This window comes from Oryzias latipes (genome assembly GCF_053564925.1).
Source record: "Oryzias latipes strain Hd-rR chromosome 1 unlocalized genomic scaffold, Olatipes_Hd-rR_3.1 chr1_Y".
NCBI classification, from domain to species: Eukaryota; Metazoa; Chordata; class Actinopteri; order Beloniformes; family Adrianichthyidae; genus Oryzias; species Oryzias latipes.
Window position 1 is genome coordinate 319133 of NW_027616335.1, and position 144179 is coordinate 463311.

General features: G+C 40.1%; 5 protein-coding genes across 43 annotated transcripts; 3 read left to right on the forward strand and 2 right to left on the reverse strand.

Moving 5' to 3' along the window:
- Window positions 1–515: 515 nt before the first annotated feature.
- On the forward strand, window positions 516–2553 carry LOC101165457 (neuropeptide Y receptor type 2-like). Its single transcript, XM_020701278.3, has 2 exons — window positions 516–717; window positions 1310–2553. The coding sequence occupies exon 2, from the start codon at window positions 1337–1339 to the stop codon at window positions 2420–2422; it is 1086 nt and encodes a 361-aa protein (XP_020556937.3). The 5' UTR covers window positions 516–717; window positions 1310–1336; the 3' UTR covers window positions 2423–2553.
- A 7470-nt stretch (window positions 2554–10023) lies between these two features.
- LOC101158506 (PDZ and LIM domain protein 3) lies at window positions 10024–32698 on the reverse strand. The gene is made up of 7 exons (XM_023958077.2): window positions 32481–32698; window positions 18397–18548; window positions 17239–17323; window positions 16961–17148; window positions 14747–14874; window positions 14126–14237; window positions 10024–10386 (listed from the first exon to the last, which is right to left on the reverse strand). The coding sequence occupies exons 1-7, from the start codon at window positions 32670–32672 to the stop codon at window positions 10197–10199; spliced, it is 1047 nt and encodes a 348-aa protein (XP_023813845.2). The 5' UTR covers window positions 32673–32698; the 3' UTR covers window positions 10024–10196.
- Window positions 32699–36400: 3702 nt separating this feature from the next.
- Window positions 36401–91497, reverse strand: LOC144981248 (sorbin and SH3 domain-containing protein 2-like). 35 transcript variants are annotated; one of them, XM_078943722.1, is made up of 29 exons: window positions 91282–91497; window positions 76978–77140; window positions 67911–67966; window positions 66523–66612; window positions 65648–65674; window positions 65398–65522; window positions 64564–65172; window positions 61202–61328; window positions 60171–60346; window positions 59209–59275; window positions 58665–58715; window positions 58359–58572; window positions 57383–57497; window positions 55911–55982; window positions 54527–54583; window positions 53226–53275; window positions 51412–51587; window positions 49275–51104; window positions 47463–47542; window positions 47216–47313; window positions 46737–46851; window positions 46469–46597; window positions 45662–45856; window positions 44469–45491; window positions 43368–43841; window positions 43029–43109; window positions 42747–42784; window positions 42484–42590; window positions 36401–38132 (listed from the first exon to the last, which is right to left on the reverse strand). In XM_078943722.1, exons 3-29 carry the CDS (start codon window positions 67918–67920, stop codon window positions 38071–38073), a joined length of 6198 nt encoding a protein of 2065 aa, XP_078799848.1. In that variant the 5' UTR covers window positions 67921–67966; window positions 76978–77140; window positions 91282–91497; the 3' UTR covers window positions 36401–38070. The 35 variants fall into 35 exon arrangements, with proteins under 35 accessions (XP_078799848.1, XP_078799855.1, XP_078799850.1 ...); XM_078943729.1 differs by lacking the exons at window positions 64564–65172; window positions 91282–91497 and adding exons at window positions 63117–63533; window positions 81731–82250; XM_078943724.1 differs by lacking the exon at window positions 91282–91497 and adding an exon at window positions 81731–82250 and having other exon boundaries at window positions 47216–47262.
- On the forward strand, window positions 60248–101346 carry LOC101157755 (toll-like receptor 3). Of its 5 annotated transcripts, XM_078943758.1 has the most exons (6): window positions 60261–60383; window positions 91711–91812; window positions 95478–95944; window positions 97085–97279; window positions 97409–99255; window positions 100618–101346. In XM_078943758.1, exons 3-6 carry the CDS (start codon window positions 95489–95491, stop codon window positions 100847–100849), a joined length of 2730 nt encoding a protein of 909 aa, XP_078799884.1. In that variant the 5' UTR covers window positions 60261–60383; window positions 91711–91812; window positions 95478–95488; the 3' UTR covers window positions 100850–101346. The 5 variants fall into 5 exon arrangements, with proteins under 5 accessions (XP_078799883.1, XP_078799884.1, XP_078799885.1 ...); XM_078943757.1 differs by lacking the exon at window positions 91711–91812 and having other exon boundaries at window positions 60248–60383; XM_078943759.1 differs by lacking the exon at window positions 60261–60383 and having other exon boundaries at window positions 91704–91812.
- A 2706-nt stretch (window positions 101347–104052) lies between these two features.
- On the forward strand, window positions 104053–114008 carry LOC144990445 (cytochrome P450 4V2-like). Its single transcript, XM_078943760.1, has 11 exons — window positions 104053–104303; window positions 104380–104492; window positions 105542–105627; window positions 105977–106167; window positions 111130–111199; window positions 111303–111429; window positions 111521–111694; window positions 112046–112148; window positions 112489–112623; window positions 112884–113063; window positions 113142–114008. Exons 1-11 carry the CDS (start codon window positions 104111–104113, stop codon window positions 113318–113320), a joined length of 1551 nt encoding a protein of 516 aa, XP_078799886.1. The 5' UTR covers window positions 104053–104110; the 3' UTR covers window positions 113321–114008.
- Window positions 114009–144179: the final 30171 nt, after the last annotated feature.

A 144179-nucleotide genomic window follows, 5' to 3' on the forward strand; every position in this document is an offset into this window, starting at 1 on the left:
AACATGCTACAGTTTATGTCAGTTTCCTACTAATAAATTAATATGTTGTTTATTATTTGTGTTTGGGAAAGGCCTGCAATAGACTGAACTGTCCAGGGTACAGTATAGGTTCCTTACATCCCCGTGTACGGTGGCCGAGACTTTACTGGCCGGTGAGGCGGCTGCGTATAGGCGCTCAGAGGACGCACGTCTCCTCCACTGACGACATCTTCAAATATGAATTTGCATCACAATGAATGGGTCCCTGTTCTGTCACCGACTTCAGGATGTGTGTCAGCAACTAGAGAGGCTGACGGAAGACTTCAAGAAAACAGTGATCGATCTCCTTCAATATCCATTTATCCTTTTTCTGAACTCACTTCATTCCCTTTCGGGGTCACGGGCAGGGACCCATTCATTGTGATGCAAATTCATATTTGAAGATGTCGTCAGTGGAGGAGACGTGCGTCCTCTGAGCGCCTATACGCAGCCGCCTCACCGGCCAGTAAAGACACCTTCAATGCCAAACGAACTGCAGTGCGCACTGGCTCCAGCTGCGCGCTCCGCCGCTCAGCGCACGCGGTCCATTTTTATTTCTAAACATAGAGGCTCTTTGATGGTGGTTAGGAAAGTCTGAACCGTATTGTTTGCCGGGATTTTACGTCAAGGAGAAAATGGAAACTTTTGCGCGAACAGAAACAGTGAAGAGAACCTGAATGCTTCGCGCAGCGGACTGAGGTGAGCGTAAAACTGGCATAACACGACTTTTTGGAAAAACATTTCTTAAAAAAAATAAAATAAAAAGGAAATAAGTCATTAGAGCAATATTGGAATTTGGAAAAATCGTTTAGTTGGAATGATGATCATATAGAGTCTAATAGAGAAGACGGTGAGGCTTAAAGCCCCTGCAGGCTTTGACAGGAGGGTTGTCAAACCATCCTCTCCAGTCGAGGCGCTGACACGTGTTTGTCTTTTGGTTTTTATTTAAACTCTTTACATATCGTTTGTGCATTTATAGCTTATTCAATGGCAGCATCTTTAAGCAACAGGACTCTCCAATGCATACACAGTGAAAAACTGAGTGTGCACAATGCTTTTTTATATACATAAATAAACGACAACATTTTTAATGGAAATTTGCTTTACAAACGTTTAGGGTGACCAATAACTCTCAACATGTGAATAAATCTACGTAAAAAGACATTTTTGTTTAAGTAAGTTAACAAAATCAAATTTTATTTGAGGGATTTTTTGAAGTTTTTCCCAAATTTTCTTTAAAAAAAAAATTATATTCATTACAGAATGACTAATAATCCTGATTCCTTTGCAGGTTTAGTTTTGAGGAGAGACTTCAGTCATGGATCCAGAAGATCAACTAAACATGAGTCAACTGGAAGAGTCTTACCTTGATACTCTGAACTGCTGCTCCACTGCACTCTCATTGAATGACGAGAGTCTTCTGAAGCTGGATGACAGTACAAAACTGGTTGGAGTTCAGGTTATTCTCATCCTGGCTTACAGCACCATCATCCTGTTTGGAGTCACCGGAAACTCCTTGGTGGTTTACGTCGTCTACAAGTTTAGGAATCTTCGAACTGTGACAAACTTCTTTATCATAAACCTGGCTGTGGCTGACCTGCTGGTTAACACTCTGTGTTTGCCCTTCACCCTTATCTACACACTCTATGATGAGTGGATGTTTGGGCAGGTTTTGTGCTACCTGCTGCCCTTTGCTCAAGGCATGACCGTGCAGGTCTCCACCATCACTTTAAACATCATTGCCCTGGACCGGCACAGGAGCATCGTGCACCACATGGAGACTAAGATGTCCAAAGACATGTGTGCCATGGTTATTGTCTTCTCCTGGGTGATCAGCGCTTTGCTGGCAAGTCCTCTCGCCATTTTCAGGGAGTACGGGTCATTTGACTTTTCACCAGAGGAGTCCATTCAGGTGTGCACAGAGAAGTGGCCAGGAAGCAGCATGAACGGACGGCTCTACAGCATGTCAATGCTGGTGGTGCAAGTCGCCATACCTTTGGCCATCAACTGTGTTGCATACATTCGCATCTGGAAGAAGCTGAAGCATCACATGAAGTGTGGTCGCAATGACCACCAGCGCAGGAGGAAGACCACTAAGATGATGCTGACCATGGTGGTGGTTTTTGCCGTCTGCTGGTTGCCTTTCCACGCCTTTCAGCTGGCAATTGACATTGATAACACCGTTCTGCACATGAAGGACTTTAAGCTGGTCTTCACTGTTTTCCACATCTTGGCGATGTGCTCAACGTGCGTCAATCCCATCCTGTATGGATGGATGAACAACAACTACAGGACGGCTTTTTTGACAGTGTGCAAATGTTGTGGCTCCCTCACTGTGAACTCCAAAAGCAGAGAGGCACAAAAAGACAGGGTTTGTACTGATGATAAATCGACAAACGTCTAAGAGTCTGAGAGTGTCTATTCACAATTGATTGTGGCTTATTTTTGGATTTTGACCTTCAAAAATGGCAGAAAAGGACAATAACTTCAATTAATTTAATATCTGACAAGTGTTTTCACCTTTTAAGCAGTTAAATGAACAACACAGAGCAACCGGGAACAAAGTATTTCACAGCACAACTGACAATAGAAGAGCTAGCTTTATGAAAATACGTAGTTATTTTGCCATTCAAGTTATCTTTTAATTCTATTGTGGTATAGCCTCTTCATTAGATTCATTTTTTTTGCAGAAGATTTTTTCTTTTTGTGAAAAAAGAAATTAATACAAAGTTTAAGTGTAATTCTTCAAAAACAGATCAAAAGTGCTTTTTTTTTTTTTTCTCATGTGGTGCAGAGGAGCTCTGGGTATAACATAGAGTCAAATCATAACCAAGTTCCCTTTTTAGCAAGTGAAACTTTGGTTCAAAGATGACTTTTATAGATGACCGTTTAATATTCTTTTCACCTTCTGAGACGATCAAATGAATGACTTGACTGCAACTGTGACACTTTATTTAAATGGTGTGCAGCTCTGTGTCCAGATGCCCCTGTCATGATTAAGTATTAAATGACTTGTGATAGATTGCTTCAATGAAAGAATAAAAGTAATTCCAATTTGGTTCTCAGACGTCCAGATTTTAGATTTTAATAAATGCACCTTAAAATAGAAAAAAAATATATGTTGACACATTGGAGCTTCTGTTGACCGTACAAACACCAACACATTGATCTGCCTTTGGCCCCAAATTTTAATTAAAATTTTAAATATTTCAGATGTCCTTAAATAATTAAGTAATCATTTGATGCCTCAATATTAGTATTTTTCAAATACAATGGCATTAAGCATATCCCACTGCCTGTTATACTTACTTAAAGATTGCTAAAAATGAATTTGAATTTTGTATTTACTTTAAATAAATAAAGTACATTAATTCGTAGTTTCCGAAAAAAGACATTTTCCTGTGTTAATAGACAGAAACCACACAACAGGATGTCATATCAGCTTTATTCAATTTGTCTAGATTGTTTCCTGACATATTAGAAAGTCAGCTTAAAGCTTCTATCATTCATAAATTGACACGTGGTTTGTGACCTCAAGCCGCGTAATGAACCACAAGCTGCCAGAACTTCAAGAATTCTTACGGAAATCCAAGAACTCCAAATTTAATCATTAAACCAAGGTCCTTAAAGTAGGAAGGAATATTAAGATTAAAAACAAAATAAAATCTTGTTTTATATTCAATAAATGAATGACCTATTTTATATGTGTATTTTGAATGTGTGTTGTTTTTTAGTGGAATTATACAGTATAGTAAACATAGTGCATTTGGGTGTAATCTACAACTGAAAATGAATCATTGATTTGGAGTGAAATTTTATTAATGAAATAAGTGACTTTTAAACCATCAGTTTTGTACGTTTCAGCAGAACAGATTTCTAAATGTTTACCTGCTGTGTTTGATTTTTAACTAGTCTGCATCAAAATAAAAATCTACATTATTGAGAGGTAGGACCTTAGGATCAAGACAAAAACATCATTTTTATGTTTTAGTAGTTTCAGACAATTTATGTGAAACCAGGTACTATAAATGTCTCATAAACACTAATACATTTTTAAAAAAAATATTTTTTATTAGTTTTTTCTCACTGGTTACCAAGGTTTTCTATCTGATGCAGCAGCCAGAACCCTTGTAAATAAACACCATCAGGAATCACTCAAATCAGCAATGAGTTTTTTTTTTTTTTAAAGAAGAATACTAATGGCATTTTGAAGACAGAAAACATGGTCACAATCATTGATCTTTACCATAGCAACCCTTGTTCTGGTCATGGAATGGAAAAGGGATGCATTACTAGGGACTGATCATTTGGTTCTGAAACTGGGTTATTTTTATCACATGGAAATCTTTTCAATCATGGACTATTTTTGCATCATTAAATCATAAAATAGCCATGTATTACATTAGCAATTATATACTTTATTTAAGTAAGTATATATTTTAATGAATTAACAAACATATCCCCCAATTATAAAACTCTTGAAAAATCTAACATCAGCAAATTGCTTCTTACCAGCAATTTTCAGGAAAAAAAAGATGAAATATAGAAACGTGTATTATTAAAATATGAATTTTATTTTGGATTTTCTTTTATCCCCAGTCTCATAAATATATCTATTTATATATCTATATCTATATCTATATATAGATATAGATATAGATATATCGATATATATATCGATATATATATATATATATATATATATATATATATATATATATATATATATATATATATATATATATATATATATATATATATATATATAGATAGATAGATATATAGATATATCTATATATCTATATATATATATACACGAATACATACATACATATATATTTATTTTTGCTTTTTTTTTCTGTAACCAGAGTAGAAAGACTTAATGCAGTTAAAAAATAAATAAAATAGACATCCTCTTAAGATAAGTCTTGTACAGCAGCATATTCATGAGCTTCCCAAGACCTTCTATCACGCTTTTGTAAGCCGTGACCTGCAGTTCTATGAATACTTGAAAACACCAGACTGAGAGAACATCATTCAATTCAAGCCAGTTTAATTCAATTCAATTCAATTTCATTTATATAGCACAGTATTTACAACAGTAGTCATCTCAACGAGCTTTATCTAATTGTTGACTGTCAGTTTCTGACCAGATGCCACAAAAGTTTATAAAAGATACCCTGCTATTTGAGTCAAGCGCAGAGCTAAAGAAATCTATAGGAAAATTTGTTTTTTAAAACCTTTTTCGCATTTTTGTCATGATCAATAATATCTGTGAGCACAGACCTTATCTCAATAAAGAATCACAACTTATTAATGGAATTTTTCAAAAAAGAAGGTAACACATTTCTGAAGCTGTTAGCTGGATAGCATAATGACAATTTTTTTTGATGTTCCTGTTTTCTGCTGCTTTAAGTAGCAAAGAAAAGTAAAGAAAAGTAAACCTTTTTGATTTTTTGAATAATTCTTTAGTCATTTAAAAAAAAAAACACTTTCTGCATTTTGTTAAATGTACAATTCTTTGGGTATAAAAGTTACATCAAATTCCCTTTTTTTTAACTTGAAAATGCTGTAAGGAATATGCCAAGTTATTGTGTCCATTAAAGACAAAATGATGTTTTAAAGTTGAGATGATTTCGAATTTAATCATGAGGTGTCTTTGCTATCTGTTTAAGATTTGCTGGTTAGAAAAGCATTTTCACAACCTCACGGTTGCTGTCCTTGATAAAAAGTCCACCGGAGCCCACAGACATGGCATGGAGATCTGTAACTACTTCTACTCTGAAATTGCCATGTGATTGCAGACAGAGTACTGTTGGAAGATGCAGCTGCACCAACTTAGGTGATTTCTTGCTTCCCTCCCGGGAAGAGAAAACAGATGAGATGTTTTCAGACTTCATGGGGGCCTCCACATTATACATCCCTGTTGTCAGCCCCATGGAGGGCCTTTTACCAGTCTGAACCTGCCCAACTTGACCCCACCTATTTCCATTAACACTCATTTTTGCTTTCCTTTCTTCCTTTGTCTCACACCTGCAGGATCCAGCAGCTGGCTCCCCTGCTTTCTGCAGGGGCAGGAATGCTGCAAGTATTGGAGGTGGAGACACTTCTGCAACGAGTGTCCTCTGACAGAAACAGTCAGAGTGGCAGGATCTAGAAAAACCACCCTGAGCTGGGCAGCAAAGGACAGACGGATGGTAAGACTGCATCAGGCTTGATGCATCTGTAAACCATTGGAAAAATTTGCTTTGATTGTGGTCAAAGCGTCAAAGCTTCAAAATCATGCGGCTTAAAGTTAAAAAAAAATATACAGAAAGTGCTGTTTCTGCTGCTTATGTTCTCATTTGAAGGACAGATAGACGTAGTTGCAGCAGCTGTAACCCTTGTGCTATCCTAGGGACTGTAACATTGGGAGTTGGGTCATCTAGACCCACTAGACAGTGCTCTGAACCTTTTTTCTTCAATGATTTGTGATCTTCATTGGTATCCATGGATTACATGAAATCTTTCCACCTTTATCCACCTTTGTCATGGTAGGGAGAACATGTCAATGTAATGGTGGGGTCATCTAAGATAGCACAAGGGTTAACTCAGAAAAATGATTAAAAGAAATCAAAGTTTTACAAGAAGAACCTTGAATTTTGTGCAGAAAATCTCATGTATATAGATGTTGTACATCCTAATTAGTAAATTCAAATGGTCTTTGGCACGAATGGTGTTCATCTTACTCTGAAAGCAAGTCAACTCTCCAGTATTCCAGCTCTTCTGCAGGTACTTGAATGTTGGCATAGCTGTGCACAAAAAAAGGTTTGTGTGCAAAACCACAAGCAGTTATTCCACACGCCAAAAACAAATGCTCCATCTGTCTTTTATTATTAGTATTTGATATGACCAAAGAAAATCCTCTTGGAGCTGTGTTTTATTTCTGTATTAAAGCATTTCTGTAATCTTGTTCTGCTTTTGGATGTTTTTGTCTCACCAGCAGTTGGCTCTCAGCAAGCTTTATATCGAAATCTCTTTGATGACGTGAATAAAATGTCACATTTTTTTATGGATTTAAGCTCAATTGAGCAGAGTAAACCTTGTATTTAATGTAGTACAGTCAGAATTTGTAACTGTTGCACAAATGTGTCACCATCTGTAATGTTTGCATTTGCTGTTTGGCATAGTCTTCAAATTTTCTTTTAAAGCATTTATACAATTTGGATTTTTCACAAATTGCAATGGCAACTACTGCTTATTTGCATATTTATTTGCATGTTTTGACAACTGTTTTGGGTAAACCCTTTGCAGATTTGTATAATTTAGAAATTATTTTAGTGCTATCATTTTAAATTTATAATGCCATGTATTGTTTGGCAAATGCACAATAAAAAAATCACTTTAATCCAAAAACATCTCAAGAAAGAAATGAAATGATTATGTATAAAAGTAAAAAATAATTTTAGAGTAGGATAAATAGGAGTCTGTAGTTTTGATGCACTCAATACCTTCTTTTTATTTAGCGCGATTCAAGCTGCAGATGCTGTGGAGGTAAAATTGTTTCCATTATGAATTCAGCAGGAAACTGTTGCAGGTTTTGTTATCACACACACCAGAAAAAAACATTCCCCGCTCATTTGGTCTGTCTTTGTTCCACTTTCTAATTGCTGCTAGCTGCTTTCACAATGATTACACTGGTGTTCGAGTTTTGTGCTGCTCTTCCTGTTGACCATGTTCTCACTGATTTACTTTGTGTGTGCGTGAGGAGCACAAGGACTGGGACATTAGCTGAAGTTTTCCATTTTTAGTAAGCCATTGATGGTGGATTCAGCATTAGGTCAATAATTGTCCCTTCAGCTGGCTGACATTATTGAGCATCTGCTCCTGTCACAAAATTCCCCCCTCCCAGGATGGGGACGCACTGTCTGCTGATGAAATAAAGCCAACAATAGCTTAGAAGCAAATTAAGTTTACCCTTCTCTGCTAATGCATCTTGTATTCAAGACTTCAAAGAAAAAAAAGCTCTTTGGTTTTTCTATTCCCTGGATTTCTCTATGTTAATGTTTGATTAATGGTGTTTTGTAAGAAGACTATTGATTTTGTCTGAACTAAATATATTAAATTGTGAAATAATGAAGTGGAGTCAGTTGCCAAACACAATAGTGTATTGATCAGTGCTGGTTGGTACAAAGAGGACACAATCCTATTGATATAGCTGGGACATTTTTTGTGCATGTACAAAAGAAGGCAGGCCTTGGTTCGCACTTAGCAGGGCAACATTTAAAAGATAATCACAAATGTAAAAATGTATAGTGAGAAATTAAATAGCTTAAAATGTTTATGACTAGATGTGGGTTTTTTAGAGAATTTTTGCCGTAGATGAAATTTGCCGATTTCAAGCTAAACTGACAACTGTGGCACAAAAGTGGCTATTTTCATTTTTTCTACAAATTACTGTTCAAAAGTACCGAAGGTGAAAATGGCCTTTTTCTGTCGTTATCACGAGAAAATTATTTTTTTCTTACAATAAAAGACCAAGTCCAGAGTGACACGCAGTCCTTCCAGCTCACTCCTCTCATGCATCGTTCTGTAACCGTGTAAATGGCCTGATCTCCTCATCTGGTCACTCATGAAATTGAGAACAACTGCAATGAACTGCAGTCGCCTGCGCAGCTGCAGCCGCGCCAACCCTCTTTTCAAATGACGATGACTGATTTGAGGATGTGTGTTTTTTTTTTAACTTTCTTTTGTAGTACACCATGGTAAAACTAGGACGGACCGCAGCACTGATGAATCGTCCGAGGCACAATAACCGTGATGGACGGCAATCTTCTGAGCATCTCCGAGCTTGATCTGATGAACCTGTTCAGACTTTTGTGATGACCAAAGACATAAAGATGCTGGGGCTCCTTCCCTGTCCGAGATGACTCACACCTTGGAAAGCTAACTCCTTCCTTCCACACCAGCTACTTGATAATTGGTTCTGACTTTTGTGATGACCAAAGAACTGAAGTGTGGCACTCTGTCTCAGGTGACTCAAAGCTTTGAAGGAAAGAGTTGCTTGCTGCAGGGGGATGTGCTCAGTCAACAAAGTTTGTCCTAAGATGATTAAAAATAATTTAGTTGTATTAAACATTTTGGTAAAACACCGCAGCAGCAAGATCTTAATTTTTTGTTTACACAAATCCCCAGATGAGCATAATTTCAGAGCTTGTGCCTGAAGCTTCCAATCTGCAGTTTTTCAAAAAACAATACAATGGCGGTCTAGTGGTGACCTCTGGTTTAATTCCTAAAACCAGATAGCTTAAATTTAGGCGGGAGAGTTGCCACCACTGTTTGCCCTTCTCTTAACAGACCCTATTTGGCACAACTAAGATAAAAGAAAAAAGATAATTCAAAGGAAGGAGCGGGTTAATTTTTTGATGGGAGTCAGATTACCAGGAGTGGGATGGGACAGGATTATTTTTTAAACTTTGGCCTGGGAGCGGGATGGGACAGGATTACTCTCTGTGGGAGTGGGGCGAGACAGCAGTGAAAACTCACTCGTGTCGAGTGAGTTTTCACTCTTATGCGGTGCTCTTGTTAAGACATTTTATAAAAGGTGTAAATTCAAAAAGAAAATATCAATATTAAATAATTTTCTGGAATCTTCTGCCTCTTTAGTGAACGAATTCGTTGCTTTTTAGGCCTTACTGGCCTTGAAACTGTATCTTAATCTTACTGGCTCTGAACCTTTTAACTGATTTGTCAAGTACTCAAGGAAAGCAGTAAATAAATACCTGCTGGATCCAGCAAAATGTTTTTAATGGAAAAAAAACAAACGTTTTTCAGTACAATTATATATATTTTTCCTAGTTTGGAAAAGGAAAGACATGTTGGTTTGTACTTTGGTTGTTTGACAACTACGCCTCTACTTTTTAAATAGATAAATCAAAGAAAAATAAAGCATTCATTAAAGGGTCTGATGCTTAAAAAGATTTTTTTCCAGAAGAGTGTTGCTAATATGAAGGAATTCACAAAAAGTTGACCAGATTTCTTTATTGGAAACATTAAAAATGTGGCAAATGTTTAAATGAGACATAGCTGTGAAGTGTGATTTCCAATTCATCACATTAGCATGATTCGTTCTGCTAAGATTATCTTGCACAAACATTGCAGATCACTGAACATGTTTGGCAAAGTGCTTGGAGAAGCTTCTAAGGTGAGTGGAATGTTGTGATGAGGTCGTGTCCCTCTGGGGGTCTCATTCTGGCTCGGGCGTGGCTCTCACAGTACAGACGCCCTTCCACAATGAAATAGCCTTTCTGCTTTAGGTTGACATCACAGTCGGAGCACGCGAAACACCCGGGGTGATGGTATTTGTCCCGAGCTTTAATCACTGTCCCCCTGCAGTTTCAAACACAGAAAAAAGGTGACATCAATGTTCAGAAGAGGTTTTTTCAAAACAATTGTTTTCTCAGGTGTGATGCTACGTTCACGCCAGGCTCGGAAATGTGCGTTCAGATGGCCACTTTAAATGAAAAGTGTATGTAAACGCATGTAAAAGCAAGTTTCGGGTTTTCCTGTACAAAACTCCTCTGTTTATGTGTCGACACTCAGGTTTTTAAGTCCGTTTTCGGACTCTACGTGCAGCATGTATGTCAATTAAATGCGCGTTGAAAGTTAAACCACCTGAACTTTGACCAATCAGGGACTCAGATTTGGTAGTGATGTTTGGATGGCTTCCCTTTAGATTCACAGAAGTCCCAACCAGATAAATTAATAATTGGTTTGTGCCCAGCTGGAATTCTATGACACCAAGTCTTTCAGATATCAGAGAAGAGCTGTGAAAGTGAAGCAAGATTCACCAGAATTGCACCGCTTTGACATTTTGCACCAACTCTCCGATTAAATTCTCACATTCTATGTTACAAGTTCTCACATCAAATCTACAAGTGCGTCCTTTTTGGAACATATTGAACTTCATAACTCTCTTCTAACTGTGAGTACATGTGCTAGTATCAGGTAGCAACAGTCCAGCACGTTCAAGAATGCCTGTTTGTAGCGTTCTTGAACTTGCGTCACATGCCTGATGTGAACGTAGCTTAAATGCTCTTTAAAATGTATAATGAATCACAAGGGAGAACATTGGTGATCATTTGAAAACTGCTTAAACATTAAGAGGGAACAACATTTTTAACTCTATGAGAATTTTTTGAGGGTCAGATCATAAACTGTATAATTATTGCTGTCACATGTTCTTTTGAGAGATTTCTTTGCAATATCTGGTAAAAAATAAAATCATTAAAATTCATTTTACTGTTTTATTTGTCTGGCACACATTATTTTCTATCTTTATAAATGTAGAATCCATTCAATTACGTGTTTCCTCCAAAAGTGGTATCAATTTCTGTGATGGTTAGTATTTATCTTCAACTCCCCCTCACCTCAAAAGTAATCTGATTGGTCAGTTTATATTTCTCTAGAGAAGTCCATGGGATTTGGCTTTTTGGAGCCAGTGGGTACTTCCTGTTTGAACATGAGAGGGGAGGAGTCCCTCAGTCCAGTTCTCATATATCGTAAGTGGCTGTAAATTAGAAAATGTGGTAACACTTTATATTAAGATTCCTTAACAAGCTTTGTTAACACATTAACAAGCATTATAAATGAATTTATAGGGTGTTAGTAAGACATTTATTAGTACAATAAGTCTAATAAGGTTTATTAAATTAGTTAACACATTTACAAGCATTATTATTAGGATTTTTTTTAACATGCTAATGATGCATTTATTGATATTATAGGTGCCTAACAAATGTGTCAGTGTTAATAAGCTTAATAAGATTTATTAACAACCTTTGTTAACAAATTAAGAAGTATTATTATTGTTTGGGGTTCTAGTAAGATATTTATTAGCATTATAGATGCCTGACACAAGCCTAAGTGTTCATAAGCTTAATAAGTTTTATTAACTAACGTAACAAATTAATAGGCTTTATTAATGTGTCAGATGCTAGGAAGATATTTATTAGCATTATAGATGTCTTGCAAATACCTGAAAGTGTTAATAAGATTTATTAACATCTAAAGTCAGACCATTGTCTTCTAAATCCATATTACTAAACTGCTTATAAGCTTTACAAATGTATTAATTAACTCTGTTAATAGTTTATTAATTGTTTTGCAGCACCTCATCTAAAGTGTGGATGTTTTTTAGCACAAACAACCACAAAGCATAAAGATTGTAAAAAGAACTTTATGACATTAAAACAGACTAAACATACACAAATCGTTCTGTAAAAGATATATAATAATTTAATTCAGATAAATATTTTTTTAAAAAAAAACAGACTGCTGTTGGATGACTAGCATCATAGCTAATAAGGATAAAGTATTAGCATCTATCCTGAGTGAAACATTCATTGCAAATCCCATCACCAGCAGACAATTCTCTGCATTCAATGCCAACTGCATTCAACCACTGTTGCCTTGCTTCAAAGTCCACAAGAAAGTTGCACAAGCCAGTAATTTTTGAAGACCGAAGACAATAAACCTACAGGAGCCATGCTAAAGCTAACACGCTAACGACCGACCGGTACAGAATCAAAGATGGGCGGGGCTTTTTTCGTCACCTGTGTGAAAGCAAAGTCTAAGAGGCCATTCAATTGGCTGAAAGTAAGCACGCCTGGTTTGCTGATGAGTTTGATTGACAGATTCATTAGCCAATGGTGACATTAGTTAACCTGCCCATCTTTGATTCCTTTCATAATCAAAGATGGGCAGGTTAGCGTGTTAGCTTAAGCATGGCTCCTGTAGATTTATTAAATGGTCTTCGTTCTTCAAAAATGACTGGCTTGTGCAACTTTCTTGTGGACTTTGAAGCAAGGCAACAGTGGTTGAATGCAGTTGGCACTGAATGCAGAGAACTGTCTGCTGGTGATGGGATTTGCAATGAATGTTTCACTCAGGATAGATGCTAATACTTTATCCTTATTAGCTATGATGCTATTCATCCAACACCAGTATATGTTTTAAAAAAAAAAATATTTGTCTGAATTAAATTATTATATATCTTTTACAGAACGATTTGTGTATGTTTAGTCTGTTTTAATGTCATAAAGTTCTTTTTACAATCTTTATGCTTTGTGGTTGTTTGTGCTAAAAAACGTCCACACTTTAGATGAGGTGCTGCAAAACAATTAATAAACTATTAACAGAGTTAATTAATACATTTGTAAAGCTTATAAGCAGTTTAGTAATATGGATTTAGAAGACAATGGTCTGACTTTAGATGTTAATAAATCTTATTAACACTTTCAGGTATTTGCAAGACATCTATAATGCTAATAAATATCTTCCTAGCATCTGACACATTAATAAAGCCTATTAATTTGTTACGTTAGTTAATAAAACTTATTAAGCTTATGAACACTTAGGCTTGTGTCAGGCATCTATAATGCTAATAAATATCTTACAAGAGCCCCAAACAATAATAATACTTCTTAATTTGTTAACAAAGGTTGTTAATAAATCTTATTAAGCTTATTAACACTGACACATTTGTTAGGCACCTATAATATCAATAAATGCATCATTAGCATCTTGAAAACATCCTAATAATAATGCTTGTAAATGTGTTAACTAAGTAATTTAATTAACCTTATTAGACTTATTGTACTAATAAATGTCTTACTAACACCCTATAAATTCATTTATAATGCTTGTAAATGTGTTAACAAAGCTTGTTAAGGAATCTTAATATAAAGTGTTACCGAAAATGTTGTATTCTTTTGCTCAGGAGGTTGCCATTTGATTCCCCGCTGCCATCTTTCCCAGTTTGAGTCTATTTAAATGGTCTTAAATAGCTCATTTACCTTTAAGTCTCTTTGAATAAAACATGTGTTTACTAACTAGATAAAAAAGTCATATTTCCTCTTATCTAGCTCTTATTAAATCAGAGAACCTGGACTAGTCTAATGTTCATTCATGACCACACAGAGACAAACACACACCACTGCAACAAACCGAGTCACTGTATTTATAGAGTGAAAGAAAAGGGTTGTGTTGTTGATTTAATTTTCCGATTCTTTTTTGGAGATCCACAGATTAATGAGATCCACAGATGTCCTGCTCTGTTTTCACTCACACAATCCCATTCCCACACTTATCGCAGACGGGCAGTTTCTGCAAGTTTCCTGTAGGTGGAGCTGGTTTGGAGGTGGGGGCTTTGACTGTCCGGGTCACAATGGGACGAGTGCCTGTCCACAGGAGAAAGGAAGGCTTCAATCAAGCGAATAAATGGAAGCAGAGCATTTGAAGGACACAAGTCGAGAACACTTCAGGAACTAACAAAAAGCCTCTTGCATTCAGAATGACACTTTTTAGTCATGGTAAGAATAGAGTGCATTTTCTCTCTTCAATCAGTGAGGCAGATAGAGAAGGGTTTTTTTTATTGACATATTATACAACTTAGACATCACGGCACTGACATAACAAAGAACAGACATTAACATTGCAATTGCTGTGACGCACAATGTCGCATACGGGCAATTATTGGTTGCATTGATTTCTATATCAAGGGAAAAACATGTTTGACAATTGAAATTAAATTGCAGAGTCATTAAAAGAGTTTAGTTTAAAAATGAATGTTACATCTTTTTTGATTATTTATCTTGTTAAAATATTTGCTAATTTACTTTCTTTTTTACAGCCTTCACTCATCCATCTTACAAATGTTTGCATTGATTTGGAGGCAGAAAGGGCTCACCGTCGCTGTCGATAAACTCCTGGAGGGCTCTAAAGGAGCCAGACTGCCGAGGCTCCTGGGGCATATCCTGGTCTTTCTGCAGCATCCGGTACACGTCAGATTCCTCGATGCTGCTCAGAGCTCTGGGACTGAAGCGGTTTTCAGAAACACAAGATTTTAAAGGTCAGAGCATAAAATATAGATAAAATATACAGAACGTGATTTAAAGCAGGGGAAAAAATGTTGGACGGTCATAAAATGTCTTTTTAGATATTGTTTTTCTGAAAACACTGCACTGCTATCCGTCCTACTTTAATGTGGCACAGCTGCAGCTAAGCTCCACTTGGATTCTCTTCTATATGCTCTCCTGTCATTCACATAGCTACACTCTATTAGTCAAGCAGCCTGATGAAGTCTGGCTGACATGTTCAGCACATCTTTGGATCTGGATTGAGGGGTCGTTGAAGAGGCAACTCATGACGAGAGCACAAAGACTGAGGTTGAAAAAAATATCCGCAAACAAACTGCAACAAATGGAGAATCGTACGTTTCCTACCATTACATTTTTGGATGACTAATTTATAAAAACACACTCTGATGAAAATTGGGTTTTTGGTGCTTTTAAAATTTTCTTGTGGCATTTTTCTGACGATGGAGGACATACGTACATACAAATACAGTATATACAGTATATATAGATATATATATATCTATATATACAGTATATATATAAAAAAAACGCCCCTCTCACCCTTCTGTGGGTGGTTACTCACACAAGCTTGAGTCCTCTACCAGAGGCCTGGGAATTTGAGGGTCCTGTGCAGTATCTTAGCTGTTTCTAGCACCATGCTTTTCTGGACTGAGAGGTCTGAGGTCTTTCCAGGTATCTGTTGTAGCCACTCCTCCAGCTTGGGGGTTACTGCCCCGAGTGCTCCAATTACCACAGGCACCACTGTCACCTTCACTTTCCAGGCTTTCTCCAGTTCTTCTCTGAGTCCCTGGTATTTCTCCAGTTTCTCATGTTCCTTCTTCCTGATGTTTCCATCGCTTGGCACTGCCACATCCACCACAACGGCTTTACTCTGTTATTTATCCACCACTACAATGTCTGGTTGGTTCGCCATTACCATCCTATCAGTCTGGATCTGGAAGTCCCACAGGATCTTTGCCCTTTCATGCTCTACCACCTTTGGGGGGTGTTTTTTCCCATTTTGACCTTGGGGTTACCAGTTCATATTTTGCACACGTTCCTGTATATTTTTCCAGCCACTTGATTGTGCCGCTCCATGTATGCTTTACCTGCCAACATCTTACACCCTGCAAATATGTGCTGGATTGTTTCAGGCGCCTCTTTGGACAGCCTACACCTTGGGTCTTGTCTGGTGTGGTAGATCTGATCCTCTATTGCTCTGGTGCTCAGGGCTCAGGGCTCAGGGCTGGTACATCCCATGCAGGGGTTTGTCCTCCCATGAGGATCTGTCCTCCAGCACTTTATCCTCTGCTCTCCATTGTCTGAGACATTCACTAAGCACATTGTCAGTTGGGTCCTTGAGCTTGATGTATTCATGTAGCTATTTATTGCCCGGGTCTTATTTTTGCCATTGAGCCGGCTTCTCGGGACTTGCCTTACTCGTTGGAGGTATTTAGCTATTGCAGCTTTCTTTGTTGCCTGCTACAGGTTGCCATTTGCCTGCGAAATTCCAAGGAACTAGTAACTGTCCTCAATGTCTGCTATTGTTTCTTCCAACATTGTCTCTCATGTTGTGAGGTAGGCAATAGCGTTAAGGGTCTTGCCCAAGGACCCACACTGGGTGATGTTAATCACCCAGTCACCCTGTCACCATTGTTATGGTAATTGGCCAATTTCCATTGTGAATACACACACACACACACATATATATATATATATATATATATATATATATATATATATATATATATATATATATATATATATATATATATATATATATATATATATATATATATATATATATATATATATATATATTGTGAAGGGCTGTAAGCTGGTGGGAGAAAGTGCAAAAGGTGCAAAGAAATTATGGGAAATGGGGGCAGGCTTACTCCATGCCAACAGTCCCACCCACAACTCAGAGGTGAATTTCTAATGAACTCCCGCTGCTCTGCAGAAATGTCTCAGAAAAGCTATAAAATATGTACCTTTTTGAAATTTTGGCTCATAGAGAAATGTTTATTACTGCCCTGAGTCAGTACCTCTCAGGCTTGGGCTGAACAAGGCCTCGGATTTGGCCCTCCATGGCATCTTGGATGTTTCCTGAAGAGTACAGGCCTATGGGAGTGTTGTAGGACGTGCTGACCACCTGCCGTTTGTCATCAATGTTTGCTGCAGCAATAAACGGCTGAGCTCTGCGGTTGTGAGTGGCGCCGATCGGTTTATACTCCTGTAAAAGTGGGAAATAGGACGAAACGTTCCTAATAACTGCACACACAATAGTGTTTTTTTCTTATTTATTTATCATCATTCTACAAACCTGCTGTTTGGTCTCAAGGTCGACTTTAAACGGGTGAGCTCTGCCGTCCTCCATAACATGAGGCGACCAGAGTCGTGATTGATTCCTGAGAACAGACACATTCTGACTGGAGGGTTGAATCAGCATGGCTTATCTTCATGAGCCACAAGTTTGTGAGTCTATAATCCTAACCCACAAAACATCAAAAATGAGGTTTGGAAATGTGTCATTGAACTGCCATATTCCTGTCTTCCTCTACTTCTGTGGCTTAATGTGTCATTTATTAGTTTCATTTTGTTATATTAATTTGGACCCACAAAGTTTTAATACTGTAATACTGTATAAAAACATGTTATTTTGAGAAGTATTTTTACTAAATCAATAAATACCACTTCCCTCTCTATATAATATAAGATTTATTCCAACAGATTTAGTTTAGATTTTTGTAGCAATAGGGAAAAACCCTCTTGAAAGCAAAACCTCAACATTTACTGTCAAATAGATAGACTACACATAGACTTAGTAAAATGACAAAACAACGAGGTGCAATAAAAGAGTCTGAAAAACTACCACAAATAACTTCTCCATGTTTTCATAAATCCATTGGAGCTCATTGGTCAAGATCAAACAGAGGAGCTTTAGATCATTTTATAAACTGTTCCACGTTGAGAGCCCCAGTTGTTGGATTGAATAAATATGTAAGAGGACAGATGCAGGATGGCAGAATTTGAAGAACTGCTCTATATTAGAAAATACAGTGAGGAGTGACAATTATTTATCTAGGTACACCTGTAGCCTCAGTTTCCTGTTCTTTGCTGACAGGAGGGGCACCCAGTGTGGTCTTCTACTGCTGTAGCCTATCTGCCTCAAGGATGGATGTGTTGTGTGTTCAGAGACGCTCTTCTGCAGACCTTGGTTGTAACCAATGGTTATTTGAGTTACTGCTGCCTTTCTATCAACTGGAATCAGTCTCACCATTCTCCTCGGACCTTACTGAATATTTTCTCTTTTTGGACCATTCTCTGTAAACAGTTGAACATGTGTGCCTAGTAAAGTTCCACTGAGTGTTTTTATTTAAGACTTCTGTAGATAAAAAATCCTTAAAACAGGAACTTTTTGTAGTAAAAAATCAAATGCGCTGTAAAACAGTGTGGTCCTGTTCTTGCTGGATCTTGTTACCTTTCCACAGTGAGACACAGCTGTTTGCTGGACTCCTTTATCTTGTTTTGAGCCTCACAGTGCAGCATGTCTGTAGCTGGGACTCCCTCGATGGCCAGGATAACATCCCCAGGACACAAGTTGGCTGAGGACGCCTTACTGCCTGGAGTGATCTGCATAAGAAGGAACCAAACAAGAGTTATATTAAAATAAACTGGATAACTTTACAAAAGTTCTGCAAAACAAAAGTTGTGGCACAAGATTTTCGTGAAATCTGCTCAAAAAGATGGTAAACTTAAAATAAACCACATCAAATATGTTTGTGTTATATATAGAAGGAGAGAGTTCATCTGCTTTTTTCTTTTTATTATTCTAAAACTAACATACATTAGTTTTGTTGTTTTTAAAGCCACAGCATCACCTAATCATTGAGAAAAATGGGGTAAAACTGAGGAAGACGGTCCATTTGAAATGACAGATTTTTTGCCAGTTTTAATAGTTTACATGCAGTTTTGTAACATTTGGGTTTAGTCTCAAATATCTTTTATCAACTATTCATTTAAGCATTTTTATCCATTTCGTGCTAACTTTGCTTGCTTAATGATGATAAACGCACTTAATATTTTAATGTTATTTCTCTTAATGTGATCAAACCAAACACTTTGGTTTATTTTGCTACTTTAATCGGAATTTCTTTAAATGTCTTTTTTGCTTTTCTTTTTAGATGTTTTGTTACGTTTCCCCCTCAAAAACTAGCAAAGTCTATTTCAGGACTCTGTCAGTTTTAACCGAAGATCAAAATTTCTCAGAAAATATAAAAACTTGGTTTTTTGCATTCTTTTTAAATTAAGACATCAAATTATTGCAATCAAAAAGATAATTATGAATCTAAAGGTTTTTCATTGGACCCAAGCTGTTTATTTTCTTCATTTTTCCTTTATGAATCAGCCAAAAATGTATTTTTATTAGATGAGGGAAGAGTTTGGATTTTTTGTCACCAAAAAAAGTACAAAAATAGAGTCAATCTGCTTTTCCTAAAAGCTATTTTCAAATAAAAAACTTTTAAGATCTTCAAAAAGAGTCATGAAGGTACTGTTTCAGGAGGCTTGTGTTACAGCACTGCTTTAGCACTAATGAAATCCCAGCTCTTTAGTTAGTCACGTGTCTTTGCAGTGAGGACAGAATCGTGTTTTCTCACAGCTGAAGACTCTGGAATGGGGTTGAATGTGCACACACACAATGAAGCAGGATTTTTACAGGAATACCACATTCCCCTTTGGTTTTGAAAAGCAAGGCCATCAAAATTCGTTTTTGAAACTCTTTCCTCAAGTTCAGTTCATTTGAAACACACAAAAGATTCATTGTAAGCCGATAATGTACTGTTATGGTATTAAAAAGTTAGCATTGCAGTGTGGATTTTTTCTTTTTTTGGTTGAATTTTTAAAAGTTTAGATTAAAAGTGATGCTCCACTTTCTGTATTCAGGTCTGTAAGCCCCTCTTTTTTTGGCAGCACATTCCTAAATAACAAGTACAGGAAAGAACAGCTGTCTCTTTTATTGAAGGGGAGGGTATTCTTGTAAACTAAAACTGTGATGGCTACTTTGGCTGTGTTTTCATTTAGAAAGAAAAGTCATAAATCCATATCTTACAGTTGATCTAGATTTAGACCACAACTCCTCTTATTCTCTTAAAATGAAATAATGTAAAGGGAAGTTTAACAACATTATTGAACATAGATGTTCATCTGTGCTGCTTGAGGAGGTGCAGTTGTGTTGATGGAGCTTCGATTTTTGACTCCCTGACTATCAGTCAAAGCCAGACACCAGTTTAAGTTGTATTCTACCAAGAAGTGTCATTCTCTCATGCACTAAACTTCCATTTTGTCCTTAACTTTCCCCGTGTTACAACTATTCCGGGTCGTCAGTTTGTATTCATTTGAACATACTTTCTTTAACCCACATTGTGCAGCTTAAAGTTCCACTCCAATCATCACTTTTTATATGTCCTCCATCATGAGAAAAATGCAACAAGAACATAATAAAAAAAAAACAAAAACACAATTTTAATCAGAGTGGATCTTATTGTTATTGGGACAATTAACATGTGGAACAAAAGTATTGTTTTAAACTTTGTCAAAAAAATAAATTCTAAAAGAAAGTAACAGGAAATTTCAAACTACTTGACAATTTACTCAACTAAACAGCTAAATAACCAATTTCTATAAAAAAGAAAACTAAATGCTTTGAAAAATTCTTTTTAAATTTTGTGAATGTTCTAATGCTATCCTACCTATTTGTTCTGAGCTTTCAATGTAATATCTACTTTATACTTTCAATAAACATGACCTTCATGAAGCTAAGGCAGAGGGCTAGCTTTTTCTTTCCTTTTCTATTGATCGGATAATATATTTCCGTGCAGTGTTTCTAAAAGATCCTGAGGTGGTGAGGGCTAAAACGTAATTGGGTTTACAAGGTAAAGACAGAGAGCCAGTTTGTAACATTCACAGTTTAGAAAACCTTATAGAATTCCAAGAATGTAAAATTGATGCTCAGCTTGCTGCTTTGCTGAAAGTGTTGAACCACAATAAATTATAATTAACATTAAATCCCCCAAATAAATATGCTTATTTTCATTACTCTGAATTTCGTCCACAGTTTCTGCAGAAATATAGAGTTAATTTAAATCTGCAATGAAACAAAGAACATGTGACTGACTTTATACAGTGAAAAAATCTAACATGTCCATGACAAATGCACACATGTAAAAGGTAAACTGAGACTCTCACTCTATGAATAAGAATAATGGTATATAAAGTAAACATGGGCTCCATGCATGTACCTGCTGCACTGTTGTGGACCAGACACAACAGTGTCTTCACATTCAGAACTTAAATACATTCAACTCCACAGATCTATTTAATCGTTTCTGTCTGTGGTTCAAATTTTTCAAAAAGTGTCTCCCCCTTCTGTAAAACTGCACCGACCAGAGAAAGGTCAGAGTTCAATGTGACCTGCAAAATAAAAGCACGACAGGCAATGCGGCAACGCTTAACTGCAAATGAAAAAAGCTCCATCATTCTGACAACACAGGAGCACAAGAAACACAGAAAACACAATGCTGAAGTCGGCCTTTGATTCACCTTTATAAATTGCGAGTCAAGGAGAAAGTTTAGGGGAAACCTGCTTTTCTAATTGAACCCAGGCCTTCATCTTTCAACCAGGTAAACCAAGAAGTACCACATTTTGCTGTTCCTCAACCAACTACAAGAGGCAGACATTTCCCATTGACTGCTATGTATAAAAGACAGATTCTGCAATGAATACTAATAAATAAAGAGTAAAAATATTCAGTTCTAAGAGACAAAGATACTGAATGCTGAATAGTTAAAATAACAACTGCAGTCTTCTGGATTTTCTACGGAGGATGAAAATTCAATAAAACTTCAGCTATTCACTTCGCTTTACTCCTAAGTGGTTTGGAAGAGGGGAATCAGAAGCCAACTTTCCACTTCAGTTTTTCTCGTCAGGAGAAAGCCCAAATCATCAGCCCCCTCAAAAATTAACCATTTATTTTAATCAAACAAGAAAATGCAGTGAATGATCATAAAGAGAAATCGACATTAAATGAGTACTGAGTGTGTCCATTTTCTGCCTTGAAACAGCATCAACTCTTCCACAGTTTTTGAAGGAACTCTGCTGGTAGGTCATTCCAAACATCTTGGACAACTAACCTTGATCTCTGAATCTAGGTATTCTCGTGTCTTTCTGTCTTTTCCTGTACTCCCAAAAACACTTGACGATGTGGAGATCAGGGTTCTGTGAGGGGCCATGCCATCCCTTCCGAAACTTCTTGTTCTTCTTTACGCTAAGGATGGTTCTTAAAGACTTTTGCTTTAGTCACATGCACATGTACGCGGTTTGACCTGCACGGGTGCTGCAGGGTTTTTGGGGTTGTCCTGGCCCGTGGAGGGTTGGAGGGCTGCATCTTGATACACTGAACCACCTGAACCACCAGGAGCAGCAGCAGAGCTACGTCCGGATGCTCTTTGTGGATTACAGTTCCGCTTTCAACACGATAATCCCGGACAGACTCTGCGATAAACTGCTCACTCTTGGCCTCCCACCCCCCCACATGCAATTGGATTAACGACTTCCTCACAAACCGGTCACAGACTGTGAGACTCGGCCCCCACCTCTCCTCCACCCGCACAATGAGCATCGGCGCCCCACAGGGCTGTGTGCTAAGCCCCCTGCTGTACTGCCTCTACACGCATGACTGCAGCCCAGCCCACAGCAACAACAGCATCATCAAATTTGCTGACGACACCACGGTGTCTCTGCATACAGAGAGGAGGTCCTGAAGCGGACAACCTGGTCCTCAGAGAACAACCTCACCCTGAACACCAGCAAAACCAGAGAGATCATTGTCGACTTCAGGAAGCATGGCGCAGGCCCAACCCCCCTCCATATTAATGGGGAGCATGTGGAGAGGGTCCACACCTTCAGGTTCCTCAGCATTATCATCTCTGCCGACCTCTACTGGACAACCAACACCACAGCCACCATCAAGAAGGCTCAGCAGCGTCTGCACTTCCTGAGGGTCCTCAGAAAGAACAACATCAGCACCAACCTGCTACTGACCTTCTACCAGTCATCCATCCAGAGCCTGCTCATATACTGCATAACAGTTTGGTTCGGTAGCTGCGCGGTCGCGGATAAGAAGATCATTGGGTGCCCTCTCCCCGCCCCTGACGGACATCTAATCCGCGCGCTGCATCACTAGGGCTCAGAACATCAGCAAGGACAGTTCACACCCTGGCTCAGACCTGTTCGACCTGCTGCCCTCTGGGAGGCGCTACAGAGGCATCAGAAGCAAAACGAACAGACTCAAAAACAGCTTCTTTCCAAGGCAATAACCATTCTCAATTCCAAAATGCCCAGATAAAAATCCATACTTCTGTCCACTTACTCTGTCCACAGTGTCAACACTATATCTCATTGCTACCTATTGCACATCTGACATGTTTACACACAAATTTTGCATGCAATTTTGCGGACATTCTTCATTACAGTTTATATTTTTAGACTGGTATATACTGATCTGTTTGATATTTATTCCGTTGTTCCTTGCTATTCTTGCACTGTTATGGTGATGCCTCGATCTCATTGTCCAACGAACAATGACAATGAAGCAAATCTAATCTAATCTAATCTAAGGCGTGTCTTGTTCCCTTGAGGCTTGTGCGGCCACCTTAACAGACGTCTTGTAAATGTAACGTACCATTGTTGTGAGTGTATCGTCAAGTATTTGTAGGGCTAATGTGAGTTACACACGCTTCTTAAGTACGGGGGATGATGTTGTATATTGCCCTTTACGCCACAGTCTAGTTGTCAGTAAAGCGTGCACCCTGGCTCTTTAATGACTGCATGCATGTAATAAGAAGTAGGAGCTCATAAGAAGATACAAAAGAATATACTGGATGAGATTCTGGATGTGCATGTCATACGTAGGATGTCCACGCAAACTACACCCTGATTGTCTTAATTCCTCATTTCTAACAGTCAGACAGCATGGAAGAAGACAATCAAGGACCGCACACTTACAACTGTAACTGCACTAATGGGCTCCCTGCGCAAATTGGTTGAAAAATGAGTGATTTAAGTGTTCCTTACAACCTGGGCTCACAACATGCATGTGTGCAAAACATTTTTTGCATTCAAATATGCATTAACTTTTTACCCGCAGATAGCCTGTATCCACTTGTAAGGGCAGTTGTGACTACGGCATTAGTTAGTATGTTTGGAGTTGTTGTATTGCTGTAGAAAACATTTTGAGATAATCAAAAACCTACCTGGTAGGTTTGCATGTTGGATAAAGATCTGCCTGTATTTCTGGGCATTGATAATTCCTAGCATGTCTACAACCCTCGAGGTTGCCCATTTCTTTAAAAAGAGCTTGAACAGCACATCTTGAAAATATTTGTCTGGGAGAAACCTTGCCGAACAGCAGAACTACCTTGAGGGGGGGGGGGGTTTACTAGGCAGTGGCCCCCCTCCTATGGTTGCCGTATGGAGTGGGCCCCCCCTCTTTCGGTTTTATTTGCACCTTAGACATGTAGGGCCCTTGGTAGGGGGGGTGCTTGGACATCACTGCCAGCAAGCAGCGGATGTCCTCCTAGCACCCTACCCGCCAATTTTAACCGCACCTTAGACATTTAGGGCCCCTTGGTGGGGAGGGTGAGGGGACGTCACTGTGAGTAATCAGGAGATGTCCCCTTAGTGCCCTACCCGCCAATTTTAACTGCACCCCCCTTAGTACACACACCCCTCCCCCCTCAATATATACATCCCAACATAAACACACACACATGCACACACACACCCTCTCAAACACACATACACGCACACACATTTTGCAAGGAAGGTGGGACCTGGGTCCATCTGTCCCCTGCCTCTTCCCTGGTGGGGGGTACGGGCCCCTTTGCAACGGCGGCCGTGTCCCCGGGGTGCCGGCTTCCTGGGCCCGGCGGTGCTCTCTCCGCGCGGTGGGGGGGTTCACATTACATCTGAGCCGGGGGTGTCTGGTCCCTGGGGGGTGGGTTCTGGTCCTCGCTCCTGAGTGCTGGGCCCCGCCAAATTTCCAACTGTGGCCGAGCCTGGTCGGGCCATATTTACAACACCCCTTGTGGGCCCTCTTTTTTCCCCGGGGTTCCCCCCTCCTGGGCGGGGGCGGCGGTCCCCTGCCTCGCTCCTCCCTGGACCAACCGTGGGCCGGGCGGATGGCTGCCTGGAGTGCGGAGCGGGTCTCCCTTGGGGGGTCCTGGCTCGTATCTGGGGTTGGGGCGGGGGGATGCCCGGAACTCCTGGGTGGTGGTGGGGTGCTCGTTTGGGGCTGTGGGCGTCCTTCTCCGGTGGGGCCCTGCGTTGGGTTCTCCCGGCGCGGCGGGGGGGCTGCTCTCCTGGTTGGGCTGGGGCGGCGCTCACTTTCCCTCCGTGCCTCCCTGGCCTCTGGCTCTGGGGGCCTTGCGGCGGCCCTGCTGGCCCTGGCCTGGGTGGCGGGCTTGGTCGCCCGGGCGGCGGTTGTTCCCTGCCGGTTCCCGTGTGGCGTTGGGGGGATTCCGGCTGCCGCTGCTGCTGCGGTGGGGGTCTTGGGGTGGGGATGGCTGGGCACTCTCCCTCCTTCTTTTCACGTTCCACCACCCATTTTGGAAGAACATAAACACTCACCTGAGCACTGGTGTTAGCTCACCTTTGCACTAACAGTTTGCATGACTGAATGACTGAAATATTTCACACTAGTTGGTTTTAAGGCATAAGTATGCGTGTGAACACTATCTGTTTTGTGTACATGTCGACAGGTGGACATTTTTGCAGCTAGCAGGTGTGTTTAATAGATTTCAGTGTGTGTGGACAGGCTCCGCCCCTTTTTTTTTGTTTTTGTTTTTTACTACATTTGAACCTTACCATAATGATTAACAACCAGTAAACTTGTTGCTTTATGCTGCTTCATGGTCTTATCCCCCTTCCCCTCCTATTATCACCCCCTACCCCCCCTCTCTCTAACGTCCCTCTCTCTTCTTCCCCTCTTTCCTTTTCCGTCCGGTCCAACACCAAAGATTTTCAGACATGATTGAAATTAATAAAGTTTGGCCTCAATTACAAAAGGGGTTTATTCAGACATACCTTTGGTTTGTCTGAAGATTAATAACCCCTCTTGTTAAAGTAAAATATGTCCAACACAAGAGGCCCTCAGCTCTCATCTGCCTGCCCAGCTGTTGGACAGGACAAGTTTAAAAAAAAAAAAAAAAAAAAAAAAAAAAATAAAAGAACTACCTTGAGTCTTTCTGCTGTGCTCGGTCTTCACCAAGTAAACTGTCTTTCAAAGCCTCACCATGGTAGCACAGTTTAAAGCCGCCTCCTCCACAGCTGCTTCTAATTCAGTTCATGACTGGATTTGAACCTACAGCTGACGTTGACAATCATCAGCACCTGTTTGGGATAATTGGTTGGTCCAACACCTGACTATGATCATTAAAAAAACCCTTATCTGTGAGAAAAAACCTATAAGAATAATTGCTGTTTAAATGCAAAAAGTAGTAACCCCATATATTGATTGGATATATTGACTGCCCAATTTGAATTTTGTAAAGTGAGAAAAATAAACAATCAAAATGTATACTCTTAAAAATATTTATTAGAGCATGCTGTCACACCCGCCTCACAATTATGTTATCTATGTCTGTCTGTCTGTCTTTTTTTCATGTGTTTATTTTCAGTCCACAAAGGAAAATATTTCTTATATTAAGCTTTTCAAATCTGCAATAAGTGTTTTTTCATTTTTTTTCTTTTGAACAGACATTAACTTTAACCCGGTAACTGTAGAGGGAAATGCTGTTATTTTCTGTTGTTCATCAAAGAACATGACCTTGGGTTGAGCTTTCTGAATTGTTCAAGTGCTGGAAAAAAACAAACAGTGAAACTGTCATGTGATCCATGTGAATAATCTATTCCACTGAAGAATAACTGACTCTAATAGTTTTTAAATTACTCTCATAAATGTTTCCTGGTGGTTGGCAGCACTTTCTTCTTTCTTCCCTGAGCTCCTCACGGATACCAAACCTCCACTTTGGATGCATTTACAAGCTTCCTTATGTTATTATGTTGTTTTGGTCAGTTATATTGTTAAAAAATAATAAATAACCAGTTTGTTTTGCGCATGTATGTAGTTTCTCTGAAGTTTTTTGTTTTAGTCTCAGACCTGTCAATTTTTAAATAACTTTCCTCTTAGCAAAAAGTAGTCTTTGTAAGTGTACTACAAGTAGTCTATACTTAAAGAGAGGCAGTATACTTGAAGTTTACTTCTTGTATTTGAATTGTAAAATCCAGTTTGAAAAAGTTATACTTCCTACACTCCACAAACATGCTCTTTAGTATACTGCACTTGCTCTCTTTTTACTCAAGTATAAATGATAAAATAAACTTCAAGTGTCAAGTTTCATAATCACAAAAGTTTTTTTTCCAGAAACACTTCAGTAATCCAGAAACTTCCCTGATGTTAGTCAAACATGTTTGCATCTCAAATGTACCGTTACACAGAGCACTAGAAATTTGAAAAACAATTTGCAAAAAGTAAAATTAAAGTATGAGAAAATCAAGGATAAATCCTGGGTTGATCATTTTCATGCACCAAAACAACAGTTTTACTCTAAACCTCTCATTCACAAATTTAAGGAAATGTTGATCAAACTGTTTTTTTGGGGGGGGGTTTGCCTTTCAATAGCTTTTTTTGTCTTTTGTTGAAAAAACATGTAAGGTTTACAGTATTGTGGCCATTGTAAAAATAATTCAACAAGTTTAGTTATGATCAAACTGTTAAAATTGGCCAAATCTTGGCTTTGATGGCTGCTGTTCAGCTTTTTTTCCAATGACTGGAAAATTCCTGTCCAACCAGCTGGTGACAGTCTGTACCAGGTGTGTTTCACCAATGAGAAGCTGTGCTAAAAGGGTCAACCAGGAGCAAAAGAAGAAGAAGAATACTCAAGTCACAAACTATGAAACTTCTGGTCTAAATAATGATTTAAAACGTTTTATTTTTTTTTTAATTAAAAGTTAAAAATAGTTGTCCTGATGGTTTTGCATGTCGGTATTGTTGTCATCTTAAAACACAGAAGTTCTGTAAATTCTATTTAGATGAAGCAAGCCTTTAAAAAGAATCCTGGCCTGTTTTGCATCATGGGTACTTAATCTACTGATACTGTATTTGGTGGCTAAATCCCTTCCTTTGATCTGTTTCTCTAATCCTAGAGTCTAACCTGCTCCCCAGTTGGAGGAGACACAAAAAAAGGGGGGGGGGGGGCTCAGTCATGACCTAAATCTTTAAGTCTCCAAAAGTTCATAAATTTAAAACAGCACAGTGAGACACAGGGGGAGAAGCCCAGTCTATCACTGGTTCACATCTGTCTCTTGGTACCCATAAGTAGACATCCAACAGAGCATAAAAAAGAACATGTATCCTGTTTGCCCAGATCAACATAATCTTCTGGAAAAAGCTTCCAAGAAAGCTGCAGGGTCACACAGAAAACCTCTGTGAACTGATTCTCACTTTACACAGGCCCTGACCCATGCTCACACAGACCATAATAATATAAATAACAAACCAAGCCCTAGAGAGAGTTTGCACTGAAACTGAGATGAAATCACAAGGCTATAAATAACTGTGGATGAAAGTGCGGAGAGGATGTCTCATGCCGCCAAAGAGGGAAGAGTGATTTACACGGATGCGTTTGTCTGAGTGCTGCTGTCAGATCGGCTTTCCTGAACCTTCTTCATTCTCTTGTTTTGACGCAGCTCAAACTCAAATATTCTACCTTAAATTATGAAGCTTTTTATCCTTTTGTCTCCTTTTTCTTTGGATCACTTTTCTCGAATCATTCCAAATTTACTGGAGAACTGAAGCTAAAGAGAACAAATGAGTTGAGTGCAAGTTGCAAGAAAGCAACAAATCCACAGCAAAGAAAGGAATCTGCCCATCAGAAATATTCTCCTGACACACAATAAGCATGTTGGTTGCTGCAGCTCTGCATCTTTAAAACACTATTCTAACTTTTTAAAGTTTTTTTTTTCAAATTATGAGTGGAAAGTGTCTTGAAGCAATCAAATTCTGTCAAATAAAAGTGATAGTTAACTTTTAGCTTCATATTATTTTTAGGTCATTTCAGAAAAGTGTTAAAATAGTGTTATAAAAAAACACTTTCTGATCATCTTTTCATCTATTTTAAGAGTTCCCAGTGGTGTCATAATTATGATTATGCCTTTTTTTAGCCAAAATAAAAAACACCAAAACAAAACTGTGTTGTTTTCTAGGACATAGTTTCTGCAGAGCGGCAGGACTTTATTAGAAATTCTCATCAGAGTTGTGCGTGGAGTGAGCCTGACCTGACTTCCCATCATCAATCTGTTAACATTCTCACCTGCTAGCTTACAGCCCCTCACAACCCCAACCTAACATTAGGGGTGCAACAAAAATGGCGAGCTATATCAGAGCACAACAAAGACGTACATGGATGTATTTGTCTGCAAGTGGATGCATCAGAATTGAGCCGAGGCAGGGAGCTAATTTCTACATCACAAATACGTTATCAGAATCAGAGAATCAGAGATACTTTATTGATCCCACACGTGGGAAATTTGTTTGTCACCATAGCAACTGACAGCAGAGGGAAAAAAAGACTTAGAATTTAATAAAAAAGCAAGAACAAGAAAATGTAGCATAAAAACAAACATCAAGGTATTATAATTTAAAAAGCTATTTACAGAACAGGGCAGGTAAAAAGATGTGCAAAAGAAATGTGCAAAATAGAAAACAACTAAATAAAGAGATAATAAAAAAATGTGCAAAGGTTATTTTTCCAATGGTAATTTATCATCTGCTCCCGTGTCTGCCTTCGCTCACACAAAACAGCAGAGTGGGTCTTTATTATTCGGACTTTTGACATTGCAGAGTTCATTTGTTATTATTTATGTCGAACTAAAGTTATGTCGGGAAAGTGTCTGGAAGCATCCAACACATCATATTCTGTCCAATAAAAGGCAAAGTTAGCTTTTAGCTCTAAATTCTTTTCAGGTCACTTCAGCTAACATGCTAAAGGACTTAAGCATTGATATTAAAATGACTTTTCTACTGCTTCATTCTCATTTTAGGATTCTTGTAAAACATATTCCTTGTTCCAAAGTATTTCCACCTTCACGTGAACGCAGACAAATATTGGGGGATGGCTGAGCCACCGGGGGCCAGCTGGGTTAACCCTTGTGCTATCTTAGATGACCCCACCTTTACATTGACGTGTTCTCCCTACCATGACAAAGGTGGATAAAGGTGGAAAGATTTCATGTGATCCATGGAAACCAGTGAGGTTCACAAATCATTGAAGAAAAAAGGTTCAGGGCACTGTCTAGTGGGTCTAGATGACCCAACTCCCAATGTTAAAGTGCCTAGGATAGCACAAGGGTTACAAGTGTGAAAACATCCCAACTTGTTGCACAGGTGGATCCTGGCACAGAATCAATCAGATCCTGATAGTCGGCCTTTCACAAATATATCATGGTGATGCAACAGAAACACTTGTTCTGCATTCATTAAAATGAAGACTGATTGACGATTACAGTGGGGGTGGTCTTGGTGTTTGTGATAACACACCTCCTGCAGAGACACATAATCCTGAACAACTGTTTCCATCGGCAAAGCAGCTCCTGAAGGGAGACACTCTGCTGGAGCTCCAAAGTGCCCCTGTAAGGCTGCTGTTTGCTGAATATGAGGATGATAACCATTTGTGTTTACTTTTAAACTGGTGAGTCATGAAGGGCAGGATGTTCCTGACCAAACATGGCTGTGGATGAGGACACTGGACTCACTTCAGCTTAAACAGAGTGGCTGGGATCTTTCTGACTTCAGTTTTTGTACTCAGTTATGGTCACAAATACAGTAAAAATAATTATGTTATTATATCATTATAATTCTTTTTTCCAAACTGCTGAATCGATCATCCACGTTTTTATCCCTCGACAGGTGTGTGGCTGCCAGACAGAGAAAAACTGCCTCTGAGCTCCACTTTTAGCATCGTCCTGTTTAATTTCTTTTTATAAAGGTGAACTCCTAACCCTGAACTTTGTTTGACTCTGGGATTTAGCTGTAAAACACTTACAGCAATATTTCTGTCAAAAATCAAGACAGGAGCAAAAAAGGCTGCTGGATTTTTAGAGCTGGAATTTTGGGAAATACATTTTAAAACTGAACACACACAATTCATGAAAAATGTTTCCATCTTCTCTGGTTTTTGTCCCTAAGCCTGACTTTTATGCAAATCAACATTTTATGTTTGATCTAAAAGAGAAGTAAAGTTCAAAGCTTTGGTTTTTTTCATCCAAGATAATGAGCTTCTGTTTCCACTCTTCAATACTAAGCTGGGCAAAGAGGTCGGTGGCAACAGATGCTTTTTTTTTGTTCTCATTAGAAAAATATTCCCAAAAATACTTCTCAACATCATACGCTCCCCTTGTTTCCCACATTTCTGACTCTATGTGTTTCCTTTGGGGATTCAGATGTTTGTTGCATATTTCATCAACAGGAAATGTCCTTTTTGCAGCTGGAAACTATTGCAAATTTAGCAGAAAAGTGCAGTTTTATTTAATTATTTTTCAGTCATGAAATAGTTTGCTCCCATATGTCATGCCTCCCATTTCTACTTTTAAAGATAAAGTGCTGCCAAACACAAGAAACTGGAACAGAGCAAACTCCAAAGCTGCATTATGTGTGTTATTTTAGTACATTTCAGAAATATTCTTATATTAATAATCATGTTATCTGAAAAGTCTCGGAAAAGGTCTGCTTTTTAAAATGTTTATTTGACACTCATTTCCCAGTTTTTTCAAATTTTAGTTGGTTGTGTTTGCAGGGTTAAAAAAGATTCAGGGAAACTTTTTCTGAGTTTTTGTGTAGCATGTAACACATGTTTGTGTGTGTGTGTCTGAGAACATGTCAGCCTCTATTTTTGTCTAAGCCTCTTGCTTGTTTGGTTGCACAGGTGCAGGCTCTGCACCACCTCTTCATGTTTCTAGAATAAACCCAGCTGGTGTAACCAAGTGAAAAAATAAAGCCATGTGTCATCCGTCTGGAATGAAGGAGAAAAATTCACATGAACCGTGTTTTTTTTTAAAACATTTTATTTTTTGGTCAAATAATTATTTTGCATGCATGCAAGCGTGGGTTTTCTCCGGGGACTCCTGCTTCCTCCCACCGTCCAAAAACATGCTTCATAGGTTAATTGGTCACTCCACATTGTCCATAGGCGTGCATGGGTAAGTGATATGTGTGACCCTGCGACAGACTAGCGACCTGTCCAGGGTTTCCCCTGCCTTCGCCCATGAGTAGCCGGGATAGGCTCCGGCAACCCCGTGACCCCGAAAGGGACACACGGAAGAAGATGAATGAATGAATGAATGATTATTTCGGCTAAAATTTACATCGAGGCCCCAAAAAAAACGATGAATTTTCTTTTGCTCAAACCAGTTCAGCTTTGACCTTGTAAGGCAGAGATCGCATCACTCACCCTGGAGATGGTCAGGGGCTGGTTAAAGTCCCTTCCTCCTGTCAGGCGGAAACCCCAGGGGGCCGGCCCATCCAACACCACATTAAGTGGCATGACCTGCAGGGTATCTCCCAGCTGTCTGTGGAACCGCTCAGTGCTGCGATTGCTGTCGAACAGCAAGGACGTATCACCATGATGGGGATTTTGATCCATGCAGGGGGGGTTGCAGAGGGAGGGGAAATGGGCAGACCCCAGTGAGGTAATTGGTCAGATTTTGGAATCAGACTGTCTGCTTGTCCCATCAGAACTAACTGGTGTACTTGTTTTGAGTTTTTGTCTTTGCAACTGGTTATCCGGAAATGTTTTAACCAAACTAAAGTGCACGTTTGGGCCCGTGCGAACATTTGCATGGAGATGTTTACCTGACAGATAACTTATGGAAGAGCTTCCCATCTGCTGACAGCCCCAGCCCTCCAGCTCCTGCTGTCCTCTTCTCATGCTTAAGCCCTGCTGCTCTTGTCCTTATTTGGTCTGAAGACAAGGCTCCTCTAGGAGGTCCTGGAGGTCTCACAGACGCATTCCAGCCACTATTGATCCCATACAGCACTGTGTGTCTGAATCCAAGGCGGGATGACAGTCCAATTCTCATTTCACATGTGTTCATACAAAACAGCTTTCCCTCACTGCTTAAAGAACACCTCTTATGATCATTTTTCCTTAGTCATGTGTCTGGACATGGTCTATGATGGGGGGGCGCAAACGTTTTGCAAAGGCGGACAAATTTGGTGAGGTAAAAAGGTTTCAGCCTGACATTCTTTGAACTGTTTTTATCACATTAAATGCAAATGAACTTTTTAATGAACATTTCAGTGCAGTGATACACTTTTCATTTCTTCACAGAAATAAACCCCATCTAATTAGGTTTTAACTAAATTTTTGTCAATTTTTCCATTTTTCACCTCGTAAACTCTCAATTAGCTCGTCAAAGTTAGCATGTCTTGCCTAGACATTGAACTTCTTGAAAACATCGGAAATCTCTTGACGTATTTGGCAGACACAGTTCTCATAAAACAAAATTTCCATTTTCTGCTTATTCTGGAAGCGAAATCCTTCACTGTCAATTATTTTATCATTTACAGTTGACATTTTAGAACTGAGCTAGAAAGGGTCACAAACCGGTTGCAAAACACTGTTATACAACGGCTTAAAGGGCCTATACCATGCTATTCTTAAGCTTTTTATATTAAACCGTATCCATGTCTATGATAACGTATTATATTTAGCACACAAGATAATTAAATATGAGTTATTTCCATAAGCCATTTTTCTACCCAGAAGTAATACGACTTGATCCCTGAGGCTCCAGCTTTCGCTCCATGTGGGTGCCGCCCACTTCATGACGTCATCCTAGGGTCAGTCTCAGAAGTCTGTCAGAGTCTTGTCCACGAAATCCACGACATCCAAACGTTTTCAAAGATGGATGTGCATCTTATGCATATAAAATGAAAGCGTTTTGGCAGAAAAAATGGGTATGTTTTGTAGCCTGGGGGGGCGGTGCGGGCAGTGCAGACTCTTTATGGAAGGGGCTCTTCTCACTGGTCTACGTCAGCTCGAGAGAACCCGCTCGTTTTTGTGGGTTGGGAGGGGCTGGTGCTCAGAGCGCAGGATTTTAGAGGAACACTTAGAAATGCTGATCAAAACACCGCTTTGGGGTTTCTGTTCGTGAGGAATGAACATGTCAGTCAGAAAACTCATGCAGTAGAGAATGCTTTATTTTCCATATTTTCTTTTAGTTTGGCATGAGGCTCCATTCAGATACAATAAAACAAGATCTCCATAGAAAACTAGGGGTATAAAACTACCCCTAACGGAGCGACAAACGCAACGCTCGCAGAAATGGATGAATAGGGCGTAGGCGCAGGTGAGTTAATTGGGCTGAACTGCCCGCAGGGGGGTTATAAATGCACTGCTGAGCTGCCTGCCTGAAATTCTCCCAGGGTCATGCATTATAATACACTTAAAATTTAAAAAAAAGACTTAGCATAGCATAAGCCCTTCAAGATGTAATTTAGCCAATCACAAACAAGAAATTGTATACATAGTTATGAGAAAATGCTCAGGGCCACATATTTTTGAGTTTTTGGAAGGAGCCTGAGGGCCAGTAGAAATGTGGCCGAAGGGCCGGACTTTGAACATGCATGGTCCGTAACATCTGGGCCTGCCTAAGCTAATAGTTAATTAGGAGTTTTAGACTATTTTGGTTGTTTGTTTGGTAATTTGGCCATGACAGAATGTAGATTTTTCGCAGACTAATCGAAGTTCAGCTTTTTAGAACTTCATATTCAAGCGTTCTGTTTGATTAGACAGGATATTACTGCCTCCTTGGCCTCAAAAACCTATTCTGTGGTATAATATGATTGTTTCTGAACAAAACAAGTTCTGAATGGGATGTTGGAGCAAAACAGTGTAAAATGAACTGCCGAAGAGATGCCTTTAACGGGTGTCACAGCTAACGCCTGAATACTGTAAAGCCGTCATCAAAATAAATGCATAAATGGATTACAACAGGAGCCCTGGATGTTGTGTCAGCAAGACTGTCTGGTATTAGGTTTAGCTCCGCTATTTTCATCTCCTCTGCAGCGCTCACACACACAACCTGTCCAACAAAATAAAAAAAAGAAAAAAGTTTGTCCTCATTTCTCTTATTTTGATACCTTTATCTCCCCAACATCAGATGACTGCAAACCTCTGCACAGCAGTCTGGGTGTTAGCTATTGATCAGAGGTGTGCAAATAAATACGAATTGCTTAACTGTGTCAGTAAATAATTCAAAGCGTGTTTTCAGCACAGACAAGCTCCTGTGGAGAACTTTTTTTCCTCAGCAGGACTTTTTTTTTTTTTTGCCCCATTGTCCTCAATTTTTAACTTTAAACTTTTTTTTTGAATAGTTTCCTTTAAAAATGTCAAATTTTCAGACATTTTCTCGAAAACGTTGCCTAAATTTAGGATCCAATAGGTGATTGGATCCATTAGGATCACTGTATCATTTGTTGTCGGCTTGCTTGGATTCTGTATGAATTGTGTAAGTCTTCATAAAAACAACAAATAGGCCTCGTGTGCATGAGCTGGTGCATAGTAGGACTGTACCAACAAGCTCAGGGGGTCGCCCCTAATCTGACAGCACAGCAGGCAGGAGAGGCAGTCATCCCTGGGATGTGTGTTTCAATAATCTCTTCATAAAAACTCAATGGCAGTAGCAGCCAAAAATAAAATTATTTTCAATTGAAGTAACTCAGTCTCAGACCTGACTAATGGTTTATGCTGCGGTTTCACACGTTAAAAAACGGTTCTCTCCTTGTCCCCTTGCGAATTTGCCATTATTTATTGAAAGTAGCAGTAGAAAAGATAAATCTTTTTAGTTTAAAAGTTTTTTTTAGAACAACATATCGACTAAAGCCTTGAAAATGTTACTGAGTGACGCCTGAAGATGTAGACCTGCATCACCAGCTCCTCCAGTCAGGGTTCATCAGAGACGGGTTCTTTGGTCTGCACCAGTTTGTGTGCTCGGCTTATCTGCTTCATTCAAAAACTGTGAGGAGATTAAATCCTAGTCTGATTAAAAACAGAAAGAAAGCGAACTCAGGTGCACTTCAGACATGGAAATCCTAGAAAAACTGACAAATATCACAATGTGTACTGAATGAACGAGGACACGTATCAAATGATGTTAGGATTTACGCTAAATGAGTCATTTTCTGGTCAGACTATCTTTACAACAGGTTTGCTAATCACTGCCTCTTTCTGCAGGTTTGAAGTTTTAAAGTTAATTACAAAATGCAAAAGTCCGTCATAAAGCACTCAAAAATACATTTAATTTCCTCTAAATGCTTTAAAATTCTGAATAAAATAAAAAAATTGCAACAAAAAAAAAAAGCAAAACATCTACCAGTTGGATTTTATTAGCAATACAGGGGCATAAAAGCATCAACAAGTGCTACAATATTGTAGAAATACTGAAACTTAATGTAGATTTTGACTTTTTTTTTTTTTTACTACATGTAGAAACTTGTCAGGAGAAAAATTGATTCTCTATCAATGTTTAAATAAAAGTCAGATGTGAGGCCTGCTGTATGAGGACCTGATGTTCTGACAGCACTTTCAAACAGGTTCATGTTCTGCACTCCTCCTCATAGGCATAACTTCATTTTTCCAAGAGGTTCACACGTACATAGCTATAATTACAGGGAGTGGCGTGTAAGGCGGCGATGGTCGACTCTACTCCGTCTGGCTAAAGCAACTTGTGTTAGAGGAGGAGGGAAAACAATAACAAAAAAAATGATGGAAAGTGGTTAAAAATAAACAAAATTGAAGAAAAAAAAATTGAATGATTTGTGAAGAAATGAGATGTGGGTGAGTAAAAGAAAGCAGAGTTTATAAAGCCAGGTGATGCTGACCATTTAATAGCTCTCATACAAAAAAAGTTTACAAAACAGCAAAGACACACGTGTTCTCACAGCAGCTGATGCAGTGAATGATGGGGTGAGGGGGGTGGCGTGACGGACAACCTATCATAAGGTGCTTCAACAACAGTCTTCTTTCACTGTGTTCATCACTTGTAAAATACATGAGATGACAAAAAAAAAAAAGTGGTTTTAGTGTGAAAAACTTTGTTTTTCCAAATAACACTCACATGTGATTCTCTCACAGGGTTACAAGACACCACTGGTCAAAAGGAGAAAAACTCCATTAAAAAAAAAAAAAAAAAAACTGTTGTTTTTCTTGAAATTTCTATCGATTCCTGCAACATTCTTAAATTAATTCAACACCAAACAGCAGGACTTCCTCTTCATCCCACCTTGAGATGTGAACCTAAATGGGCGCTCGATTATAACAGGAATAATCTTTCATATGGAATTCAGGAACTGTAAAAATATATTAAAAAAAAAAAGCACAGTGGTTTTAAACCTCCTTAAAACCACGTCATAACACAGATGAACCCTCAGTTCATTATCTAATAAATATAATACCGATTTCGTCCCCTGAAGCCCCGCAGTCAGGAAGTAATCTGTCATCCTATGTGAACAAACGTAGTGTTCAGGTTTGTTAAAGTGCATCAACCTTAATAAAAGAAGGAACAACTGTCCTTGTTCTCTATGTAGCGATACCTGGACTCTGTTTCAAACAGGAAGTACATCAGTGAGAGCAGCGCTCTTCATTGGATACTTGTTTGAAATAATCCTCCCAATAGAGCAGCTTCTTCTAGATGCTTCAATGAAGAGATTCTGCTGTCTGTAAAACATATCTGTTGGATTTTTACAACTGAATTCAAAGTGAAATGAGCTTGTGAAAAATGATATGTTGAAAAAAAAATGATTGGAGGATGTTTCTTTGAGATCGTTGTGGTAGAAAAATTGAAAGCAGAAATACCTCAAAGAAACTATCTAACTGAAGTCTTCTGTGAACGATGGCTAGTTGGAGCTAAAGATTCTGTGTGGGAAGCCACAAGTATACGCAAACACAACATTGTGCTGTAGGTCTCTACGGACGCTGTGCTGACGGTGATGAGCGGGTCACAGAAAGGGGCGGGGCCACAGGGAGTCTGGAATCATCATTATAGCTGCTTTACGTAGTTTCCTGGAAAGGTACCAAACAACTTGCTCCTTCGGGAGGTCCCTTTAACAAACAATGCGACAGAAAAAGGAAAAAAAAGGTCAGAGGCAGGAGAGCTGCAGACTAAAACCAACAACCACATGGACAGGTTTTCAACTTTTTCAGGCTGAGCATTTAGAACAAGAATTCATAAATCAGATTTTTTTTTTCTGATCAGATACTAAAATGTGAAGGTTTTGTGAAAAAACAAATTTTTTTCCTATTAAAGAATTTATTTTTGAAGTCTTTGAACATACGTAAAAGCTGTGACATTTTTTATATTTTGTTTCTAACTTCATCAGTATGTAAAGTACATGAAAAGTACTATTTATAAAAAAGAACTTCGTTATGTATGTGACATAAAAGCAATCCAAATACAGTAGTACAAATGGATAAAAACATTCATAGTGTTTTGGTTCATAAGGTAAAGCATAGGTGGAGCAACACTGACATCTAGTGGTGACGGACATAAAAAGTCTGCACATAAAAAAAACCCTGAAAATAACTTGGTTACAGTTAGAGAGAATAGATTCAAAAATCAATGTGCAGTGTTTATACAAACATTACCAACCATAAATATTTTCATTTTACATTATTTTCATATATTTCATATATTCATGTACATTTTTGTATTTGTATACTTGCACATTTTGGAACACCCCTCACTTTTGCACATTGCTGTCACTTTTTCTCTGCTTTTTGGAACTGCTGTGACAATTGGATTTCCCCAATGTGGGATCAATAAAGAATATCTTATCTTATCTTATATCTGTTGTTGTTTTTCTAATAGATAACCATTAAAACATAACTTGTAGGAACAATTTGCTGGAGATGATGAAGATGAATTTTTCACTTTTCTTAAACTGCCTTTAAAATTGTCAAGGGGATTTTAAGCTGGGTTACTCTTTCTGGGAAGAGTGAAAGTTCCCTTGACCTTGTAGATGTTGTTTGGTGGTGACATACAAAGCGAACCCTGGTGCGGTTCAGTACAGTGTGAAAGCAATCAGGCAAAGACAGACTCACGACGGAAACAAAAAAATAATGAACTAAACCTAAAAATAATAAAACAACATAAGTGCTGTGCAAACAAACAAAGACAAATAAATAAATGCCTTATATTAGTCTGTTTCATATATTTAGTGTTGGATGTGAAAACAAGCAGTTGTGGTTTTTGCAGGATGTTTCCAGGTAGTCAGGTCTGTTTCTTTTGTGTGAATGTGCACGTCAAAAAAATCAAATGTAAGTAAAAATTGTTTACTATAACTGTCATTGTTACCCTAACCCAGGGGTCGGGAACCTATGGCTCGCGAGCCATATCTGGTTCTTTTAATGGTCACATCTGGCTCGCAGACAAATCTTTAATTATAAAAATCTTTTTTCATCAGACCAGTCCTTCTCGACCGCGATGCAGTGCCTGGGGGGCGCGCAGTAGTAGCGGTGCTTGGAGAAAAGCAATCTGCACCACTATTTCCTGAATCTCTGTTCCATCCGTCGATGTTACTCTTGACGCAGGCGGTCGCGTGATAGGATACCGCTAAATTAAAACCCAGGAACTAGCAAAATGAATAAAAAACAAACATCTTTGGAAAGTTTCTTTGCCAAGGGGAGATCGTCCAGCCAGGAGACAGAAGAGGAGCCTTCGACTCCCAAAAAAGGAAATCACATTTAATAGACAGTATCAGCAGTCCTACTTAAAATATGGATTTATCCCAACGGGAGATTCGGACTATTCAGCATCGTAGTGAGTCAGACTTTTCATGCACTTATTTTGAAGGAATGTTTAAACGTTAACATAAAGACCAGAGAGTGTCACGGGCAGAGAGGACGTTGCTCATGACATAATTCGTGTTTATTGTTATGTTTAGAAAATACCACAGTTTTCATGCAGGTCGTGTTATTTTGTTGTACTGTAGTGTTGGTCATGTGCACGTTTGGTCTGATGTCGGAGTTCCTCAGGCTGCAGTCAGGGGTTCCTGTCGGAGCTGGCAGCACAGGGACTTATGGGAATCAATCCCCTTTGCCTGCTTTGGTCAAAATAGGGTTAAGCACGGGTTTTGCCTGTCAAAATAAAAGCGCAGAGTATGTCTTATCACGTGTCTCTGCCTTTATAGTAAAATTGCTACAGTGTTTGTCCGCCACATATAATATGCCAGGCTGTGAGAACTTTGCCGCATATGAAAGTGGTCTGTGGTGCGACAAAGGTTGGGGATCGCTGTTGTAGCGGACTGAGTTGGACTGGGTATCTGTTTGGTTCCGTTCTAAGTTCCAGAGTTCAACGAATGCATCAAGCAGAGATGCTGATTGGCTCTCAGTTCTGTCGCTCAGCCTGTCGTTGGGGAGTTTGGACCAATGGGGTTTAGCTATGGGCCACATAGCTGGTGCGGGTTAGGGAATAAAAAGTTGGGAGAAGCGCTCTCGGTGGGAGAGATTGAGGAGTTACTGAACAAGTTGTACAGCATTGGTTACGGCCTGCAGTAACCAGAATAAAGAACCTTAAAAGAGGTTACCGTAAATTCCGGACTACAAAGCGCACCCGATTACTAGCCGCACCCACCTATTTTCCCGTGTTTAACTAATTTTATACATACACAATCCGCGTCGGAGTACAAGCCGCATGAATTAGGCAACAATGTCATCCTGACGGATCACGTCCTGACTCAAAGAGCAAGTGTGATTTATTAGCACACAGTGGGTGGAGTCAGTTTTGCCTCAGGCTCATGAATTTGAGCATGTCTACATCTGCCAAACAGTATGCACCTCTATTCTGTTCACAAGTTCCTCAGTTATGTTTTTTTTTTTTTTTTTAACTTATTGACAATCTAGGTATCATACATAAAATTACAAACAGTAACCATATAATCAACATTACATCCCTCAGTTATGATGAGGAAATTTACATCCGCGATCCCCCATTTCCCATGAGTCTTAGGGGCTAAAGGCGGGGCCGATGCCCGGCTCGCCATTTTGTTGTACGTGTTTAAGAATGAGCAAGTATCAGCAGTGGATGGAGGGGTGAACGGGTAAAGCTCTCCTTCCGCTTGTGTCGCGGCAGCGTTATGGGAGTAACAGGGCTGGTTAAAAAACACGCTAGTAAAATAAAGCAGCGACGACTGAAAAGCGCGCGCCTCAGCGCGATACGCGCGCCTCCTCGCGGCGCGTGGGTCAGAGGTTTCCTTCCCCAACAAACACTGTTGTTCCGCGGACGCCTCGAGTAAGCCCTGGCTGCAGCCTGCAGAATGGCTCGACACCTCTGCGCTCCGCGCTCCCGCGCGCTCCTTGTCTCCCCTTCCTATCTACTCCGACAGCTCTGGCCAAGGAGGAGCGCTTCGTCCCCATTGCGCCGGTGAACGGAGCAAATCGTGTCTGTGCAGAGCAATCGGACTTAATACTGTAAATTTTGTGTATGAGGGGCGGATGCGTTGTTACCTGTGGGAGCCATCAGACTGCCATCGGCCCCGCAGCTCACACGACACGCAGTCTCCAGCTCACACGGAGGCTGTGAGCGTTTCAATGCAAAACTCCGCTCAGTCCTTAATAACCGTTAAAACGATCACATCAATTTGTGTTTCCAGTCGTGTCCCGACAAAATAAAGGCTGATATTATTCCCACATATGTACGTGCAGCCAGCCGAGTCACTATGACTCAGAGGTAAATGCACTCCTGAGCATGCGCTGTTCTCTCCGTCACGCAGCTGACCGGCTTTTCCAAACCCGTTGGTGATGGTGGGTTTTTTCACGCTGCTTTTAACGATTGCTTTTAACTAGAAAGCTTCATCATATTGTAGCGGCGATCACGTGCACGTTGGGTCTAATGGCACCAAAGGATTCTGGGATGCGGCCGGGCATGCGTGTTTCATTTTGTTGAACCATGACTGAAGTGTCTAAGACCTGAAGTCAAGTCCATGCTATTTGACTGCTTAGAGGTGTGTTGGAAAATAAATGACTTGTGTTTGGTGATAGAGAATTCAAACCATTCACTGTGTCCGAAAATACTTACACGGCGGCCGCCAATAAAATCCATAAATTAGCCGCGTCACTGAATAAGCCGCACGGCTGTAAGCGCAGGAAAAAAGTAGCGGCTTATAGTCTGGAAATTACGGTAAATCTCTGTGCCTCAGTATGGGAAAGGGACGCTACAATATTGTATGGCTCTCACGGAATTACATCTAAAAATATCTGGTGTTTATGGCCAAAAAAGTTCCCGACCCCTGCCCTGAGCTATTAAAATATCCTTATTGTCTTTATCTTAGGGCTATGAGGATCCTTTATTGAATCAAATCTCTGCTTATAGATACAGTTTTGCTTTTCATCCTCAGAAGTATTCTCTCTGTAGAGATGTTTCCACAGTTTCTTGTCATTTGTTATTTGATCTTACCAACAAACCAGCCATCATCGCACTTCTCCATCACATCGACGACGTCCCCCTCCCTCAGCTCCAGCTCATCCTCGTTGTGAGGTATGTAATTGTACAGAGCCTGATACCTATGAGAACAGCGCTGATGTGACTCACACTGGACTGGTATAAATGTTTCACTTAGAGCTACTGCCTCAGAATATATAAAAACGTGTTTCATTGGACAAGATTTCAAAGACAAAAAGCATAAAGAAGACAATCGGAAAACAGAAAATCCTACTTACGGATCTCCTCCACCGTGCAGAGCATCCTGCACTAGCCGCTGTGAAAAAAGAATGGAGACAATAAGAATTAATTAAAAAAATGCTTTTTGTGTTTTTTCTAAGGTTTGATGAACTTGTCACTCATTTAAAGTTTTATAAATTTCCCATCTCAAATCACACTGAATGCATTCAAACACAAGACTAGATGTTTGAAATGATCCATCAATAAAAGTGTTTTCTAAAGTCTGGCACAGCGACACGAGAGCGACTGAAGCCGGATTGAGTGAAGACATGCCCCCCTACCCTGCGACCTCTAACTGGTGACAGATAGGACCTCCGGGACAAGATGGGGCTACGAGGAGGTTTACCGCCAACAACTGGATCCTGCTTAGCGGGCAGAAAGACCAAAGGGAACAGACCTATCATCTTCAGAAGTCAGCATCCTTGATTCTGAGCTGAGCATCTACTGACATGCCCTAAACATCAATGGACATGCTGATGCCTGTGCAACTCTTTGCTGGTCAGGACTACAAACACAAACAACTTTCACTTTCTGGCTCAGAAACTAAAATAAGGCTAATTTTCTGTTAGAGAAGCTCTTCGTTAGGTGATTTTTTTTTTTTAATCCTCAACTCCACAGACCTGCTTTACCTTCACCTTGGGGGACCTACGTCCTGGATGCTGGACAGTGTGGGCAGAAGGGCGGGGTGTGGACAGGGGGGGTGAGACAGTTTTACATGGAGATGAGGCGTGGGCGAGGAACTGCGAGTCTGAAACGGGGCAGGACGAGGCCGGACAAGGAACACAGGAGGAGCTCAAGGGGCGAGAGGGTGTGGGCTGGGAGAGAACATCAGAGGAATGTGAGATGAGAGGGGGAGGCGTAGAGACAGATGCACAACAGACTGGAGGCAGTGGGGAGGTTGTGAGTCGGGGAAGGGGCGGGAGATGAGGGGAGACGGAGGATGAAGGAAGGAGGACGCCGCTTTCATGCTGGGCTGCCTGGGGAAAAGATGATGGACACATAGGAGGAAGGGTGGAGGTCAAAGGCGATGGCGTGGAAGGTGGGGGGAGGCCAGTGAGAGATAACTGAGTCAGAGTGGAAGAAGAGACTTCAGCCTACAGGAGTAAACACAAACATAAACATACTGAAGCTGAATGACATCATCAGACAACATCACGCCGTTTGTGTTCAATAAACCTCAGAAAGGACGTGGAGGACGGCTTGAACAATCTTTCAAACCAACACTTGTGTAACATTTTATAAAACTATTTACTCGTGTAAATCTTCTTATTTTAATAACATTTTTGAGGCTTATATAGTGATAGCTATAGACCCACTCTGATCATAGTTAGGTCTACTGTAATTCTGATTAGGCAATTTTTAGGCCAAATCACTAAACTTGTGTTTGTTTCTAGGACAAAGGTTCTGCTGTTGCCGTTGGGAAACCCCGCCCCCCTTCCCTTCCTTGCTGCTGAGAGCTCAGAGCAAGGACTTTGTGCCCAGTGTGTTTTCTACGTCACTAATATTCTCTTTTTCCAAAATGGCATTTTTATCGTCAGCAGGTTTGAGCAGGTTTTATAATGTGACAAGGTTATGCCTATTCTACAAATATCCTCATCCTTTCATACGGTCCTTTTTTGAGTTTTGTTTTAATCACTTTAAATATCTTCTCCTCAATGTCCCTTCAGGTCTCTTTAAAGTTTTATAAGAGTTCAGCTGACACAGCTCACACCATGCTCTACCTGGAAACAGAGCCTCTCATTCAAAACCGGAGTGTCCTCCTCTTTGTCCATCTTAGCCTCCTCCTCTTCCTCAATAAACAACTCAGTGCAGTCCTCTGCTGCCCCCGGTGGTGGCCTCGGACATTCACCCGTGTCTTTGTTCTGAGTTTTCTGCTGCTCTCTGAGTAAATAAGGACTCGGCTTCACTGTCACAGGCGTGTAAACCGGTGCCTCTAACGGAGCATTTGGTGTTAGCTTGTCGGTTGCATTGACTGTTTGGGTCTTTAGAGCGGCCTGATGGGATGCTTCTTTTTGCTGGCCCTGTTTACTTGGAGATTCCCAGCTTAGCTTGGTCAGTGGGGAGTTCACGGACGTTCTGAAAGCCTCATCTGTAGGGTTTGAATCAGCCGGTATGATGGAAAGCAGCTCGTCATAAGGGTCTTTTACCCTCAGCTCAATGTCGGGGGTTTTGCTGCGCTCGCCTGCATGGGCGGGGGCTTTGTGCTCTGGAAGTTGTGTGGGAGGCGTCACAAACAAGGTAGCGACAGAAGAGGAAACCTGGGGCTTACTAATGGAAACTGTTTGGGCAGTGTCGCAGGTTTGAAACCCTCTCTCCCTGATAGATCGAAACGAAGAGTCTGGCAGAGGAGTGGTGAACGAGGAATGAGTGACAGGTGGAGCAGGAGAAGGAAGTGGTGGAGCAGGTGGGGGGGCGGGTTGGGTGAAAGGCAGCATAGTTGTGGCATGTCTGTTTGCGAAGGGCGACAGTGCTGAAGAGAAAGGGGCGGAGCCTCTTTGTGACAGAGCAGGCGAGCTTGCCTTTGGCTCGTGCGCTTTCATGGCGGGCATGAAATCAGCAGGGAGGGGGGGTGGAGTAGGGGGGGCAGGGGTGGGGGTCAGGGAGCACGTCGGAGGGAAAGCTGACCGATCCAAAGTGAGGGCCAGCCACTCGCTGGTGACAGCCTGCAGGTCATACCTTCTCAAAGGGGGTTGGGGGGAGAGCAGGGCATGAGTGGTGGAAGGTGGAGGTAAATGATAGAACGGCTCCAGAAAAGTAAAGTGGGAAAGAAGGAACAGATGGTAAATAAAGCATCTAGAACACAGAATTTTCCTGATTGTGTTTACAAAACAATGGTCAGAAATAACAGAGTGTGATGGCGATGGTGTTATATATCTGGTAGGGTTAAAAGTGAAAGACTCCCTCACAGCCTCACCTTGACAGGTGTTGAGCTGGGTGTCCTGCTGCCATGGTAACTGTGTGGATCCACATGGTGGGCGGAGCTCTTGGAGGGAGAGGGCTTGACTAGGTCAACGTAGGACATGGGAAAGATACCCTGTTTGGTTGTGTCTGGGATTTTCCCCTCGTACCAATTCTGGTCCACCTGCCTGATCACAATCACCCTCTCACCCTACACACACCACCAACACACACACACACACACACACACACACACACACCCACATCACATTAGATGCAGCACAGCACTTTTGTACAAGGAACTCTCACTCATGTTAAATAAAGCACTAAATACATTTATATGAATTTGAAGAACTGGATTATGGCAACAATATAAAAAGAAGTTAGGTAAAACAAAATGGGGAGGATTTTATTAGTTTGCTTCTTCCCACTCCCTGTCAAGCAATACATCAAACTTTTTGATGACTCAAACTCTATTTGACAATATTTATAGTTATTGAAATCAATATGACGTGTACTTTTTGTGACAGTACACACTGCAGATTGCAAATATATCTATTAGTGATTAGGAGCGATTATTACGCCAAGAGGACAGCATCCTTTTCTTTTCTTTTCTTTTCTCAATGTTCTAATTAATTTATGAATGATATCTTAAATAGATTTGATATTTCTGGCACTCACAACGCAAATAACATCCTCTAGGAAACGTCTTAACAGAACACTTGGACAAGCTTCTGAGAGTCTTTATTTTTGAAACATGTCGTTTTGCTAAAACCTCACGAATAGATAGGAATAGATGAGTCAGGAAACCATAAGAACTGACCTTTCTCAATGACAGCTCCACATTGGTGTCAGCATTGAAGTTGTAGCGGGCCACTGCCTCTCCGATCTCCCTCACGTGTGCAGGAGGCGGCGGACGGATTGGCTGCTGCTTCTCTGAGGACGCCACTTTCTGCAGGATCGGTGTGTAAATAATTGTCGTAAAGAAGATTTTGTGTGACAAAAGAGCAAATAGAATGAAGTCAACAACACAGAACCAATAATATAAACATAATGCAGATGCAGAGTTTTTCTAAAAGAAGCAAACCCACCTCTACGTATGAAATAGGCAGTATCCCCACTCGTCCTCGGTGCTCCCCTTCATACCAGTTGTTATCTATTTGCCTAATGATGTTCACTGCGTCCCCCTTTTTAAATGACAACTCCCTGTAACAGACATGTAAGGAACGCAGGGAGCTTTGTGTTCACTCTTAAAACGTAACACATGGCAGACACAGCAGGAAGAGCAAGAAATGGGGAAAAAGTCACAGGCACTTTTGGAGCACTTCCCGTGTACAGGAATGAAAACGCAAATAAGTAAAATCCAGCCATGCAAAAATCGACTTCATCCAAAATAAAAGAGAAAAGATTTTCAACCATTAAGGTGTGGCATTATCATGCAATTACTGGGTTAACCAAAGTAATGATGGAAACTGCAAAGAATGAGATAAAAAAAGACCCTGAAGCAGCATCTGATTTAGCAAAAAAGCAACAGTGCAATGGGGTTCGTTCGTCATTTTACTGTACTTACTTTGCAGTTTGTGCCTTAAAATCATAAATGGCTCTTGCAGGTTGTTTCTGATGGAGGAGAGAGAAGAGAATGAGTTGTGTCATCTGTTTATGGGAGACCTGGAGGAGCAGAACGAGAGAGAGCAAACAGGGATCACACTGTTTTCACCCATTCCCTCTTTCTAATAGAGAAACAGATGGTTGTAACTTACTATCTACATATATGTCATGGTGTGATAATAGTGCCGATAATAACAGAAACCCTCTACCTCTCTGTCTGGGGTCTGCCTTCGGCTCTGAGGAGTGTGGCGTCCATCCAGGGTGGAGTAACTTCTTGAGACATCCTGGTCTGTGATTAGAAGAAACAAAAGTTGACAGGTGTTACCACGGTAACTCCTATTGACAATAACACACAAATGGGATTTTGGGAAGCACGGAGTGATAATGTGATGCCACCCCAACTGGTAAATGAGGGAGTAAGAGCTTGGGTCGGAAGAAATGTTTTATTTCCATCACAGACTGGATACTTTTTTCCACAACGTGGCACAAAACAGGCACATGCACAGATTTATTGGAACAGTAAATGAAACAAGGGGAATACAGGCAAAAACAAAACAAAAACAAACACAAAGGTACAAGCAAATGGCTGAAAGAAAGAAGTGGATTTGGAAGAAAACACTAAATAATCTTTCAAAGTAACCAATAAAAAATCAATAAAAGCATCAAAATTGACTCCAACCAGCAAGTCTGTCTCTTAAACTTTACAAGTAGATTAAAAAGAGCTTTTGAAAGTTAATAGAGCAAAGAAAAAATGAACTTTGTAAAACCATTAAAAAAATTGAAACCTGATTGATCTGTAAAATGCAATATAGTTAGAGGTAGAACTTTTTGTCTATATATAATGATTTAACCAAAGGGACTGTTAAGCTGCAAATTTGAGAAAATAAGTCATGTACGCAAAGTAAAGATGTAAGAGACAGAACTGCAAGCAGACTAATATTTACAGTAAATTCTTAAATATTACTATTATTGCTGCCATTTCCTGTTTTACCTCTGTTGCATTGTAGCCACACTACTTTTTTTTTTAACCAAATTAATCTTTAAATATTCCACCATTTCTTTTTTTATACATTGTCTAAAGGTAAAACAATATGCTCATTGTACTCTGGTTTGGTTTTCCTCTTTATACTAGTTTTTGTTTGTTTGTTTTTCCTGGAGCCTTTCACAATGTCAGGACAGATAATGCTCCACTTTAAAACCCCCTCAGATGAAAATGATGTTTTTGGTGTCTCTAACATGTTCTTGTGGCATTTTGGTGATGATGGAGGACATATATAAAGGAAATTCAGCTTAAAATTGCATTTCTGAGTATTTTATTAATTTAAATGGTTGCTCTGCACCAACGATCCCTGCAAAAACGATTTCCTAGAAAACGACAAAAGATTTTTGAAGATGGCTAAAAATGGCATAATCATAGTTAAAAGCCACTGGGAAAGCTTTGAAAATGGATCAAAAGATGATTGGAGTGGGACTTTAAAGTGAAATATCTATAGATTGTTTTGGTTTTATTAACTAAATTCCATCTCAGGTTAAATTCTAAATCGGATATTTGAGAATTTACTGTAAATCAGTATTGATACATATGAACAGAATTAACATGGTAATGGATCTGTCTGTTAAAAAAACAGACAGAATTTTGAAAAAGTGGTGGCAATAGTATGATGTCTCCATAAATAAATGAGGATTCATTGCTGTGTTAGAGCCAAACTGATAGTACGGACAGAAAAAGATGAAGAAGTTTATCTGAAGACGGTGTTTTCTCATCTTCCAGCAGAAAGCACAACAGTAAACCTGTCTGCAAGAGAAAAGGCAGTGTGCATTAATGCCCGACTACTTTATGAATGAAAATGTCCCAGAATAAATACACATCCGTAACCAGTTGGGCTCTAACCTGTGCTCCTCTCTTATTGTATGCATGTACACATGTATACATGCATCCAAAGGTCTTTGATGAGACACAACTGATGACAATAAATAAGTACGTCTGCATGCTGTTTAATAGAAACGTGTATCATCTCCACCTGAACAGCAGAAACTATTTCCATTGCCCCGCTCCTCTGCGTATTCATTCACGTTTGAGGCTTCGGAATGCCGTCCATAACAGGCACTGATCGGTGACTGGACCCGAGGTGACTGTAGCCTCGGTGTGGAGGGCTCTGCTCTGCACGGAGCAAACCCTGTGGGGCTCCCATCTGGGAACAAGGACGCAGAGGAGTGCCCCCCGTGCCAACAGCCCCTCGTTCCCCGCAGGGAGGAGCTTCTCTCAGGCACGCTTGGCAGCAGTTCAGCGAGTATCCTTCTCAAGATGCTATCATCCGGCGGCCTGGTGCTCCTGTGGCCTCGTTCTGCTTGAATGTGCTCATAGATGTCTCTCAAGGCTGCATCTAGTGCTTCGTAAATGGCCTGTTTGGACTTGGGTCTGCTACCTCGACCTCCAGCACCATCGCTTCTTCTCGAGGTAGGTGGGGAGCCCTTTTTTCTGCGAAAAGGCACTGGGCTGACCAAAAAGGCCAGCTTTGACATCGCTTGCTGGGACTGTGAGTCCTGGACTCGGGAATGGCCGCTGCGGCTTTGCTGTGCGGGTCGGTGGTGCTCCAGTCGCGCTTGTTCCCGCTCGTGACGAAGCATGGTGGTGAAACGGGTGTATGAGGCCGGACAGCGACCTTTGCAGGTGCTGATGAGGTGGCGATGTTGGTAGCCCTGGGTTTGGCCTAGACTTTGGTGAACTGAATGGTGGTGATGGTGGTGGTGGTGGTGATGACGCAGGTGCTGACTGTGGTGGGCTGACTGGCCGTACTGGCTCTCAGAGGAGGTCAGCGAACAATGATCAAAGTCACTTTCACTGCAGAAAGAGGAACCCTCTACTTGAATGAAATCGCTGAGATCAGATGCAATGGCGTCTGGTTCGCTGTCAGAAAAGTCCTGGTTGGCTTGAGGGGTTTGGGGAACGGCGGGAGCAGGAAAAGACTGACCTCGGCCCGGCTCTGGCCCAACTCGAGGCTGGCCTTCAGGTGGGCTTCGAGGTCCATGTAGGTGATCTAAACTGTGTGGAGCAGTTCTGCTGAGGTCGTTGTTTTCTTCCTCTAGTAATGACTCTATGGAAAAGCGGCGTTTTGGTAAACTGGGAGTTCCACCACCAGCACTGCTAGCACGAGATGATGAGCCGCCTGGCGTAGTGGTTCCCGAGGGCACCTCTCCGTCACCCAAGTTGGGCAAGGATTTGGACTTCTGGATCAGACGTTCGTAATCAGAAATTCGATTTGGCACCGTGTCCCGTGGCACTTCCACACGCCAGGATGGTGCCCAAGGGGAAAGGCGATGCCGATGCAGATGAGGTTGGCGCTCTAGTTCTAGGATACGAGTGCGGACGGAACGGATGACATCGGAGGAGATGAGCTGAGCTCGGTCAATCTGATGCATCTTACGATACAGTTGGAGAAAGCCTGGTGAGTCATGTGCGCGTCGGCGGTGAAGTGGAGGAAGTGAATGACTGGAGGCTGATACAGATGGAGGGTTCCCATCGCACACCAGAGACCCGGCGCTTTCTGACCGGGCCGTGTTGTGCCCCCCAGAGGCAGAATGCCCATCAGTTAGTAAGTCATCACAGCTTCGTGACTTGAGCTTGCCAGAGGAGGGTGGGCCCTTCTCCGCATCGCTCCTCTTCTCAGCTTCCTGGGTTTGTGTCGGCCAGCTGTTCGCACAGCAGGCAGGCTGTTTTGAGGAGGAGCTGCCCTCCTGGCTGGCGTCCTCTTGGCAACAATCTGGGCCAGAAGGGATGGGGGGCAGGGAGGTGCTCTCATAAAGACCTGCAGGGGTCAGACTGTTGGAAAACATGTTGCATGCGTCCCCACCTTTTAGATGTCCAACAAGAGCAGCGTGATGAGAGAGAAGAAGGAGGAAAGCAAGTTAAGCAACAAAACAGAGCGACAGGGTGGACGAGCTGGAGAAGAGGGAAAATAAATGGTGAGGAAAAAAGGGTGGAAAAGAAGAAGAACTTACAATCACATCAGACATTATTTTTTCTTAGAACAAAGGAAAATCGTTTTAGATTTCTGATGGAAAAAGGACAATAAACACCCGAGTCTGGAGAGACAACCAGGGAAGAAGACACAAACACACAAAGAGATCCAATAAAAAGAACTCGATTCTTCAGACTACCTTTGGCTCTGGAGGGTGAGGATGGTGAAGAACGAATTACAGGCTTCTTTAGGCTGCTGCCAGCTTTGCATGCATCCTCTGGTTTAGGGGAAGTTACAGTTCTGCTCTGAGGCTGAGGATTCGCCTGCGAACTCGATGGCTCTGACTTCCTCCTCTTCCTGTAGTCGCTGGAAGCACTGCAAAACAAACATCAATGACAGCTGCAGTCGATCCACTGCTGAACGTCACAAGGTAATAGAAGGAATCGAAATATTTGTGGCTACATGCTTTAGAGACTTGGAGCACACAGCCTTCCCAGAAAAAAAGTAAACATTTACATCTGCACCCAATTCCTGCACAGACGAGGGGATCGGCTAACTTGTGCGGAGATCCCGCTATGCTAGGATGTCCCCTACAGTCTATGGCTGTGGTGGGAAGGAAGAGGATCCAACAGAAACTAGAATCCATCGTGAACAATCCTCATCAGACTCCACATGAGACCATGGATGCACTGAGAAACTTCTTTAGTCAGAGACCATAAGATCTCATGGTGAAGGAACACTTTCACACATCTTTTTCCCGTTAGCTATTAGTCTCTACAACGCCTCATAGACAATGGACACTAATTATTATCATTAATCATTTTTTAAAAGTGTATTTTTACATTTATTTATTATCTCTCCACTGTTTATAATAGAGTTATGGTCACAATGCAATTCCCCCTTTGTGGTGTCAAAAAAGTTCTATTTTGTTATATTGTATTTGACTTTTTTCTATCAAGTATTAAGTTAGTTGTTAATCTACTTGTTTAAATCCTATGCAAGTAGAAGTACATTTGATCACAGAAAGTTTTAGTAAAGGGTAAATACAACCTCACATTTTAATTAAATTCAATTTAAAAACAAATCAAAAAGGAAAATATAATGGAAAAAAAGCTTATTTATATCAGCTACAATGCAAAAAAGTTGATGTCTGGGACAATTTTGACCATTTTTTAAAAGCATTTCTTTAACTCTCTACATTGTTTTTCAGTATTCCCTTAACACCAGCCTCCGGCAGAGGGTGCTGGAGTGATGACCCTTCTAGCAGGAGCAGTATTACTGCGTGATTTCAGGAATCCCTGAAGTGTCGGCTGTCCCACTGTGGACAATGGCATGTTTCGTGTGCCTTTTTCCCCCCGTTACTATCTTGCAAGTGGATGCGCAAAAAAAAAAAAGAACCACAATCCAAACAGGCTGTGACAATGTGCCAAAAAATGTGTTTAATGTTGCTAATCTTTGTTCAACTTTGGGGAAATTAAGCTTAGACTCCCATTACGTTGAATTTTTGTCGACAGCCGCTGTAAATGCTTCACTTTAAGTCGATCAAAAGGGGAAAGGGGGGGGTAGGCTTTTGGATTTTCAGAGAAGTTGAAGTCACTGACATGAGTTATACGGCCTATTCATCCCATCTCTATTCGGTCCTTTTTGTTCACCATAGAGAAGGCAGCTGTAAGAGCAGGCCAGGGCTGAAAAGGAGAGCAAGCAGAGGAGAAAGAAGGGGGGTGGGAGGGCCGAGGACCGAGTGGTGGAGTCAATAGGCTTGTGGGGGTTAATTTATTCTGGCTCAGTTAGTTAGTGAGAAAGCAGGCAGGAATCGGGGGAAAATAAAGGGTAATGCTAGTCCTTGCAAATAATCATTAAGAGCCACCGGATATTTGCACCACACACAAGGTAAACTGGAGCAACCTAATGACACAGTGCTGAAACAAAACAAGGGGGGGGGGGGGGGGGGCTGCTACTGGGAGCCTGGGGGGAGGGGAGCATGCAGAGGGAAAGAAAGGAAACAGCAGTTACCTTGCAGGTCTCTCTGAAGCCTTGTCAATGGGAGAGATGTTGAGGGATGTCTGGAACGGGGCAGACAAAAGGAGAGAGATATCAGCTCCAGATGAACAAAGGCTTGAAGGCAGAGCGGCTCACAATGCACAGCCTGCATGCGGTTGTTGCTGTGCCACACTCTAAATGCTCCCTCAGCGAAAGGTGCAGTGGACGCTGGTTCCACATAGCACACCTGCCAAGACAAAGTCCACTGGGGCGCACCAGCGATATTGCCGGCTTTTCTTTTGGGGTCGTTCTGAGGGATGATGGGCAAAGGTGATGCTGCAAAAGACGTTATGAGCTCAGCTTGAGCGGGTAAATGTCTGCAAAACCTGGCGTGGACCTACTGGAATGGAGGTGAATGGTCAAAAAAAAAAAGATTTCTAAACCTGCAGAATCCCAACAATGGCCTGCAATCTTACAATTACACACTGCAGAAGATGAGATTTCTACGACGGAATTTTAGGGCCAACAAAAAAAAAAAAAAGTAAAATTACAACATTTTTTTCTCGTAAATTTACGAGAAATGAGAACGTTGAAAGTGCCAAAAAAGTGATCTTCCTCCTCAGACGGAAGCGTCACACAAACGTAGAGATCTTGTTTTTGATGGAGGAAGAAAGGATTGAAGTGGAAAGCTGCAGGGACACCGATGGCTTCATCGGGCTGCAGGGATCCTGCAAACCAACCATCAATAAATAAAACTTTAATAAAGTGTAAATCAAACAAATGAGCTTCCAGATATTTGGAACGTTCAAGCTCATTCAGATCACCTGTTCAACTGAGTTTAGTCGTTCTGCTCTGTTGCTGCGTGGCGTTCACCTGCTGCTCTGCATGCTCACTTCCACTTAATATCCTAAATTTACGAGTTTATTTCTCATAAATTTACGACTTCAAATCTTGTAAATTTACGAGTTTTTTCTCCTAAATTTACGAGTTTTATCTCCTAAATTAACGAGATAAAAACCCATAATTTGACTTTTTTTTTTTTTTTTTGGTGGCCCTAATACTCCGTCGTAGATTTCAGATGAAATTTAGGAGCAAAAAAAACCCCAAACTTCTCCACACATTAAAGTTTATAGTTCAGAAATAGCACCCACTTTACATATAATTGTAAAGTTATTTGTCCAACAGCAGTATATTAAGTAAAATAAATAAATAAATAAATAAAGACTGAAATGGTACTTCTTAAAATGAAAAATATGAAAGGTTCTAACACATCAGGAGTTACTCCATGTTAGAAACTCAGAACACTTTGTGACTGATCATGAATGTGACATTACCTCAATGCGTTGGCGAGTGGAGATGTCTGGATTATAATCCAGCCGTTTTTTAGGAGGCTTCAGCCCCAATCAGCAGCAGTGAGCAGGGAAGGGGGAGAGAGGAGGAGGAGGAGGAGGAATATAGTAGGGTGAAGATGAAGTGAAGGACGAGAAGCAGTGGTGACATCATGGGGAGAAACCAAAGCATAAGAAACATTTGGAAAAAGCGAAACCAGTTAGAATCTAGAAAACCCTTTTATCTCACAACAGTCAAAGCAAATGGAAACTGAGAAATATTCCTTCAGATTGATATTTTAACATTTGAGGTGCAGTATTTCTGCCATCTTTAAAGAATGTATTAAGCAATGAAAAAAAAAACAAAAAAAAAAAAACAACAACACAGAAACACAAAAATGCAGTTATGGACCACACTCGTGCAAAATGTGAGAAGAAGCAAAGTGAATTGAAATGAATTCCTCCTGTATTAAACTTACACACACCTATCATGGTGGCTCATCACCTCAATAAACACTTGCATGCAGGAAAATCCTCTGCACTGAAGCGTTTATCTGTGATTGGACACATTCTAAGTGTGCAGGTAGAAGCTACAATCCAGCTGAACATGGCTTTGACTTCACAACGTGTCATGTCAGCGGGAATTTTCACCCACAAGAACCCGGAACAGCAGGTCAAACCTGATGTCATGTGCTAGAAACCTGTCAGACACTGAGGCAGGTCCTCGTGACGCTTTACCACACCACGGGTCAGCCAGTTTGGGCCAACTTGACCCCACATGGGAGGCTGCACAGAAGCCCCGACTTTGGCCAATAGCACATTGTCAACATCAGCATCCAGTAGGGGGTGCTGTAGTGTTTAGCTTTGGAGCAGGCAGAGCATTCCTCCACACAAAAAATAAGAAAGAAAAAAAAAAAACAACCCTAAATACTAGCAGGCTTGAATATTATAAAATGCTGAGAAAATGATATATAGTGTTTTTTACATGAAAAAAGTTATTTTATAAATGATATGCGCTTTTTATGGCAAATTTAGTATCTAGACTGTACAGATTTCATAAACATGTGGCATTTAAATAAAATTGCCCTTAAACAACATGTAAACATTTCTCATAAACCCTTAAAATAATTTTCATAAATATTTTTGAGCCTGCTAGTAGCTAGATAAAAAAACAAAATCAACAACAACAAACCAAGCCAAAACCAACACAGACACATATGACAACCTGTTGCAAGTGTGTCTGTGTGTGTAGGGGGTGGATGGGGGGGGGGGCATCACTGCACCAAGTCCCACATGCCAAAATACAAGGACAAAACTAGCCCCCACCCCTTCTAAGAGTCTATGTCTACAGCAGAGCCGTAGTCCAGGAAGCAGCTAAGCCCTGACTTACCGGCCGCCCAAACTCCAACTCAGAAAAGAACTTATACCAAGGCTCGTTCTCTAAATCTATGTCATCATAGGTCTGGGAAAGCATGACAGATAAGAAGAAGAAGAAAAAAGGAGGTGTGGAGGGGAGTCACAAACAAAGAGAGACATGGATCTCATGGTTAAGGATGGGCAAAGTGAGATGTGCATGAGATGAACCAGGATTATGGATATTTAGGCTGGTTCAAACAGAAATGGGGCTGAAAAGCTATTTGGCTTCATGTGGAGACAACGGAGCACTGCTGTTCGCTGGTTTCCATTTGATTAACAGGATAAAGCAGTGTCAGCAATACCTTACCTTTAGAGTATTTTTATATTTGATATCCTTTCAAAAGTAGTTGACTAACTCTTAAAGACCTACAATCCAAATAAAAAGAAAAAACTGACAACTGTAAAAAAAAAATACGTATGACAGTGGATGATGTTCTCTAGAAACTGCAACAAAGACATTTATGTTTGTTTGTTTTTTAGGCATGACTTTAATTGTATTACTCTATACTACTGTTCTTAAATGGGATTTTTCCTTGTTTCTCTTTCCAACTCTTGCATGAAAATATATATCTTGATACCAAGTCAAAGGCTTCTGGGAGACATGTTCCAGATTTATCCTGCTAAATAGAGTCTTATGCTTCCATACACATCAGTCACCTCATTATTAAAATAGAGGCTTGGATAAGAAGCAACAAAACAAGCTACAAATCAAACTATATTTAACTGAAAAACAGAAGTGCCGAATAAAAAAAGAATCCTCTAAAAACCTGTGCAAAAAAAGTCTCACCTACTAAGGTGTATTAGAGAGACACCTTTTATCTTTGACTGAACGAGGGGAAGAAGGGACTGGACAGACACCGGCTGGCTGCGGCTTTCTCTTTTTACCTGCCTCTGTCAGGAACTGACTCATGGGTTATTGCCCTGAGAGTGCTCTTTGCAGACATCACACTAAATGTTGAACCTTTAACCAAAAGAAGAAACCTTTTAAACCCATTCTCCATCCCACATTCCTCTTCATCATGTTGTTTTTATGGCTGTTTCACTGTTTATTTATTTTTTGCTGCAGCACTCTGCATTGCCGATCACCCACCGTAAGAGTTCACAGTCATACACTTAGGAAACATTTACTTTAGTTCTTCCCGATGCTTCAGACAGATGGGGAGCCATCAGAAAAACTATTATCCGTAACCATGAAAAACTGCTGATTTTTGACAGATCTCTATCTGCCTTGGATTATTTTAACGTACTTCTTATTCTAGTTTGATTTATGCAGTTTTTTGTATGTGAAACAGCAGTTTGTTAAGACACAAAATGAACACCAGCTGGAACTAATCTGACACAAAAATAAATTAATCACCCAATCCCTTTAAGAAAACATTTTTCCAAACGTGAAGCCAGCAATAGGTTTTTTAACCCATTCACAGAGCGGATCCAAACCATACTCACTGGTCTTTCATGCTCCAAAATGGAGGATTTCCCCGGCTCATATTCAAAAATGCTCTTGGGCTCTGCTCTGTACTTCCGTGTGTCCACTTTTCTGTCAGGAGGACCCCATTCATTCCTGAAGCAGGGGAAATGATAAAAACAGGAAATGACATAGGCTTTATAATAGGTACATTAGACATAACACACACATAGAAGACACCTTTGCAGGAATTTTTTCAGTCATTTCTACCAATTGAAAGCCACACTGTGGTTTATTATTGCTTACAAATAGCATGCTGGCAGTTTGACAACAGTATTACAGTTTTTTTCTCAATTCAACACCGTGAAATAGTTCCAAAACCTTGGCGTCTTTCCAACAATAGTTATTAAGGATGTAATGACTAATTGATGAATCAATATATTTAACCAGATCAATCTCTCTGAGGCAAGTCATTAAATGAATTAACCTATACCAATAATAAAATCGGTTCATAATGAAAGAAATCGATTATAATCGCTATTGGAAAATACTAATTGAGGCACAAGTATATCTATTTTATTATAATGTAAAAACAATCAAGTGCATCAGAGGAGATAACAAACACGTGATGGCAGCAAAAAATGATCAAGTCATCAATTCCGGTCCGTGTAGAAACAGTTTAGCAAAGACATGTGACCGACCATATAGTTTGCTAGAATGTTCTACTAATGTTCTGTTTGTATTATTTTAATGTGGAAAAAAAACAGTGGGCTGAACTAAAATGAAATTAAAATGTAAATGAATTTATCATTAATTCTTCTTTACTTGTTTGTTTGTACACATATGTCCTTAACACCTGATTATTTGGCAAGAAATACCAGGCATTTGGAAATATATTATGTTAATATTAATGACTCTACAATAATCTGTGATTATATTAGTTAGCTGCCACCAACGCATTTTCATTTCTGACTGATTTATACACCAAAGTGTTCTTTGTGAGTAATTTCAACTTACATGTCTGGTACATTCTTCTCACGGTCGCTGTCTCTGGCCCGCAGTTGGAGGAGGGACGGCATAGGTGGAGGCGGTGGAGGCACAGGGGATGGTGATGGCTCCCGAGCCCCAAGCTGTCCTCTGTTGTCTGAGGGGCTCTTGGACAGCGGTCTGTAGGTGTGAGTCCGTGCTGGTGGATGGGCCATGGTGGTGTTGGACGACAGGCGCATATCGTCTGGTGATGGCAGCAAAAAGGAGGCCAGAAGTGAGTTGAGAAGAAATGAATGCCTGACGCACAAACTCTGTTAAAGGAAGAGAAGGCCTCACCGCTGTTGATCAGAGCGAACGTTGCATTGTATGTGTCAGAGTAGTCGTCATCTGTAGGAGAGCACAGACACGGATAGTGTGGAAGCAGTTTGGTTGAGCGATGCAATCCCCCTCCCATGCACAAGTGTTCATAGTCAGCCCATAAAATGAAGAAATTGTCACCAACACATAATTAATGATATTATGTTGGAGTTCCTTTGTGTTTTTTCTAAAATGCCTGAACAGTTTAGAACAATCAGCCCTTCTGCTGTCTGAGCTATTCAAGCCCCCCCCCCAAAAAAAAACAACAAAAAATGAGAGCAGCTTAGCCCCACAGCTCCTGGTTTGTTAGAGGTTTCCCTCTCGTACTTTACTGCTCCAGACTTTTACTTCTAATGAGTTCTGGCTCAACGTTGTTTGGGTTTACAAGAGCCGACACGCACAGACACAAAAGACACAACCAGGCCGGCGACTTGCATGCATGCGAGACCAATCGACCCTAACCCAATTGATCATTGTGTCCACGGCGTTTCAGGTTCAGGAAGGAGCCGCAGTTAAGCCTTACCTGCTTTGTGAACTTTGTGAATCTGTTTGAACATAGTTTTGTACCAATCTTTGGGCCTGTCCACAGTCTGCAGGAAAAAAAAAAAAAAAATAGTTCTTCAAACTCAAAGTTTCCAAAAATCAAAACACAGCCATTAGATCAGCTAAGAACTAACCATTTTTAATGAGAAATGGTTACAAAATCTAACAGTGAATTGATTCAACCTTGAAATCATTTAAGCTTTCACTCCTTCACGCTGTTTGCCACTAATTTGCAACGAACAATTTAGTCCACATTAATTTAGCATTACCTTGAACAAAAGAACACTATGTGAAGAATTGACAATAAAGTTGACTTTGATAAAGTTGACTTTGAACACTAAAGGATTTTTTTAAATAAATTCAGGCATGAAGGGGTTAAAATTGCATGAAATGTTTTTTATTGCTTTTTATTTGATTATTCCACCAACACTGAACCATGGGCTTCCATGTTCACACAGAGAAGGCAAAAGTGCGTGCGACAGTGCACGCAGCACTGGCACAGACGAAAAATGGGTTAATTACTGCCTGGTTCACCATGACAACCAACTCAGTGGCCACAAAAATGCTTGTCAGCTTACAAGAAGGAGCATCTGTTTATGTCTTTTCCCGACTCTTATTTTGACTTTCTATTCTTCCGGTTTCTCTCTTTTTCTTCCCCCCATTTTGTAGTTCAGCATGTAAATGTCAAGAAGCTTCTAAATGACAGCTGGTAAAGTCTTAACAAAGACAAGCCTGCAAACTCTTGACAGGAAGAGACTTTCTGAGCTCACTAGACAATACGTGGAAAAAAAAATACATAGAGAGAGCTTTTAATTTGGAGTCAAAAGGTGCTGGCAGCTGAGAGTGATGTCTCTTCTGTAAGTGCATCACATACAAGGACCACACAAAAGTTACAAAGGACACACATGAGGCACAAACCGAGCGGCTAAAGAGAGACTTCACCGTGCGAATGGCAATAGGGATGCCCGAGTCGTCCACGGGCCCGATGCCTTCGTAATGAGGGGCTTTAATGACCGACACCTTCTTCTCTTCCTCTGAGAAGCGAGCAATGGGGACAGTGCTGCTGATGCTGGTGTGACCTGAAACCACGGACTCTCTGGTGATCGACTCACTCCCCTCTGCAGAGAAAAAGAAGGGAAACAAGATACAAAGAAGGTACGTTTTTCTTTGCTATAGTCAAGAACTTAGTCCAGTATTCAATGCATTTAGCTTGTTCTTATCTTAATCCAGTCAGATTAAGATAAAACGTCTTAGTATTCTTACTGATGGCTGTATTACTCTAAGAAATTTCCTTTTCTGGAGGTTGATTTTACCAATAAGGATTTAGGATTTGACTGAACTAATTCATGAAAAAAAAAATTAAGAATTATTCAGAGTTTTTGTGTGAAATATTTCATTGATTTACACACATTAAATCAAAACACCTTATGCTAAGCAATTCAGCAAAGGCCAAACCTTTTTGATTGTTCTTTTTAGTGATCATGGACAAAATATAGCTGCAGTTATTATAAACCAGCTGTAAAGTCCAAAATAAATATAAGAAAGCAGTTAAGCAGTCAAGTGCTGCAACTTCCTTGAGATCCCTTAGATCAGGGGTCTGCAGCCTTTGGTTCCAAGGCCTCTTTTATCCCTCAACTCTGGCTCTTTTTCTTTAAAGAAAAATGCAAATGCTTTGAAAAAATAAAGGGAACTGGTGTCTAAAGGAAAAATACATTCAGATTGTTCAACATATAGGAAAATAGAACACCGTTTTAATTCAATTATTTTGTAAGTAATATTAATGGCCACAAACATAAACAAGTGTATTTTTCCAAACAGCAAAGTGGGACTTAGCAGCTGTAGTTGGGTTTTGGTCAGTAAAAAACTGGACCAAATGGCTCTTTTAGCATTAAAGGTTGCAGACCCCTGCCTTAAATCAACAGATAAAAGTAAATATATATATATATTAAGCTTAAATAAATGACATAACTCACCTGAACTTCTGCTTTGCCTCTGGAGCCCAATGTGGAGTGAGGCGGGGGGTGGAGGATATGACGGGGGGGACATGGGTCTCTGCGGAGGGCCAGCGCTTCCATTCATGGCATGAGAGAGGACTTGGCCCTGCGAATGACCCGTACACAACAATAATAACTAACGGTTTCATAAGATGCACAGAAAAAAATGTTGGTGATTTAGTACCCGAACAGTTGAGAGATAGACTTTATAACCACTAAAACATTCTTAAAGCAGCCAAACAGAGCAGGAAGCAGAAACAGTTCCACATTTACCATATCTGCATCTCTTGTTATTTCAAAAATACTGATTTAGGAGTTAAGAACGGTTAGTGAGGTTAAGGGAAACTAGCTAATCACATTAATTTAAACGAAAAGGACATGTTTAAAACAAAAAGAGTACAAAAATACAAAAAAAACAAAAGAAAAACAATCACATCTTTTCATTAGTTTATACAAACAATACAAAACATGATAAGACCAGGACAAAAGACTTGTGTGATTTTCCATTTTACTTTAATTTAACATGAAAGGATGCAAGTTCAAAGTGAATAATTGCAAAAAAATATGTCTTTCAAAATGAATGAATATGCACAATAGGCAAAAAGTTAGCACCTCATTTAATCCAATATTTGTTAACTATTTTTATATTAATAAAAAAAATTTGATTGTATTTCGCACCAGCACAAGTGAAATACAATCTTATAAACTCATTTAAATACTTTTATCCACTGTTCCACTGATATAAAACACTAAAAAGATGATCATTACAATCTAAAAAACAAACACTGCAGCCATAAATAAATGAGCACGTCTAGTTAAAGTTAATGTCAGGACGATTAGAAGAAATAGAGTTTGTTTACAAAGGAAATGCTTAATGTTTTCTTCAAGACAACGACACAGAAGCTTAGCTTCAGTCCAGTATTGAACAAGTGCTTGTAAAGTCATATTCTTTACTCAGCTGAGATCAGTGTTGGACACATTCATGTTGTCTGATCAAAATCAAAACCAGAAAACCTCAAATGTTGCACAAAGATGTGGTTGTAACAGTTTACTGCCCCATAAATTCAGTCACTTTACAAATATTGAGCCAATTCCAAACACTTGCTGACCCAAGGCTAGAAGTTTAGGCAAGTGGACACACACCCGACGTGACTACATCAGGAATGACTGAATGAGAGCTGAAGAAAGAAGGTTGGTGTTTATTCAAAGCTTCATCTAACCCACTAAACGACCCGTTTCAGTAGTTTTTGCACACAGACTCACAAACTCAGACAAAAAACATGAGAATGCACTAACCCTTGTCTTTAAACTACCAATACAATTAATTTATAAAGAAAGAAAATCAATGTAAACACAAAATGTTTCATTTTCAAGAAAGTAGGGAAAACAAAAAGATAACTTTTAAGCCTGGACTGTATTTCCTTTTTTCTGTCTTTAAAAAAAAGGTTTAAGGGGATTTTTGTTTGTGTTTTTTTACCTGTTGTGATACACCTTACATACCCATTGAACTGCCGTTACCACACCCTAGCCCTAATCCACACACACACACAAATTTGATAAAGACTGAACTTTTTTCTATCTCAGACTCTTTATACGTTTTTAACTTTAGATCTTTTTAATCAAAAAGTGCAAAAATAGAAAAAAAAGTTGAACAAATGTGACAGGGTAGTGCAAAGAGGAGAGACACACAGACAAGCCAATAGTGTGCACTCATGAACAAGGGAAAAGTACAGGCTGCATTGAAGTTTCAGATGCAACAGGTAAGGGAACAGAGTGTGGTTAGTCAAAGACAAAAAAGTTGATTGTATATAAAACTGCATAGAGGTTTGGTTTAGGGACAGCTTTTTTTCATTCAACCATGTGTGTTATAGAGGTGCCTTGTTGGGATAATTACATTAGTGACAGTGCCTGCTGCAGCAGTGGAGCCCACAGAGGTTGTTAGAGCATCATCAGGGCCAACAGTGGATGCGTAGGCCGAGACGTGGCTCAGGGTGGGCGATGGCGTGGGAGAAGCACCAGGTGAGTCCAGGCCACAGATCTGCAGCTCATCCAGCAGACCCGCTGTAGACGATGAGTAGTGGCTGAGGGCAGAAACCGTCACGGGGGAAGCTGAGGGTGACGCAAAACCACTGACGCCCATGGCGGTGTGGCTTGGCTCACTGCTCGCACCGGCTTTCATGCCAGCTCCACTAGCCACGTATGGGGTAGGCGACAGAGCCTTGGGCGTTAGGCAAGACGCATAGTCAAGGGATTCAGAGCTCTGGCAGCGATGGGTAAAGCGCCCTGCCATGGGGTCAGGGGAAGGAAGGCCCTAGTGTTGGGGGTAACAAGGAGTTGACAGAAGAAGGAGGGAAAGAGGCCAGTGCTTAGTTATATCACCTATTAGCCACACTGTCAAAAGGGTGTGGAAGTAACACATTTGCCCAGCTGAGGTGAAACTGCTGCTTTGACGCCACAAAGTGACATGAGGCTGTAGCATCATCCTCTGAAGCAAGAACTGTGAACTGAAGAGGCTCTGTTAGTTCAAACACAATGCAAATCCATGAGTAACAGGAAATTCAGCTAGCACTCATGCAGTAGATTTTTCACACAAATATTGAATCAGTTTTGTCTGTTCTATAGCAGCTTTAGGCCGACCAAACCAAAGGGCAGCATCTGATGTTAACAAAAACCACTGACCGTATTTGAGAACTGGACCAAGTGAGTGTGACATCATCCACAGAAAATGGCTTACTTCTGGCTCCAACCAAATGAAGTCAATTCAGTTGCCATTTTTTCGCAATACAGGCATTGCTATGTTGGAGCCAGACATCGTTGGGAGGCAGTGATTGGAGTCAGTCTGAGTCAATGTTTCCATGGCAACCACTCTCGCCAATCAGGAGGGAGCTTGTTGCCGGACCACATCCCAACCACTTAAAAGCAGACTCGCCATTGGCTACACAGAATCAAACATTTCAAATGTTCAATGTGGGTCCAGCAGGCACCACATACTTTGATTGAGGTATCTGATTGGTCAGTTTATAACCTGAATAATTTGTACTACAGAAAAAAAATAGGATTTTAAAAAACATTTTAAAAGGTAGCAGAGCAATAAAAGCTGTGTATTTCTCTATAGAAGCACTTCCTACTTAGAATGTGAGGGGGGCGGGGTTACTCAGTCCAATTCTCATATACAGTCAATGACAAAAACTTTGAAAAAGATCAGATGTAATGTCGCCAGTATGAAACCCTTTAGTCACTCAAGATGCCACAAAGAAAGCAGATCTTGTGTTGTGATGGCATCCACACAATTCACAGCAGCACTTTGCACTCTTGTCAACAATGCGTGGTCAGCTATGTACCAACAGTTCTGCAGGCGAAGGTCTTGGTGATGTTCCAGACGGATGCTTTTGAGTCTCCACTTGGGATGGAGCTGTTGTGGGGGCCCGATCTGAGACCCTGAGTTCCACTTTTGGATCGAGCTTCAATGACGCTGAGCTTTTCTGTTTCTCCTCTCCCAAGTTGACAGGAATGGGGGCTGTAATTGTTATGGGTTGTAAAAGGTGGGGTTCCTTTTTTGTTGGTGGGGGAGTTGGTGAAGGGGAGCCTGTGCTCTGGCTCTGGGGGTGGGTATCAGGGTGAGTGCTGAGGTGAGCGGGAGGGTCAGGGATAGTGACAGGGGTTAGTTTAAGGGAAGAGAATTTACGCTCCTGGGGGTTAGCAGTGTTTATGGGCTGATCATCCGGTCTAACAGGATTGGTGCGGGTCTCCGAGTGAGAGTAAGAGGAGCTACTTTTAATGTTGTATGACTCCTTCAGAATCACTTTGTCGTTATTAGTGAAAAATAGCGTTCCAGGATTCAGATCTTTAGCCAGAGTGATGATGGGACTGTAATCTGGAGGATTAGTGCCAGAAGGAGAGAAGTGAAAACTCTCTCTTCTGAGGGGGGGCAGTGGTACAGGACTGATTTCCTTATTAGACAATAAAAAGCAGCAGCCATGTAAGTCCACACAACAAAACAAGAAGATCATAAGCAGCAGCAGAGATAGACGTCACAAAATTGTTTGGAATTCTGCAGAACTGAAAGATTTAAAAAAATGATTCTTAATAAAGAGTCTCAGTAGAATGATTGTGTCCATAGCTCCTTACCAGCAACAACATGAGCTCTCAGTCATACAGTATGAGAGGTATCTTACCTGTGTGGGGGACTTTTTGTCTTGAAGGTTAGGTTTGACACTTCGAAAGCCTTTGGCTGCAAGAGATGAGCTGCTGGCATCTCCATTTTTAAGACCGTCAGTGGCACTGCGAGAGCGCCAAGACTCTGGGGAGATATTAATCCTATTAATTAATTAATTCTCTGCTGAATCCTTGGAACGGTTTTATTCATTTAACTTCAGATTTCTCATGTCAGAGTGAAGATCTTAACCAGAAAGCCCAAACACTTACCCAAGTCTGACGAATGAGACTCACTACCTGAGAAACAGAAAGTACACAACAATAAGAACTGATTCTATGGGGGGTTGCATTCATTCCCATTAGGACTTGAACTACTCCTCTTTGGATAATGTCAGTGACTATCAGCTAGGAGAAAGGGAAACTATAATTGAATGAAGAAAATTTCATATTTTCAAAAGGAGGACACAGGCAAAACAAAAACATCCATCCATATTCAGCAAACTGAAGAAATAGAAAGTTGACCAAAGTCTCTCAAATGGATACATGCGAGAAAATCTGTTCTGAAAAATGACGGGAACAAGCACATTACATTATGTTGAAGCAAACTAAATGGTATTCCTGACTAAATCGCAAAGGTATCATGTTTCATTGTAGACTTCTTAGCTGATCTGCTTCTAATGCTAAAGAGTTTAAAAAAAACTTTATGAAGATTTTTTAATTTTATACAGCATCTGTCACATTTCTTTGAAAACTCTGTTAAATTTAACCATAAATTAGACACAACAGCCAAAGCAAATAAAAAAAGACAACAATAACCAACTCAAACCTTTGACCAGATGAAAACGTCCATGTTAAGTATCACTAACGGGCTGATTTTCAAAATAAAGCAAGCAATTAATGATAATTACAATAATAAAGCAGCAAATAATAATAATAATTAAAGCATTAATTAATTGAGCTCAACGAGGCAGCTGCAGCTTTTTTGTCAGTCCAAAATGCTCACTGATGTGGGTAAAGCCAAAAGTAGAATTTGAGTGACCCTCATGCTCTGACCAAAAGTGAATTCTGGGAGGGCTCTTCAAGCGCTGTACAAAGCTTTCATCATGTTCCGTCATGCTCTGATCCGTGTTTGTGAGTGTTAGTACCTGTGGCCAGATTGGGTGAGCTCTGGACCCTCTTCATGGGGGCGAGCATGAGTGACAAGGCCACACTTTTGCGAGCACATCCTCCACTATCTGAGGAATCACAGCCACTTTATGATCAGCAAGGCCAAAGAAGCAGAAGCAAACATGCACATGCACCCCCATAATGACACACACAAAGAGATGAAATCTAAAAGGAAACACAGCGGTTACAGGGAAAATAACATGCATTTTTAACAGCTTACAATAATAAAATGTTTGTGCCTGAAAGCAACCCAAAAGGCAAAGCACACAACCAATAACAACAAAACAGGTAGAAAACATCAGTTATGCCAGAATTCTTAAGTTATAATCATCTAAACTAACCATTTTTTATGTTACCCAACATCTAAAAGCAGTAAATGCTTTATTTAAATTTTAAAAAACTGTTACCGTAATTCTTAAGCAAAATTATTTTTTTATGGATTTATGTTAAATTTTCCTCATTGGGTTATTCTATAACAATACCATAAGGTAAACAAAAATAATGAAGGTTTTTTTTCCGCTATTTACAATAAATAATACAGAAAAACAGACAACCAAGTGTTTCAGGTTTGAAATATGACAAAAACCCTCTCCAAAAAAGTCATATATAATGCACACATGAGCACATGAATAAAATAAACCAGGAAGTGACAGACATAATTATACTGCACAGACTGTAAAAAACATCGACCAATCGAGGTGCGACGTCATCCATAGAAAATGCCTTACCTCCGGCTCTAGCGAAATGACGCAAAATCCCTCACCATTGCTTCCTGATACGGGCGCCAACATGTTGAAACTGATCGACAGTGATTGGTCCGAGTAGCTCTGAGTCATCGCATCCATGGCAATTGCGACACTAGTTGTCGTAGATACGATGACTTATGGCGACTCGGATCAATTGCTGTCCATCGGTTTCAACATGGCGGCGCCCATATCAGGAAGCAATGGTGCTCCCTATTTGGGAACCCGAGACGGGAGGGGTTGAGCTGTCCATAGTTTTTACAGTCAATGGTATACTGTTGCTGCGTGTTGTACTAGAAGCCACTGCTGGTTGACTCGTCACTGGCTTTTTATGTCACTCCAGCATGGTTGCCAAATCTGAGAATAGCCTGCTGGAAATGTGTGAGCGCAAGACAAGGTAGACTAAAAATACAAAACAAAACAAAAAAAGATTGCAAACCACTCTACGATAAATCCAAATTGGTAAAATAAGGGCAGACTTACAATGACTATAGATGAGACAATGCAGCTTAAACTCAAGTTAATAAAATCCCCAAGTGAACCAAAATATTGAAAAACATCCTCAAAAAAAGGAAAATAAAACCTTTAACAGATTAAGATTGAGGTTTTTATGGCATCCATACCTGTATTCATAATGAAGAGCACTTCTCACTGATTTACTGGAGGGGAGCACTCTTTCCTGCAAAACAAAGACAAAAAAGATAATATAAGAAACAAAAAAAAAAACGTTTTTAGAGTCAGAACATTCTATTATCTACAGGAGTAAAAAAGCTGGAGTTTTTTTTGTGAAAAATATAATTTAGTAATAGTATGTCTTCACAAAAAATAATTTAGAAGCAATTTGTTTCGTTCAATTTTGCACTTGTCTTATTTTTTGGCACTTGCAACCTTTAGCTAATAAGCTAGCTAGTATGAAATTATTCACAACTAGCGCACATCCTCATGATGAAGCATTCTGAGTATTCAACTTTTTTTTAAAGACAAACGGGAGAATTTCTTGCACTCTTTTACACAGAATTTAAGTCGATGAATGCTTTCAATGCCCCCTTTTTTAATTAAAATATATCTAAGAAAGCCTTTATGAAACCACCCTGAAAAAACATTTATTCACATTCAACAGTTTATTTTTTCCGTCTGCTTTACCTTTTATTTCTGCTTTATGGTGAGTTCATGCATTTTTTTAGCTTTACTAATATTTTTTCTCCAATTGTTTTAATATCTTTAAAGAATCTATACTGCTTTTACAAAGGGAAGTTAGTAGCAAATGGTAGGAATTACTGTCCCGTTCTCGGTCACCGCACCACTTTTCTGCACGTTTCTGTGTCAAATCCATCTATCCATCTTCTGAATCGCTTTTGAGGTCATGCGTTTGCTGCTGGAGCCTATCCCAGCTACAGCGGGGTGAAGGTGGGGTACACCCTGGACGGATTGCTTGTTAAACTACACACTCGCATTCACATCCATTCTACATCAATTTCAGAGTAACCAATGAACATGAACACAAAAACACAGAATGAGGGGCATTGAGGATCAGCATGAAAAAAAACAACATTATTCAGTGTTTTTAATTTTTTAGATAATTATCATATAGTCACATACTTTGACCAGCTAATTGGCATGCTCTCTTGCCGAACAAGTTGTATCCCAACTTGTTCACCAAGTTGACATCCTGTGATGGACTCTTTCCCTGAAGACATCTTCCCCCAACTCACGGTATGCCCTCATAAATCTGTCAATAAGACACAAGACACTCACATAACTGTGTCTGTGTGTGTGTTGATATGCTTTCTGGGAAAGTTACACTATTTGCCTTCTACAGATTTAATGAAACTAGTTTTTTTTTCTTAGCTAATCTTAAAATGCTTCTATCCTTTAGGATATGATTTACAATTTGAGGATTTGCTTCTGACTCCAAAAGGAAGCCAAGTTCCCACAACGAGAGAGTGTAAACAGATTTAGATCCCCATATTATAAGTAATACTCGACCACACACATGCATACACCCATGTAGGCGCACACTTCACACACAGACTGGTAAATCATGGCTCTGGCGTCGCAAGCTGTCTGCGTCCAAATGATGGTCAGATTATAGGCAGCATCATGTTTCTTTGGGACAGATCAGCGGCGACACAGCAGCTGTGACCATGGCGTTCTGCTAAGGCAAGGCACGGGAAGAAAAAGGCTTCAGGCTTACTTGCTTTGGATCCGCGGGACCTTTAAAGAGAAATTAAGCAACTCCCTCTGAAGTTGGTGGATGGATTGCATGCACTTTATTATGCACATTTACCGTATGGAGGGAAAATGTTCCATTAATATTCATCAAGTGCTTCTGAAAATTGCTTACTGTATTATTTACAAGGAAAGCAGCGGGTATAAGTGTCAATAAATACTTTGAAATTTACCATTCATGTGATAAAGTTAAAAAAAGAAAGATTCTCAAAGAACAGAAATGAAACACGCTTCGTTCTTCTTTGATATCATGATCATTTTGAAGGCCAGTGCACTTCGTAAGGGTCAAGTTTTTCTGGAGTACTTTAAAAAATATATATATATTTTTTCTGTGGTTTATCTCCTGCCTACAATTTAAGTTGGCCACTTGGAAACTGGCAGTGTTTATAATCACTGGCTGTCTGGTTGAGGAGCTGCAAAATACACAACTGAGTAAAGAAGCCCAAGAAATCCCGGTTAAATCCAACCTCAAGCCCATCAAGCCACTTCAGTCTGTTGAGGAACTCAGAGAACGGCTGGATTATGAGTCCTAAAGGTTTTTAAAATGACTGATTATACTCTCACCGGGTTAGGAAGATTGACCTGTAGCAATGCCTGTTAAAAAAACAATATAAAAGCCACAAACTGTCAGATTAGCTGCCCTTCATGACATTGATAGTTGTCAAAAACCAGAAAAAATTTAATAGAGATTTAATTGTTGCTATTGCTCAGAAGATAGAGATCTCTCGGTTTGGTCAGTAATTTCATATAAAAAGTCCAAGTGAAACCTGTCCCTTTGTGCAATTCAGGAGGCATTGTAAAGGTACAGTTGGAACACCTACATCGGACCATAAAAAGCTGGGATTAAAGCACATCTAACAAGAAAATTAAGTACTAAATTTGTCTGGCTTTACTAAAAAGAATGTTCAGAATGAAAAAGAAAAACAACTTTACTCATGCCCTGAAAAAGCTAGAACGGATGCCATTAGTCACTTCAGGCTGCCTTGGTAGAGACAATACAAGCAAACAAATCCCACCTACCCTCAATCAGATTACTTGGACTTTTTTTCTAACATCCTGTGCCCTGCAAGACAAAGCCTCTTCCCACGCTTGCAGCCCTGTACTGTCAGAGTAATGACTATAAATGCATTATTTCAGCTTGTGCATGCTTCACTCCTAATGACAGGAACATGTTTCTACATAGATGACTTATTTTGAAAGGCTGCAAAAATAATCAGAATTCTTAAAACATTGTAATCGTCCAATGGGACATAAATTTTTAGTCCACATTTCTGCACCAACTAGAAAAAAATCTTTTACTTTGTCAATAAATATAATAAAAATCCTAAGGTAAGTGTCTTGTCTTTTATGAATTTAGGATAGGATAGTTTTCCATGTCAGTTTCTCATTGACTGTACTGCAGGTGCATGTAGGTTTCAAAACACAACATATGGAAATTTTGTACTTGGGGCTCTTAATAAAATAAAATTATTTTGATCAATAGTTAAACCATCAGTGGGAAGTGAGCCGACACTGGAGAGATAATGGGCCCTGGGGTCTTGACCATGGACAGGCCACTCTGAGAATGAGACATACTTACAAGTTGTCAACAGATTAAGCTCCTTAGCAAATCTATTTACGGACTTAAAAGACACAGAAGTCATCACAAAGGCATTTTACATCACAGAGAAAGTACTTTTTTTTTCTTTCAGCTCCATATGTTGAGTTTTTTGTTAGACAAACAGAAGGATAAAGATAAAGTCTATCCAGAAATGTTTCTTGCTCTTCATGATGTGTCACCTTCAGCTGTTTGTGATGGGCGTTTCCACTGGACAAACATAGCTCTATACAAGTGACCACCGGCCCCTCAGTCTGGTTGTGGTCCTCAGAGAACAACAAGTGGGCGACAGACATGTATGCCCCCTTATCTTTTTATGGTGCTGTATCTGCCTTCCTTGATTTATATGATTGCCCTCACTCTATATGTTTGAACAAATGTTTTCTTTTTTTTTCACTTCTGTTCCGATAAAAAAAAAGCTTTCTGAGGAAAACTGCAGGCCAGCGATCTAAACATGTCAAAGAACACCACATCTTCATTTTTCCATGTGTCCAACAAAATGAAAAACAAAAAAAACAATGTAGGGCATTTGGTTGAAAGGAATTTGGGTTGCAATAATCTAAAATTTCAAAGGAACAAGATAAGCTCAGATATTCTGTAATACTTTAATTTCAGCAATTCAGTAAAATCTAACTTTTGGAATTGGTGAAAGCAATTTTTTTGGTTATTTTCTTTAAAAGGAAAGAAGAAAAATGTCCCTGGAGATGCAGCATAAACTTCAGCTTTAGCAGTTAAAAAAACAGATCAAACTCACAGGACTAAAGATCCATCCTTAAAAGGCAGACTTTAGATCTGCTTCATTCTTCAATAACTGTACTGGAGCCAAGTTATTTTAGTGATGCATTTTTGTGGCAAAAAATGTGGGGGAGTGCAGACTTGTGGTGGGAAAAGAGACAGAAAAATAAAGATGCAGGAATGAAGGTTACTGTATGTGTTATGAAATGCCCATTTTGCTTGATATTAGGAAAATTAATAGCCTAATACTTGACATAATGTTTGTTGTCAGTATCTTCAAAATAACTTGAATGAAAGGAATTTGATAAATGTTCTATGACTTTCTACAGAAAGTGATTTACAGATTTTGTTGTTACGTTTTGAACCTGGATTCCTTTTGAACCACATTAATTAAGAATTTTTTTTTTTGGCTTTAGTTACTAACTGTTGATACTTGATTGGTTCCATACATTTGATCCCACAATAGACTTAAGAAGCATGACCTTAATTGTTCATCAAAGGAAGGCCTTTCTTATTTCAATAGTAAGCTAATCGTTAAGCTTCCTCACACAGCATATTGCATTATCATTCCAGTTCATTCCAGCCCATCATCATCATCATCATCATTATCAACACACTTGTGATAACAGTACAGTAACACTTGGCTCCTCATTTAACTGCCAAACGTGTCACAGAAGTGTTAATTTACTGCAAAAGTACCAACTTGACTAAAATATCTAATTTTTTAATGAATGTACTACATCCACAGTAATGGGTCACATAATTATTACATTTACTTTTTTAATTCAAACAATAATGTGGCTCCAGCAATAAGTTTTAGCTGAACTTTACTGGGTTGCTAATGCTCTGAAAGTATTTTGCCCATTTCCTATTTAGACTTACTACAGCGAAGTTCATGGTGTGCTGCTTATATGTGTGTAAATGTATCTTTATGTTTCTATGTACCGCACAAAACTGGTTGTATGTCATCTATGAAGTTTGGCCATGAGGCTAAAAGTAGCAAAATCTTTTAAGGTGATCGGAGATTAAATGTGTAGAAGGTTAGAGAGCAGAGAGGCCGAACTGAAGAAATTGGAATTTTAAAAAATATTAACTAGCACCATTTGCAATTTGTTCATGTTAGGCAGCACTAAATGACATACTGGCTCTTCCTTTTATCAAAGTACATGCAATGGTGGATCTGTTTTTATTTTTATTTTTTTTTATCTCATTTTACTGCAATATTTAGGAGTAGAAAAGCAATTTTATTCCTTTGACTTTTATCAATTTATGATAAAAGTCTTTGTATCTGTAAAAGAAATTCATTCTGGCTCTCTTTAATGCATATTTGACACCTGAGTTGACATCTTCCTTTCTTGCCTTTATTTCCAAATTGTCATTTGAGCTGACAATACAGCAGGGAGGTGACCTGGGTTTCCTTTTTACTTTCTTCTACTGTCATCCATTGGAAATAAAAAAATAAAAAATCTCCATCTTTCATTAGATTACAGCGAAGTTTTAACATAGCGAGGGTTCATTTGACCTCCTTTAAGGTCAAATACCATCTGTGTGGTCAGTCACCCCAGAGATGGGACTACATTTCTTCCTTTTTTAAACATTTCTTAGCTCAAAAAGTTATTTGGTTGACTGTTTGAGATTATTTAAATATAGTTTAAGAGTTTTAAATTCTTCTGAACATCTGATCATATGGCAATTGAATAAAACTGGACACAGACCAATTAACCTCCTGTTTTAAAATTCATAGATATTTTTTCTCTTCATTGATATTACTCATGCACCAGGTTGCAAATTCAGATGGTTTTTTAGTTTCTCTCAATAAAAAAGGAAATTAAAGGCAAGTATTTCCTTTTATTTTTAAACTGGGTTTAAAAATTCTACATTCCCACTCAAAAACATATCAAAAATGTACTCGATCTGAAGGTACAATTGTTTTGATACAGTTACCAAATGGACTTAACGGGTCTTAACTCAGAACACTCCTTTGCACCTGTATTTTGCACAAGTACAAAGCAGCTTGTTGTTAGATGTAGGTCAGTTTTGAGGAAATGCTTCATCGGGACTTTGTAACTGTTCCACCAGCACATTACTGCCACTAGTTGAACAACAGCTACCTCCAACAATGTGTCCGTTATCAGCATTGTTTGTTCAACCTTGCCACTCATTAGTAGACCCCCCTCTGTCTCTAAGAATGAATAGACCGGGTCAACATGCTGACCCCGCATGCCCGCTCTCTGCTCATGCCGCAAACAACAGAGGGCCATGTGTTCTGCAGATTGCATCACAACTCCGCTAACAAGCAGAGCCATTGGCCTGAGAGCGCTAATGCAATTATGTAACACAAGCTCTGGTGCTGTGTGTCAGGGCTCGAGGGAAGGAAGATGGAATCCAATGTGACAAGTTGGGGAGTTTGTTATTTGCTCTTTGCTTAGATCTTAAAATGAAACCAGTGGGGACGGTTCTAATGTTCATGGCCAGTACAAGACAAATTATGTAAATTGACATGGAAACTTAGCACTTTGCCAACTGGAGTGTATGGATATTTCATCACAAAAAAGTAGCTATTATACAGCAAACATTTGTCGATGCATCTTATGGGAAGCACTATCGACAGAAATCCAACTGTAATACATGACTGAGATCACAGTAGATGTCCAGGCTTCATACATTGCAAAAGCCATTACTTGGTCTAGGGATGGGCCGATATAATTTTTCTGTCCGATACCGATAACCGGTATTTCCCCTGCAACTGTGGCCGATAGTCGATATTTGCAGATTCAGATACTTAAGTGTCTACAGTAACACAAAGTTTAGATTTCCTTTTTGTTTATATATTTGAAATGCACCATTTTTCTTTTACTAGACAATCACAGTGTACTTGACCTTTTTAACATACAGCAAAGGATCTCAAAGAAACAAGTATCACTTTAAAACTTTCATATAAATATATCTGTAAGCATTTTAACCATTCATGTAAATCATGAGCTCCCCATTGCCGGGAATCTATTAGGAACAACATGTACACCTATCAAAAATAACATTTACCTGAAAACAGTCAATTACTGACAATAACTGTAAACACAAGCTTCCCAAATTATTAGGAAAAAGTATACTTTAAAAAAATAAAGTGTTTTTGAAAACAGAAGCATACAGCTTTATTTTTGTTATACCGGCCCGATACCAATAAACTCCAATCATGCAAATATCTGTGGATACCGATACTGGCATCTATCGACCATCCCTAACTTGGACACAATATAACCAGCAAATGCACAGATACTTGCATTGGGAAAATGGATGTCAAACCATTTCAGAAATGACTAATAACCTCTCCTGCTTTTAGTGCTCATGGAATACTGTAGTAGACACAAACTTCCTACACATGAAGTTTTTTTTAGAGCTTTTAGGATAGTAAGCATTCTAATCACACTCACAACAGTAAAAATGTTCAAATTCAAACCTACAATATCTACTATCTGATTCAGGAGCTAGGAGAGATCTAGCATTATGTCATAAATGACACACATCAACACAAGACAGGAGAAATTGGAAATAATAGAAAATATATAAAGAAAAAAAAACCAAAACAAATTACAGCTCTTTAATTAAATTTTAAAAACAACTGTTTTTTATTGGGTACTGATCAAGTTTTAAGGTCACAGAGAAAAATAAACCTTTCGGATCTGTTTGACGAACGACACAAACACGCAGACCAGCTATCAGAACAAGCAGAGATTACATTCTCCACACATAGTTTGGATTCTCCAGGTACCAGTGTCAAGTGCTGAGCTTGAAGATAACAGCAACTCGATTAGCCGAGGTGCCATATTTGATGTCATAGGACAGGACTTCCAAGAAGCTCCGGGATCTTTGACATTTGACGTCATTTTTATTTTAATGCCTGGCAATTAACAGATAGTGTTTCCACAACCGTTAGTAGATGTATTTGAGGGATATTCCTTTGGCAGTCCTAATGAGAAATTACTCATTACTTTCAATGTCAATTACTTTCCATGATAATTTTTAAGAGTTTATACAGGACCGACAGGCTCTGACATAAGACCCAGTTTGTCTGCTTTACTGTTCAGTTTCAGATGGAAGAAATAAGACAATAAAGATAAAAACAACACGTGACTGAAAAGAGATAAAAAGGCTTTAGTTGCTTTTTTTGTGCAACTTGTTACAAACAGCTGAAACTGACCTGTCCCCCATTGAACGTGGTTTACGAATTGAAAAACTTGCAATCTATTTCACAAATAGAATAATTGAGGCTCTTTTTATTGTTCAAAGGCCACAAAGTTTCTGGATGCATTAAGAATGAGGGCCATCCCTTCTTGTGTTCACCTAGAGTCAAGGTGACATTCCACAACACCTTTGAGACCACTCTAATGTCGAGAATGGTGGATTGCTTCTGTTGAATGGGAAATGAGAAACCACGAAAAAAGGTGTAACCAGACACTGGAAGTATAAACAGCAAAAGAGAAAAATGAGATTTTGGGGCATACCTGAATTACAACGAGACTCTGGGAAGTTCTGAAGGGTGGTGTCGCTTTTTACTTGTTCAATTTATATTTAGCCATAATCTATTTCAATATATATAATTAAAGTATATATATACTATATATATAAAGTTGAATTGTGTTTATTTTTGTTACAAAACAAGTATTAAACAAAGCAGGGGATTTCTTTTTTCTTAAAAAGGAGGCATTTCCTGAAGCTATTTCGGATTTTTATGACAACAGCACCCCTGTCCACTTTAACTAACAAACAAAAAAATCTCTACTTGCTCTGTAATTGTGGTTTTGGCAGAAAAAGGTAAACCCAATTCTCTATTGCTGTAAGGGGTTTTAAAATCTATTTAGATGTCTTAACTGGCATTTTTGGTCAAGCATCAAATTTCCCAAGCAAGGAAATAAAGACACACAATAACTGAGCAGGTGGCGGTACCACGGAATTCATAGTGAAAGGGCAGGTAGAGAAATGAGGTGGCAGAAAATAAAATAACTATACAATTTGAATTATTTTGCTGTTTTTGCCATTAAAAATAGCTTGTGCCCTCATGGTCCTTGCCTTCAGTTTTATAAAAACAATGCATCAAGCGAAAAAAATATATATTAAAAATGGAAACTTACCTTCATAAAACCAAAAAGCTGAAGGATTGCTTGCTAAAGGGTCAAATAAAGATGAGGCGCTGCGAGTCCAAGTTTCTTTATTCTCCAATGATTTTCCTTCCTCTTTCCTTCCTAAACTTGGAGTCCCCTTTCTTTAATTTCCAGACGTTACGCCGTCTAATGCCTGAAGAGCAACAAGACAACAGAGAGGGCAAAAGTTAAGAGAGGGAGCCAAAAAGAGGGAGTGACGAGGAAGGAGAGTTCCCTGTTTGGGTGAAGCTGTGATCAGATAAGGTTATTTTCAGACTAGGGCATGCTCGTCTATGAGACTGGAAAAATATCCCCCCCTGTGTTAAAGGGTGGGGGCTATGGGACAGGGCTCACTATCTCTAGGTTTGCATGCATGCACACCACGCATTAGAATATGCACCTGCACATGTGCGGAAAGACTTTGTCTGCCGTCTATTATTACAGCATACAGAAATACGTATATGCTTGTTGTAATTGCATAGTGCACATTACTTCAGGTGGGACCCACTTTCGACTTTCGACAGCACGAGTGGCAGGCGTGGGATGCATGTGGGAGAGCTTTCGTCCTCCAGTCTATCCTCTCAGGTTTTAATGTCAAAGTGTCAGGATGTAAAAGTGGCCGTCTCTGCACGAACACCAGCAGGAATGTTCTCAGCTGAGGTTTTCCGCTCCTTTTTTTATTTGTCTAAGTGTCAGTTCCAGACTAAAAGGAGGGGCCTTCTCAGCTAATGACTTCTACGTCAAACTCTGTCATTTCACGAACATCGGTAAAAACACGTCCTGTTAGCTACATGTCAAGTCCGAAAATATAAAGGATCCGTCAACTCCCTTGTTCGTCTTTCTGCTGTGTAATCCAAATAGGAATGTATATTTGGAAGTGACCACACACATGCACAAACAGGCCGAAGATACACAGGAGAGAGGTCAGACCCCAGACTCCCAGCTATTCCCAGAATGATGACGTAACCACTGCAATTAGCTTTTCATACTTAGGGCAGAGACACCTAAATCCAGCAGAACAGCTACCGGGCAAATGCTATGTGGATGGCATCTACCCACTCCAATTAAACTTGTTCACTGACCCACAAATCGTACATCTTTCACCAGGTTTTCATCCAAAACTTATGCTTGCGCACATAAACATTTCCTAAACCAAAATCCAAGACTTGCCAGATCCCAACTCTAATATTATATATGTAGAGCTGTTCTAGATGAGTCTGTTTCAATCTGCCGTTGATGAAGCGGAAGTTTAAGAATTCCAGTTACCCACAATCCTAGTTTTTGGAGTGCTTTGCACCGGCCATCAAGCAGCAGCTGTCCTCCAGAAACTGCTGATCACGTGCCAAGGATCACAGAGAGATGGTGAAAAGCTGCTAAGTGACAGGTGCTAATGATGGAACCTTGGGGCCAAAAATCAGGGCAGTATCAGGGGACCAATAAACTCCTGCTCTAAAGCCGCGTCCTCACTCTTATTACAAATATTATCAATGAGATGCTTGTATCCTGCAGCCTAATGCGCCCCCTTAACAAAAACATGTCCTGATGAGGCATGCATCCAACATCTGACAAATACCAGGAAATGCTGGTGAATGTTCTCCATCAGAGATTGACATGACTGACTAGGTTTTGCCATCAAAGGCTTAACTTCAAATAAACAATTCCAACATGAGCTCCTGAATGGCATCATTAAAGTACCAGAGCAGACTTTTTTTTAAAAAATTCTGCAGTAACTGACAAACTTGCACTCAAACACACTGACACTTTGACCTCTGAGAAACTCCAGACTACAGTATTCAAGTCGGCATGGTCTCACTCGTATGGTTTCAACACCTAATTCATTATCAGCTTCTCTAAGTCTGTGCTATTTCTAGTTAAGTAAGTGGCAGGATATAAAAAAAAACAGAAGGAGATTGGAATACATGAAACATCACTTTGACAGGTTTAAAAAAAAAAGAAGAAAGCCACACACATGACTTGTTTAGGTGGGAAATGGAAATGAGACTAATCAAACGGTTGTCCTGTCAATCAAAAAGAACAAACTAAACAGCAAAAACGGGGCTATTTTGAATTTGAAAAGATTATAAATGAATGAGAAGATTATCCAAATGTATGATTGTTTACTAAATGCAAGTAATATTCTAAAAAAGAAAATAAAACACTTCAAAATTCAACTTTAAAAGTTAATAATTGAGAGCAGAAACATTCAACTTGTTAGTGACCATAGCACAAAGCAGAAATGGAAACTATTTGATGACTTCATGAAACTAAGTCTTGCATAACAAATCACAAAAGTATTGCTATCGCATCATCAGCCTGTGCTATACGCATATCGCCAAAGACAGCAATAACTGCAATAAATGGTTACCTTGAATATTTACAGACATGCATAGACAGAGGAACCTTGATGTTTCAAAACGAAAAAGGCTAAGCGCACACTATCTACATTGTTCTTAATTTTGTCCATATCAGTTTTGGCCAGTACTACCAGGATGGTGGATAACTATTCTTTTCTCTGCATTTCCAAACATACAACCAACATTTTACATTTACAGTATAATTTAAGTTATTTTGACTTATTTAAATAAAGCTGTTGCAATGAAATAGAAATTATGTGTTAGTTGTTGGGGTTTTTTTTCTCCTTTTTCTTCATGTATTGTCGTAGCAATACTGGTCACTAAATTCTCACATCACAAGTTTTCCTCTGTTCATGCAGCCCATAGAACTAGGCCTGCACAAAAAAAAAAAATCGTAAAAATTATCATCATAGCAATATCAAGCTGTGCACTATGCATATCCCAAAAGTCGGCAAAATTGCAATCAACGGTTACCTTAAATTTGCTAAAACATGGTGTGGCAGCTTGAAGTATTTAACAAATTCAAAAAAAAAATCCATTTATGCATAATTTAAGTTATGTTGACTCTTATTTGAATTAAACTGTTGCAGTGAAATAGAAATGCTTTTGGTTGTTTTGCTTTTTGTTCATGTACCACAAGTTACATCGTCATATTTATCAATATTGATCACTAATTTAGATTAGATTTAGATTAGATTTATTAATCCCACGAATGGGAAATTTCCTTGTCACAGTAGCATGGAGTTTGGCACAAGTATGTAATACCACATAATCGCGACTTTTCCTCATATTGCGCAGCCCTAAACAGAACTCTTGTAAACAGGTGGAGTCCACATCAAGTCCTAAAGAATTAGGATCCTCACAAACCCATAGCTCATCAAAGAGTCTGTTTGACAGGAAGCTACAGTAGCTACAACTTCAGAGAACGATACTCATGCCTTTGTTGCTGGTTGAAAAAAAAAAAGAGGTACAACTAAACTTAAATGGAGATTGCAATGCACAGATTTCTTCTTCTGTTGCAAGATTCTAAAAATAGGAAATTTTAGGTTCAAGAGTAGTGTAAAAAGGGTCCACCCTGCCTCATATTCATATTGTAGCTGCGATTGTGGTCAATAAGTTGGCGATCTCATAAGAGCTAAACATTTTACAAAGACAATTTTTATTTTCCTACGCTGTTCAAATAAAAACAATCACATTTAAACCAATGTATTTGTGATTTTTTTTTACTACTTGGCAAGCAGCCCTGAGTAAAATCTTGATGTCAGACCAATGTTGGTAGATGAAAAGACGAGTGCTAAAGGTCTCTTGAAAGAAAGCTGGCATATCCTGCAGGCAGAGCCTGTAGGCGTTTGTGTTAGACAGCTTTATCACCTCGTCAATTGAGTCATGACATCAATGTTTGAAGAGCGGCAGCGAAACTAAGACATATGAAGAAGGGAAGCACCGACGGATGTACTGAACGAAAAGAAGGAGATATTCAAGTTGGGGAAATTATCATTTGATTCAGAAATTTAGGAATTACTTGAATTCCGTCAGGGATTGTGCTATTAATCATCAATGCCTCTCTAGCTGTGGCGTTTCTTCTCTTCAGCCAGGTATTCACCGATGTAAATAGAAAAGCACCACTCAGGTACACCTGTAGGGCAGGCAGGCCGGGGTGGGAGTGGTATGAGGTTCCCAGAGAGATAATATTACACATTGAAGCCTGTTGGCCTCCCCTCCCATGTTCACCCAACATTCAAATTAGCCATCCAGATCAAATCAACTCCAGCTTTTATGTTCTTGAATCGTTTCCTCCTGACATCATCCCTTCAAAGTTGAATGTTTTGGAGATGCAGAGCACTCAAAGCAGGAATTAACCTTTTTTTTTCTGGACTTCGGATGCATCGGCTCCAAAGAAACTCAACTAACAGCCTTAAAGCGTTCAATTTAACAGCAAAAGAGGAAAAATAGAAAATCTCCTGAGATTAAACTACAAAACTACAAAGGAGAAAGCATACATTTATTGAAGCCAAGACACCCAAGAAGCAGTGTTCCAGCAAATCTAGTCTAACAATAGAGATCAGCGTGACGGATGGGGGGGCTTCCACTATTCCATGCTTGCTTTGAAATCTGCATCCTTCCTTATATTGGTTAGGCTTTGTTTTACAGTCAATGCACAGTAATTATGTTTTCAGCGTTTGGTTTCCCATCTTCCTTTGATGGAAAAGGACCAGCGGTGAGTCCGCAGGAATGCACAGAAAAAGCTGCGGGGCTGATGCAGCCACCTCGTTTTTTTCTGCAGACTCCACACAGGAACGCCTTTCGTTCACGCACAGACAGACAGTCCAGCTTCGGAACTTTTTTTTATGCAATTCCTCTCCGCACGGTTCTATGATATTGCTGCTTACCGTTAAAAAAAAATGACCGCCTCCTGCAAAATTCCCCGTCAATGCGGCTGTCCTCCAAGTGACAGAAGTAAAGTTGTCAGTTCGACGCGCGCGGCTGGAGCACCAGCAGCGAGAGCGACAGCGGCTCTGAAGCGGGTGGGGGCGTCCCTGTGATGAAACCGTACACCTGTTTTTTTGTTTTTTTCCCCCTCGCGCGTTGACTCTGCCTGTGTCAGTAGCTCCCTCTCCAGGGGGTCAATGGGCCTCGAATAGCAACGCACTGACGCTGTCTTTAACCTCTTTTCTCACGGCATAACCGGCCTCGGAGAAGGCGGCTAGGCGGCATGCTTGTCCCGCGCTGTCCTGCGCCAGTCGGTACCGAGGTCCCGACTCCGCCGAGGTTGCAGCACCTGCGTCCGTCCAGATATGGGCTGAATCTTCCGTTTCCGTCTGCTATTAGTCAATGATGCCGCGGCGCAAAATGGCCACTGTTTTTTTTTTTTTTTTTCATTCAGCAACTGAATAGCGCGAGCTCTTCATTGGGTCGCCGCGTAACCATGGAAACGCCATTTCAATCAGTGCTTGCCGACAGCAGAAAATAATAGAAAGTGGTGCTTTGCCCTTTGTTTGCAGCAGAGACACTTTAAGGAATGACCTCATATGATGGACCGAGAGTCTGTTAAAGCTCTTCTATGATGTACAAAAAAACAGACAGACCATCCATTCAAGATGTGGACATCTTGTTTATTCTCTACTCAGACAAAGTGACTGAAATATTTAAAGACCCACTTCAATTAAAATGTTTGGTGTTTTTAACATGTTCTTGTTGCATTTTAAAATTAAGCTCAAAATTGCAGTTCTGAGTATTTCTTTGTTCGAATTGATGTGAATCAGGAGCAGACGAAAAAATGCTTGTAGTTGTTAAGCAGAGGCAATAGCCGGGCCACAAGCTTCCTGCCGTGTTTCATTCTGATGTATCAACTTGCAGACGACTAGATCCATGTACGTCTTTGTTTTCCTCTTTTGAGCTACCATCTGGCTAAAAACTGTACGGCTGGGTAGCTCCAATATCGCTCACCATTTTTGTTGCACTGCAAATGTTAGGTTGGGCTTGTGAGGGGCTGTAAGCCAGCAAGCCAGAGTGTAAACAAAGGGATGATGGGAAATGAGCGCAGGGCGTGCAAACACTCTCACCCACAACCCAGAGCATAATTTCTGATGAGCTCCTGTATGGAGTAAAACTAAAACAAAAATTGAAAGCAAAAAAAAAAAACCAAATCAAAGCAGAATAAAAAATTATTGAAAAGCAAATATTTAATATTTTCACTTGCAACTTAGAAAGTTTTATGTGAAACTTAAAAAGTTTTGTGTGCAACGTGGTGGCACAACTATCACTATGCTGTGGAAAACAACCGTTTTTTTTGGGGGGGGGGGCTAAATGCGGTGTAACATCACTTGGAATGCTTTTACTACATAGAAAGATGATTGAAGTGGAACTTTAAGAATATAGCAACACCATCTTCATAATATGTCATAACGAGGCATCTTTGTGTCTGTTTATCACTCATCATTAATATGTAGCTTTTAGAGGTCTGGTGACTTGATACAAAACCACAGAAAAAGCTGGTATATGATTTTGCATTTATGAATTTTAATTCAAAAACGTACAGCTAATTGTCAAAACAGAACATTATGTAATGATTAAAAAAAAAGTTAAAAAGCGTAAAACAGAAAAGCATACATTTTGATTCAACTCAGAAGCTATATACACAGCATGGATTTATGCAGTTCATACATCACAAGTTCACCAAGTTTCAAGATGTTTGAACTTTTTAAATGAGTCATTTGGGTTGTCAGTCTGCGAAATGGCACATTAATATCATTCTATTTATTAAAGCAACAGTGGTATTTAATGGTCAAGTTAACCATAAAGAGCTCTTTCCTCTGTCAACTCTAAAGGTGAACAAATTTAGACCGGTATTGATAGCTGACCTTTGAGAGGTGCCAGCAAGACCCCATCTGCAAGTGTGTGTGTGTGTGTGCGTATGTGTTTATGTGGATGTGCAGGAATGCATTCATGCATGTGTTTGGTCTTTCATCACTAGTTCTTACGTGCAGAATGGACGGTCATTGAATGTTGCAAAGAAGGGGTTTTTTTTTATGGTGCCATGTTATCCACAGACATACTATCAGCTATGTATTTTTAAAGTGCAGGGGAGATGATGATATGTTATGTCTGGTATGTAGCAATCTGTGGGTGATGCAGGTGTGGACATACAAAGAGCAGATTAGAGGACCACATTGGAAACAGCACCAGGGTACTGGGAATCCCTGGACCACAAACCCACAGAAGTATGAACTTTAAGCATTTAATCACTCTTCATCTTTCAGTTAGCAGAATGACGTGTTGAAATGTGTGTAATCCAAAAAGCTCGCCTTGGATTTATAAAAACCCAATCTGGCTTTTGTTGAAACATGACAACATCACAGTTCACACAGAGTTTCAGTCTCAGGGCTAAACCTTAATCGAAGCGCTGTCCTCCAGTTACCTTCTTGAGGTCACATCCATTTGATAAATGCAATTATCTAATGTTCAAACCCCATCACAGCACACTCTTAGAATAGCTCTCAATAAAATCCCATCCCCCTAGTTTATAGATCCTTATGAGAAAATGACTATTTTATCTCAGCATTGGCCCTCTCACAACTTTCCAAAGATCCACATTTGGAGCAGCTGATACTGAGGTGCTCTTATCTGGCCAATGTTAAAGTAGTGCAGTGGTGCTGATTGAGGGGGTGGCATTTGAGTACAGGAGGACATAGTCAGGCAATGACATCATGGTGTGGTCCCCACATCCATTCCAGACATCTTTTGATGTCTGAGAGCTGACCAGGTGAAAAGTCCAAGCAAATCTGTGAGAGGTGCTGAAGCTGGACTGCACAGCACAGCTCTGTTAGACTGCATGGATTTAGCTTTCTCTTTGCTTATCAAAAACCTTCTTTAGAAATGTAATATTCCTAACCATAAGGTCTAATTATTTTTATTTCATTTGAACGTCTTGCAGTGTATAAAAAAGACACACCCAAGCATGGATTTATCTTAAACAAGCTATACGCCTACCTTATTCAGTCTATTTAAAGCATTTTTATTTTTCAAGTGTGACCTTTGGCCTGCTGATGTGCTGCATCAATAAAAAAAAGTCGACGTTGCCCTGTGAAAATGTCAATGCCACGCATGCATCAAAGCTGTCAGGAAAAGCTAGCTCTGCTGGCAGAGAGTAGAGAGAGGAGCTGATGCGAGGAAAGAAGAAAAACGTCAAAACCATTGAAGGATGACAGCGAATAACAAATGACAGCACGAAAGTAAGGAGATAATAGTCACAGACAAAATTCTTTCTTTCAGACTTTGACATCCAAACTCATCTGTCAATGCTGTGAACTGATATCACACCAGCTAAGGCTGGACTGCTTTATGGAGCAGAAAGGGAAGGAAGGAAAACATGTTGCATATATGTTTCTATGAAACCTATATATGTTTTACTGCGTTGTTGTAAATGTGGTGTAATTTGTTTGTAAAATGTAAAATTTTAAAAATATAAATTAATAAGTGTGTGGACTGCATGAGATACTCATGTTCAGCATCTACAGTAGGACAAAGAAGAATTCAACACATGAGAAATGCCTGTAAATTCATTTAGGTGTAACTCATCTTTAAGAGACAAAACAAGAAAAGAAAAAAAGAAAAATTACATTGTCTGATTTTTCAAGATGACAAGAAGAAATCTACAACAGCTGCAAAAATGGTTGTCTTTGCTTTAAGTTGACTTTTTTGTCAAAGGTCATGCTGATATTTTTTCTTTTGGACAAAACATTTTTTGCAGTTCCTTTAAGTGCATTGTGAGCATTATTCATGTCATTTGATGCAATTATAACTGACTGTTCTTTGAAATTGGCATTTTGAAATCTGTTGCAAAGCAAGTCAACAAGCCTCCTTGTTGGTATTCTTCTTTCAGTTCATTACACATACAAGCATTTGAGCTGACAACAATTGTTTTAAATGATCTTAATCAAAGAGAAATGTATGACAAGTTAAATTATAAGATTTATTTCAAAGACCAACTCCAATGAAAATTGTCTTTTTGGGGCATTTTACATGTTCTCGTGGCATTTCTATTATATTTTCTAAAATTTTAGATTAAAAAAATGTTTTTAATGGAAAAACTCCATAAATTACCTTTAATTCTTACATTTTGTTCTGCTAATTTTTAAAGGTTGAGCCGTGCTTCAGTTGACAGCAGTGTGACTGTTAATCAATGGCTCTCACTTTGTGCTGAACCTGTCTCAACAAGTATTGAATGGCAGCCATTAAAACGGGGGAGCAGGCCATGGTCAAATGATTTGGGTTATCTGAGGGCAGAGGAATTCGCTTACCGTCTGCTTGTTGGGCTGGGCGCTAAAGGAGCATGATAGCACCACAACACTCACCGATTTGTTTTCACTCAGTTCAACTCCTTTTAGGAAAACAATACAATGAAAATGTCCAGCAGCACAAAATAGGGCAAATGCTTTACTGGACATTTAAATGTAGGAGAGAGTTGATGCATACATCTGTAAGATGACTATATATTTGGAAAAGATATAGTTTTTTTTGGCTAAAAATGGCATAATCATAATCGAAAGACCACTGGGAACGCTTTTACAATAGATCAAAAGATATCAAAGTGAGTATTTGATGCTGGATTAAAATTAACTAAATTCTGAGTTTGAGTTTAGTAAAAAAAAAAAAAAAAAAAAAAAAAAAAAAAAAAAAATCCAATCTAACCTTGTAGAAAATTTTAAAATTTCATAGTGTGGTTGGCTTTTTTTACTCTGAGCAAGCAGTCAAAAGAATAGTCTGATTTATCTTTACATATTTTTTGTCTTTTCTTATCACCTTTAATTTGATTAAACAACTTTTTTAAACCAGCCACCTTTTCTCTCTTTTTAACCCTTGTGCTATCCTAGGCACTTTATGTTACGGTTAGGTAGAGGAGAAAACCCAGATGCAGGCAGGAACAGCTCGAAACAGGAGGATATCCAGAAGAAGGGGTTTAATGCCAGAGGAAACACAAGCTTGAAGCCTCACTGAACAGAATACGCTCCGACACTGAGCACAGAAACAAACACACCTTAAATAGGCAGACAATTAATCAAACAGAAATGCAGGGCAGCTGAGCAGAAGTCAGGCCTACACATAACACTTTAACGTTGGGAGTTGGGTCATCTAGACCCATAGACAGTGTGCTGAACCTTTTTTCTTCAATGATTTGTAATCTTCACTGGTGTCCATGGATTACATGAAATCTTTCCACCTTTATCCACCTTTGTCATGGTAGGGAGAATACATCAATGTAAGGGTGGGGTCATCTAAGATAGCACAAGGGATATAGTGAAAAACAACCAAACTCTTTTGGATGTGTGCCCGAGATCAAGTGAAAGCATCTGAATATTTCTTTTCTGCTACAGATTACCAAGGAAAATCAGTTTCAATCCACTCAAAAAGAATCTTAAGTGTTAAATTTGAAGTACTTACATTTTATTCAGTTTACAGTTCAGCTATAAGGCTAAAAAAAAAAAAAAAAGGTTAAAAAAACAGATCTAGAAAAACATAAAAACATCTATGTTATTTATTGAAATTCTTTTTACCTAAAAAAAAAAAAGTTTACCTGAAAAGTGTAAGTATGAAGCTCTTCTTCAGTTGAGCTAAGAATCCACACAAACCAATGACTTGGGAGATTTTTACTCCCTTCAAGCAAATTTTCATATCTTCAGTTCAAATGGCAGGTATAATGAAGTCAAGAAAGGTTTGGACTTAAAAAGCATTTTATTGAAGCTTATTGGAACTGTTTCCAAAAGCCCCCCCCCTCACACGATAAAGTAAGATGTCACCACTGCAGGTTTCTGAGTAGTCAGCTCCATTCACTTCAATTATAAATCCAGAAATGATCTGAAAATAGCAATAAAACGTGAACTGGTACTGTACAAATTCCATTAGGAGATTTTTTGAAACTGAGTCCATCTTCAAGAGTCACATCCCTACTGAAAAGCTTAGAGATCCCAGTTGAAACTAAAAGTTTTTTTAGAATCAGAACGTTCCGCTTGATTCCTGCAGGCAATTTTTTCCATTGACAAGCTATTTTTGATTGGTCTTTTTCAAACTTCCACTTCTTCGGCTATTTTTTTTTTTTTTTGCATTGGGGAAACTGCTTTAGTATTTTCAGCATAAACCATTCTCACATATCCTAGGTTAATATTAATGACAGTTGTTTATCTGTTAAAACTAAACTAAAAAATTCAGATTTTGGAGAACAGTTGATAAAAAAAACCTCTCACATTCTCTCAGAAATCAAAGTCTGCTTCTTTTATTCTTTTTTCTTGGCACTGACCCTCTCTCTGCCCTCCACTCTGTCATCTTCATGGCTCAGCAATCTGTCTCAATCTCTGACTTTCCTTTTCCTTATATAGTGACAGCTTTGGTTCAGCACATTAAGGAAACCAGTGCTTTAAATCACTTTTTGCTGAATGACCCTGAGAAATATTTGTGCATTTAGAACAGAGGGCAGGAAGCCACGAGACCACACCATTTTTGTCAAATTTTAACAGACCATGCTTCTTTGGTCATTTGAAGATCTAATCACAAATTGAGGCTTTTTAAAGAAGCGTTGTGCATTCTTCCATAATGATGTTTTTCTTGTTTATGGATATAAATCTTTGTTGCAACTGGGTATGTTGCAATTACGTAGTGTTCCAACAGTAATGTTCCCACACAAAATCCAAACTTACGTTTTATTTTTTTCAACTTAAAACCATGCAGTCTCTGGTTGGGATTTGTTGTTATTTGCAATAAAGGAAACTGAAGCAGATGCCCTACATCTGCAAACCTTGCACTAAAGATGCTGTAAAAATTTTGACTTATGGTAGATTCTCAAAATCCTTGTTTGTAGTTATTCTTCCTCTAAAAACTCGTGTGTTGTGCTTAGAGCCTTCATTCTACATTCACACTTGTGCATATGAAGCACGTTCAAGAACACATCAAACGCAGGTTCTTGACCGCACATTAAGCCTGTGATGATGAACAGGCAAGGAGGGCTTTCTTTTTTCTTCTTTTTCTACTGTTTACTAGCAAATGTGCAGATGTCATTAATGCCGCTCCATACCGCTCTTCTTTCCCACCTTAATTCTAATATATGAAAGACTTGATGTCAAAGAATTCCATCTGGACACAAACCATATTAATTTCTCCTTCATGATTAATTCTACAATGGTTGGCACTTCTGTGAATTTAAACGGACTACCAAATCCGAGTCCCTGATTGGCCAAAGTTCCACCTCGTTCAACTTTCAATGTGAGATTCAATTGATGCATCTTTTGTTCATAAAATGTGCATGAGAGTTTTGAATGCAGAAGCCTGAAATGTCCATGTATGTTCTTTTACGTAGCCTTTTCATTGGAAATGGCCACTTCAGCCCATGTTGCCAAGGGCAGTGTGCACATAGCCTCACAGTTCATCCTAAAGCTGGGCTCTTTTAAGAGAAAAACTGCACAATCTGCAAGTATGGACATCTGAAGGGTGATTTCAATCAATTTGAGTTGACAGAAATATCTTTTTGTTCTTATTTTTCAAAAGGTCCATTTTAACATGCATTTAAGTAATTATATTGACCAGAGATCTCATTAAAATATTAAAAATCCAAGTTCCAGATGACAGAAGTAACAGAAGTAGAACAAAATGCTGTTTCCTAAAAGAAATACTTCGATTGAATAATTTCATTTTTAATTGGGGAAAGCGTGGACAATGACAAAAAAATGTTTGTCTTTTATCTTGTAAGTCTAAATAAACCCAATGAAGTAAGTTTTATATATATATATGATTGTTCTCTTAGTAAAAAATAAAAGCATGGCTTTAGGTTAATTCTTTCTACAGGGATTTTTTAAGGTTTTCTCCCTCTAAGGTAAAAAACCTTTTTGTTTGAAAGAATTGATTTTTTTAAATGTAAAAACTGAGAAAATTTTTGATATTTTAATGAGATAGCCTGAAAGTAATTGTTTTGTCAACATGATTGGGTAGATACATGAAGTATTTTTCTTTAACTCCCAGGAAAACATTTTTAACATTACTAATGTACTTTCTTATTTAAAAAGAAAGGGACAAAAAAGTTTAAAACAAATAAACAATGCTTAAATAATAGTTGCCATAATTCGAAATATTAATACCTCCTAACCAGCAGATTCCGTATCAAGCATAGAAGGAACAGTAAAGATATTAAAAAACATAACAAAAGGTTTGTTGTTGGTCACAAACGTGTTTTTGGACCATTTCAAGAGGCTTAACTTGTTCAATTAACAGTTTTCAAAAGAATAACTGTCAAAAACAAAATTAAAACAGTTCTGTAAAGAATTTGGGTTCATTATTGCTACATAAGAGCGCAAAAATAGCAGCTTCTATTCAGATCATCTACTGTGTTTATTTAATGAAAGCACATCTTCATTTCCTCAGAGTAAATCTTTACATTGTCAGTGGCACATTTGAAGCTTCGAGGACTTCATTCAATGTTTGGATTTCAGTAAACAGCACTGCAGCTCTGTAGTAGCCCCATGCAGCCGATCCCAGTTCAGTATTGATGTTCTGTCACCCCTTGGGACCACTTATAGTGAGAAGAGACCGGAGTCAGCTCTTACTGAGAACCGAGGAGTGTTCACACATGCCATGTCGGAACTGAAACCAAACCATGGGTGTTATTGTTGCCTTACAGCACTTACAGATGAGAATTTCATTCATTTGTAAAGACCTTTCTGAATAAATACCAGTCATTTAATTTCAGAATAATGTTTAGATTAAATTACTTGCTTTAGAACAGAAAAATAAATGAATCCTTGAAAGTGTGGGATTGGGTTTGAAATGCGTATGGATTCCTGATAATCATCTGCCCCGCCCTCTTCCCCCGGTTTAAGAACTATGGTGTTCTTGAAGAGCTCGGTTAGTCAAAGGCTGACACCAGTGACAGATCTGGGATTGCGTCCTCCAAACATCATTGGTCAGCAAACTGGGGAGGGGGAGATTTACTGCAGTGTCTTTTCTTCTGCAGAGGGCAGGCAAAACATGCTACAGCACTACTACTGCCCACACCTCTCTGTGTGTCTATGTGTTTTTTCTTCTCCAACACATCTCCCCATCTCAGATCCATCTCTTTCTGCATCACCGACCAAACGGACCATTCTCACTCTGGTTTAAAAAAGTCGGGGCAGTTCCTCTGACTTTTCTCACTTTCCAGTTGCTGTTCCCCCACAAACCATGTCAAGGACTAAACAGCCACAAATTCTGCTTTTCTACGTGTTTAAGGAAATGAGCAAAGATCCCAATGAAAACATCTTTGATTGTTTTTTCTTTATCTCTCTGAGCGAGATTTCCTGTCTGCATCTTGTGAGAATATAAAGGCACAGAAAATAAAGTTCCTGTCTGAGTTAAGGATTATATAGCATAGGCTAACATACACTCTATATATAGCCTTGAATGGCTGGGAGGGTAAACTCACCTTTTGTTGCCAGGCATTCCAACACTCCAGAAGTCTGGTCTGCAAATGAGGCGAAGGAGATTTATCCAAGTGGGTGAGATGAAGAATCTGGCACACACACTCCCATTAATGGAGCTTCCTCTCAGTTGTCCATTTTGCACGTGTGGGTTCAATCACACATGCCTGACACACACCGCAGCCGTATTACAATACCACTTGCTCTGTGCACAGTATAGGTTTCCTCTCACTCCAAACAATCCGTCTTCCAACCACAGGGTTATTCCTCTGGAGAGACTCAGACCTCAATCTGATTTCTGCTCCACCCCCCCGATGCTTTGAATGATTTATCCAGTAACCTGGCAGGAAAGAGCTGCAAAAGTTCCCTGCTGCATCATTTACTTTGTGTGCTTTTGATACTATTTGATTTGACTGGTACCCCCTGTCTTGCAGGAACCACTCGACAGTTACAGCATTATTAGCTTAACCACAACCACAGTGCTGCCCACAAATCCTGTCTCCACTTTGAACACGTCTTCAGCAATCCAGCTACTGGTAAGCTGCCTTAGCTTAGCTGGGGGCTAAACCAATCAGGTACCTAGAGGTCTGACCTATTAATCTGCGTAAGGGATAAAGGGCAAAGGAAGAAGTCTAGTGACAAGCTATGCAAGCTACTTTCATGTAAATGGAGAAATGGGTTGCTTGGTTTAATGTAATCTTTTAAATATGAGGAAAAGAGAAATTTTAGTATTTTGTTGTTCAAGATCCACTCCAATCATCCTTTGATTTATGCTAAAAGCTTTCTCAGTGGTCTTTTGATTATGTTTATGCTGTATTTACACATACATATTTTCTTGGACACAGTTTCAGCAGTAGTTCAGTAGACATTCACCTCTAAGTTGTAGGCAGAACCCCACTTCCAATCACCCATGTGTGTACACACTCATCTTCTCCACATTCCAAACCAACAATCGGTGCAACAAAAGTGGCAAGCAACACTGACGCTGTCCAACCTCTGACGAGGAAAACAAAGAAATATTTGGATCTATTTGTCTGCAGGTGGATGCATCAGAATGGAGAGGAGCAAGGAGCTTGTGCCCTGCCAATTGTAGCTTCTACGTCACAAGCTTGTTGTCTAGTCTTGTTTCACCACAATTTGAACAAAGAAATACTTAAAAATCCAATTTTGAGCTTAGATTTCTTTATATATATATCTATCCTCTATCATCAGAAAAATGCTACAAGAACTTAGTAAAGTCACGATTTTCATCGGAATGGGTCCTTAATCATTTGCAAACTCAAGACACAATATGCTTTTAACTGTTAACTTTGTGCTTATATATTTGATGGGTAATTTGAAGTCGTGCCAGAAAGATAGGCGTGGTAATACAACTTTCTGACAGCATTGATTTCGAGAGAAGTGTGAAATAAGTATGAATGCATTTAGATTTGACTTAGAATTTGAAATTCTTATCAAAAAGTTTGACTTAAGGTGCCAATTTTTAGAAAAAATCTTCTAAAAAGAAGCAGTTCGTTTATCCTTTGCACCTTATGCGTCATATTTATATCGTCTTGATGTTTTGACAAAAACCATTTTTGTAAAATTGACTTAATTTATCACTGAAACAAAACATTAAAGGTCCATCTGAATAGAATGAAAGATTGGGTCCAGCAGAGAATTTTTTTCGACTCAGTATGGTACGGACCAATAAGTTTATTCTTAATATCATTCTGGACAAGTGGCAGACCACATTCCTAAGGGTTTTTAGAAGCAGAAATAGAATTTGTCTCTCTCAACCGCAGAGCCCGAATAAAGGAACAAACAAGGTCAGAGAAATGAGAAATGATGGAGTGCGGGCTCTGCAGCCTGACAGCTAATGTTGATTTCAAACAACAGAAAGAATATTTCAGTTCAAAAATTGCTCAGCTATAAGACTGTGGACATATTAAAAAGACAAAGTGAGCGTGCTTTCAAGTGAAATTCAATTAGGTACAGACCGTACAGAATTTAGTGATGATCAAAACAACACCATAAAGAGAGACCCTTTTACTGAGCCATTGTGGTTTAAATTTACACTAACACATTTAACAACCACAGTGGGTCATTTCTGCTTTTCCATTAGTGTTGACATTTTAAAACGCCAGCCGATGGAGTTATTAACACATTAGTTGAGCTGTGCACGCACTAATGCACTTACTTTCAACAAAAAGTGTGATGTCACCAACAAACTAAGTGCTTTAAATCCATGTTTCCATTTACCTTTATCCTGCATCATAAAAAACACAGATAAATTATGGAGATATATTTTCGCCCGCGAGTGGCCAGGATAGGCTCCAGCAGCCCTGTAACCCCAAAAGGGATAAAATGGATTAGAAGATGAATGAATGACTATAAAGTAGAGATAAAAACAGAAAATAAAACTAAACAGCATGTTTAGCCTTGGCAGGTTCACAAGCAGACGCAAAATTGCTTAATTACATGTATTACATTTAGAGCTTTTTCCTTTTCTTTATACATTTATGTGAAGTTTTACCTTAAATCTATTCCAAATTCTCTCTAATCTTGTAAAAATCAACTTAATTCATGTTCATAATCTAAAGAATGAACATTTATTTAACTATCTATCCACATTTTGGGTTTTCAGATGATCAAATCCAGAGGCAGAATAAGTTTTATCCTTTCTAAAATACTGATGTAAAGATCAATACAGTAAAATGTCAACAACATCCAACAAACAGAAAACAGAAGACAGACTGAAACTTGCACTGGCACATGCATTGCTGCCCTCTAGTGGCCATTTCAATATTATCTGTGTTTGTTTGCATTTTTTTGTGTCTTATTTTCCATTTTCTGCCATTTTAAGGTCACACTCAGCAAATAAACAGAAACATACGAATCATAAGAATGACCTCTTTAATGCAAAGGACAATGACTCCCAATATGAATAATTGTGATGATAAAAATCAAGGGGGAAGTTTGCTCATTTTTCGGACTCTTCTGCAAGAGGAAAAAAAAAAGATTTCCTTGACAGTAACAATGTAAATAGTAAGCCAAAAACAAGTTTTATAAATTATGATGCTTCTGTTTAAACAATGGTCAAAATGTATTTTATTCTATAAAACAAATTAAAATAATGCTCATGTCAAATTTGTAATAATAATAAAAAAATAAAAGAAAATTAAATAAAATGTGTGGGTAAATCTTGTGTGGGAGATTTCCTTTGGTTAACAAAAAAGGCAAAACAAAAACAAAAAAATCCAATGAACACACCCCTATCTTTTTGTATTAACCTGTCAGACCTGCCTTGCTTTTTTTTTTATTCTGCCCAGAGGATTTTTCCATTTAACCGGGTGCTAAGGAAACTGGATAGCTCTATTAAAGATTGTTGTTTCATTTTATTAAAATGCTTTGTTATATTTTTTTTTGTGCCAGCTTAAAGATGTGTTTAACTTTCTTTCTGTGTGGTTATATAATAAGCTAGATATTTAAATACAAAATAAACAGTTAGCACAAATGTTTTAGTCCACTGCTTAGTCAGTGCCTGTTCCAACAAGTCCTCGGTTTGTGGTGCACTATTGTTGACTACCGTCGCTACAGACAAACATGCGTGAAATACTTAACGTCAACAGACGGAGAAGTGAAACCGGACTCTGCCTCTGTGGCATTTCCTCCTTTTTGCGCAGCAGCTCGCTAAACACGCCGAATTGAATTCTCTTCTTCTTTCTTGAATGAGTCGTGATGGACTAAAAACGGATCCACTGATATTTCAAACTTTCAGCACTTTTCAGAGCAGGTAATACATGTATTGGTTTATCGTGTTGGAGCGCGCATGCGCCCCCTTTTCAGTTGATTATTTTTGCAGATGTTAAGCGTTTAGCTGCTTTTCGCACCTCTTTTTTTTGTTTTGAAAGTTTAATTCTTTTCAATAAGAAACACGCTAAAGACGTTTAAATGTCCCACTTTGATCTGGAAACTTCCACTCCACACTTCTAAAGGGTTGTAGAGTATAACAGCGTTTTGGTACAACAAACTAAATGACAAGGTTTGATGTTTGGATTTGAACGCCTTCCTTAAAAAAAAAAAGAATAACTTTAGAAAGTAAGTAGACTACAAATTTCTCCGATGCTTTTCCCTTTCATCACTTACTTTATTCGTATTCCAATGATGACCTTAAAAAAGTTTCTTGATTGACATTCTAATTTCTTTTGTTTCATTTTAGGGTTTGAAACCATGACTGCCCCTCTTTCCTGTCTCTTGACATGCAGCCTTTTCATCTTCAACTTCATCGGCGGGCCGTATCCGTGCATAGCCTCAGCCAAAAAAACCACCTGCATCATCCAAGGTGGCAGGGCCGACTGCAGTCACCTCAATCTGAGGGTGATCCCGTCAGATCTGCCCTCAAACATCTCCAGCCTGGATGTGTCTCACAACAAACTGGTGAAGGTGCTCGGGGATTCTCTTGGCCGATACAGAGGCCTCATCCACCTTAACGCGAGTTACAACAGCATCGCCAGGGTGGATGAAAGCTTATGCCAGAGTCTGCCTCTGCTGCAAACGCTGAACCTGGAGCACAATCAAGTGCATTTGTTGAAAAAAGAGGATCTGGGCCAATGCACCACCCTGACTTGGTTAAATATAGCTAATAACAGGCTGAAGCTGCAGGAAGAACCCTTCTCTGGTCTGCAGGTACATCTGCCTTTCATCGAAGTGTTTGATTCCTTAAACGGGGGGTATAATACATTACTAAAACCAAATGTACAAGTTAAAAAATTATAAATGAAATATATAGCAAGTGTTTTTTTGACACATTTTACATATAAATCAAAATTTCTTATCTCATTTTTTCTAGAAATGAAGTCTAATTTAAATTACTTATGTACAAATGCTCACAATATATTTTTTCTGTCAAAGCAACTCTGACATAAATAGTATTTCAAATTATTCATGTAACCATTGAAACCATAAAAGAGGAACCTGATATTTGAACAGATTTCACAGTCTGCATCCTCCTGTCAGTACACAAACCCCTTTTGTTTGAGTCTTCTGGATCGCAAATGTACTTACAATTGGTAAAACTGAAGCCTACTGAAGTAACTGAGTAACTGTCAAATTTACGTCTGAATAAATAATTTTGGCCTCCTGTGTTATGGTCAGGTGACACTGTCCTGATAGCACTGGATGAGACACCCTGACATAGAACCAGGTGTCCACACCCAGATTCATATTTTTTCTAAAAGCTTAATGGAGCATCACATTGTAAAGACCAGTGAGCTGAGCTGTGGGTTCATGTGAGTTCAAAGCTCAGAGGATCTTTCCCGCCCGAAGTCACAGGAGCAGAGTTATACCAAACCTCATGGTTCTGATTAACACAAAATGTACTCTAACATGTTTGAGGTTTTGGATGTTTTCTTCATTTTAATCTTTATGATGTGTTTTTAATATTTTCTGAGATATTTCCAGAATGCAATTTTCTGTTTTTACTTCAACAGATACAGAGATTTTCAATTCTATTCAGTTCTATTGCACCTGTAAAATTTAAATTAACAAATGCTGACAGGTTAGTGAGCTAAAATGACTTCAAGTTATTCAGAATCTCCTTTAGTTACATTTATTTTTGGGTTAAACTTTTAATTTTCGGTTTAGTAATAAACAAAAAGACATAGAAGACAAGAAGCAAAATTAGCTTTTTTTTCTTTTCTTTTTTACTTATTATAATATTTAGACAGAATTGAAATCTGTCATAATGTGTTTGAATGAACCCATAGTAGGAAGAAATGGAAAGTCAGCAAAAATGATTCTTTAGATAATTCTTTCTACATTTTGCAGAACCTACAACATCTTGATGTGTCGAAGAACAAGCTGCAGTCGGCAAAGCTGGGCTCGCGACCTCAGCTGCCCAGCTTGCGGAGTCTCTGCCTGGGACAGAATGTTTTCACCTCTTTGAAGAGTGAGGACTTTTCTTACCTCAGTTCATCCCCGTCTCTGCAAGCTCTTAACTTGTCATACGTGTCTCTGAAAACAGTAAGTTTCAAGCCTGGAAACAGGAAGTGAAAAGAGGTTTTAAGAATATCACTTGCAGCATCTTGCCCTTTGGTTGTTTTGTTTCTCCTTTTTGTCTCATTGTTTTTTTGTTTTGTTTTTTAATTTTAGGTTGAGAGTAGATGCTTTCAGCCAATTTCAGGTCTGCGTACTTTAATCTTGGATGGGAGCGATATGAGCTCTCAGGCAATGTCCAAACTGCTGTCAGCGCTGTCAGCGACTGCCATAGACAGTCTGTCTCTGCAGAGGATGAAGCTGGTTGCACTCAGAAACCTGACATTTGCCGAACTGCAGAAAACAAATCTAACCTATTTGGATCTGTCTGCGAATGGAATGACCAATATCGAAGACGGCTCATTTCAGTGGCTTCCTAAACTCCAATCCCTAATTTTGTCAGATAACAACTTAAGGCGCTTGACCAGAGGAACATTTCAGGGACTTAAAATGTTGAAGAAACTGCAGCTCGGGAAAAAACATATATCTTCTGCTGTCATTGAAGATTACGCTTTCCAACCCTTAAACAACCTGAATAGCTTAATGTTGGATCATACTGCCTTTTCAAAAATCACAGAAAAAACTTTCACCGGCCTGACAAGTCTCACAGAGTTAGATTTGAGTTGGAGCAGCTACACGCAGACCCAACAGAGAAGACTCACCAACAAGACCTTTGTCTCACTTAAAGATTCGCCTCTCAGGAAGCTGAATTTGACGGGAAACGCTCTGACTGAGCTCCAACCGGGGAGCTTCTCTGCTCTGAGCAGTCTTGTTGTTCTCATCCTTGATTTCAATTTTATCAAGCAGACTCTGACAGGCAGGGAGTTTGAAGGTCTTTCTCAGATACAGGAAATTCACCTGAGCAACAACATCCAATCCATTAACCTGACCTCCTCGTCATTTGTGAATGTATCTAGTCTCAGAGTCCTGACTTTGGGTAAGAGCCTTAAAGCAGAAGCCCTAAATAAGGATCCTTCTCCATTATGGCCCCTGACTAACCTCACTGTCCTGGATCTCAGCAACAACAACATTGCAAACATCAGGACGAACTTACTGAATGGGCTTACGGACCTGAAGGTGCTGAAACTCCAACACAACAACCTAGCCCGGTTGTGGAAGATGGCTAACCTAGGTGGCCCTGTGTTGTTTTTGAAGGACACACACAAGTTAGAAACCCTGCAAATGGATTACAATGGATTGGATGAGATTCCAGTGGGGGCTCTTCAAGGTTTGACGTCACTTAGTGTGCTAACCCTCAGTAACAACCTCCTAAACAATCTCAAGAACGCAGTTTTTGATGATCTGAAGTCTCTTCGTGTGTTGACTTTAGCAAAGAACCTGATCACAAATGTAAGGCCGGAAGTGTTCCAGACTCCCATGAGCAACCTCAGCGTGCTTTGGATGGACAAAAACCCCTTTGACTGCACCTGTGAGGGTATCCTTTGGTTTGTGACCAGTTTGAACAACACTAATGGAACCAGTGTGCCCGGTCTGAAAGACAACTACAAATGCAACACTCCTTTAATGTATTTTAACCGCTCCATCATGGATTTTGACCCCATGTCGTGCAAAGATAAAACCCCATTTCAGGCTCTATACATGCTGAGCAGCACAGCAGTTTTAATCATGATGGTCAGCGCACTCCTGGTTCGCTTTCAAGGCTGGAGGATTCAGTTTTACTGGAACGTTTTGATCAATCGTACTTTAGGATTTAGTGACGCCACAGCGGAAGAGGCCAATGGCTTTGAGTATGATGCCTACATTATACATGCTGAGGAAGATGCTGGCTGGGTGACAAAACAAATGACCCCTTTGGAGTCTGCAAAATACAGGTTTTGTTGGGAGGAGCGAGATTCAATCCCAGGAATGTTCTATTTGGAATCTATTATGGAAAATATGAGAAAGTCCAGAAAAATTCTGTTTGTGGTGACAGAAAGTCTTCTCAAAGATCCTTGGTGTAGAAGGTATGTCAACCACACACACATACAAACACTTTCTTTTTTTTAAATAACAGACTTAGATCTGGTTAAAGGTGATGTCAGCAACAATTTTATAAATAATTGCTTAATGGGGGAATGTAAGTTATTCAACACATTCTCTCTACCAAAGTATTTGGTCAGCCACCACTTGTGGACTTAAAAGATGAAAGAGGCTTGTAGTTTTTCATCATAAGTATACCTCAACTATGGGAGACAAATATGGTGAAATTTAAATAGTTAGTAACAAAATTTTATCTCAATACTTTGTTTTACATCCTTTGTTGGGAATGACAGAGCTCTAATATTTTCTGCAAGTCTTTACAACATTTTCAGGCTCTGTAGCTTCTGTTTTGGCCCACTCTTCCTTGTAGATCTTCTCTGGAGCAGTGCTGTTCTGGGGCTGTTGCTGAGCAACATGGACAACTATTCCCTCCAAATATTTTCAATGGGGTGAAGATCTGGAGACTGGCTAGGTCACTTCAGGACCTTGAAATGCATCTTACAAAGACACTCCTCTATTGCCCGAGTGATGTGTTTGTTTATTTTCATGCTGAAAAATGCAGCAATATTTCATCTTGGGTGCGCTTGCTGCTGAAAGAAACTTTTTACTCAAAATCCCCCCATTTATTCTTTCCTTTAAACAGATTAATCATGCTGGTCCCTTTGCAGAAAAACAGCCCCAGTGCATGATGCTACCAACCCCACCTTTCACACTAAGTATTCTCTTTGAATGCAACCAATTTTTTTCTCCTCTACACATGGCAAGTTCAGTTTGTAAGTGAGCAAAAATGTATCAATTATTTCATTAAATTTCACACAATGTGATTTCTTGGACACCCCCCCCCCCTCCCCTTTCTGTCTCTCACAGTTGAAAGTACCTGTATCTTTTTCAGTGGGACAGCTTGCATAATTAGTGGCTGACTAAATACTTTTTTTTTTGCCTCCCCGTATATCAGAGATGTAGATCTGGACCCACATCTATGAGTAGGCCATGAGACTGAAACTTTTGGGCTTGTAAACAATATTAACTTTTTTTTTTACTTTTAGTATGTCACTGTCAGGTCAAACTGCATTGCTGTGCCACCCCTAGGTTTTGTAAAGTACTGCAGTCAGATTTTGTGACCCCAAAAGATATTCTTACAGGGGCCGAGTCTTAACTTGTTGATATTATCACAGGCAGGATTTGGATGGACTTGTGAAAACATATTTTTGAAAATATTGATAATGTGGCTTATTCACCTAAGACAGTAAGGAAAAAAGTACTGATTTCTTTTTCTTGGTGGCGTTGTCAAAGGGTTAAAACAAACATTATTTTTTATTCCTAAATCTTTTTCTTTCCTCATTCAGATTCAAGGTCCATCATGCCCTTCACCAGGTCATCGAAGCAAGCAGAGACTCAGTTGTTTTGGTCTTCTTGCAAGACGTCAACGACTACAAACTGTCCCGCTCACTATTCCTCCGCAGGGGCATGTTGCGTCCCCGTTGCATTCTTGAGTGGCCTGTTCAGAGGGAGAGAGTTCCTGCCTTTCATCAGAAGCTGCTTATTGCACTTGGCATGACAAATCGACTGCAAGACTGACTGTGCATCATGAAAGGTTTCATATTATTTTACATCATTACCATTGCTTCTGTTTAACTGATTTTCTCATGGAGTTACCTAGGAGGGTGTTTTGGTCTGTGTGTGAGTACTCTCCTAAAAAATGTGCAGCTTATTTAAAAAAAAGAATCTTATTTACATGTTTCTTATAGAAAGACATAAAATGCATCATAAATATTTCAACAAAATCATAATTTTGTTTGAGAAATACAAGCTCAATCTTCAGATTATTCATTTAAACATTGCGTGCATGTCTGTGTGTGAGTGATTGCATGTACTAAATAAACAGTTGGATATTTTGTATTTTGATACATTTTGTAATAAATGAATGTTGCTGGGTTTCTTTGCTTTGAAATTCTGTCCCTTTCTGTAATTCCTGAATTCAAACCATTAAAGTCAATTATACAGTATTAAAGAATTTGTTGGAGGGTTGTAAATGAAGACATTACCAGTAAAGATTTGACTTTTTGCAGTGTAAAGTGTTGTATTTCTCTATTCCCTATTGTTTTGTATTCATTGAGAAATGGAATTTCCTGAATAATTTTGAAAACAATCGAATGGACTTTATTAATCCTGGCTGAGAGTAAAGTTCTTGTATGACAAGCAACAAACAGTACGAAGAAAAAGCAGTAAAGAAAAGAAAGAGAGCAAAGTATTGCACATCAGCAGAAATCAAAATCCAATACAAATGTGTATGTGTGCACATCATTATCATGCAATACAGATGCACAAACTGTAATAACAGACACTTGTGGTAAAATGTTTTCATTGTGACAGTCCCATTTTCAGTATAGTTCTACAGATTACCAATACCTAAAGGTGAGTCTTGTACAGTCTAATAACAAACCGTAACAATGATCTCCTAAATCTCTTTGTGGCACTGGAGTTGCTGCTTCTGTACAGAGACATTTAGTGGATGTGATGGATTTACCATGATGGTTTGGAGTTTGTTCAATGCTATTTTGTTCTTCACCATTTCCAGTCTGTCCAGCCGATGTATAATTATTTGTTCTGTCTCAAGGATAATCTTGTTTGGATTCCTGGCATTAATGGTACATCAGGAGACTGCAGCACTGTACAATGCAGTGGCCACCACAGACTGACAGAACAGCGCAAGCATTTTGCTGCTTACAACAAATGATCTGAACTTTCTCAGGAAATGAAGCTCCTTCAGCCCTATTTTGGTGACACCATTGGTGTTAGATGCCCAGTTAAGTCTATTAATCAAGCATTTTCCCAAGTATTTGTTGTGGTTAACAATCTTATCCATCCACAATCCATTAATCTAGATCTATGACATTAATGGGTTTAATTTGAGGCTTTCTCTTCCTGAAATCCACAACATAGGCCTTTTTATGGTGTTTAAATGGATATAGTGTTCACCCTGCAAAGTGCTATGAAAGCCCTTTGTTCTCTATCTCCTGTTTGTCTCTCAAGCGGCCCAACACTGCATCGTCAACTACAAAATGTCTGTAGGTGGGAGGACTTGGAGTTGCAGACCAAGTGGACCACAGATCACATTTCACGTGTTTTTTCTGTTACACTGATGTCACCATGGGTTCCTTTATGATATGGAGAAGGGGCAGTCCCCAGATGTGCTCCAGGTCAGACAGTAAACTCCCCATTTGATAAGACACAACAGATTTGTTCACTCCCATCATGTACATTTTCTCAATTAGTGGAAGTACTTGTATCGTGCTAAGTGCAGTGGAAATATAAAAAAATATTGTCCTCTGGCATTACATCCATCTAAAACTGAGTGCATGAGGTATATGATTGTTTTATCAGCTCTGATTTGAGACAGGTATGCAACTTGTGCCACACCCAAAGCAAATTTAACCAGAAGTTTGAGGTGCTACATAACTAGTTGCTCCAACACCTTCAATAGCCTTACAGATCAAATCAGACGGGGTATCCTTGTTTGGTAATAGTACTGCACAGAATGTTTTCTATGGCACCGGTACTTTTTGTTTCCATCACATACAAACTGAATGTGTATTGCAAGACACTACAGCTGATAAGCAAGAGACTTTATAAATCCTGAGCCATCAGGATCTAAATCTCTGTTGTGATTATGTTTTCTGGCTGTCTCCCCCGACCAGATGTTACAGTCAGAGAAGGTGCTATGTTGGTCTCAGTGGGGGTTAAACTAAAGGGTTCTGTAGGTGTGTGTATGCATGTGTGTGTGTGGGGGGGGAGGACTAGAAGTTGCAGAATATGTTGATTTGGCATTGTGAAGTCAGATCTTGTGTGGTGGCCTTTTTCTCAATAATAAGCAGTTGCATTACAAATGTTTTACATTAAATTAATGTAACTTTATGATAATTTTAAGGTGGCAGTTACCAGCAGATGATCAAACAGGTTTTTTACCATTACTTGTGTATTTTCTGTCATACATTTTCAGAAAAACTTGACATTTTTGCCAGAATCTGAATTTGTGAAAAACAATGGTGAAAAAGTGGACCGCTGTATGCTTTCCCTTGTAATTCAGGCAAAGAAAGTCAATGTTAAACTAGTATCAGCACTTTAATTTTTGATTTTTTACCCATTAATTTACAGCTTTATAGACAGTTAATAGTTCCTAATATCAAAATATGATGGCACAGCAAATACACACCTCCTTCCACAGACATATAAAATATATGCAATGCTTCTCCATGCTTTCTTTCTTGTGGTTGTGAGTTATAAAGAACAGCAGTATGCCTGTTTCTTCTGCAGCAAAACAGGTCATATACTGTAATGACCAATAAAAACATGCTTATCAAGTCTTACAAATAGTGACCTTATTCCCATATCAACAAATATTGTAGCTTACTTACAAAGATATTTTCATCTAAAAAGATAAATGGCACCAAGATAAGGTTATCATTTATTAACCAGCTAGGTTTGACACGCAACAGTATAGTGATGTTTTTGCATAGAAAGAGATAGCAATAAGAGTAAAGGTTATTATTAGAGACGTTTAGCCTCAGAGGCTGGTGGTTAATGATTATCAACTTACATAAATTTGATAAATAAAACTAACAGTGCTGGCTATCATTTTTGCATGATCTATTTGGTTCTTTTGGCGTAATCTAAAACACTTGCTTCTTATATTTCTGAAGTCATCTAATTTGCCTTCAACCTACTGAACTTTATCTTGTTTGGCAGTAAAAAGGGGAGGAGCCTTTACTGCTGTGGACATGCAACTTCCTGCTCATTGATAGGAGTCTCAGTAACTCTGCACTCACACTAGCAAAAGCCATGTCACTTTTACTTGGAGGCTACAGTTTATCCTTTGTTGGAGTAAGCATCTTCATTGCTGCTTTGACATACATCACCTACAAGCTGCTGAGCGACCACCTGCAGAAATGGTTCGAGATGAAGCCCATTCCAGGATTGGAGAAAACCTATCCGATCATTGGGAATTCTCTGTATTTTAAAGCAAACGCAGGGGGTGAGGCAGCGGGTTCAGTGTGAGTCAAAATTCTATTTTTGATGCTGTTTGACCATTTTACTGCATCCTGTTCCAGAGTTCTTCAATCAAATTTTGGAGTTTTGCGATACCTTCAGAGATGAACCACTGTTTAAAATTTGGCTTGGACCAATTCCATTTGTGGTTCTCTTTCATTCAGAAACGGTAGAGGTATGTACTGGTAGCCTTGACACCTGTTCCTTACTCTCACATAATTTGTGTCACTGCCATAACACAATAAAGGATGTTGTGCGGATTGATGTTTAGTGGCTTTGTTTGTTATCATGGTTTTATATCCCCAGAAGAAATTATGATTCACAATGTCGTAACTCAGATGCTAATTAGAGGGAAATCATGTCCCTATGGTCCAGTTGTGTTCAGTCCTTTCAATGGGTAGTGTCACTTTTGTTCAGGGATTTTATCAAGCCTGTTTTTGAACTACAATATAATTATTATTATGCCTGATTTTTACCGTCCCAAGTTATTTCAGGACCATTTAGGTTTTATTTTTATTTTTTAAGGGTTACAATAAAATTTGTACATAAATCGTGTTTATGCATACATTTTATATATTTATTATTATTTTGTATACATTTTATGCATGTCTAATGCATTGCTCCAGGCATAAGGGGCAGGTGTAGCTCAGGCAGTTGAGCAGGTTGGCAATTGATTGAAGCGTTGGCGGCTCGACCCCCAGTCAACCGCTGTGGTCTCCTTGGGCAAGACACCTCACCCTCCCTGCCTCCAGCGTGGCTCCACTGGTGTGCAAATGCGTATGATGGGGGTCGTAGGTGCGTTCTGGCAGCCACACCCCCGTCAGCCTGCCTCACAGCCACAGTCTGTCCTAGGGAAGCTGTAGCTACATCAGTAGCTCACCATCACCAATATGAATGAGGAGTGAATGAATCATGGACATACAGTCCATTGTAAGTGCTTTGAGCATCTGGAGAAGCACAGATAAATTCAGTCCAATATTATTATTATTAAATCTACATGGATGCTTGTGGTGCACGAAATTATGTTTTTCCGTGATGTGGGACGGTATTCATTGGAAGTTAAAAGACTGTCAATGTTAAATCAAGAAAAACACCTTAGATCCAATTTGGAACCACATCATTAGTCCCTCATTCAAAGTGAACAGGACATGTTTATAAAGTGGGTAATGCAAAGTTTGTTTTGCCACGACCAGCCAGTAAAACTATGTGTTCTCTGTTTTGTAGAAGGTTCTCAGTAACCCTGTTCACCTGGACAAGTCTTTTGCGTACACGTTTCTTCATCCTTGGCTTGGAACTGGTTTGCTAACCAGGTAATTTAAATGAAGATGCTCTCAAATGTTTAATTTTTTGCAATAGTTTGCATTTATGAAAGAAGCATTGCTTTGGTATTAAAAAAGTAAGCATTGAAATTAAGTCTGCCAAGTCATGAACTCTTTGTTTTCTTTTTGTACTTGAGAAAATGAATGGACAAAGGGAGAAATTAATGGATCAGTATTTGTTTTAGATTAAAAAAATATTTGTAAGCTACCTTTAAAAAGACAAATCTCAGCAAATGAAGCTTCAAATCCCTTAACGTTGTGCACTCAGACCTGAAGCTTAGATAACAGCGGTTTGAACTATAGAATCCCATGTCTAAGCCTTCTGAATTTCTTTGATTAGCACAGGGAAAAAGTGGAAGCAGCGCAGGAGGATACTGACCCCGACCTTCCACTTTTCCATCCTGACGGACTTCCTGGAGGTGATGAACGAGCAAGCAGAACTTTTGGTGGAAAAGCTGGACAAGTTGGCAGGAAAAGGTCAATTTAACTGCTTCAGTCACGTCACTCTCTGTGCTCTTGATATTATCTGTGGTAAGTACATGTAGATGTACCTTAGAGTTGCGTAATAGTGCCATTTGCTTGAAACAAGACTGTTCATGCATACACATTGACATTTATTCATCCATTTTCTTAACTCACTGTATTGGGGTCATGGGGATGCTAAAGCCTGTCGTAGTTACTGTTAGGCAAGAGCAGCCTGTACAGGTCATCAGTCTGTTGAATGGCACACAATCACTCCTACACACATGCACATCCAGCAGCAATTCAGAGACAGCGATTAACTTATGAAGCAGGGTTTTGGACAGTGGGAGGAAGCCGGAGTGCCCAGAGAAGAACCCACGCGTGGTCCCATTCTGGGATTTGAACCAGGGCCTTCTCGCTGTGATGTCGTCACAGTAATGTAAAAATAATAATAGGTGGAGCGACAGAATTTAAAAATAAAAATCCGAAGGACATGATTCTTGGCAGTCTTAAGCTATGTTCACACAGCAGGGGTTCAAGTGACAACCTTCCATGGGAAGTCTATGTAAACGTGGGAAAATAGGCGTTTCGGGCTTCCATGTTCAAAGCTCTGCCGCTCACATGTTTAGGACCGTTTCCGGGCTCTATGTACAAAATGCGCAGCCATTGAACGCGTGTTGAAAGTAAAATCAGGTCGAACTTTGAGCAATCAGCCACTTGGATTTTGTAATGGGGAATGGATTACGTCCGCATTAATTCAGGGGAGTGCTCAGTTTGTGCCTGGACAGAATTATGTGACATCAGTTCTTTCATTTATCAGAACAGAGCTCTGAAAGAAAAAGCCTGAAGCCAGATTTGCCAGATTTGTACAGCTTTGACGTTTCGCACCAAGCCTCTTGCAGCTGCAGGGGGCAGACATGCGCTTGGATACAGTCGAAAAAGAAGAAGTAGCCCTTCCCTACCTATCCAGTGTCAACACGATGGGCCAAACACGTTTTTCAAGATTGGCGTTTAGGTGTCACAAAAAATTTACACCAGCTTGAAGTTGTTCTGTTGAACACCCAGACCAATCAAACATGGCATTCATGTAGCAGACACCTGCTGACCCCAGATCTTGCTTCCAGGTTCAGCAAACTCATGCAACTACAAAAAGCTTGACGCAAGAGGGAAGAGCAAAGACAATATTTAGCAGTAGATTTGGTTCTTTTTTCATAGGTGTTCCCTGCATAGGCATGCTTCACAAATCTGGCAAATGTTCCAACAGTTCACGATTCCTAGTCAAGATTCATTGATACAATAAAGAATTTCCACAAATGAGTCTGAACAGAACAAAATTGAGATCTGAAAACAGATGAAGTAAACCTGTTTATTTTGGATAATGAAACTCTAAGATGTTCGGGAAAAGGTGCTAAAAGGTTGTGAAGCACAAAACCATAACCATGTCAATTTATGGCAGGTTGGCACTTTTATCCTCTCACTTTCTCCCTCTCTCTCTTTTGTTTCTGTCACCCCGTCCTTGTTTCTTTTCCTTTTTTTATTTTCACAGATTTTCTCCCCCTTTCTTCCCTTTGTAAAAAAATGAATAAATAAAAAATACAAAAGGGGTTTATGCAAATTAAACACCTTGTGTGTCAGAAGACTCATAACCCACTATTGTAACTGTAAAATGTCCAACACAAGAAGAGCCCTTTAGCTCTTATATGTTTGCTCAGATGTTGAACAAGACAAGTTAAAGAAAAAGAGAAAATATGATAAAATGCTTATGCCTGGACACTCAGAGTCTTCTTCTTTCTCTTTCGGCTTTTCCCATCAGGGGTCGCCACAGCGAATCATCCTTTTCCACCTCACTCTATCATGAACATCTTCTACCCTAACATTAACCAACTTCATGTCCTCTGTTAAGACATCCATATATCTCCTCTGTGGCCGTCCTCTTGCCCTCCGGCCAGGCAGCTCCATCTCCAACATCCTTCTACCAATATATCCACTATCCCTCCTCTGAACATGTCCAAACCATCTCAGTCTGGCTTCTCTGACTTTGTCGCTAACACAGGCAACATGAGCCGTCCCTCTGATGTACTCGTTCCTTATCCTGTCTAACCTGGTCACTCCTAAGGAGAACCTCAACATCTTCATTTCTGCTACCTCCATCTCAGCCTCTTGTCTCTGTCTGACTGCTACCGTCTCTAACCCATAGAGCAGAGCTGGTCTCACCACTGTCTTGTACACCTTTCCTTTGAGTCTTGCTGGCACTCTTCTGTCACACAACACTCCTGACACTTTCCTCCAACCGCTCCAACCTGCCTGCACTCGCCTCTTCACCTCTTTTCCACAATCCCCATCACACTGAACTGTTGACCCCAAGTACTTAAACTCCTGCACCTTCTTCACCTCAGTCCCCTGTAACCTAACGCTTCTACCTTGATCCCTCTCGTTCAGACACATGTATTCTGTCTTACTACGACTGACCTTCATACCTCTTCTTTCCAGAGCAAACCTCCACCTCTCTAGCTGTTCCTCCACCTGCTCTCTACTCTCACTGCAAATTACAATGTCATCCGCAAACATCATTGTCCAGGGAGATTCCTGTCTTACCTCGTCTGTCAGCCTGTCCATCAGCATAGCAAACAAAAAAGGACTCAAAGCTGATCCTTGGTGTAGTCCCACCTCCACCTTGAACTCCTCTGTCTGACCTACAGCACATCTCACCACCGTCATACTTCTCTCATACATGTCCTGAACTACTCTGACATACTTCTCTGCCACTCCAGACGACCTCATACAGTACCACAGCTCCTCCCTCGGCACCCTGTCATACGCCTTCTCTAAATCTACGAACACACAATGCAGCTCCTTCTGACCTTCTCTGTACTTTTCCATCAACATTCTCAAAGCAAAAATGGCATCAGTGGTGCTCTTACGGGGCATGAAACCATACTGCTGCTCACAAATCTCCACCTTCTTCCTAAGCCTGGCTTCCACTACTCTTTCCCACAGCTTCATTGTGTGGCTCATCAACTTTATTCCTCTATAGTTGCTGCAGTTCTGCATGTCACCCTTGTTTTTAAAGATCGGGACCAGAACGCTTCTCCTCCATTCCTCAGGCATCTTCTCACTCTCTAAAATCCTATTGAACAACCTTGTTAGAAATTCCACTGCTGTCTCTCCTAGGCACTTCCATACCTCCACAGGTACGTCATCAGGACCAACGGCCTTTCCGCTCTTCATCCTTTTCAGAGCCTTCCTAACCTCATCCTTTCCAATCTCTGCTACTTCCTGCTCCACAACAACCACATCTTCCTCCCTTCTTTCCCTGTCATTTTCCTCGTTCATCAGCTCCTCAAAATACTCCTTCCATCTTTTCTGTACACTCTCTTGGGTTGTTAGCACCTTTCCATCTCTGTCCTTAATCACCCTTATCTGTTGCACGTCCTTCCCATCTCTGTCTCTCTGTCTGGCTAGTCTGTACAAGTCCTTCTCTCCTTCCTTTGTGTCTAACCTGTCATATAGCTCATCGTAAGCTTTCTGTTTGGCCTTTGCCACCTCTCTCTTCACTCTACGCTGCGCTTCCTTGTACTCCTGTCTACCTTCCTCAGTCCTTTCTACATCCCACTTCCTTTAAGCCAACCTCTTCCTCTGGACGCATTCCTGTACTTCCTCATTCCACCACCAAGTCTCTTTACTGTCTTTCCTCTTTCCAGATGACACACCTAGCACCTTCCTACCTGTTTCCCTGATAATCTCTGCTGTAGTTTCCCAGTCCTCTGGAAGCTCATCCTGACCACCCAGGACCTGCCTCAACTTCTGCCTAAATTCCTCACAAGTTTCTTCATTCTGTAGCTTCCACCACTTGGTCTTCTTTTCTGTTTTCCCTATCTTCTTCTTCCTGACCTCCAGAGTCATCTTACACACCACCATGCGGTGCTGTCTGGCTACACTCTCTCCTACCACCACTTTGCAGTCATTAACCTCTCTCAAATGACCTCGTCTACATAGGATGTAGTCCACCTGAGTACTCCTACCTCCACTTCTGTATGTCACTCTATGTTCCTCTCTCTTCTGGAAGTAAGTGTTGACTACAGCCATTTCCATCCTCTTCGCAAAGTCCACCACCATCTGTCCCTCCAGATTCCTTTCCTTCACACCAAACCTGCCCATCACCTCCTCATCACCTCTATTGCCCTCACCAACATGCCCATTAAAGTCTGCTCCAATAACAACTCTCTCTCCTCTGGGAAAACTCTCTATGACCTCATCCAACTCACTCCAGAATCTCTCCTTCACTTCTAACTCACAGCCAACCTGTGGCGCATACCCACTGACTACATTCACCATCACCCCTTCAATTTCTAACTTTAGGCTCATCATCCTGTCTGAGACTCTTTTCACCTCTAGAACACTGTTTACAAACTCCCCCTTCAGAATCACTCCTACCCCGTTTCTCTTCCTATCAACACCATGATAGAACAGTTTGTATCCTCCTCCAATACTACGTGCCTTGCTGCCCTTCCACCTCGTCTCCTGCACACACAGTACATCTACCTTCCTTCTCTCCATCATGTCTGCCAGCTCTCTGCCTTTCCCTGTCATTGTGCCAACGTTAAGAGTCCCTATTCTCAAACCTATGTTCCTGCCTTTTCCCTTCTCTCTCTGGCAACAGACCCTTCTGCCTCCCCTCTTTCTTCCACCAACAGTAGTCAAATTTCCACCGACACCCTGTAGGTTAACAGCATCGGTGGCGGTCGTTGTTAACCCGGGCCTCGACCGATCCGGTATGTCTAAAGTGTTGTGGATGATTCGCATGGTTATTTTGGCAATTTTTACGCCGGATGCCCTTCCTGACGCAACCCTCTCTATTTATCCGGGCTTGGGACCGGCACAGAAGTTACTGGCTTGCAACCCCTGTGGCTAGATTATGCCTGGACACTCAGAGTAAAAACATTTTAAATTAAGTGCTGTTAGTGATTTTGTTGCTGTTTCATGTTTTTTTCTGGGGTTTAAAGGCATCAAGTATTTTTTTTTTTGTTTCAGAAACAGCAATGGGCAAGAAAATCTATGCTCAGAGTAACTCTGAATCTGAGTATGTTAAGAGTGTCTACAAGTGAGTTCTCCCCATTTGATTTTCAAAATATTCATTGTCAGAATTTCAAAAGAAAAATACACAAGTAGCAGTAGTAACAAGTAGTATTTCTTTTCAAACGCAGAATGAGTGACATTATCAGCCGAAGACAAAGGGCACCTTGGTTTTGGCCTGACTTTCTCTACTACTTCTTTGGCGAGGGTAAAGAGCACGACAAAACCCTCAAGATCCTCCACTCCTTTACTAAAAAAGTAAGTTGGAACTTTTGAAAGTGTTAAATTGAAATCTTTAGCATCTAACACACATAAATATTTCTGCACATTTTTTTTTTGGTATGTTCAGGTTATCTACGAAAGGTCAGAGAGCCTGTCCCACACTGAATCTGACAGTGAGTCTGACAGGGGCACAAGGAAACGCAAAGCTTTTCTAGACATGCTATTGAACACAACAGATGAAAATGGCAACAAGCTGAGCCACCAGGACATTCAGGAGGAGGTGGATACCTTTATGTTTGAGGTTGGTGAAACAAAAGAAAAACTAGGACCCCCTAAATAGACATTGAAGAAAAAAAAATCAAAGTAAAAAACCTAACCGGTGCGCACCAGATAGTTTTTTTTTTTTTTTCTTCTTTTTTTTTTAACGGAGCCCCTAAAGGGCATTGAAGTAGAAGAAAAAATAGAAACAAAAAAAATAATAGATAATTCAAAGCAAAAAAACAAAACAAAAAAAAAGATTATTTTAATTTTTTACTTTGATTTTTTATTCTTTCTTCTTCTTCAATGAGGGGCTCCGAAGAGGTGAATGTTTTTGCAAGGAAGAAAATTTGCCATCTTGAAAATATGGCATTAAACTGGCTCCATTTTGCAGGGTCATGACACCACAGCTGCCTCCATGAACTGGGCTTTACATCTGCTCGGCTCCCACCCTGAGGTTCAAAGAAAGGCTCAGGAGGAGCTGCAGGAGGTGTTCGGTAACAGAAACAGCTGTCCTTGCTTCCTGTTTACACCTCTTTATATCACTTTACCTGTTCACTGTGGATACATTTAAAATTTAAGAGCTTGAATTTTTTATGACATGTGTTGGTAGGCCATTTTTAGTGAATTTTTGTCTTAAAACGACGAAGAATTAGAATGTGTAAGTAAAAAAAAACATTTCTGGGAAAAGAAATCTAAAATAATAAAATTCAAAGGCAAAAACAGTGATAAATAACTTTAAACACCCTCTATATTTTTGGAGGGTTTTAAAATTATTCAAATAATCTGGGCTGCAACATCAAGACTGAATAGTGGGATTTTTTGTTTGTTGCTAAGGTGCGTCTGACCGACCAGCAACGACAGAGGACCTGAAGAAGCTCAAATACCTGGAATGTGTGATCAAAGAGGCGTTACGGCTGTTTCCCTCTGTGCCTTTCTTTGCCCGAAGGCTAGGCGAGGACTGCCACATCAGTGAGTTCTCGTGAAGGAAGCTTTTCTCTTAAATTATTTTGTGGTTGAGGTACTTCTATCTGGCGACCTCTTCCTTTTTTAATTGCAAAAGCACGAATAATCAGAAATTGAGAGGAGCCTGGATCATTTCACTCCTGCTATCAGAACTTTCTAACAATGTTTAAAACAATGGTGACACTGTTAATATGACTTGCTGCTTTTTCAGTCTTCAAACGTCTGACCTGTTGGTGACTATATGTAATTTATGCTTTCACTTTTAGATGGTTTCATGGTTCCCAAAGGTGCAAATGCAATCATAATAACCTACACTCTTCATCGTGACCCACGGTACTTCCCGGAGCCTGAGGAATTCAGGCCAGAGCGGTTTCTACCGGAGAATGCAGCTGGAAGGCCTCCATACGCATACGTCCCTTTCTCAGCAGGACTCCGCAACTGCATAGGTGCGAACAGAAGAGAGGATTATTGCATCTGCAACATTCTTTCTGCATTCATACCTTTGTCGTTTTTGCACCTTTCAGGGCAGCGTTTTGCGCTGATGGAAGAAAAGGTTGTCTTGTCATCCATTCTGCGGAAGTTCAATGTTGAAGCTTGTCAGGTTCGAGAAGACCTTCGTCCAGTGGGGGAGCTCATTCTGCGACCAGAGAGGGGCATTGAAATTAAACTGGAGAAGAGGGGGTGTCCCGCTTCAGCTAACTAGGATCTAAATCTTTTTTGGAATGCAAACCCCAAGAAAAGGACAAAGCTGCAGGTGCTTTGATGCCCAATGCCACTAGATGGCACCAATAGTAAGCTTTTTGGTCCAATTTAAACCCTTTTCTCCACCGTAATAATAGCTTGCTCCTGAAAATAAATAAATAGTAAAGTTGCACAAATTAGTCACCAAGCTGCGGGGAAGCTGGACATATCATTAAAATGTTCACTCATGATATGAATGTTGTTTTTCTACCTGATGATGAGTCACACTTTCAGGCAACAAAAGCTAATCCTCTCCTGCACTGACGGAAGCTGAAAACCAACAGTTTAATACGCAACAAGTCAATACGCTTAGAGGTATTTACACATCAGAGGTCATTTCTGAAGAGGCCAATGGCTCTGAACCATTAAGTGGACTCTATGTTGATATCAAGACAGCTTTTCTACTGACGAGACCAGAGTTTTTCTTGATTTTGTTGTAGCTCTCTTTTACACAGTGTTCTGAGATGAAAAAAAAAACAAAAAACTAACATCTCAGCGATTACACTTTAGTTAATTGTTTGCAGACTATGCAATCCCTCTTCACCTTTTACCCCTTTCCTAAAATCTCCGTCCAATCTAATGCCTGATGAAACAACTTGATGACTGATTTTTGAAACTGCATTAGAATAAAGTGTATGCCCTAAACTCAAGATCTAAACTCAATTCTTTGATGAACGATTAAAGGAGAAACACATGTTTTTTTTTCTTCAATCCAGTTATTGAGTTATTCATATTCATATTTTTGGTTTACTTTTTGGAGCACGACTAATTTTTTGGGGTTATAGTCTTTTAATGTAACCCAATGTGTTGTTTTTTTCCTGAGTTTCTAAATAATCAAACAAAAATAGTTTGTCCCTTTTTAGCCTAGCTACCTCCATCCATCCATCCATCCATCCATCCATCCATCCATCCATCCATCCAAAATGTTCATTTCACATAAACTCACTTTGATAACACAGTGGGGCCTTTCTTGTAGCACCTTGTTAACAGCTGTGAATTCACAGCTTTGAGGCACAGGAACCACCAGTGACACACAAACAGCAAAATCCTCTCCTTTGATAGTGTGTTCTGACTTGCTGCTTTGAAAATACCGTGCAGAGCCGTGCAGCGTAGAGGATTTAGCGATGCACTCGGACTAGAGAAAGATTGATAAAAATGCTCAGGATGTCCTATTTTTGGTGCATTAACCCTCCAAATCCCAGAATAGCATATTTATGTAATGCAGATGTACTTCAGGCTTTGTCATGCTTCACCTCCAATGAAGTTCATTTTTTGGTCACTCTCCCAGAATCCTTCTTTTTGTTCAGCGGTAAATGCAACAGCGCTGGTGCTTAAGCTCAGGTCTTTTCAACAGCATTGTGGTTATGTTTAAACAGCTGTCCACATTCAGCTGCGCGGTCAGCCCTTCAGCGAATCTTCTGTCAGAATGCGAAGTGCAGAAGTTTTTCCTCATCGAGTCACAATGAGGTCAGGAGACTCAACTGTGAGAACAGCTAATGAGAGCGTGACAGAGTTACAAATGAACCCATTCATTATGTCACAGAATGATTTAGAGGGCGTGCCTGCAAGGGTCATTGCCTAACACCAAAATGACTTGACTGATGACGACTTGGATGATCTTTTCCTACACTATGATTTGAATTATAGAACGCTTTCCTAATCAATGGCTGCAAAGAGCCAAGGTCTCTGTGCTGCAAATAACCACTTCTCTCGACTGTCGATGGCTCAAACAAATTGAACAGATAAAGGGGCTTTAGAGTGAGGGGCGGCAGGTGACTCACAATAGCTTTTTAGGACATTCTGCAAGAAAAACAACTGAAAATGAACTAAAACTACAACTGGCGTGGGGACACATTATTAGTAATGAAGTAAAAGATTTTTAAAAAGTAGCTTTATTTTGATAAAATGATTTGTGTAAACAGTTTCCTCCTGATCTGGCTAAATGTTTTCCAGCAGTGCTGTTGAGTAATCCCTTTTTGCCATGTTGCAATATTTGATAACTATCTAGGTACAAGGGTATCAGATTGCTGTTTGGCTTTATCTGTACAAAGTTTTGGCTCTGATATTAGACCAGACACAAGTGACCTAAAGTAACAGAGCAGCATGTTCAAAGTCATTGTGTAATTCAGGTTATACTCGTTCAAAAGCTGGAGGTCACAGTCAAACTGGGTCAAATGGGTCAAACAGCACTTTATTGTGAAAAACTGAAAGGTAAAATTTACCACATTTACAAAGTTTTTGAAAATATGAATTTGGGGGGAAAAAACTCTTCAGTAAAAGGGCAAAAGATTGTTTGTTCCAGTTAGTGTCGCAGTTCTCAAGTTTAAAAAAAAATCTTTAAAATATCTGTTGAGGAAGAAATTTAAAAGGTCTCTGTGGTAAAGAGATATTACAAAGGGCTTTAACAGATAACACATGTCTACAAAACAATGGCTGAGAACTTTTGCAGGATAAATAAAAATGAACAAGAACATACATATTTTGAAAAAGTGACACTCCACTGCATCCGTTTTTAACTGTCTAAAAAAAGTCAAATCAACACTGAACGAGAAAATTTGGCCCACATAATTTGTTTCACCATTATAAAAAAAATAAAAAAAAATCACTTGAACCAGTAAAATCTTCATGTTTTCTGTTGAGCTGGGATTATGTGAAGTTATTATAAACTGTTTGTTTAAAAAGATTCAGAGATTTGCAGCCTTTAACACTAAAAGAGCCATTTAATGTAGTTTCTCATATAGAAAAAAAAAAAAAAACAATTTATTTTTGTTTTTCTGTGCTTAATAATTTTAACTTATTTTACTTTTGACAGCTGCACATACTAATTCCTTTCAAATTAAAATACACTTTGCGTCTAATTGGACCATCCTGCAACAGATTTACTTGAATTAAAAACGCAAGAAACAGAAGTCAAACATGGTGTTTTCTGTCATAATTCTGGTTAATCTTTATACTTTATCTCCTCCTATTTTTTTAACTTACCTTTTAACTTTGCCTCTGAACAGTATCTAAACTTTGTTGTGCTGCAGAAGATAAAAATTTGAGTTGTAATTCTGTTCAAACATAGGTTTGAGAATAGGGACTCTTAACGTTGGCACAATGACAGGGAAAGGCAGAGAGCTGGCAGACATGATGGAGAGAAGGAAGGTAGATGTACTGTGTGTGCAGGAGACAAGGTGGAAGGGCAGCAAGGCACGTAGTATTGGAGGAGGATACAAACTTTTCTATCATGGTGTTGATAGGAAGAGAAACGGGGTAGGAGTGATTCTGAAGGGGGAGTTTGTAAACAGTGTTCTAGAGGTGAAAAGAGTCTCAGACAGGATGATGAGCCTAAAGTTAGAAATTGAAGGGGTGATGGTGAATGTAGTCAGTGGGTATGCGCCACAGGTTGGCTGTGAGTTAGAAGTGAAGGAGAGATTCTGGAGTGAGTTGGATGAGGTCATAGAGAGTTTTCCCAGAGGAGAGAGAGTTGTTATTGGAGCAGACTTTAATGGGCATGTTGGTGAGGGCAACAGAGGTGATGAGGAGGTGATGGGCAGGTTTGGTGTGAAGGAAAGGAATCTGGAGGGACAGATGGTGGTGGACTTTGCGAAGAGGATGGAAATGGCTGTAGTCAACACTTACTTCCAGAAGAGAGAGGAACATAGAGTGACATACAGAAGTGGAGGTAGGAGTACTCAGGTGGACTACATCCTATGTAGACGAGGTCATTTGAGAGAGGTTAATGACTGCAAAGTGGTGGTAGGAGAGAGTGTAGCCAGACAGCACCGCATGGTGGTGTGTAAGATGACTCTGGAGGTCAGGAAGAAGAAGATAGGGAAAACAGAAAAGAAGACCAAGTGGTGGAAGCTACAGAATGAAGAAACTTGTGAGGAATTTAGGCAGAAGTTGAGGCAGGTCCTGGGTGGTCAGGATGAGCTTCCAGAGGACTGGGAAACTACAGCAGAGATTATCAGGGAAACAGGTAGGAAGGTGCTAGGTGTGTCATCTGGAAAGAGGAAAGACGGTAAAGAGACTTGGTGGTGGAATGAGGAAGTACAGGAATGCGTCCAGAGGAAGAGGTTGGCTAAAAGGAAGTGGGATGTAGAAAGGACTGAGGAAGGTAGACAGGAGTACCTGTGGAGGTATGGAAGTGCCTAGGAGAGACAGCAGTGGAATTTCTAACAAGGTTGTTCAATAGGATTTTAGAGAGTGAGAAGATGCCTGAGGAATGGAGGAGAAGCGTTCTGGTCCCGATCTTTAAAAACAAGGGTGACATGCAGAACTGCAGCAACTATAGAGGAATAAAGTTGATGAGCCACACAATGAAGCTGTGGGAAAGAGTAGTGGAAGCCAGGCTTAGGAAGAAGGTGGAGATTTGTGAGCAGCAGTATGGTTTCATGCCCCGTAAGAGCACCACTGATGCCATTTTTGCTTTGAGAATGTTGATGGAAAAGTACAGAGAAGGTCAGAAGGAGCTGCATTGTGTGTTCGTAGATTTAGAGAAGGCGTATGACAGGGTGCCGAGGGAGGAGCTGTGGTACTGTATGAGGTCGTCTGGAGTGGCAGAGAAGTATGTCAGAGTAGTTCAGGACATGTATGAGAGAAGTATGACGGTGGTGAGATGTGCTGTAGGTCAGACAGAGGAGTTCAAGGTGGAGGTGGGACTACACCAAGGATCAGCTTTGAGTCCTTTTTTGTTTGCTATGCTGATGGACAGGCTGACAGACGAGGTAAGACAGGAATCTCCCTGGACAATGATGTTTGCGGATGACATTGTAATTTGCAGTGAGAGTAGAGAGCAGGTGGAGGAACAGCTAGAGAGGTGGAGGTTTGCTCTGGAAAGAAGAGGTATGAAGGTCAGTCGTAGTAAGACAGAATACATGTGTCTGAACGAGAGGGATCAAGGTAGAAGCGTTAGGTTACAGGGGACTGAGGTGAAGAAGGTGCAGGAGTTTAAGTACTTGGGGTCAACAGTTCAGTGTGATGGGGATTGTGGAAAAGAGGTGAAGAGGCGAGTGCAGGCAGGTTGGAGCGGGTGGAGGAAAGAGTCAGGAGTGTTGTGTGACAGAAGAGTGCCAGCAAGACTCAAAGGAAAGGTGTACAAGACAGTGGTGAGACCAGCTCTGCTCTATGGGTTAGAGACGGTAGCAGTGAGACAGAGACAAGAGGCTGAGATGGAGGTAGCAGAGATGAAGATGTTGAGGTTCTCCTTAGGAGTGACCAGGTTAGACAGGATAAGGAACGAGTACATCAGAGGGACGGCTCATGTTGCCTGTGTTAGCGACAAAGTCAGAGAAGCCAGACTGAGATGGTTTGGACATGTTCAGAGGAGGGATAGTGGATATATTGGTAGAAGGATGTTGGAGATGGAGCTGCCTGGCAGGAGGGCAAGAGGACGGCCACAGAGGAGATATATGGATGTCTTAACAGAGGACATGAAGTTGGCTAACGTTAGGGTAGAAGATGTTCATGATAGAGTGAGGTGGAAAAGGATGATTCGCTGTGGCGACCCCTGATGGGAAAAGCCGAAAGAGAAAGATCTGACATGTTAAGCATCTAAACAGAAATGGAAAAACTTAACTATCTAAAACAAATGAACCACAAACCTATAATTTTTGTCCTGATTTTTAGCAATTTTCTTTATCTTCCTTATCTCTGCATTAGCTCTATAATGAAGAGATAAAGAAGCCTTATGTCATTTCGGTCCAGGTTACAAACCTCTGAACAAAGCACACCAAAAAACAGGACAGTACATCCAATTTGGTAATAAAAAACAACAACTTTAAGTAAGAGATGCTATTTGAAAGCCTTAGTTAACTTCAATGCACACAACAACATTTATTAAGCAAGTCGGCAACGTGAACTGCTTAACGGAGCACCCTCCCTTGCCCCTCCCCCCATGTACTTTCAGATGCATGAAGCCTGCGCAGATCAGTGAAAAAGTCTGATCACAGGTGTTTCAAACTCCAGGCCTCGAGGGCTGGTGTGCTTTGTGTTTTCCAACTTACCTGCCAGTGAAGCTCCTTACTGCCTGAAAACACCTGATCCAGGTAACCAGCAGCAGATGAGACCAGCAGGATGGTGGCCCTCAAGGCCTGGAGCCTGACACCCCTGATGGAGCAGACTGTTTTACACCAGAGTGCAGTTCAAGCCAACTTCCAGAGAGTGGCAGCAGTGTATTAGTTGCTAAATGTCTCCAAAAGCCGGTGTAAGCAGCGTGTGTCAGTGACAGTGAGTGAGGCAGAATGTTATCTGGTGTTTTGGTCTCAGTCCTCCACAGCTTTACTCGGAGTGACAGATGCCTTCTTCAGTACGTGTGCACTTTTTAGCGCAAATCTCATGATTTCTTATTTCTCCTGAGAATCATATGGCAGAGAAACAAATGCAAAACTCTAAAAGGGTTAATAATAGTTTCAGCATAGTTGCTGTCACACATTAGGATGGTGCATTCATTACATTTTAACGGCAAATAGAAACAGATCTATAAAAATCTATATCAGACTAGTACCACAAAATGTGAGTTCAAGCCATCAAAGCTGCTGTTCGATGGAGGCACATAAGATGTTCCCTTTGAAAATGTCATGTTTTTTTTGTGTGTCAGTGGAAGATCTGCATGGACATGTATATTCTGGCTTTTATCCCAAACCAGCCTCCCCCTTATGCCAGTCAGGCAAACTGAAAGGTTGCAAAGGATTCTCTTTCCAAACAGTACGCATTTGCCAAACAATCCTTTACAATCAATAGGATTCTGCAGACTGAAGCCACAGTTGCCTCAAGGCACAAGAGGAAGGTGTAGCGAGTAGTATTTATATCCTAATCTCTTGGATGTCTTGTAGACCTCGCTGGCCCACGGAGCACATAGACATGTGTTGAGGAGGATAGGATGTGACAGTATCCCTCAATCTGACCGACCACAGTGCTGGAGCTCCACAGCACGCTGCTAACTCTATTGGTCGCTTTTAGTCTCTCTCCCACATATGCATGCATGCACAGGCACCACTGGCGCGCTCACAGTTAAACCACCCACTCGTCCGACGCTCCTCTCCATCAGCTCCCATTCTTATTTTCACATCAGGTGCATGCCCCCATTAGAAACCTTAGAAACAATCACAATTATGTTGGTAAGGATGGAGGCATGGGGTGGGGACGGAGGGGGTGAGAAAAGACAGAGGTTCAAAGGAGGTGACTAGAAATAGATTGAAGGGAAATCACATGAGGTATCAGGCTGTGTGTGCAGCAATGTGAGGGAAGGACAAATTCAGGTTGAGGATTAGTGCAAAGCAATGCACAAATAAAGCAATATAACCAAGACTGTAAAGTTGAACAATTAAAATAAACCCCAATAACTTGTGGGGTGCCAACTCAGCCAACCAACTTTGAGGATTTTTTGCTTGAGGCGTCATGTACAAGTGTTCTACGCTTCCTTTGAAGTAAATCATCTTTAATCTCCCAGAGCAACCATTTGAAATGTAGGCCATTTTTTCCAATTGTACTTAAATGAGGTGTGATTTATTTTCAAAAAGCAGCTACAGAACAGATTTTTAGTTCATTTTGAAAAACCCAGCACATTTTTTTTAAATACGTATACATACATCGGAAAATGTTTATTGAATCTCAGTGGTCCATGACTGTTTTTGTAAGGTGCGACAAGCCCAATGAATTTTTGACATCACAGTTCAATACCGTGTCAGTTTGTTTTTTTTGCATATTTTCAGTCTTTTTTTTCTTCTTTTTTTTTACCGGTGCTGGTGACTACCACATCTGAGTGATGTGGCCTAAAATGTGTTGGCATGTTTGTCTGTTAACGCTTACATAATGCACAGCTGTACCAGAATGCTCAAACACCGGCAGCCACTCAGTTGTTTCCACTACAGTGCAACAAGAAGAAATTATCACCTCCAAGAGAGACTAAGTGCACAGCCGAAAACTTTTTTTTTGCAAGGGCACGAGAGGCAACCAAAAGTGTTGGATTTTTTTCTGATTCTTGATAAAAATGAAGCTCCGATTGTGAAAATTGCAAAGAAAGGAGGTTAAGTCAATGTTTTTTTGGGACCAACTAGCATTGTTTTGGAGGGATGAGCCAATGCCTTGTTACAACCAGACAATTTGATAATGACAATCATCAGTTTTTTTTAAATACATTTAAATATTACAGCAATATTAGACGTTATATTTTGATTTTTTAAAATTTGTTCTTGTATTGTTTTTGCGCCTGGACTCAACTTCAGTTGGGAATTGGAGCTTTATGAGGAAACTGCACTGAAGGGGTCAAGTGAACAAGTCCTGATGTGTTTTTCTCTATCAAACAGGAGTAGGGACATGTTGTGATGTTTGGAGGTAACAGATTGTCTTTTTCTGGCAGAGAAGTGAGAGCTGATGGCTCCCATCGTGGTTGTAAATAAGCAGCTGAAGTCATCAGCAATAAAAATGAGGATGGAGGAGGCGGATAAAGAAGGGATTAGAAAGATAAAGAGCAGCGTCTCGTGTCTGTGATGTTGCTAACATTTCATGGAAGCAGTTGACTGCTTATTGCAAATGGTCAGGACAGCACCTAAATTGTTCTGGAACCAAAACATCTCACTTTCATTTGGCGTTGCATGGGTTTTCTGTGCTCCTCTATTTTGCAACAATCACATAAAAACAAGTCAGCATGTTCAGTTGTGTTACTTGAATGAGCTTCAACACCCTGAAACTCATGAGGAAGATAACCTGCAAGCAAGATTGTTTTCACTTCCCAGGAAAAGGTTAACTTCATATCAGCGTGTAGTTTGGGTACAAACTAAAGTAAAACACAGAATTATGTTAAATCCGTGGCAAAATGTTTTTTATTTAAAAGTTCATTTGCATTTAATGTATTTATAAGGGTTAAAGAATGCAGACCAATTGGTTGGTCACAGTTTAACCTCCCTAAAACTGCGCCTCTTTGCCTCTGGTTCAAGTCCCGGCTGGGGGACCCTAAACAGAACACCAATGGGGGACCTCTCTGTGTGGAGTTTGCATGTTCTCCGGGCGCCCCGGCTTCCTCCCACTGTCCAAAAACATGCTTCATAGGTTCATTGGTCACTCTAAATTGTCCATAGGGTGTGAATGTAAGTGTGCATGGGTGTGTTGTTTATGGCCCTACGACAGACTGGCAACCTGTCCAGGATGTCCCCTGCCTTTGTTCGCAAGTGGCCTGGGATAGGCTCCAGCAGCCCCGTGACCACGAAAGGGACAAGACGGGTTAAGAAGATGAATGAATGAAAAATTAAAAAAAAACAGTGAAGTGAATTTTTCTAGAAAAACGAAATAACATGATACAGAAAGTAGACTGTATATGACAATGGGGAAAAAATTAGGTAATCACTGTTAGTTTCTTAAACATAACATGTTTCGGCTGCAAATCTCTCGAAACCAATACATCAGTTTTTTTTATATTACATCTTTGATTAATAGCAAAAAAAATAAAATAAACGTATTGATGCCTCACTTTTTAACCCAACTTCTGAGAAAAGACTGACTTACCTGTTGTATTTTATGCAAATAGTGACACTGAAGATAATTAGTAGTCTGGCCTAATGTAAGCACTACTGTGCTAATAATTATGACCACTAATTACTAACAAAATGGCCATGCAACCTTAGCTATTAACTGTCAGTGAAATGTAGCTCAAGATAAACCCAAACTGGGCCATTTACCGACTACAAGATCCAATTTACTTCAATGCTTTTACATGACAATGCTAAAAGGAGGCTGAGAGGTCATGCTAACAGATTGTGCAACTTACCAGGATCTCCTCACAAGGACAACTGACTTCTTTATGAACCCCTCAGGTTTGCCCCTTGGCAAAAAATACGAGTTAACAAATTACATGAATTGCATGAGGAAGGGATGGTGCAGTATTGAAAATTGACCTGAATTAAAGCAATGGGTGATTACCATTTTGAGGGCAGAGGAGAGTAGCAGAGTGGTGTAATTACCAGCCAAGCGTGACATTAAGGGGCAAGGCTAATGCTTCACCAAGGTTGAAGCAATACTCGATGCTTGAATCAGATTCAGATTTTTTCCGACTTATGTCTTGAAGATACCACTGGCACAAAAAACTCTTCTCATTTTCAATTCTGAACTCCTGATGAAAGGATTTCATTATTCTCCAAATATGGATATTCTGAAAATGGCCTTTCCCATCACTGATTTACAGTGAACATGTCATGGTGCCTCTGTCAGGTTCCTTCCCCCTCCCCTCTCTGCTTGGCCTCTGATTCATCCCAGCTGCGTCCACTCATCTCATCACCTCACCGACCTACTTAAGGAGCCTCAAGACCAGGATTCATCGCCAGATCGTTACCCCTGATGGTGCTAGTCTGGTCTTCCTCTCTGTCTTTTCATGTCTAGTATCTCGTCCATGCCTCACGTACGTTTTCCTGTCTCCAGGACCTTCATGCCCACGAGTGGACACCTCGAATCAAGAGACAACCGAGCAGAACATCACCAGAAGCCACCTACCTAGTCACGGAGTCTCAGTCACGTCCAGAGCCATAGCCGTACCTCCAGCCAAGCCAAAGAGCCACAGCCGAGCCGAAGCCACGCCAAGAGCCACAGCCGAGCCGAAGCCACGCCAAGAGCCACAGCCGAGCCGAAACCACGTCGGGAGCCGCAGCCGCACTTCCACGTCTCGCTTCGGAACTTCGACGTCCCTCCAGCTTCGCCGCCCTCCTGCCACAGCATACTATGTCACCTTTCTGGAACTATTAAACTTACTTACTTACTTCCATTCACCTCCTGTCCTCCTTCGGGTTCCAGCAACTGGGTCCGCCAAGTTAGCGAGCCATGACAGAACGATCTGGCCATACACCCGACCCAGCTGACCCGGAGGGACTTCGCCTCGCCGTAACCCAGCAGGGAATCTTGCTAGGACATCAAGCTGACGCTCTATCCCAGATGGCATCAGTTCAGCAGGACTTATTTCGCAAACTAGACGGTATGACACAAACTCTGATTGAATTAACCGGACAACATGCTAAGTCTGCTACAGGTTTAGCCTTACCGTCTTCCAGCAACATTTCCGCTTCCGCTTCCGGTTCAGCCGACCTACCGGAGAACTTCCGGCTACAACCGGAACTGTTTCTAGGTGACGTCGAAGCCTGCGGCGGTTTCCTATTGCAATGTGAACTCATATTTCAGCAAGCCCCCAGGTACTATCACACGGACCTCAGCAAAATCACTCTTGTCATTAATTCACTTAGAAACAAAGCCCTACAGTGGGCCCAAGCCTTTATCTCGGCTAATCCCTTCTCTCACCTTAGTTATGACCGTTTCCTAACAGAGTTTCGTCTGATTTTTGATCAGCCCAGAAAACAGGAGGAGGCTACAAAACGCCTCATAAATTTGAAACAACGTAACCGAACTGTCAGTGAACACATCATAGATTTTCGTATCCTGGCAGTAGAAGCTGGCTGGCCAGACTTGGCGCTAAAAGGCATCTTTTATCAGTCACTGAACGAGTCCATAAAAGATCATTTGTGTACCCAACCTGAAGCTAATACTTTTGAAGATCTCGTCACAGCAGCTCTCAGATCCGACATTCGGCTCAGAGAACGTCAAAACGAACGTCCACTGAACACAAAAGAATCTACCACCACTTTCCTGTCGTCTCCCAGAACAAATTTAAATACAACCTCCAAAACACCGGAGGAACCTATGCGAATAGGTCATTCCACATTGTCAGCAGAGGAGCGACAACGACGCAGGGATGAGGGTTCATGTTTCTATTGCGGGGCTCAAGGACATTTAGTCTCTCAGTGCCCTTTGCGTTTAAACACCCGAACCCCTCCGCTAAGCGACAGGTCGCGGGGGGAAGAAGCTATCACTCATTGTACCTTGAGTTTTCTTTACATCCCGGTCAAGATTGTTTGTAAGAACGAAATTCATTGTTCCAAGGCCCTTATTGATTCCGGAGCAGAACAGAGCCTGATAGATCATGATCTGGTTAACAAACTCTGCCTTCCCACAGAACCTTTGGATACCCCCATTGAAGCCTCTGGCCTAGGAGGTCAACACCTCTCCAGGATAACGCATCGCACCAAACCTGTTCAACTGCTTTCGTCCGGCAACCACCGGGAAACTATACAATTTTTTATTACTCAATCTACTCACACTCCTATTGTCTTAGGCTTTTCATGGCTTAAACGTCATAACCCTCAGTTCAATTGGTGCCTAGGTCAAATCACTAACTGGAGTGCCTATTGTCTGGCTAACTGTCTTTCGTCCGCTATACCCACCGCTCACCATCATTCCACTGTGCAGTCAAGTAAGGTTGATTTAGAAAAGATCCCTGCATGTTATCATGACCTTCAAGATGTCTTCTGTAAGACTAAAGCTAACACACTACCCCCCCACCGTCCCTACGATTGTGCTATTAACCTTGTGCCCGGCTCCACACTACCTAAGGGGAGATTATTCAACCTTTCCGGACCTGAAAAACTTTCAATGGAGAGCTACATCCAGGAGGCGCTCTCCCTGGGTCATATCCGTCCCTCCTCCTCCCCAGTTGGAGCAGGCTTCTTCTTTGTGGAAAAGAAGGATAAATCTCTCCGTCCCTGTATTGATTATCGGGAACTCAACCAAATAACTATCAAGGATAAATACTCCCTGCCTCTAATCACCTCCGTATTTGATTCTGTTCAGGACGCACGCATCTTCACCAAACTGGATCTGCGCAACGCCTATCACTTGGTACGTGTCAAGGAAGGAGACGAGTGGAAGACGGCATTCACAACGCCTCTAGGGCACTATGAGTACCTTGTTATGCCCTTTGGGTTGACGAATGCCCCTGCCGTCTTCCAGAGACTCGTGAATGACGTCCTCAGAGACTTCCTGAACCGGTTTGTTTTCGTCTATTTGGACGACATTCTCATCTATTCCAGCAACCAAACTCAGCATGAGCAACATGTTCGTCAGGTACTCACTAGATTATTGGAAAACCAACTGTTTGTCAAAACAGAAAAATGTGAGTTTCATGTGGCAACCGTCCAGTTTTTGGGGTACATCATTGAGGCTGGTCGTATACGACCCGATCCCTCCAAGCTTGAGGCAGTATCTAAATGGGAGCCCCCTAACAATCGGAAGAAACTACAGCAATTCCTTGGGTTTGCCAATTTCTATAGACGATTTATCAGAAATTACAGCAGCATAGCTGCTCCTCTCACCCGCCTGACTTCCACTAACCTCAACTTTCAGTGGACCCCTGAGGCTCAACGGGCTTTTGATCATCTTAAAGAACTATTTGTCACTGCTCCCATATTGATTCAACCCGACCCCTCACGCCAGTTTATAGTTGAGGTGGATGCCTCCGATTCCGGGGTGGGAGCCGTCCTGTCCCAGAAGGAGCAAAAGTCAGGTAAACTTAAACCCTGTGCTTTTTTCTCTAAGAAATTGTCACCAGCAGAAAAGAACTACGACGTGGGAAACCGCGAACTGCTGGCTATTAAACTGGCTCTGGAGGAGTGGCGGCACTGGCTGGAGGGGGCAGAACAACCTTTCATCGTCTGGACTGATCATAAGAATCTGGCTTACTTGAGAACGGCTAAAAGGCTTAACTCACGGCAGGCTCGGTGGTGTTTGTTCTTTGATAGATTCCGTTTTACCATCACCTATCGACCCGGAACCCGGAATATCAAGCCCGACGCCCTCTCCCGGAAATATTGCTCCACGGAAAACACCACTACCACCATCATCCCATCCACCTGTATAGTGGGCGCCCTCACCTGGGATATTGAAAATCGAGTCCTCCAAGCTCAAGGTGAGGAACCCGATCATCCCCCATGTCCTAACGGTACCCTGTTTGTACCCACCAACCTCAGGTCCGACGTCATTTCCTGGGGGCACACCTCTCGAGTATCCTGTCATGGCGGCGTACGAAGAACACTCAATCTCCTCCGCAGAAGATTTTTCTGGCCTTCCATGGAGAAGGATGTCCGTGAGTTTGTGGCTGCCTGTACCACCTGCGCCCGCTCTAAGGCTTCCCATTCCGCTCCTGCTGGATTATTGCAACCCCTTCCTATCCCCAGTCGTCCCTGGTCCCATATCGCCTTGGACTTTGTCACTGGTTTACCTCCCTCCCAGGGTAATTCCGTCATCCTCACCGTCATAGATCGTTTCTCCAAAATGGCACACTTTATTCCTCTGTCCCAGTTACCCTCAGCTACAGAGACTGCTCAAGTTTTGGTTGACCAGGTCTTTCGGCATCATGGCATTCCATTGGACATTGTTTCCGACCGTGGCCCTCAGTTCATCTCCCAAGTCTGGAAGACTTTCTGCTCCGCCTTGGGGGCCACGGTCAGCCTCACCTCCGGATATCACCCCCAGTCCAACGGCCAAGCGGAGAGGGCCAACCAGGAACTGGAGGCAGCTCTACGTTGCCTGGCGGCACAGAATGAGAAGGACTGGTCCCAGTATTTAGTGTGGATAGAGTATGCTCATAACACGCATCCTTCCTCTGCTACTGGGGTGTCACCTTTTGAGGCCGCTCTTGGGTACTCACCACCTCTGTTTCCGTCCCAGGAATTCGATTTGGCGGTGCCTTCGGTCCAGCAACATCTCCAGCGTTGCCAACGCGTCTGGTGCCAAACCAAGGATGCTCTCCTCCGCACCAAGGAGAGCAACTGCCGCATCGCCAATCGACACAGGGTGGTGGGACCCACTTACCGGCCTGGTCAGAGGGTATGGCTCTCTACGCGCAACATACCCATTCAAGCCCACTCCCGAAAGCTGGCTCCACGGTTCATCGGACCCTACACTATTGAACGGATCATTAATCCTACCTGTGTCCGCCTTCGCCTTCCGCGAGCGCTCAAGGTACACCCCTCTTTCCACATCTCCCAGATCAAACCTGTTCAGGACAGTCCTCTGTGCCCGCCGTCCGCTTCCCCACCACCCGCCCGGGTCATCGACGGCGCCCCCGCCTTCACGGTTAGCCGGATTCTGGACGTCCGGCGTCGGGGTCGCGGGCACCAGTTCCTGGTTGACTGGGAGGGTTACGGTCCTGAGGAGCGGTCTTGGATCTCGCGCTCTCTCATCCTGGACCCGTCCCTCATCAAGGATTTCTTCCGGGCCCATCCTGATCGCCGCCCTGGACCGCCTGGAGGCGGTCGTTGAGGGGGGGGTACTGTCATGGTGCCTCTGTCAGGTTCCTTCCCCCTCCCCTCTCTGCTTGGCCTCTGATTCATCCCAGCTGCGTCCACTCATCTCATCACCTCACCGACCTACTTAAGGAGCCTCAAGACCAGGATTCATCGCCAGATCGTTACCCCTGATGGTGCTAGTCTGGTCTTCCTCTCTGTCTTTTCATGTCTAGTATCTCGTCCATGCCTCACGTACGTTTTCCTGTCTCCAGGACCTTCATGCCCACGAGTGGACACCTCGAATCAAGAGACAACCGAGCAGAACATCACCAGAAGCCACCTACCTAGTCACGGAGTCTCAGTCACGTCCAGAGCCATAGCCGTACCTCCAGCCAAGCCAAAGAGCCACAGCCGAGCCGAAGCCACGCCAAGAGCCACAGCCGAGCCGAAGCCACGCCAAGAGCCACAGCCGAGCCGAAACCACGTCGGGAGCCGCAGCCGCACTTCCACGTCTCGCTTCGGAACTTCGACGTCCCTCCAGCTTCGCCGCCCTCCTGCCACAGCATACTATGTCACCTTTCTGGAACTATTAAACTTACTTACTTACTTCCATTCACCTCCTGTCCTCCTTCGGGTTCCAGCAACTGGGTCCGCCAAGTTAGCGAGCCATGACAGAACAAACATGTTTTCCTTATATCATCACTGCTCCTATAGATTCCAATAATGCCTGTGCTTTGAAAACCCAAGACAAACTTTAAATAAATTTAAATACTCTTTACATTTTACAGCAGTTCATAAGCTGAGCAAATGTGCTGCAGTCTATTAGGACTGATCTGCCTGCATCTGCTACACTTAGTTTAGCTTCGTCACTAAGCCAATTTATCTGAATCATACGAGTCAAGGGCCATTTACAAATGTATGTGTAAAAGAATAAAACTTTGCTGTTGTGTAATTTGCAATGTAAACACCAGTATTGCTCAAACTCTGTTCAGTTTTACAAACTACATTTATGGAGTACTCTAAAGAATTCCACATTTTATGGAGGTAAATTCAATAACTGCCAAATTTCTCTTAAATCTGCCACTAAAGTACTTCAACCACATTCACAGATTGCCTGGCAGTGCTTCAACGCCACTCTTGATGCACCAAAAGATGAAAAGGCATCATTGTGGCCAATTACCAACATGTCTGCTAAAACAGACTTTTTAAAAGAGTTTTTCAGTTTATGAGAATTAAATTTGGCATGGATTTATATGTCAGGTTTTGGGACTTTTTGCTGTGTTCAATTTTATTTATCTGAATTTGATATGTTGTGACAGCCCCTTTTCCCTTCCAGGCATTTTAAATGATTCTTTTTCTGTTTTGAAAACCAGCAGAAAGATTTGAATGAGGGAAGCAGTGTTTTTGGACGTCCTTCTTGATGACCCACATCTGGAATCACAGCGAGGAAGATGTCTCTTCTTATGAATGCTGTTATGTGTACTGGCTGCGAGTCCTGAGATGCTCCCTTGTCGTGACCGTTTTACACTAACAGGCATTATGTCCGCACACTCAGTCTTTTACATGCGCCCTGTGCTTGAATTCCAGTTCCTGTTCTGCTTGTTTTTCATGTTTTTCAAAGTGCAGGGTTTTAAATGAAACACCAAAAATTTACAAAGACGTAAGCGAAACCAAACAGGTATTCCGTCTTGAAAGGTAAATATTTTTGAAGTGAAAAAGGAGGTCTGAACCAGAGGCAGAGCTGAAAATCTGCTAAAAACATGCAGGCAAGTTGCATACTCTGAGCCAGAAAGTGCCCACAGAATTGCCAGTGATCAGATTCTCAGCGATTTTGAATAAGTAGAGAGGCACACAGAAGTGCGGTTCTGGCTCATTATGTCTCCTAGCTAAGATTATCCGAAGATTAGGGGATGGTGGCGATCTCTCTTAAAAAAAACTCTGAGATTATTCTCAACCCAAAAACGCAGCTTCAGATTTAAGGAGGTTTTTCAGTTGGATATCAATGCAAACAAACAAAAAGGACACTAACAAAAATTAGTGTGAGGGTATCTTCTTTTGGCTAAAACTATTTTATGCATTTCTTGCTCACTTTGAGGAGAAATTAACTTTAGTTATGATCTTTTAGAATCTTAAAAACCCACTCCAACGAAAATTGTGTTTTTGGTGTTTTTAACATGCTGTTTTTCTTATGAAGGAGGATGTTTTCCTCGTCTGAACTGCCATCTGGCTCAAAATTCTATGGCTGGATAGCACCAATATTGCTCGCCTTTTTTTTGCAACAGTAATATTAGATTGGGGTTGTGAGTGGCCATAAGCTAGTGGAGGAGCGTGTAAACAAAGGGATGATGGGAAATGAGGGAGGGCTTACTCCTCACCAATGATCTCGCCCATGAATCAGAGGCAAAATTATTATGAGCAATTGCAGCTCTGCAGAAATATGACAGAGAAAACGACATGTTTGTTTTTTATTTAGCCTAAAAACAGAATAATCCTAATTAAAAAAACACTGGGAACAATTTTAAAATTGATCAAAAGATGAACGGAGTGGGAAACGATGCAACCAACTATGAGAACTTTATTCGATCCTTCTGGTCAAAACCGCAAGTGATGCCCTAAGATTTCTGATTGTGTGACATCCTTTGCTAAGATGAGGCAAGACAGATAAGTGGATTTGAATATTTAACCTTTGTGCTATCCTAGGCACTTTAACATTGGGAGTTGGGTCATCTAGACCCACTAGACAGAACCTTTTTTTTTTTCACTGATTTGTGATCCTCACTGGTGTCCATGGATTACATGAAATCTCTCCACCTTTATCCACCTTTGTCATGGTAGGAATAACACGTCAATGTAAGGGTGGGGTCATCTAAGATAGAACAAGGGTTAAATAGATAATTATGATACTTCTCTCTAAAAGGAAACAATAATAAATAGGCTTTTTAAGACTAAATCTTTTCAGATCTGTCACTCTGACTCTAGATTGGATTTGTGAGAAACACCGCAAACATGACAGGAACAACTGAATCCTAGAACAACTTAAAGTATGAGCTATGACCAGTGATATGGGAGAGTGACAGCTGTAGTTACAGAAACAGAAGATTGCACCTTTTATTTCTAAAATAAAAAACAAACACAATAAGAAACATTTCTAACCCTTTAACTACCCAACCAAGACAAAATCAATGAAAAAAAAAGTCTGCTTGTTATTGCCTTGGGGTAGTTAGACACACACAATGTGCAGCCATTAAAAGGATTAAAACTGTTTTTACCTTTTCACATCCGGCACATTCGTAAATTAGAGACTTTTCCTCTCTGTCTGTTTATAGGTAAAAAAAGACGATACTAAAAAATAATGTCAAACTGCTGCTTAGTTTATGTGAAATTTTGTTGCAATATTGATGTGCATGTGACACGACATGCACACTACATGAATCCACTGAGCCTAATCTCACATTCCGCAGAACTCCATGTGCATATTTACATTTCCAGTGTGTTTGGACTTAAAGGTCAGCTATGAAACAAATCCAGGACATCTTATTCACATTATGCCGACAAACATAATTAAAGCAAACTGATCGCATATGTTCAAAATGAATCTTGGGAACCTTTTGGAGGATATGAAGAGGACTATTTAAGATTAGAATTATTATAGTTTAAGACCGTTGCACTGCATTCTTTGTCTTTTAACTCCACATTTCAATGATTTTTTTATTCATTGTTTCTTAACAGCTGCAACCTTAATCCTATAGTTTGAGGGTTGCATTTTAAAAGAAAAGTGCATTCAAAAATTATGTGGATTACAATTATTATATAAGAAAGAAAATTGGCTTCAACAAACAATTTTCTGGAAAAGCAGTAATTAACAGTGTTCAAAAATAAAAACAATAAAAAAATGAAGCGTACACTACATTTTAAAACTTAGAAAAATAAGAAATTGTTAAAAAATAATAATAACTTGACCATGTGGATTCTCCAAGGTTAAAAAAATAGCACATAATAATTTAGTAAGAATACAGCTCAACCTGACAATCCAAGATGTGAAAAAAATGTATAAATACATTTAAATCATTTGTTGTTGCTGCTACTTAACAGATTAAAAAGGTCAAGCCATGAGGTCAAGATGGTCTTGTTTATATAATAAAGAGATGTGTTTATTCATGGAATGTGGTGACAACATTTTCAGGTGAGTTTATCCTAAACTTAGTTTCACCAAGAAAGGTAAAAAAAATGTATGTAGGGCTTTTATTTTTGTTATTTTAGCTTCATAGAATTGTTAAAGGGCCAGTATCATGCTTTTCCTAAGCCATTCAGAGCTAACAGAGGAGACTCTTCCTGGAAGGGGCTGTTCCTCTCTTATCTACGTCATAGTCTGAACCTGCTCATTCTCAGTTCTTAGATATGTGTGAACGAATAATAATAATAATGGATTGGATTTTTCGTGGTGCTCAAAGTGCTTACAATGTGTCCATTATTCATCCATGGTATTCATTGATGGTAACCACTGATGTAGCCACAGTTGCCCTGGGGCAGACCAACAGAGGGTTGGTTGCCAGTTTGCGCCTACGGCCCCTCTGACCAACACCGGGACATTTGTACACATTCACACACCAGGGAGCCGCAATGGAGGCAGGCAGGGTGAAGTGTCTTGCCCAAGGACACAACAACAGCTGGCTGGGGGGAGCGGGGATCCAACCTACTCTGCCGCCTGAGCCACTGCCAGATCAAAATTTTCCTTTGGGGTTGTTTAGTGAAAGCTAAAAAAAATGATTTGTTTAGTGCAATAAAAATCATAGTGTCTGATAACAAAAGAACCAACAAGTCAGTTAGTTTATTTAGGTTTTATTTCAAATCTTAACATTTCACAAGTTTTGCATAAAACTCAGATGATAATTGTCTTTTGAACACCAGAATAGTTTGAATTTCCAATTTTCTGCTGGGCCTATAACGTTACTTTTTTTGTTTCTTCATTTTCGATGGCAGCAGTTACCAGGCCAAATATATATTTGTTTACAAAAAAACGCACCTCTCACCCTTCCGCAGGTGGTTTCTCACCCAAGCTCGGGTCATCTACCAGAGTCCTGGGAGCATGAGGGTCCTGCGCAGTATCACTTTCCATGCTTTCTCCAGTTCTTCTCTGAGTCTTTGGTATTTCTCCAGTTTCTCATGTTCCTTCTTCCTGATGTTCCCATCACTTGGCACTGCCACATCCACCACAATGGCTTTCCTCTGTTCTTTATCCACCACTGACTGGTTGGTTTGCCATTACCATCCTATCAGTCTGGATCTGGAAGTCCCACAGGATCTTTGCACTCTCATTCTCTACCACCTTCAGAGGTGAAAAGTACGAAAAGGCCCCAACTGACAGTGGGCTGCCAGGATGAGTGCTTCTGCGCTTACCTGTAGGCCAGCCCTTTCTAGCCCTTGGTAGGACTTCTTGATATCAGCCACTTCAGTAATGGTCAGGTACATTCCATGCAGGGGTTTGTCCTCCCGTGAGGTCAGAGGATCTGCTCTCCACATTCACTGAGCACACTGTCAGTTGGGGCCTTGAGCTTGATGTATTCATGCATCTTGGATGTTTCATCCTGGATAGTGGCTTCCACGCTCACTAGTCTTCGGTCACCTAATAGAACCCTGTTCTCACATATAGTCTAGTTCTGGATGCTCTGGTCCCCCAGCACCTGCAGACCTTGTGTGGCCAGGCGACGTCTCTCATATTACGAGGTAGGCAGTAACGCTACTATTGCTTGCCATTGATTGTTCCCCCCCCCCCCCCCCCCCAAGAAATCAAACCCTGGATTCCAGCTACCCAGTCCTGCACCTTACTAACCGAGCTACACAGCTGGTATTTTTTCATATGTATGTATAAAGAAAATGTAAAAAGAAATGTGTGTTTTTAAAAAAAAAGAAAGAAAGAAAAAAACAGCACTAACTTTGACTTAGTGGGTTTTCTAAAAGACAAGGCTGTTCTTAAACGTTTAGGTATTACTTTGAAACCAGTGTGTATAATGTGAAATACCTTTCTAGATTTTTGGTAAAAAATGAAAATACAAGAAATTTCACCTTTCTAAAACTGATTGATGCAACATTGATATTGAAGTAACGCTTCCTTTTACAATACATTACTTACAGGGTATTTAAGTGGTATTTATATGTTTGGGTATATTTTTTGGTTACTTTTTTCAGGGGTTATATCGATTTCATTTTAACCCTTTTTTTCCTGAGTCAGTCCCCTTTTAAACTCCAAGGTGGGATTAAAAACAACCCAGCCTGGGTTAATTTTAACCATGGAGATTTAACTGTGCAACTAGTACCACATAAATACACAGCAAGTACCATGAAAGTAGCCAGTAGGTACAATGATTGTACCGTATACGTACCACTTAAATACCCTGTAAGCAGTGTCCTTGGAGGTTCCTGCAACACACCAATCGACTTGGGAGGATGAAGAGCGCTCTTCAACATTGAACTGTTTATTTAGCAGAACAGCATCCTCTAAGATTAGATAGAAAACAAAGCTATCACAACATAAACCTAATGAAATAAAAGTCCCTTCCTTAACCTAAATTGCTAAAAGACACCTAAAGTAGTTTCTGTGGGAGCTTCATTTACTCAATTACTGTAGAACTGGGTACTTTATGAAGTACAGACCAACATACTTGTACTGTTTTTGTGTTTGACATATCATGCAAAAATTATTGTTACAAGCATTTACGTTTGACCTCAATGTCCTTTCCCACATAAGTAAAGCAAAAGGCTCCAAATAAATAAGAATGCTTTTCTCAAACAAATAAAAACAATGGCTCTCTAAATATTACAAAACAGTCTTAAGCCCTCTTGCACGGAAAAAAAGGTTTAAAACTCGAAGGAGCAAAACTCTTTATTTTTTGTTTTTTATAACTTACTACAAATTGTGAAGATATAATCACATGGTTTCTTGAAAGATGAAACAGTAAAAAAGGTTAGAGTTTGGTTAATGTCGTGTGATACGTACTATAAATTTTAAGTTTTTTATCCAAGACTAGTAAATATACTATGACATTTTGTGCTCTTATTTTTGGTTGTTTTTTTTATATAGAAGTTAGCTTATTTATTCATTGACTTATATATCATACTCAGGTATGATCTTGGTGTCACAAAAGTTTTTATCACAGCTGCCCACTGTTCATTTATGAAGACTCCGTGCATTGAAAAGGTTGATTATTTCTGCTTTTCACTGCAATATAATTTACTCCCAACTTTACTGGTTAATCGTTTTTTAGGTTTTTAACATGGTCTGGTTTGAGTTCCTGTTTTTTTTCTTCTTTTCAAGTCATGTTTGCTAGGTTCATTTATCAAACATTTTTATTTTCTTTCATTTCATTAAGACAACAAAAACAAAAGTTCTTAAACCCGGTAAATAAAAAAATTAAAAAAAAGAAGGAAAAACAGATTTTTCTGCCCATTTTACATTCTTTGAAGAAACTTAAATAAAGATGGACAACAAATAATTAAAAAGAATAGGTGCTTTATGTAAACATTTATTATTTACTTCTGCAATATAGAATTGAGGTAGGCTTGTGGTATACATCAATTCATTCATGTTCCTGTCCACATTTCACTTGAATTCACTTGAAGTTGAACCATTTGTTTTTGTTTGTTTCATGCACACTGGTTAAATGTGTCAAATATGTTTCGAAATCTTTTTTAACAAAAGCGTTTTTTTGTTTTTTTTGGTAAGAAAAGTGCTTCAGAAAAAATTTTAGATAAAACTCAGCTGTTTTTTGGGAGGTAGGACAGAGAGACTCAAGAACTGGATGTGTTGGTTTTGAAACGGTACAGATGGGCACTTGGCCTTAATCTTCCCAACGCCGGAAGAAGAGATATGTCTCTCCTCTGGATTTTAGCCCTCCACAAGAAAAAAAGCTTCCTTTTCTTCTGATCTGGACTCAGTGCTGTGTCTGTGACCACGCTCTGTGCCAGCAGATCCAAAATGAGTCCCTGCGGGTTCTTTTACACCAATGAAGCATCATCTTGTCAGAAAAATTAACATTTCTAAATCTCATCACACTTTCACACTGCAGACATCACTAGAAACACTTTTTGGCTTTATAAGGAGCCTTAGAAACAACAGAAAACTCTGAGTCAATTTCCCTTTATACACTATTTATTTGTTATTTTTCCAGGGGCTCTAAAGAGCTTAAAATGAATTATTTATGTGATATTAATTTAAAGGTCATGATCACATTTCCATCGTTTTAAACTGGGCTTTCTGCCCACAAGCAGCTTTTCTTACCCTAGAAATTCAACTTTAATAAACGTATAAACAACAGATAAAAAAAAAAAAAATCCCTCTTGAGTTGTAAGTTAAGTTAAGCAATACTCGAGGTATTGCCGTTTTGAGTGCAAAGAAGCAAACATTTTTTAACTTTCTTTAAATCCGTTTATTAAAGTTCTAAAACCTGTCGACACGTAAAAACAGTGTCATGTCAGTCAAAAAGAGAGGAGGCGGGACATCCCTGATATCCAGAAGCTTATTGGCTGCCGAATAACACCGAGTCTTACGTCAACAGACCAGTTTAGAATGTGCCGGTAAGTTTTTCATGTTTTTCATTTCTTTTACTATATTAAACTATCAAACTTGTTCTTTATTTAACCAGAGGACGCCAGCACAGTCAGATAAGGAGCTCCACCAGTAGCTGCTAGTGAAAAAGATGTTAGAAAGTTAGATGTTGTATGACAAACTATCACCATTGTTCTCCTGTGTTAGTATGCTAGCTAGCTCAATACTAGCGGAGTTTCGAGCTCTTTTCATGACTTTTATGGATTAAACAAAGTCCATTTTTTAACATAGTGTCAGGATCGGTCATGTCGAACCTGGGAATAATTGCCTGTGGATTGGAAAAATTGACTTTTTTGTTGTTTTTACGTGTCGACAGGTTTTAGAATCAAAACCGCAAAAAATAAAAGCGCAACTCAAAAAATAAAAGCGCAACTCAAAAAGATAATTTCAAAATAAAACTGCAACTCAAAAACAGGATTTCAGAATGGAGAGAAAACAAATCGGCAGCTGAGAAATAGGATTGTGCTTTGGGGAATGGCTTTTGGTTGCAAATCGTGGGTTTTGGTTCTCAATTTATGCATTTTGATTCGCAGATTTGGGGTTTTGATGCGCGGTTTTACTGTTTTGATTCGCAATACTTTAGACGCTAATTTGACACCATATAATACTGTTTAGTTTTAAATGTGATGATCTTATTGCAGTAAAAAGAAAACTTAATGATCGTTTGGCATATTAATTAACCACACCTTTGTCAACATTAAGCATTCATTTATATAACTGCCATCCCCTTGTGAAAGAGTAGGTAGGTCAGTATATGTGATATGTTATTTATAAGCTTTTTGATATATATGATAAATATTATTGTAAGTGTGAATTACTTAATTCATTTGTGTCATTGATGTGTCCTTATTGGTGTTTTACTCCTTCTTTTTGTTCTGTTTAACACCAGATCTTTAGCTCCAGTGCTGACATTCTTTCCACTACCGTAACTCTTCAACCATTGATGCAGTTAACGTTATAAAAATCAGCCTTGAGCTGATATGCAACCCTTTTTGTAGTGAAGTGCTTATGAACAAATTAGCTGATTCTGTTGCAAAGAAAAGGGCTTTGTGCCGGTATGCAACACTATGGTGCATCCATCCTTCCATCCATCTTCCTCCGCTTATCCGGTATCGGTCATGACCCATAGCTCATGACCATAGGTGAGTGGTGGAACGAAGATCGACCGGTAAATTGAGAGCTTTGCTTTTCGGCTCAGCTCTCTCTTCACCACAACTGACCAATACAGCGACCGCATAACTACGGACGCCGCTCCGATCCGCCTGTCAATCTCATGCTCTGGTCTTCCTTCACTCGTGAACAAGACCCCAAGTTGTTGAAACTCCTCCACCTGGGGCAGGGACACTCCACCCACCGCTATGGTGCATGCTGTTATGAAAATCCACTTTTCTCTGTGTCAAAATCAGCTGATTCACTTTGATCATGTAAACTAATTCTCTCCCCCACTCATACAGTCTGTCCAATATCTGACTATTTATTACTGCACATATAGCTAATATACTACTACACTGATTACACTCATTAATCTGCATATGCAAGTATGTACTTATGCCAAATGGTAAAAAATAAAGCGCTTTTCTACCTCTCTTGATGCCACCTATGCCACCAGAGGCAAGGTGGGGTTCAGTGTCTCACCCAAGGACACTTCAACACATGGGCAGGGCAAGGTGGGAATTGAGCCTGCAATCTTCCGATCAGAGGTCAACTGCCCTACCATTGCACCACGGCCCCCCCATACCAAGTGGTGTAACAATTTGTTTTAACAATGATTTGATTCATATCATAATTTGATGATATGAATTATAGTTAATATTGGTTTGTTTTGAACAATCCAATTCACTGACCTAAAATTGATCCAGGACATCTTTAGCCAAAAATGCAGTGGAGGTGAAGTTTTCCAGATTCCTTGAATTTCTTGCAAGATAATCAAGTGTAAATTAAATATGTGTACAAACAAACAAGCAAACAAGAATTGATGTCAAATCCATTCACAGTTTAGTTTCCTAAAGTTCAGCCCACTGTTGTTTTCCCACATCAAAATAATCCAAAGGGATCATTATTAGAACATTCTGGCTCACTGTATGGTCACGTCTTTGCTAAATTCAAAGTGTTTCCCCACATTGGACTGGAATGATGGACTGATGATGGCTCTCATGTTTATTGTCCACTGTGATGGAACTTGGTCACTTTTACGTAAAAGTAAAATTATTGAAAAATACCATTTGGATTGATTTATCTTATTTTCAAGCAATTCTTCAATGGTAAAGGTTGATTTGATTTGATTAACAATTTGTCTCAGACAGATCAATCTGGTTGGATTGTAGGAATAGAATTCCATTTGTCCTTACACCCCTACTTATATCTATACATTTCTAATCAGCCAAGCTATGATTCCGTAAATCTTCACATAACTGTTCTGCTTGTACTATCCTATTGTTTCCATATGCACCACAAGTCTATATTCAAACTTAACTGAAAAATGTTTTCCTGCACTTACTGCTTGTTGCATCTTGGTTAGACACAAACTGCATTTAGTTACCCTGAACTAGCACATGTGTAATGACATTAAGCTTTAAGCTAATCTAAACGGTCAAATAGTATATGCCAAAGAGCGTGTGTTGCCCGCAAAGGATGGGCCTGCTATTTATAAGAGTTGGAGAGCTGGTTGATGTAATCTGGAGATCTGTGGTGAGAAGAAACTGAAAATGGAATAGAATTACAAAGAACGGACAGAGGATTCTAGCACTATAGGATGAGACATTGGCACTGAGAGTCAAGAACACTGGACTAACCTGACTGCACTTTCGTTCCATGTGCAGGTTGAAGCATTGGAGCCAGAAGGAACCCAGATCCTTGTAACTATTTTCTCTGCCATCTTTTTCACTTTGCAAACATTTTACCACAGAGGCCAATTATAAAATAATTTAAAGTCTCCCGACTACACCATTTGTGATGTCAATTAAGGGATAGTTGAGGAAAGAAAATTGTTTACTTAAAATCACATTACTATGCAGATGTACCTGAAATTAAACAGGCTTAGTCAAGGTTACTTGTGTAATTAGATGCAAATGCGGATAGCCTTAAGAGATGAGCAAAAATCCCAGAAGTTCAGTGGAAATTGACCAAACATGAATCTACATAAAGAAATCTTTAATGCAATCAAACTCTGACAAATGATTGATGTGTGCCATGAAAGATGCATGCTATAAAATCACATTTGTACCAGGCTACATTCTTTGGAGACATTAATACCTGTAACACATCAAACCATCACCTGACTCACTAAACTAATAATTCACAAGCTAACTGTGAAATGCACACACATTTGCAAAGCAACAGTATCATTCCCTCATCATCATTCCGTACTGATGTTGTGCAAGACACAGCTGGCCACTGTAATCCTCAAATCGAAAGCAAAGGGGCAGTGGAACTTTGGAAGGTGACCGTGGAATCATTGGAGATCCCATTATTCCTGTGGTGGAAATGCTTGCATGTGAGTTGTGCTAATAGGAATCCCTTAATAGGCATATGGGATTTTTAATCTATACTGATGTGAAAACATGTATTCTGCTGACAAATACCGCAGAGGTGCTGAAGCAGAATTTGTATTTGTGGATGTGCATTAAAGGTGTCTAAACAACCAAAAATACTTAATTGTTTTGGTGTTATTTTTCTTCAAAAAATGTTTCTGATTTCTATGTCCTAGTTTGAGTTGTTAGCGCTCTCGCCTCACAGTAAGAAGGTTCTGGTTCAACTCCTAGCTGGGACCTAAAAATCACTTAAATGTGTTTGGCCATGCAACAGACTGGCGACCTGTCCAGGGTGAACCCTGCCTTCGCCCAACGGTTGCCAAGACAGGCTCCAGCAACCCTGTGACCCCAAAGGGGATACAGCTGGTTGAGAAAATGAATGAGTGAAAGAAGGATATTTACACAACCTTTAAAAGTATTATCAAATTAATAGCTGTACTTTTATGTCAACTTCAATTTGCCACATTTCAGAGCTTTTTCTTCTTGTGCCTAAAAGCAAGAGATTTCATGAAAACAAAATTTCATGTAATGAATTACAAAGTGATCTTTTGTGAATTATGAATAGAGTTTAATCCCAACAAATTTTTGAAAAATGAAGAGAACTATGAATAATTTATACCAGCCTCCAGGTGCTTTTGTTGTGCTGTTTGGGGTGACGGGTTTGCTGTTACCTGAAAAAAAAGGACAAGACCTGAGTTTTTAATGAAATAGTTTTTTCTGGTTTCATCTGTGTGACAAATTCTCTTTCTGTCTTTTTCCCCAGGTCATCAAAGTTTTATTCGGCTGCACATGCACACTAGAAAGCTTTAGATAGCTATAGAATAATAAAATACCTGAAAAAGCCGCTTCAAGTCACATCGGGTCAGGCTGAACAAAGTGGGGAAAAATTGATTTGGTACAAAACGTCTGTTCTAAATAACCAAAGCAGGTAGAGAGTTTTGCTCACAGTAATAAAAAGTTTGTCGCATTGTGTGATGGGTATGTAAATCGGCCGATCTTTCACCTCTTTGGCAATCTACACCAATTGGGTAGCTACCCCGGTACAGCTTGTCCGGACATGGGGATGGTCCGGGCAGTGTTCGGTGGGACGATATCCGGGACACCGTGGAAGTGGGTCTCTGGGCGCGGATGTGACTCTGGATGTACGCCTGGCCCTTCTCGAGGATCTCTACAGTTGCAGCTCCTGCCGGGGGTCCCCTGTTTCAGTCCCCCCCACTCCAAACGAGCTGCCTTGGCTGACACCCAGCAACTGACTTAGAACCGGTGCGGACCAGAGGAATCCGACTGTTTAATTAAAACAAAGCATTGTGAGGCCCCGGTGCTGACCGTAGTGCTTCATTGAATTTATTCTCTTTGACAATCTGTGGCTACACATCGCTGTACCTTCTACATTACACCTACAAGCTTTTTCTGCTCCTGATTCACCACAATGTAAATAGAGAAATACTCAGCAATTCAATTTTAAGCATAGTTTTTGCTATATATGTCCTCTAAAAGGAGAAAATGCAACAACACCATGTTAAAAAAAAACCTATCGTCAAAGAATGATATATTACCGAACGTGCTTGGGAAAAAAAAATTCAAGTTGCTTATTTTATATTTCTTTTTTATATTTCTGCCCCTTCTGGAACTGTCATGTGTCTGCACAAACCTTCTCTGTTGTTATAAGATTATAAGTTTATCTCTGTGTATCAAGGTTACACAACACAAAACTCCCGTTAAAGCTTTAATTTTAAAAAGTTTAAGGTAAAATAATTTTTTGCCAATGCTTCGATGCTGGATAAGTTTGTTGCATACATGTCTTATGATCATTCCCTTGGTTTTCTCTCCATAGCCCTAATCACTTTGGCCTTCTATGATTACTTCTCACTATAAATGCAATAATGCTCACTGTCTCCAACTGGAAGCTCCCTTTTTTGTCCCTGTGTTCTAACCAAACTGGTCACCTAAGCTACACCCAGGAGACACACCAGAGGCACAAGCAATAGGTCACACTCGAGAGAGGCTTTCCCTGTTTTCCTGTTGTCTCCTTGATATGGCTAGACTGATTCAAAACAGACAAAGAAACTTGTTCTGGTAAATCTGTCTGATGTATTTCTCTTTTCCCTGCACAGCTTCCCACATCTTGACTCTCCACAGTTTCTTGCTAGTTGTTTATTCAGGTCAGAAATGTGTAACTTTAGCATTTCTTTTGGGTTTTTGTTCTTTATTAAAATACAATTTCAAAGAAGGAACAAGTTGAAAACCCCCAAAATCAATTTTGAAGCAAGTAAAGTAAAGTAAACACACTCAAAATATGTGATTAGATTCAAACCACTGTTACAGTGCTTTAGGAATTCTTTAATTCATAAATTCCCTGAAACCTGTTACCCAAGTTTATTTTATCTGTAAAGAAGCATCTGATTTTCATTAAAAAAAAAAGTCTAGGATATGTTATGCACTTCTGTCAGCTGTGCATGAAAACTAGAGATTGCTTACTAGCTTGAACTTAGTGGGAATATAAATCACAGCTTGTGTTTGCCAATTTGGACCGGTACCTCTGGGAGCAAGCACAGAATGGAGGGAGATCAGAGGCATTAATCTGACGAGCCTAGCTTGCTTAGAGAAGATGCTGCAGTTGTGTTGGAAGAGAAATGAACAAACAGGTCTTTATTTTGGCTGTTAAGTGACTCATTTAGTCATAATAATGTGGTTTGGATTTAGGGTTATGATGTGGTTCACAGACCCCAAAAAAAAAAGGTGGGTGCAACTGGAGGCCACAGGTAGTTTGTCTTTCTTCTTGTCTGAATTAAAAACTTTTGACTCTGAAAAAGGTTGATGGAAAGGTCATAGCCTGCTCAGTCTTGGCACTAGTTTGAATTCAATTAAATTCAATTCCGTTTTATTTATTTAGCCCAAAATCACAACAATAGTCGTCTCAGTGGGGTACGTAACGGTAATTGAAGTAAACATAAAATCATGGGGATCATGAATACATAGAATTCAATAGGAAAATTCTAAACTGAACTAACTAAACAGACTAAACTAAACTGGGCATCCCTGCCCTTAAACCCTCCTTCGCGGTAAGGAAAAACGCGAACTCTTAAATGAAGAAGGGATTCCAGAAAAAAAGAAGAAATCTTAGGGGGTGTCCACATGAAGAAGGGATCCTCCCCCAGGACAGACAGGCGATGTCTAAGAACTTTTAGAGAATAATTAACTTATCTAACTCTACAACTACATGTTTAAATAGTCCAGTGGATGGGCTTCATCCAGATGGAGTTAGGGGATGGCTGGGGACTGGAGACGAGCCAGAGGTAGGGTCCACAACCAAGTGTAGGAACAGGAGCAGAGACGAGCAAAAGATGATGTACACGGTCAGGTAAAGGGGCACAGAATCAATATTTGCTTTAGGAAAACCCCGCTTCAACTGCAAAACTAAAGAAGAATTCTCCCAATTACTGGTCCAAATTAAATTTCTCAACACCACAAAAATTTTGAACAGTTACCATTAATTGTTATCTGATGATAATGAGTAGCCACTCAAGTGTACTAATTGTATTAATATGTTTAAAAAGTTGGTTTGGGACATTTTTTGTTTTGTGGAAGCACAACATCACAACATAC

Excerpts from the sequence above, each read along its gene's own strand:
- LOC101165457 (XM_020701278.3), top strand. The coding sequence starts at position 1,337 with ATGGATCCAGAAGATCAACTAAACATGAGTCAACTGGAAGAGTCTTAC.
- LOC101158506 (XM_023958077.2), bottom strand. The coding sequence starts at position 32,672 with ATGGATCAAAATCCCCATCATGGTGATACGTCCTTGCTGTTCGACAGC. Across the intron at positions 17,149-17,238 it reads ACCTTGAGACCAAACAGCAG|GAGTATAAACCGATCGGCGC; the intron begins GTTTGTAGAATG and ends CCACTTTTACAG. Across the intron at positions 14,875-16,960 it reads GTTCAGCCCAAGCCTGAGAG|TCCCAGAGCTCTGAGCAGCA; the intron begins GTACTGACTCAG and ends AAACCGCTTCAG.
- LOC144981248 (XM_078943722.1), bottom strand. Across the intron at positions 65,523-65,647 it reads GTCTCATTCGTCAGACTTGG|AGTCTTGGCGCTCTCGCAGT; the intron begins GTAAGTGTTTGG and ends ATATCTCCCCAG. Across the intron at positions 46,852-47,215 it reads TTTAAGGCACAAACTGCAAA|GGAGTTGTCATTTAAAAAGG; the intron begins GTAAGTACAGTA and ends TGTCTGTTACAG.
- LOC101157755 (XM_078943757.1), top strand. The coding sequence starts at position 95,489 with ATGACTGCCCCTCTTTCCTGTCTCTTGACATGCAGCCTTTTCATCTTC. Across the intron at positions 97,280-97,408 it reads CATACGTGTCTCTGAAAACA|GTTGAGAGTAGATGCTTTCA; the intron begins GTAAGTTTCAAG and ends TTTTAATTTTAG. Across the intron at positions 99,256-100,617 it reads AAAGATCCTTGGTGTAGAAG|ATTCAAGGTCCATCATGCCC; the intron begins GTATGTCAACCA and ends TTCCTCATTCAG.
- LOC144990445 (XM_078943760.1), top strand. The coding sequence starts at position 104,111 with ATGTCACTTTTACTTGGAGGCTACAGTTTATCCTTTGTTGGAGTAAGC. Across the intron at positions 104,493-105,541 it reads TTCATTCAGAAACGGTAGAG|AAGGTTCTCAGTAACCCTGT; the intron begins GTATGTACTGGT and ends TCTGTTTTGTAG. Across the intron at positions 111,200-111,302 it reads TATGTTAAGAGTGTCTACAA|AATGAGTGACATTATCAGCC; the intron begins GTGAGTTCTCCC and ends TTTCAAACGCAG.